This window comes from Pongo pygmaeus, chromosome 17 (genome assembly GCF_028885625.2).
Source record: "Pongo pygmaeus isolate AG05252 chromosome 17, NHGRI_mPonPyg2-v2.0_pri, whole genome shotgun sequence".
Lineage (NCBI taxonomy): Eukaryota > Metazoa > Chordata > Mammalia > Primates > Hominidae > Pongo > Pongo pygmaeus.
In genome coordinates this window covers 78,567,787-78,689,005 of record NC_072390.2, presented here as the reverse complement: position 1 = coordinate 78,689,005, position 121,219 = coordinate 78,567,787, and the positions used below count along the sequence as shown (strand labels likewise).

The 121,219-nt window shown below is 38.5% G+C and overlaps 3 protein-coding genes across 5 annotated transcripts in view; 2 read left to right on the top strand and 1 right to left on the bottom strand.

The window, feature by feature from the left end:
* Nucleotides 1-38,556: 38,556 nt before the first annotated feature.
* On the bottom strand, nt 38,557-79,055 carry SERPINB11 (serpin family B member 11). Of its 2 annotated transcripts, XM_063653320.1 has the most exons (9): nt 78,981-79,055; nt 59,476-59,631; nt 52,139-52,321; nt 51,106-51,165; nt 49,809-49,937; nt 46,363-46,480; nt 42,359-42,501; nt 41,519-41,674; nt 38,557-39,513 (listed from the first exon to the last, which is right to left on the bottom strand). In XM_063653320.1, exons 3-9 carry the CDS (start codon nt 52,304-52,306, stop codon nt 39,109-39,111), a joined length of 1,179 nt encoding a protein of 392 aa, XP_063509390.1. In that variant the 5' UTR covers nt 52,307-52,321; nt 59,476-59,631; nt 78,981-79,055; the 3' UTR covers nt 38,557-39,108. The 2 variants fall into 2 exon arrangements, with proteins under 2 accessions (XP_063509390.1, XP_054317169.1); XM_054461194.2 differs by lacking the exon at nt 78,981-79,055 and having other exon boundaries at nt 59,476-59,989.
* Nucleotides 79,056-99,183: 20,128 nt separating this feature from the next.
* Nucleotides 99,184-105,921, top strand: LOC129018873 (serpin B3). Of its 2 annotated transcripts, XM_054460902.2 has the most exons (8): nt 99,184-99,267; nt 99,871-100,061; nt 100,259-100,315; nt 101,587-101,715; nt 102,485-102,602; nt 103,695-103,837; nt 104,118-104,273; nt 105,055-105,921. In XM_054460902.2, the coding sequence occupies exons 2-8, from the start codon at nt 99,897-99,899 to the stop codon at nt 105,457-105,459; spliced, it is 1,173 nt and encodes a 390-aa protein (XP_054316877.1). In that variant the 5' UTR covers nt 99,184-99,267; nt 99,871-99,896; the 3' UTR covers nt 105,460-105,921. The 2 variants fall into 2 exon arrangements, with proteins under 2 accessions (XP_054316877.1, XP_054316878.1); XM_054460903.2 differs by lacking the exon at nt 99,871-100,061 and having other exon boundaries at nt 99,245-99,267.
* A 10,927-nt stretch (nt 105,922-116,848) lies between these two features.
* The window catches only part of LOC129018970 (serpin B3-like), a 5,987-nt gene continuing 1,616 nt past the window's right edge, over nt 116,849-121,219 (top strand). Inside the window, exons 1-6 of the mRNA XM_054461171.2 lie at nt 116,849-116,900; nt 117,507-117,697; nt 117,895-117,951; nt 119,222-119,350; nt 119,815-119,932; nt 121,025-121,167. Of these exons, the coding sequence (XP_054317146.1) occupies nt 117,533-117,697; nt 117,895-117,951; nt 119,222-119,350; nt 119,815-119,932; nt 121,025-121,167 (612 nt within the window). The 5' untranslated portion in view covers nt 116,849-116,900; nt 117,507-117,532. The remainder of the gene's footprint in view (nt 116,901-117,506; nt 117,698-117,894; nt 117,952-119,221; nt 119,351-119,814; nt 119,933-121,024; nt 121,168-121,219) is intronic.

Sequence of the window (121,219 nt, the reverse complement as noted above, 5' to 3'; positions counted from 1 at the left end):
TGAATGAATTTTCATCACAGGCCTGGTGGGTGCTGGGCTTGGCACCACAGTGCAGGGTTACTGTGGAGCAGAAGACCCAGTTCTCACAGTCCACTAAGGGAAACAACCCACAAGCAGTTACGAAGTGGCATGAAAAGTACCATAAGTGATGCTGTTTGGACAACGTGGAAATAGACGTCACTGAGTCCTAGAAGAATTAGGAACTGTTTTCCACAGAAATGTAGACCTGAAAGATAAGTTGGATTGGGTCAGGTCTAGAAGATAGAGAGGTGGCCCCAGCGGGACACGCCAGGTGTATTAGTCTGTTTTTGCATGGCTGATAAAGACATACCTGAGATTGGGAAGAAAAAGAAAAAGAGGTTTAATTGAACTTACAGTTCCACATAGCTGGGGAGGCCTCATAATCATGGCAGGAGGTGAAAGGCACTTCTTACACGGTGGCAGCAAGAGAAAATGAGGAAGAAGGAAGAAGCAAAAGCGGAAACCCCTGATAAATCCATCAGATCTTGTGACACCTATCCACTATCATGAGAACAGCACAGGAAATACTGGCCTCCATGATTCAATTACCTCTCCCTGGGTCCCTCCCACAACATGTGGGAATTCTGGGAGATAAAATTTCAGCTGAGATTTGGGTGGGGACACAGTCAAACCATATCATTCAGCCCCTGGCCCCTCCAAATCTCATGTCCTCACATTTTAAAACCAATCATGCCTTCCCAACAGTCCCCCAAAGTCGTAACTCATTTCAGCATTAACCCAAAAGTTTACAGTCCAAAGTCTCACCTGAGATAAGGCAAGTCCCTTCTGTCTATGAGCCTGTAAAATCAAAAGCAAGTTAGTTACTTCCTAGATACAATGGTGGCACAGGAATTGGGTAAATACAGCCATTCCAAATGGAAGAAATTGGACAAAACAAAGGGATTACAGGGCTCACGCAAGTTTGAAATCCATCAGGGCAGTCAAATTTTAAAGCTCCAAAATAATCTCCTTTGCCTCCAGGTCTCACATCCAGGTCATGCTGATGCAAGAGGTGGGTTTCCATGGTCTTGGACAGCTCTGCCCCTGTGGCTTTGCAGGGTACAGCCTGCCTCCCAGCTGCTTTCATGGCCTGGTGTTGAGTGTCTGTGGCTTTTCCAGGCTCAAAGTACAAGCTGTCAGTGGATCTACCATTCTGGGGTCTGAAGGACAGTGGCCCTCTTCTCACAGCCCCACTAGGCAGTGCCCCCGTAGGGACTCTGTGTGGGGGCTTCAACCCCACATGTCCCTTCTGCACTGCCCTAGCAAAGGTTCTCCATGAGAGGACTGCTCCTACAGCAAACTTTTGCCTGGGCATCCAGGAATTTCTATACATCTTCTGAAATCTAGGCAGAGGTTCCCAAACCTCAATTCTTGACTTCTGTGAACCTGCAGGCTCAACACCACATGGAAGCTGCCAAGGCTTGGGTCTTCCACCCTCTGAAGCCACAGCCCGAGCCATACTTTGGCCCCTTTCAGCTACTGCTGGAGCAGCTGGGACAGAGGGCACCAAGTCCCTAGGCTGCACACAACACAAGGACTCTGGGCCTGGCCCACAAAACCACTTTTTTCTCTGGGTCTCCAGGCCTGCTATGGGAGGGGCCACCATGAAGTTCTCTGACATGGCCTGGAGACATTTTCCCTATGATCTTGGGCATTAACATTAGGCTCCTTGCTACTTATGCACATTTCTGCAGCCAGCTTGAATTTCTCCCCAGAAAATGGGTTTTTCTTTTCTATCACATAGTCAGGTTGCAAATTTTCCAAACTTTTATGCTCTGCTTCCGTTATAAAACAGAATGCCTTTAACAATACCCAAGTCACCGCTCGAATGCTTTGCTCCTTAGAAATTTCTTCCACCAAATATCCTAAATCATCATTTTCAAGTTCAAAGTTTCACAAATCTCTAGGGCAGGGGCAAAATGTCACCAGTCTCTTTGCTAAAACATAACAAGAGTCACCTTTGCTCCAGTTCCCAACAAGTTCCTCATCTCCATCGGAGATCACCTCAGCCTGGACTTTATTGTCCATATTGCTATCAGCATTTTGGGCAAAGCCATTCATCAAGTCTCTAGGAAGTTCCAAATTTTCCCACATTTTCCTGTCTTCTGAGCCCTCCAAACTATTCCAACCTCTGCCCGTTACCCAGTTCCAAAGTCACTTCCACATTTTTGGGTATCTTTTCAGCAACACCCCACTCCTGGTACCAATTTACTGTATTAGTCTGTTTTCACGCTGCTGATAAAGACATACCTGAGACTGGGAAGAAAAAGAGGTTTCATTGGACTTAGGCCTCAGAATCATGGCGGGAGGTGAGAAGCACTTCTTACGTGGTGGTGACAAGAGAAAATGAGGAAGAAGCAAGAGCGGAAACCCCTGATAAAATCATATGATCTTGTGAGACTTACTCACTATGACAAGAATAGCATGGGAAAGACCAACCACCTTGATTCAATTACCTCCCTCTGGGTCCTTCCACAACACGTGGGAATTCTGGGAGATACAATTCAAGGTGGGAATTTGGGTGGGGACACAGCCAAACCCCACTTCAGGGGTAGGAGAGAGCATGGGAGCCCTTCCAGTTACCTGATGAGCTACTGGTAAAAGGCAGAGAGGGAGAAAACGAATAGAAAGAAAAAAATAATAATGGAAGAGGAAAGCCTGGTACTACAATAAAAAAGAAAAGAAGGATTCTTAAAAATTGGTTTTGGAAGGAAAAAAACCTACATATGCCCAGAGAGGCCTCTGTGCTCTCAGTTAAGCTCCTTTGTCATGTTCTTCTGTAAAGAAAAATAGACATTGTTTTCCAATTGTCAATTTTAATTGGAAAATTTTTTAACAATTTTAATTCTTTAAACAACAATGCTCCAGGTAATGGCATTACTGACCCTTGCCTACTCACTGTTTTTTTTAAATTCAGATTACAAATCACTTAGAAAAACACAATACATTTAGTAGTTAAACACCAGCTTTAAAAAACAAAAATGAGATGCATTAAAATACAAGATAGGATACGACAGATCAGAAGAGTAGAATAGAATAGGATAGATCATGAAGCCTACTCATAGCAGGAGCAAATATTCTTTTGTGTGTATGCACCCATGCATATGATCAAGTAGAAACTTAATAGGGGGTCATTATCAAAATCACTTGACAGCCACTCACCAAGAAGTGGGTCCACATTTAGTGATGATTCCACTCAAGGCTTGACATCCCTTTAAAATTCTTCTTAAATATTTAAGGTTTAATATGAAAACTCTTGGACCCCACCACTCAGCACAGTTCTTTCTCTTCACGCTTTAGTACACTTGGACTCTGTGAGGATGCCTGCGGTGAGCTGGGCTTTCTGCCAAAGCAAAGACTATAACCCTCACAGTGTTCATTCTTCTCGGTGAGAGGGTAGAGGGCTAGAAGGAGGTGGGACTATCACATGCTATCGCCAAGATTGTCGTGAGGATTTCCTTTTTAAGCTTTATAGTAGAGACCCAGATAATATGACCTTCTTGTCATTGGAGGGAGCAAGGCCTAAAGAATTCTTTTCTTATTATAAAAAATATCCCTGAAATATCTTTCTGCAGTCAACTGCTACCTCCCCAGGGGCCAGATACAGAGGATTTGAGACCAGCTGATAATAGACACATTATTCTTATTTAGAACCAGCTTCTACACGTGGGTAGATTTCCCAGTGCTTCAGTGAATCAGAGAGCATCTTTAAGAAAAGGGTTCATGAATTTTTGCTTCACTTTAAATTACCTGATCTTTTCTAGACAGTAAAAAATTCGGTCACTATAAAATTGAAGTCCTATCAGGCAGAAAGTGAACAAGTATCTGAGGAAAAAGATATTTGTTCCATTGCTGTTGGTGATGTCTGCTTCTGGCCATAGTTGGTTATTGGGATAAGTCATGGTAACAATGATACTAAAAATTTCTGGGGGTTTATATCTTTAAACCTTTTAAGATCACATTGATCATGCCTTTGTTATCTGCTATATAGACCAAAGTTGGCAACGACAATGATACAGTATGTGTGTTTGTGCATGCATGCATGTACTTTAGAGAGAGAAAGAGGGAGAACAGGAGCGATAGACAAAGAGATACAGAGAAGCTACGCGCCATGAGAATGTGGCAATGTGACAGTAACACAAAGTATGAAGAAATGCTTGTTAAAATGGAAGGCCAACACACCCTTCTGATCCTCCTGATGAAGCTACTTGTACTTGAGGGCGCAGATTAGGGATTCATAGGCAATCAAGAAAGGAACCCTTGGCAAAACCTTGGAAGGTAAACTAGATTCTGGACTTGAAGGGTGCTCTGCTATTATTTTGTTTAGCATACTGCCAGTGCTTACAGTTAAATGAAAGGTTAAGCAATGCATTGTAGAAGGTTACAGAATGTGTTTCGTTAGGAACTCCCAAGAGCAGAAATTGGTCAACTTTTTCTGCAAGAAGCCCAACAGTAAATGTGTTTGGCTTTGTGGGCCATACATTCATCCATCACAACTCAATTTTTCCGTAGTGACATTAAAGCAGACATAGGAAATATGTAAGCAAATAGACATGGCTGTGTTTCAATAAAATTTTATTTATAAAATCAGGTGTCCAGCCAGTTTTGGACCAATGGACAGAGTTTGCCAACCCCTACCCTAAAGTCCTTGGCAAACAACACAGTTAAATCTTGACAGATCTGTAACTGACTTTACAACTTTATTGTACCAGTTAAATCCAGCAACAGATAATAGCAAATTAGCATCTCTCTTGATTTTCACAAGCATTGATATTATTAGTACTACTTAGATTTTGATTCCCATTTTGCAGCTGAGAATTGAGATTTCAAGCTATTCAATTGCTTTTCCAGGGCTATACATGTTGTAATGGATGACAGAGGATTTACACACCAATTTTTGACTTTATAAGAATCAGAAAACCTGAGCTAAATTTTCATTTTGTGGCTGATTGAATTTCTTAGACAAAGAATGTGAAACTCAGAGTGAGAGAAAATTTTTGCAATCTATCCATCTTACAAAGGTCTCATATCCAGAAACCACAAGGGACTTTAACAAATTTACAAGAAAAAAAAAACAAAGAACTCTATTAAACAGTGGGCAAAGCACATGAACAGATACTTCTCAAAAGAAGACATTCATGTACTACTAACTCTTAACATGGAATGGAAACTTTCAAAAATGGTGATAGCAATTGAAATAGGAAAAGGTATAGAATTTGAGTGAAGGAAGGCTTTTAATTCACTTTATTGCCAACTACAAAGAAATTAGAGTCTTTATAAGTTTCTTCATTTCTACTCACAGAACACACACACATACACAAGCTACCCCAAGACCCTGGAAACAACTGGCAAAACCCAAAATACACGATAGAAATATGGGAGGAAAATAAAGTGCCAGGCCTTCCCACCCTAGATGATCCAGATGCTTATTAATGCCCTCTAATCTCACAGAATCTTCTTCTCAAGCTCCTCAAATAATGCCGAGCATGAAGGTGGGAACCTCCACCTATCCTCCACCCTGATCTCTACCAGGATGGAGTGGAGACCTGGGCCCACTCTGTTGGATAAGAGTGAATGGCTGTATGGCTTTAAAAGACCTTCAATAAGAGACTGGTTTGGGCTTATTGATGCATTGCTGTGTCCTCACTTGATCCCTCTGCTGAGTCCTGCACATGAGTCTGGAACTAAACCACTCACAAACTGGTATTCCGTGTTCCATGGACAGAAAGACAAGTTGCTCTGTGATATCCAGGAAAATCCATTCCAGTTTGCCCAAACATTTTACACACCCACACAGTCTAATGATTTTCTGGTATCTGGTACATGGTAAAGTTTACAATTTGAGATTGAAACAGGTAAAAACATGTGGAAGAAAACATTTCTGGCCTTGGCTTTGTATCTGCTAAGGCATGTTCTTGTTAGTTAATACCTGTGTACATTGAGGAAAAGCACCTACTTTTAAACCTCAAAAGTTCATGTGTAAACACTAAATATATTACATATATGAGTGTGTGTGTGTGTAAACCCTAAATATAATATTTATATTATATTGTATTATGCTGTAAGTGATGTATGTATATATTTATATATCAATGAACATTGTTACTATTTGTTTCCATCGTTCTTGACTCACTGTAATGACCTTATATAAGAACTTTATACTTTTTATTCATGAAACGATTCTTTTAATGTCAACAGTTGAATAGAAGTTTTTGTTTTAGAGACAGGGTCTCACTTTGTTACCTAGGCTGGGGCACAGTGGCATCATCATAGCTTATTGCTGCCTCAAACTCCTGGGTTCAAGCAATTCTCACACCTCAGCCTTCCAAGCAGCTGGGACTACAAGTATACACCACCATATCTAGCTAATTTTTTTAATTTTTGTAGAGACAGGGTCTTGCTATGTTGTCCAGGCTGGTCTCCAATTCCTGGACTCTAGCAATCCTCCCACCTCAGTCTCCCAAAGTGCTGTGGTTACAGGAATGAGTCACTGAACCTGGCCTAAATAGGGACTTAAAACATTCTTCAAATTGCAGATCTGTTAAGCATAGCTTGCCTCACTAATTCACATTTTAAAATGATACTTTTTCAAGCGAATTTTGCTCAGCTAAACCTCAAACTTCAGTGTCTGCTACTGAAACAAGCTAGTTACGAAAAAAGAAGGCTAATAGAAAGAAACTAAGCTCATTTTCATGTTTGTCTTTAATTTTTGTCCCTATTCATGCCTCCTGCAATCCAAAAATTGCTCTTGACTTCTCATAAAGAAAAATTGAAAACAAGGAGGACATGAAATGAAAAGAATACATGAAAAATTGATTTTTCATCCATTTCAGAAGAAATAGAAGAAAAAAAAAGTAAAGGCCTCTAACTATAGCCTGAAACACCACCTCAACTTAAGACCTCAATTTAAACAATGCTAGGCACTGGAAAATTGTTAGGACATTTTCCCTGCTTGTCCCTTCAAAGTCCGTGATCTAGAAATAAATTTGAAAATCAGACTACAGTGTGAAAACAGTGATGGTGGAAGTATTTGTAAAGTGCTTGAAGAGGTGGAGGAGTTACAGAAAGCTTCAGAGTGGGAATGATGCTGAAACTCCATCTGGCAGAGGGAAGGAGAGAGACTAGCGAGGTCTGCTGGGTGGAGGGCAGGGCTCCAAGGGAGAGACTGATACCTGACTGTCCTGCCCGCCCTCCTAACTTGAGTCTCTCTCGGGACCACCCTAATGACTAGTGTTACCTCTGACCAGCGTCTTTGCTCCTCTAGGGAACATCCTTAGACTACAGGGCTCATACCTACTAAACGCCTCTTATGATTATCGCTTTACCGGTGTTCTCCTCAGCATTACCTACAGCAACGAGACCAAGTTCAGACAGGAAAACATAATCTGATTAGTTCTCCAAGAATGAAGAAGACAATCTGTTTTCATTTTGTAACAAACCCGAACCCAGCCTTCATTCATTCAACATAAATGAAACTACATATTCCCTTGGCGTGAAATTTATTTCTTCCCAATACTACCCTCTATCAATCTCTAAACCACATTTCAGACAAATGGTAGACTTTATAACTCTTTAAAAAATCTTCCAGAATAGATATATTTAAACTCTGTCAAGAAATCAATGTGATTTTATTTATTAACATAAGTAAACTAGCATTAAAAACCCTGCCAAAGACTTCGGATGAAAATCTTCCAGATACAACTATGATTAAATACAAGATGTCCTGCTGTACCATTTCTGTTCCACCAGCCACAGATTTTAGAATCCTTTCCCTTCCCATGAGCAGCCCACACTCTAGTTTGTTTATATTGAGGGCAAACATATTAGCAGCGATGTCAAGGTTGTAAGTCATTGTAGAAGACAGTTATAAGATGGAGTTATTCTAAAGCTCAGCTATACATAGTTTGGGATTTGTTGGAGAACCTCTGATTCTGAATCATTCTATCAAGTACTCAAAAGTGCCTCATATTACTAAAAAAATTTTTTTGAAACCTCAAACCTCTCAAAATTGTTGCTAAAGTTGCCAAATATCATTGATAAAAATATAATCAACAAGGAATGTCCAACACATAGCAGACCTTTTAGGGAATTATCATCATGGTTGTATTGTGATGGACCTGGGAGTTGGCATGTAACTTGTCACCTGGGTTCTGGATCATTTGCTTAATAAAAAATTAAAACTAGCTTATAAATATCAATTCATTCACTCACATATATTTAATCAGTAGGTCTGTGACACCAGAGATAGAAAGCTCAGACACGGGTAGTAGATATAGTTGGTGTGCGAGCTATCTTTTATAAGCTTAGGGGTCTATTCAGCAGTCGGTAGGCATTTTTTTTTCATAAGGTAAGGAATAAAGCTGAATTTTCTCTATTAAATATGTTGGCCAATGTTATAGATGATGCCGTCAATTGTCATTCTAATCCCCAAGATTAGTGTACAACAATCATGTGGAGAGCAGAGATTGGCTGTGGTTACCCCGGAAAGGGGTATGTGTCTGCCAGAATCCCAGATGCCAGAGGTAAAGCTGTTACTTTGACAGCAGGTAAATGCTCAGGGCATGCAGCACCTCAGGCACTAGGGGCTGTCCATCCATCTTACGGAATCTAAGCATACTCAGAAGCCTAGAATAACCCAGCATAAGCACTCATCTCCTCTCACTGCAGTCTGTGGCCTTCACAGCTGGGCTTCAGTTCCTCCTGCCTCCTACGTCCTAAGACTTCTCACTCCTCCCAGCACACCTATACCAAGGTTCAGGGAAAATTCCCAAGACTTCCCTTTGGCTCAACTCCCAAGGTAGAGGTTGATGACAGCAGCAGCACTGGTGACAGCATTGAATGAAAAGTCCCTCCTTCATCCCAGACTGCACAAAGAGGAAAATCATGGAGAGAACAGCAGGAAGGGACTCCACAGGGGCTTTCCTGTCCAGCTCAGAAAGGCACTTGGCATCTCCCGACTCTGCAGGAAGCATAGAGGAGTGCCCCATGGTGTCGTGTTGCTCATCCTTCCATTGACCAACAAACCAGAGAAGCAAACATTCTAAAGATTGTCCTTTCACATTCCCTTTCCAACTGTGTGTGCCTGGACATATGGCAAGTTGTAGCCTTAGAGTCAGGAATCAGAGCCAGCAGGTTAGAACCAGGGAAGGACACAGGAGGGAGCCAGAGCCAGGAGAACAGACTTTGGACAATCCAATCCTCCACCCAGGACCAAGGTTAGATGCCTGGGTTTTATCTATTTCCATGGCAGTCATTGACTAGGGTTCAAATGGTCTCCCCGAAAGATGAGGTGACTCAAGTCACAGATCTCATGATAAGTTCGCAACATACAGATGGTTTTTACCAATATCAAGTGGCAATATACAGCTCTGGAGAAACACTGACAGCCCACATACACAGCAGAGACCAGATGTTCTGAGACAGACTCAAGATATACCTTCCAGAAAGTATGCCCTTGGATGCAAAATACATGAGGTGGGGTGTCACAGCTAAGGCTTAGAGCCATGCAAACCTGGGTTCCAATTCCAGCTCCCCATCTTGGACCCATGTGACCTTCGAGAGGCTCTTCAACCTGTCTGTATCTTGCTTCACTTGTTTGAAAAATGGGGAAATTTTTCATAACGTCATGGTTAAGAGGATTATAGGTAACATGTAAAGTACTTAGTACATAGTAAGCACTTGATAAATGTAGCTATTATTATAATAATAGGTTGAGACAGGAAAATCCAGGATGTATGAGTACTCCACCTATCCATATATTGCCTATTACTCAAGGCCACCCAAAGTTCCACCATTTCCATCATCTTCCATATTATTATGAGCCTATATTGAGTTCTTTATTTCTAATAATATTCTTTTATCATATGATTTTACTAAATATTTCCACTCTTGTATAATTTTAGATTGTCACTCATAAGTCACTACTTATGTCACTTATAAGTCATTTAGTACAAAATCTTTTCCTAAGCACAGAAACCAAGCCATGCTGTTTTAAAATCTACATTGTGTTGAACATACTACAAGAAACCTGGTAAGCACTTGATAAGTAGGTGCTTAATTAGTTGCATTTTAAGTACCGTTTTGGGTTGGTCATGATGATAAATATCCATTGTAAACATCTTAACAGTTCCTGCATTACCTTTCAGAAAAAGACCTTTCATTTTTTGCACTGCTCCATCATCTGCATAGAAAACACAAATTTTATCTATCTTATTAAAATGTTGCCATTTTAACTTTGATATTGAATACAGTCATGGCCTCATGAGTATGGAGACATAAATATGAATCACTATACTCTCATATATTCACTAGTAAAACCATTTCAAACTGTGGGGGGAAGATGAGGTTTGGAGACACAAATGTAGTTCTCACCCACCTCATCCTATTCCTGATATAATGTTATTAGAAATGACATAAAATTTGTAATAAGGGAAACTTCCACCACTGTTGATAAGAGAATAATGTCAGTACCAGAAATTTCATGGAAAGATAACCAGAGTTCAAATCACCGTTACAAGAAGCAATGACCTTGAGGGAGCAGGTGATGGAAGCCCTGCTCTCCACACCTGAACATGAAAACAGAAGGATGGACGTGTGGGGAAGATGGTGCAGGCAGCAAGACCAACCGAGAATAGCTTCATATGGAATCTCTTTTGCTTATAAAGTGATGGGATTTGAGGGCAGAGTGACAATGGATCCTAGAAATTCAGATAGATATAAGGGCAAAAAGACTCTGAAGAGGGATTTCCTGAGATGACAAGACATGTCTTTATAGTGAGTAGTTGACTGACAAAAGTGGCCTTGAAAACCAGATGTGCAAAGAAATTCATCACTGGCAAGGTTTTGGAAGGATGAATTCCCAATGTGGCTTGTTATAAATTAGTGAATAAAGCAGGGTTGTTACAGCCAAAGTGAACTGGATGCCTAGCTACAGAGGACTCTGCACCTAGATCAAGGGTTTGGAAAACAACCAACACCACAAGAAAAAAGGAAAATAAAACAAAAACAATCAAAACAGAGAAGTGACTGCACAGAAACAAATTCTCCCTACTAGGCTTGCCCATGACCTTGAATCTCTTCTTCTGTCCTGACATTTGCAACAGTGAATTAGTAAAGTTTAATTACTTATGACATTTATAAAGGGATAAAAAAAAATCAAAGTATGTGAGAGACCAGAAAAAAAAATTGAAGAATATAATTAACAGGAAGAAATGAAGGAACACTTAAACAGCAGAATAGATATATCATATTTATGGAATGGAACACTCAATATCATAAACATGTCAATTCTCCCAAATTTTCCATCTTTTTTTTTTTTTTTTTGCTATTCCAACCAAAATTTAGCAGGGTTTTTTTGTGTATATGCGTTTGTAAATTGCCAGGTTGATTCTAAAATTTTTATCAAAAGAAAGAAGGCCAAGAATAATGAAGGCAATCTTGAAGTTTAAAAATGAAATTGGAGCCTTACATTAGCAGATGCCAACTATAAGGCTACAGTAATTAAGACTATGATATTGGTGCAAAGATAGGCAAACAGAGCAGCAGAATAGAAGAGGGTGACCCAAAACAGACCAGCCAATTTCATGTTGCTTTCAAACAAAGTCACCATTAAGTAAAGGAAGAGGGACAGAGAGCCTTTTCAGTAAATGGTCTGGATCTACTGGATATCCATACCTTTTTCAAAAAATGAAGTTTAATCCATATTTTACAGGGGTCACAAAAATAAATTTCAGATGGCTTACAGATCTAAAGGAAAATGATTAAACAATAAGACTTCTAGAAGATAACAAAGGGGAATATCTTCATCAACTTGGTTTAGACAAAAATGTTAATGGATCAGAAAAAGCATTAACTATAAAGAAAAAGATTAATAAACTGACTTTATTAAAATTAAAAACCTCTGGTCATCAAAAAAATCTCCTTTAAGAAAAGAAAAAGACATACCACAGAGTGGTAGAAAATATATGTAGAGCTCCCAGAAAGCTTCTAGATGGTGGAGATTCCAGGAGGTTCACATGCCCAGGGAGGACATGGAAGCTCCGTGACACTTCCTATAAATAAATAAATAGATAGATAAATAAATAAATACATGAATAAAATATTTGCAATAAATATTTCTGAGAAAGATCTATTATCCAGAATGTATCAAGTACTTCCACAAATCAATAATAAAAGAAAAGATAGCCCAGTAGAAAATGTCAAGCAGGAACTTCACAAACAATTTGAACAGAAACTTCACAAATGAGAAAATCCAAATGTCCAAAAGCTTATGAAAAAATTCTCAACATCATTAGTCACCAGAGAAATACAAATTAAGACCACAGTAAGGTACCACTGCACACCCATTAAAGTGAGTATTTTTAGTAAGACTGGTAATACAAGTGTTGCTGAGGATGTAGAGGAACTGGAACTCTCATATATTGTGGATAGAAGTATAAATTACAGCAACTACTTTGGACTACTCTTGGGAAGTATTTTCTAGAGCCAACCTTAGGTCTATGTTATAATCCAGTTGTTTCAGTTCTCAATAGAAATGCATACCAAATTAGCTGCATATTCTCCTTCTTTCATGGTTTGCACCTGTATACTGAGTGTCAAATTTCAGAAATGGGAAGAACCTAGTCTCCTTAAAATTCAGTATGTGCAAGCAAAATCTTGACTTTCTTTTTTTTTTTAATTATACTTTAAGTTCTGAGATACATATGCAGAATGTGTAGGTTTGTTACATAGGTATACATGTGCCATGGTGGTTTGCTGCACCCCTCAATCCGTCATCTAGGTTTTAAGCCCCACATGCATTAGGTATCTCTCCAAAATTATCCCTCCCCTTGTTCCCCACCCCTCAACAGGCCCCAGTGTGTGGCATTCCCCTCCCTGTGCCCATGTGTTCTTATTGTTCAACTCCCACTTATGAGTGAGAACATGGCGATGTTTGCTTTTCTGTTCCTGTGTTAGTTTGCTGAGAATGATGGTTTCCAGCTTCATCCACGTCCCTGCAAAGGACATGAACTCATTCTTTTTTATGGCTGCATAGTATTCCATGGTGTATATGTGCCACATTTTCTTTATCCAGTCTATTATTGGTGGGCATTTGGGTTGGTTCCAAGTCTTTGCTATTGTAAATAGTGCTGCAATAAACATACATGTGCATGTGTCTTTATAGTAGAATGATTTATAATCCTTTGGGTATATACTCAGTAATGGGATTTCTGGGTCAAGTGGTATTTCTAGTTCTAGATCCTTGAAGAATCACTGCACTGTCTTCCACAATGGTTGAACTAATTTACACTCCCACCAACAGCGTAAAAGCGTTCCTATTTCTCCACATCCTCCCCAGCATCAGTTGTTTCCTGACTTTTTAATGATCACCATTCTTAATGGCGTGAGATGGTATCTCATTGTGATTTTGATTTGCATTTCTCTAATGACCAGTGATGATGAGCTTTTTTTTTCATGTTTGTTGGCTGCATACAAAAATGTCTTGTTTTGAGAAGTGTCTGTTCGTAGCCTTTGCCCACTTTGTGATGGGGTTGTTTGTTATTGTCTTGGAAATTTGTTTAAGTTCCTTGTAGATTCTAGATATTAGACCTTTGTCAAGACTTCCAAGACTATTGACATGACTGTGAGTCTAGAAAATTGATTAAGAAACCTCAGTAGTGTCTTTGTTCCAGATCCTATACACTTTCTTCATGAAGACAGTGTACATTGAAAGCCTAGAAGGTGGATATGAAGAATCAAGGAAGTAAGTAACCCTCAAATATTATTCCTAAATTTTGTCTCCTGCAATTCAATTTTTAAAATTAAGCAAATAATAAATATACATTAATAAGGAATTATTTATATGAATCCTTCTGTATCCTGTAAACGAATACAGTACAGCACTTAATAATTATTTTATGAGAATGCTTATTGAGAGAGTTATGCTCAGAATATGTTAAATACAAAAAGAAACTTAACATGGTATATATAATATGATCCTTTCTAAAATACAAATTTAGATATATGTGAATATACACATAGGAAAATTCTGGAAGAATATTTGCATAATTTTAACAAAGTTTAGAGTTGAGGGAAGAATTATTAATAAGCTATTTCTTTGAGGTTTTCTGTATTTTCACATGTTTATATCACTGTATAAATTTTTGTAAATAGGCCTCTTTATATTTTCAATGGAATTAAGAGTGTGGAACCTATTCCTTTAATTATTGTTGGCATTTTCTCCCAGTATTTTCAGAGCATAGCTTCTCACTTTAGAAATATTAAAACTGAGGTGAAGAAAGCTTTGGTCTGGGAAAACAATTAGCCATCAGTAAAAAATATTATATCTAAAACTGGTCAACAGATAGTAGATGTAGAGTAGATGTACATTCCTTATCATCTAAGAATGAAAAATGAAGCCAGCAGAATAGCAATTTGGCCAAATAGATAGCACAGCATAATTATAGAGCAAAAATAGAACCTGAAGTTTGAGGGCAAGAAGAAAAGCAGAATTAGCGTTGTCTCAGAGAATCTCCTCAAAGGTATTTATTAACTACAAAGTTGGGGGGAAGTAACTTGGCATTGGAGCAATCAGCAATCATCAAACTGACCAAGTGATCAAGGTAAACATCACCCACCATGAGACAACCAACAATGTAAATACCTTGATGCGGTGCACTGAGGACACAATATTATGTCCTGAGTTTTTGCCAAAAATGCACACCCTCATTTATAATTGGATAAGTCAATACTAATGGACAATCTATAAAGTGCCTAATCAGTACTCTTCAGACCTGTCAAGGTGACAAAACACAAAGACCAAGGAACCGTTAGAAAATGGAGGAGACTCAGAAGAAATAGTAACTAAATGTAACAGGAAATTCTGGGTAAGATCTCAGAACCAGAAAGGCAGCATTAGTTGGTGGGTAGGGGGCACAAATGGGTACGATTCAAATAAGGTGTTTAGTTAAGTTAATACAGTTGTACCAATAGTATTTTTTACTCTAGATATTTGTACTATGGTTATGTAAGATGTTAATGTTTTGGTTAATGGGCTGAAAGATATAAGGCCACACTTCATATCATGTTCGCTTTTTTATACGACAAAGATTCTTCAAATTAAAATAGGCTTTTAAAAACGATGTGCTCAGAACATGAAAAAATAAAGCGAATAAAATTTCAAATATCTTTGAGCCCCTACTGTAAGCCAGATACTGTTCTAGATGCAGTCATGAATGAGGTGGCCAAATTTCCTACTCTGTGATGTATACTCCTTTTATAGATTTGGCAGACAATGAATACATAAAGGGGAAAAATGGAGCTCTTACATTCATACTGAAAGAAAATTTAATCAGTAGAAATTTGTAATGATAGGTATTTATAATGCCTAAGTGAAATACCCCATAAATTTTACCAGGAGGATCCAAGATAAGATTTAGAAATTAAATACCATATGCCTACCACATCCTCCTCCCTCTCCTACAACTGAGTCTGCTATCTAGTGTTTGGATGGTAAACTGCCATCCATAGTTCACTAGAATCTGTACAAAATCTTTCCATGGGTTTTGACCTGCCAGTTAGCATGTATGAATTAAATATGTTCATTTCCTTAATCAGAAATATCAAGTGTTCTCTACAGCTTTCAAATAACATTCAAATTTATCGATGTGGGATTCAAATGAGTACACAATCTGATCTCTGTCTATCAAGTGTAAAGAAATAAGAACTCCAGGCCGGGCACGGTGGCTCATGCCTGTAATCCCAGCACTTTGGGAGGCCGAGGTGGGCAGATCATCTGAGGTCAGGAGTTCGAGACTAGCCTGGCCAGTATGGTGAAACCTCGCCTCTACTAAAAATACAAAAAAATTAGCCAGGTGTGGTGGCGGGTGTCAATAATCCCAGCTACTTGGGAGGCTGAGGCAGGAGAATCGCTTGAACCCGGGAGGTAGAGGTTGCAGTGAGTCAAGATCGTGCCATTGCACTCCAGCCTGGGCAATGAGAGCGAAACTCCAGGAAAAAGGAAAGAAGGAAAGAAGGAAAGAAAAGAAAAGAAAGAAAGAAAGAGAGAGAGAGAAAGAAAGAAAGAAAGAAAGAAAGAAACAAAGAAACAAAGAAAGAAAGAAAGAAAGAAAGAAAGAAAGAAAGAAAGAAAGAAAGAAAGAAAGAAAGAAAGAAAGAAGGAAAGAAAGAGAAAGAAAGAGAGAGAAAGAGAGAAAGAGAGAGGGAGGGAGGGAAGGAAGGAAGGAAGGAAGGAAGGAGAGAGAGAAAGAACGAAGGAAGGAAGAAAAAAAAGAAAGGAAGGAAGGAGAGAGAGACAGAAAGAAAGAAAGAATTCTGGAGTTTCTTCACCATTATATTTATTAACTTCCTATGTGATCTTGGACAAATCTTTCAAATTTGTTGGGTTTTAGATGATTTATGTCTAAACAAAGATGCTTAGACCAAATGATCTCAAAGAACTGTCATGGCCATAAGTATGATAAGCCCATATCTCTCTGAGCCCTTTTTCTCCTTCCCTAAGATCCTCCATTTGGGGTCTGATGCCCTCATCACCATCAGCCCCTGTCCTAATGATGTCCTGCTACGTTTGACCTCCTAATCCTACTCATGCAACAAAACTAGCTAAAGTCCTAACCCCTCTACAAAGCCTTTCCTGACAAAAACTTCTTTTTCATCTAAATTCCTATACTTACCTTGACTATATCGTCTGAACCCAAAAGTAAGAAACATGAATTTGCAAAGAATTCTGACTTGTAAATATTACATAAAATATTTTAAAGGGCTAAGAAAGAACAACTTTTGGTTATATAGTTAACCAATTACTTTAACTTCATTAAAAAATACTATGATACATCAAAGCTAGAAAAATCAGTGTGTGGCTCCTGATGCCCCTTCAGGAAAATGATACAGCCTGGTGGTTATGTACCTAGGCTTTGGACTCAAAAGATCTGTAGTAGATGTATTTTTCAAAGATATTCACAACAAAATTTCCTATCCTACACGGTTTTCTAGAATTCTGCCACTTGCCCTTAAGAGTTAGAGTCTAATTAACCTCCCCTTGAATCTGAGCAGGTTTGGGATTTATTTATAACCCATAGAATGTTGTAGAATTGGAGCTGCTGCATGATTTCATATATATATATATGAAATATATATGAAATATGTATATATGAAATACATATTTATTTTATATTATTATTTTATATATTATATATTTCATATACATGATATATATGAATATATTCGTATATATGAAATATATACGAATATATTCGTATATATGAAATATATACGAATATATATCATATATATGAAATATATACGAATATATTTTTATATATGAAATATCTACGAATATATTTTTATATATGAAATATCTACGAATATATTTTTATATATGAAATATCTACGAATATATTTTTATATATGAAATATCTACGAATATATTTTTATATATGAAATATCTACGAATATATTTTTATATATGAAATATCTACGAATATATTTTTATATATGAAATATCTACGAATATATTTTTATATATGAAATTTTTATATATGAATATATTTTTTGTATATGAAATATATATGAATATATTTTTATATATGAAATATATATGAATATATTTTTTATATACGAATATATGAATATATTTTTATATACGAATATATGAATATATTTTTATATACGAAATACATATGAATATATTTTTCGTATACGAAATACATATGAATATATTTTTCGTATACGAAATACATATGAATATATTTTTCGTATACGAAATACATATGAATATATTTTTCGTATACGAAATACATATGAATATATTTTTCGTATACGAAATACATATGAATATATTTTTCGTATACGAAATACATATGAATATATTTTTCGTATACGAAATACATATGAATATATTTTTCGTATACGAAATACATATGAATATATTTTTCGTATACGAAATACATATGAATATATTTTTCGTATACGAAATACATATGAATATATTTTTCGTATACGAAATACATATGAATATATTTTTCGTATACGAAATACATATGAATATATTTTTCGTATACGAAATACATATGAATATATTTTTCGTATACGAAATACATATGAATATATTTTTCGTATACGAAATACATATGAATATATTTTTCGTATACGAAATACATATGAATATATTTTTCGTATACGAAACATATGAATATATTTTTCGTATACGAAATATATGAATATATTTTTCGTATATGAAATATATGAATATATTTTTTGTATATGAAATATATATGAATATATTTCATATATATGAAATATATATGAATATATTTCATATATATATTCATTTTATATATATTGAATATATATAAAATATCCCTAGCCAGAACAACCAATCAAGCCCTTCAAAAAAAAAAAAGAGAGATAATGAAATGACTGCTGCTCTCTTAAACCACTAAGGTTTGGGGTAGTTTGATATGCAGCAATAGTAACTGAAATGAAACTTGAGTTTAGATTCTGGTTCTTCGACTTACTGTGTGTCCTCAGGTAAATTGCTTAATCTCTCTGAGCCTGCATTGTCTAAACTTGAAAATATGGTTGATTGTATCACCTACCCTGTTGGTTGCTGTTGCAGAACAAATGACAAATAACTATAAAACACTTAACACAAGCCAAGCACAGAGTAAAACCTCAATAAATATCAACTATTATTACTAATAATTGGTATTTTTTATGATTCTCTGATGTAGCCCTTAGGATATTTGAGAACCCATGTTTTCCTTGCTTTATTTGGCCAAAAGCTTAAGTGACAACTGTAAGTTATACAGCTATGATCTCCTACTGAGCAATAAGCACATGTCTTTGGCAATTGCTGTTACTTCCTCACTGTACCTTTTCTTTTATTTTAAATACAAATAAAATTTTATTTGTATATCAAAGGCTCTATGAAATGATGACGTAATGTTAACAGAGTTGATGTCAAAACACAAATAGGTTTGAAGTTATAGACGATAAATCACTTTGTTTCATTCAACCTTCCCTTGATTACATTAGAGAACATCCCTGGTATGCTCCCAGTTGAATCTTAAGTATGATGTATCTCACTGTATCTTTTCTACTCTGCTGCTGGGGAACTTATTTCCAGGGCATCGACCTCTGCAGCCGCCTGCACAAAAGGGCCAGAACAGTTGTAATTTCTTTGAGGAAGACTGTCCCTGGAGCTAAGGTGTAACTGTTGTTCTCATCAGCCCAAGCCACAGCCACAGCCTGTCCTCTCTCCTGGGGCCCTTTCCCCTGGAGCTGTCTACATAATGAGGAAATAAAAATCTTCAAAGGGAGCTATCCCACTTGGCTAGGTATAGCTAAGCAAACAGGTTTCGGGGTACATTACAGGCTCCCCACCTTCTCAGAGACTATTTAAACCCTACCCCATTCCTGACTTGCTTGTAGACTAAGTCCTCCCCAGATCTACCCCAGAAAACTCCAGTTCCAACTTCATCCTATAATAAAATATAGATGTAATAATGTTAAATGGGACTTGTCTCATTTCTGAGTTAGTCTGCTGGTCCAAGGCAGATATTAGCAGATAACAAGCATACATCATGCTGTAAACAGGGCTACCAGGGCATCCACTCAAGATAGACAAAGACACCACAGGCCTGGTCTGATGACCCTGACGTCAAGGCTCACATCCAAGATACTGGAGAGGATGCTGAGGATGTTCCCCTGGAGGTTAGAGAATGGGGGTTTCTTTGGAGGAAAAGGGGAAAGGGATGCTTCTTCTCTCCAAATAAAGGAGAGGGGGATAAATTCCCCCTACCTTATACCATAGGCGGAGGAGCTGGATTTAAGATAAAGAAAAACACACATAGAGAGGGAGGTACTTGCCACTAGGAGAAACCGACATCTCCCAGTCAACTGGATGTTTGCTGGGATGCAGAAACCTTGAGCCTTGTGAAATGAGGAGATCAGGGCCAGGCACGGTGGCTCACACCTGTAATCCCAGCACTTTAGAAGGGCAAGGTGGGCAGATCGCTTGAGATCAGGAGTTCAAGACCAGCCTGGCCAAGATGGCGAAACCCCGTCTCTACTAAAAATACACAAATTAGCCGGGCGTGGTGGTCAGTGCCTATAATCCCAGCTATTCGGGATGCTGAGGCATGAGAATCCCTTGAACTCAGGAGGCAAAGATTGCAGTGACCCGAAATCATGCCACTGCACTCCAGCCTGGGTGACAGCAAGACTCCATCTCAAAAAAAAAAAAAGAGAGAGAGAGAGATAAAAGAAAGAAAGAGATAAGCACTAAGTCAACAATGACCTCCCAGCACAAAGGCTAGAGGAGTACTATCAGACACAAAAGCTGAAACAGAGAGGATGCATCTGTATGGTGGGTGAGAAAGTTTGTAAAAGTCAAGGGTTCTAGGACCCGAGCCAGGAAAAACTTAGCCACAGGGAGGAGCTGATTTCTGCGTGAGTACTGCAGTGCTCCATCTAAACTAGTGTCGTTCATCTCAAAGGCTTAGTTGTGGGACTGAAAGAGAAGCTATAGAGAATCAGAATTAGAACTCAGGTCTCTAAACTGCACATTTAACCCCACCCACAAATGTACTGGGTGTTACTACAGCAATAGCACAGAGGACAGGACATTGACTCTGAAGCCGGGGCTTCCTAGGCTCAAATCTTGGCTCTGCAACTAACACTGTGATCTAGGCAAATCACTGACATTGTCCAATTCTCTGTCTTCTCATCTTGGACTGAAAATAGTAATAATGCATGCCACATAGAGTTATGGGACCAAATTAGTGAGATATGTAAAATGGTGCCTGGCATGAAGTTATAATACAGCAGTAAATGTTAGCTCTTGTTTCTGTTGTCATCCTGGGCTTCCACAAGGACAGATTATATCTTTTATTCATCTCGTGTTACTGCTTCATCCACAAGGAGGAGCTCAATACACACTGGTTGACAAAGGGATTATAACTTAATGTAAAAGCCGAATAAAATTTCAATGAATAATTGGCAAAACTCGTTACCTTATTTAATATTAGGAAACTGTTTTGGAGATGTCAGAAGATTCTTGATCATCCCTAACAATTCTTTTTTTTTTTTTTTTTTTTTGAGACAGGGTCTTGCTGTGTCACCCAGGCTGGAATGCAGTGGTGAGATCTCGGCTCACTATACCTTCTGCCTCCCGGGTTCAAGCTATTCTCCTGCCTCAGCCTCCCGAGTAGCTGGGATTACAGGTGCCCGCCACCATGCCTGGCTAATTTTTGTAGTTTTAGTAGAGACAGGGTTTCACCATGTTGGACAGGCTGGTCTCGATCTCCTGACCTCGTGATCCGCCTGCCTTGGCCTCCCAAAGTGCTGAGATTACAGGCGTGAGCCACAATGCTTGGCCAATCATCCCTAACAATTTTACAAGATTTGAATCTTATCGTAACAAATCAGCAACCACTAAACAGATAAGCTCTCTGTTATCAACACCTTGAATTCAGTTAGATAGTCTGGGCTTCCGCTTTCTAAACTGTAGCTTAGATCTTCTGGGAAACCAGCTCAACACAAGTTGTATTTTAAACCATCTGATATATGCAGTACACAGGCTCTTTCATCTCCTTGCTAAGAAGAGAATGTGTATGTAGAAATAAAACATTCTTTTCTACACTGTAACCTGAAGCCGCCTTAACTTGCTTATAGAACAATCTTATTAGAATTGTCAGTGGAGCTCTGTCATGGGCCAAGTTCAGTGCACTAACCTCACCCAGCTTATCTCACTCAGGCCATTGCTCTTCACTTTGCAATTCTACAACACAGTAGGTACTAAAATCATCAGAACAGTTAAAGAATGAATTCTGTCATTCATTCAACTGATATTTATCGAAGATCTACCATGTTCCCGGAATTGTTGTTGCTGAGACAACACAAAAATATAAAACCCCTGCCCTCATGAAAACTTACATTCTAGTAGGGAGAGATTGCCAGTAAACAAGATAAATAAGTAAAGTGTATGTCAAGAGAGAAGTAAATGCTAGTGAGAAAAGTAAAACAGCAAAGAGGGATTGAGAGTGTGTACTGAGGTTGCAATTTAGATAGAAGCTGAAGCTCAGAGCCTGATATCTCTAAGTGGGAATTACGAGCATGGCCAGGGTCTCAGATGGATGGACCCCTGTGATTATGCAGGAATTCGGGTGGCATGGGAGCACATGAAGAAGTGGTGAGGGAGCCTAATGGAGACTATTTGCATGAGGAAACAAGAAATATCCTGGAAAGAATTTATGCTCAAGTGAAGAGTCAGAGTCAGGATGTCCATGACTAAAGGACATGGTTCAGGCTGGGAGATGAGGGGTGATTGTGCAAGCAGCCCACCTGTCTGCTCAGGTCGTGTTCCTCTCCCCACCACAGTCTGAATCTCAGGGAGAAAAGGCACCATGGAACAGTTCAAAGAACGTCTGCAACATCTGAACAAGACTGGGAGGTAAAGTCAGCCCTGATTAGAATGACAGAATGGGATTACAGCCAACAGATGGTGAGAGTCTTGCCACCCCAGCTTCTACAACGAGCCCAGAAATACCTGACAACATCAAATTCTCAAGCCCTGTGGGCAGGAGCAGCAGCTCCAGGAACTCAGGGACATTTGGCCAGAAGCAGTTCTAAACATGGCAACATCAGGAGGGTCGGACCTTCATGAACCTGTCAGCTAAGTCATAGGCTTCACCATTGTTCTGTGAGCTCAGGACATGGGAGCAGATTTTACACTGAGTAAAGCATGAGGAGTTCGGGAAGAGTGGTGAATCTCAGAGAGGGTTTGCGGGAACCAGAAGAAAGAGGAGTGGGATTCAGAAGAACAGACAGTTATCAGTGGGATCTAATCCAGACTATTAGTTTGTTGTCATCTGGAAGACACAGGCTATAAGGGTGATACAAAGATTTAATTAACAAAAGCAGAATTTACAAAAACAAATCTCTGTCTCAGGTATAGAACCTGGAGTCTCTAAATACTGTATGTTCTCTTATAAGTGGGAACTAAACAATGGGTCCACGTGAATGTAAAGATGGAAATAATAGACACTGGGGACTCCAGAAAGGTGGGAGGGTAAGGGGGCAATGATTGAAAAATCACCTATCAGGTACAATGTTCACTGTATGGGTCATGGGTACATTAGAAGACCAGTCCCCAACAATTGGCAATATACTCTTTTAACCCCTGAATCTAAAATAAATTTTTAAGAGAAAAAAACCTGGAAACGCTGCCAAATCCCAGTCCAGTAAATTCCCACCCAACAGTTTGCTTTTTTGTTTTGTTTTTTGTTTCTTTGTTTGTTTGTTTTGAAACGGAGTCTTGCTCTGTCACCCAGGCTGGAGTGCAGTGGTGCGATCTCAGCTCACTGCAAGCCCCACCTCTCAGGTTCATGCCATTCTCCTGCCTCAGCCTTCTGAGTAGCTGGGACTACAGGCGCCCGCCACCACCCCGGCTAATTTTTTGTATTTTTAGTAAAGACGGGGTTTCACCGTGTTAGCCAGTATCGTCTTGATCTCCTGACCTCACGATCTGCCTGCCTCGGCCTCCCAAAGTGCTGGGATTACAGGTGTGAGCCACCGCGCCTGGCCCCCCAACAGTGTTATTACCTCTTAACAAAGAGACTTTTCAACAATTACGGTCAAAGATGCTCGGAGACCGTGCTGGGGATTTCTTGGCACGGTCATGTCATGGTTATTGTGGGTGACTATGACTCATGTCCAAATTACTGAACAATTCCATCACCCAGTTAAGCACCTAATGGTGCCTGTCACTGTGACATCCAAATTGTCAGAGATGCTGTCTACACATAACCAAAATAAACCATGAACAGGTATTTTATCCCCACCTTCAAAATGTTCTAGTTCTGCCAAACTGATTACTAGCATGTAAAATGCTCCTCTGTTATTTATTTCATGCAGTTTATAATGCACCTTTCCCATTATAAACATGAGCATCTGGAAGCTCAAATGACTTTTCTAGAATACAAATCTGACCAAGTCCCTCTCTTAGGAAGAGAACCCTCACTCTTTGAAATTGGGTCCACTAAAAGGACCCTGCCTATAACAGTCTTCTCATGACACCGATTACCCAATTGTCATTACTACCCTAAAACTGTCTTCTCTGCCAAAATATAAGTCCTTGCCTTATGAAGACAAGGACTGAGGCTTTGTGTTATTCACTGTATATCTCTGTGACTTAACATAGTATCTGGGCCATAATTGGTGCTCAATAAATGTTTGTTGAAGAAATTAATCTGCTGGGTAGGGTGGTGCACACCTATAATCCCAGCTGCTTGGGAGAATGAAGCAGGAGGATAGCTTGAGCCCAGTAGTTTAAGACCAGCCTTGACAAAATAGTGAGATCTTGTCTCAAAAAATAAATGAAATTGAATAAGAGTGTCAATGAATTTTAAAAATGAGAATCTTTTAAAGCTGTTTACTCTTGGGCAGTAAATCTATTGTTGGCTAGGGATGTATGTTCCTTTTTGGGTCCTGTTGAGGCCGAGCTGGGTACCTCATTGATCTCTGCTTTCTCTGTCGACACAAAGAAGGAACAAGTGCCATCAGTGGATAGGATAAAATGGGAAGCTTCCTCCACAAAACTAAGGTACCACAGGAAGAAGACAGAGGTCAAGAGAGTGTGATGTGTAAAACTACATAAGTTTTCTGCATAAAATGTTTCAAAACATGGAAGAAAATAATAAAAGTGGAGAAAAATTAGAAAATCACTCATGTGTATAGATGCCACTGGCGTGAGTTTATGACAAAATGAGGTGGAGAACTGAGAAAATAAAGACTCTTAAATATCCTCACTTGTGTTATTGAGTTAAAAGGAAGTTGGAAAAGATTCAGAATAGCCAAGATAATATTGAAGAAGAGCAAAGTCAGAGGATGCCACAACCTGATTTCAAAACTTACTATAAAGCTTCTTTACAAACACTGGCGCAGAATTGGGTGACTAGTAGAGTGTGTCAGGGGTTGCTGTTGCCAAGATAACTAGGGCTTCTTACTAGCAGCCCTTTTTCCTGCTGCCTTTTGTAACCAGTTGCCAATAGATACAGCAGCCTCCAACCATGGCATAATATCCAGTAGGTTAGGTGACCATATCATTTCTCCTCCAAATCAAGACACTTTTGAGAGTGAAATGGGAAGCTATTGATCATTACACCAGGACAACAGGAGTAGACCAGGACCAAGGCAGGAATCCCAGGCATATAGTCACCTGTTAATTCAGATATTTCAAGGGACAACATGTGGGGAAGGAACTAGATTTTCCAAGGGCAGGAGTTTCCGAGGTTTTTGTCCCCAGAAAGTGCTCTCCATTAAGTCCTCACTTTTGCCATTCTATTCTGCTCCTGAAAATTTCTGAGAAAAAAAAAAAAAAAAAGATGACAGATCTAAAAGAAGTAGAAGGAAAAAACTAGACTGAGCAGTAGGTACACAGACACTTACTGTGCCACTGCCCAAATGGTGACTTCTTTTCACTTTGTCTTTTAAATTTATATCAAGCTACCCTGGAGGAGCCTCTGAGCAGAAACACCTCATTAAAGTTACCTTTTGTGTGCACTATGCCCTTTCCATGCCTCACTGGTGCCCTGTGACTAAGAATCTGGTTTGATGCTGCTGACTGCCTACGGGAAAACACCGTGCTTCCTGTCCATTAGTGGTGTGGGTGTGAGTGCTGTCATGTCACAGGGAAGCAGCAATTTTCCTGAGTCACTATAATGTCATATGTACCAAACATGGATTTGGGGGCTCAGTGTTTGTCCAGTAAGAAGGAAAAAAATTTATTAATAAACTCAAAAACTTTAGGTGTCAGAAGAAATAAGAACAATAGAGATAAAAAAATATTACTCATGAACAAATGAGGAAAAAAATAAAGACTTGTCTTTTGTTTTTTGAAATCCAAGTCAAGGAGAACTTCTCTCCACTTTCTTTCCAACTTCCTTTTTAAAATTTAAAAAAAAATTGTGGGTACACAGTAGGCATATGTATTCATAGGGCACATGTGATATTTTGGTACAGGCATGCAGTGTGTAAAAATCACATGAAAAATTGGGTATCTGTCCCCTCAAGCATTTATCCCCTCAATGCATAATGGATAAATGCATTACAAAAAATCCAGTTATAGTATTTTAGTTATTATAAAATATACAATGTAATTATTATTGAATATAGTCCCCCTGTTGTGCTTTCAAATAGTAGGTCCTATCTGTTTCTTCTAACTATATATCTTTGTACCTATTAACCATTCCACCTCCTCCCCAACCCCCCACTACCCTTCCCTGCCTTTGGTCACCATCCTTCTATTCTCTATCTCCATAAGTTCAATTGTTTTGACTTTTAGATTCCACAAATAATTGAGAACATGCAATGTTTGTCTTTCTGTGCCTGGCTTATTTCACTTAACACAGTAACCTCCTGTTCCATTCATGTTGTTGCAAGTGACAGAATCTCATTCTTTTTTATAGCTGAATGGTACTCTATTGTGTATAAGTATCACATTTTCTTTATCCATTTATCTGTTGATGAATGCTTAGGTAGCTTCCAAATCTTGGCTATTGTGAGCAGTACTGCAACGAACATGAGAGTGGAGATACCTCTTAGATACATTGATCTCCTTTCTTTTGGGTAAATACCCAGTAGTGGAATTGTTGAGTCATATGGTAGCTCAATTTTTAGTTTTTTGAGGAACCTCCAAACTGTTCTCCATTGTTGTACTAACTTACATTCCCACCAACAGTGTATGAGGATACCCTTTTCTCCATATCCTTGCCAGCATTTGTTATTGCCTGAATTTTTAATAAAAGCAATTTTAACTGGAATGAGATTTGATTTGCAATTCCCTGATGATCAGTGATGTTGAGCACCTTTTCATATGTCTGTTTGCCATTTGTATGTCTTCTTTTGAGAAATATCTGTTCAATTCTTTTACCCATTTTTTTTTTTTTTTTTTTTTGAGACGGAGTCTCACCCTGTCACCCAGGCTGGAGTGCAATGGCGCTATCTCGGCTCACTGCAAGCTCCGCCTCCCGGGTTCACGCCGTTCTCCTGCCTCAGCCTCCCAATAGTTGGGACTACAGGCATCCACCACCATGCCCAGCTAATTTTTTGTATTTTTAGTAGAGACGGGGTTTCACCGTGTTAGCCAGGATGGTCTCGATCTCCTGACCTCGTGATCCACCTGCCTCGGTCTCCCAAAGTGCTGGGATTACAGGCGTGAGCCACCGCGCCTGGCCTCTTTTACCCATTTTTAATCAGCATATTAGATTGTTTTCCTATAGGGAGCTGTTGGAGCTTCTTATACATTCTGGTTATTAATCCCTTGTCAGGCAGGTAGTTTGCAAACATTTTCTCCCATTCTGTAGGTTATCTCTTCACTTTGTTGATTGATTCCCTTGCTGTGCAGTAGTTTTTTTAAGTTGATATGATCCCATTTGTCCATTTTTGCTTTGGTTGCCTGTAGTTGTGGAGTATTAATCAAGAAATTTTTGCCCACACAAATGTCCTGGAACATTTCACCAATGTTTTCTTGTAGTAGTTTCATAGGAGCATATTGTTTAATTTCCATGTGTTTGAATCGTTTCCAAAATTTCTCTTATTATTGATTTCTAGTTTTATTCCATTGTGGTCAGAGGAGATGCTTGATATTATTTCAATTTTTTTGAATGTTTTAAGACTTGTTTTGTGACCTAACATACGGTCTGTCCTTGAGAATAATCCATGTACTGAGAAGAAGAATAATGTCCTGAAACCATTGGAGAAAGTGTTCTCTAAGTATTTATTAGGTCCATTTGGTCTGTAGTGCTGATTAAGTCAGATATTTCTTTGTTGATTTTCTGTCTGATAATCTGTCCAGTGCTGAAAGTGGGGTGTTGAAGTCTCCAGCTATTATTGTACTGGAGTCTATGTTTCTCTTCAGCTTTATATATCTGGGTGCTCCAGTGTTGGATGCATGTATATATTTATAGTTGTTATATCTTCTTTCTGAATTGATCCCTTTACCATTATATATTAAGCTTCTTTGTCTCTTACAGTTTTTGTCCTGAAGTCTATTTTGTCTGATATAAGTAGAGCTACTCCTGCTCTTTCTTGATTTTCATTGGCATGGAATATCTTTTTCCATTCCTTTATTTTCGGTCTATATGTATCTTTATAGGTGAAGTGTGTTTCTTGTAGGTGACAGATCACTGGGTCTTGTTTTTCATCCATTCATCCACTCTATGTCTTTTGATTGAAGAGTTTGGTTCTTTTACATTCAATGTTATTATTGATAAGTAGAGACTTAACTCCTGCCATTTTGTTACTTCTTTTCAGGTTGTTTTGTGCTCTTCTCTTCCTTCTTTCCTTCCTTCCTGTCTTCTTTTAGTGAAGATGATTTTCTCTTGTGGTATGCTTTAATTTCCTGATTTTTATTTTTTGTGTATTCTTTGTATTTTTTTGAGGTTACCATGAGGCTTGCAAATACTATATTTTAACTCATTATTTTAAATTGATGACAAGTCAACACTGGTTGCATAAACAAACACCCATAAAGAAAACTAATAAAACTCTACACTTTCACTTTGTCCTCCTGCTTTTTAACTTTTTTTTGTTTCTATTTATGCCTTATTGTACCATCTATGTCTTGAAAAGTTATTATTTTTTATTGTTTCATCATTTGATCTTTCTACTTAAGAGAATAGTGGTATACACACCACAGTTACAGTGCTTTACTATTCTGGTTTTTTTTCCTTTTTTTTTCTTTTTTTCTTTTTTTTCTTTTTTTCTTTTTTTTCTTTTTTGAGACAGAGTCTTGCTCTGTTGCCCAGGCTGGAGTGCAGTGGCACAATCTCAGCTCACTGCAACCTCTGCCTCCCAGATTCAAGTGATTTTTTTGCCTCAGCCTCCCAAGTAGCTGGGACTACAGGCACGTGCCACCACCCCCGACTGATTTTTTATATTTTTAGTGGAGACAGGGTTTCACCATGTTAGCCAGGATGGTCTCAATCACCTGACCTCCTGATCCTCCTACCTCAGCCTTCCAAAGTGGTGGGATTACAGGCGTGAGCCACTATGCAGGGCACTATTCTGTTTTTCTTTGTGGTTACTATCACCAGTGAGTTTTGTGCCTTCAGATGATTTCTTCTTGCTCATTAACATCCATTTCTTTCAGACTGAAGAACTCCCTTTAGTATTTCCTGTAGAACAGGTTGGGTCTTGATGAAATCCCTCAGCTTTTGTTTGTCTAGGTAGGTCTTTATTTCTCCTTCATGCTTGAAGGACATTTTCATTGGATATATTATTCTAGAATAAAAGATTTTTTTCCTTCAGCACTTTACATATGTCATGCCACTCTCTCCTGGCCTGTAATGTTTCCATTGAAAAGTCTGCTGCCAGACATTTTGGAGCTCCATTGTATGTTATTTGTTTCTTTACTCTTGCTGCTTTTAAGATTCTTTCTTTATCCTTGACATTTGGGAGTTTGATTATTAAATGCTTTGAGATAGTTTCCTTTGGGTTAAATCTGCTTGGTGTTCTATAACTTTGTACTTGAATGTTGATATCTTTCTGTAGATTTGGGAAGTTTTCTGATATTATCCCTTTGAATAAACCCCTATCTCTTTCTCTACCTTTTCTTTAAGTTTAATAACTCTTAGATTTGCCCTTTTGAGGCTATTTTCTAGATTGGTATGCATGCTTCATTCTTTTTTACTCTTTTTTTCTTTTGTCTCCTCTGACCATGTATTTTCAAGCAGCCTGTCTTCAAGCTAACCAAGTCTTTCTTCTATTAAATTGATCAATTCTATTAAAAGGCTCTGATGCATTCTTCATGATGGCAAATTGCATTTCTCAACTCAAGAATTTCTGCTGGATTCTTTTTCATTATTTCAATCTCTTTGTTAAATTTATTGGATAGAATTCTTAATTCCCTTTCTAGGCTATCTCGAATTTCTTTGAGTTTCCTCAAAACAACTATTTTGAATTATCTCTCTGAAAGGTCACATATGTCTCTTTCTCTAGAATTGGTCCCTGGTTCATTATTTAGTTCATTTGGTGAGGTTTTGCTTTCCTGGATGGTCTTGATGCTTATAGATATTTGTCAGTGTCTAAGCAATGAAAAGCTAGGTATTTACTGTAGTCTTTACAGTCTGAGCTTATTTCTGGCTGTCCTTGAGGAGGCTTTCAGGGTATTTGAAGGGATTGGACCTGAAGCCCCATAATGCTGTCAGTTTTGCAGACTCATAGAGGTACCACTCTGGCAGTCTTCAATAAGACCTGGAAGAATTCTCTGAATTACCAGACAGAGGCTCTTGTTCTTTTCCCTTACGTTCTCCCAAACAAACAGAGTCTGTCTCTGTGTGTATCTCTCTGTCTGTCTGTCTCTCTCTATCTACCTATCTGTCTCTCTCTCTGTCTTTTTCTCTCTCTCTCTTTCTCTCTCTCTGTACTGAGCCATCTTAAACTGAGAGTGTGGTGATGCAAGCATCCCTGTGGCCACCACCAGTGAGACCGTGGTGGGTCAGCACCTGAAGCCAACATAGCACTGGGTATTGCCCAAGGCCCTTTCCTTCACAGCAACAAGTTCCTCCAAGCTGCAGGCATGTCCATGGATGCTGTTTGAGAGCCAGAGATTGGAGTGAAAAACCTTAGCAACTTACTTGATATTCTACTGCTGCTAAGCTGTCATTCAAATCACAATACAAAGATTTTCTTGCTCTTCCCTCCCCTTTCCACAGGCAGAGGAGGAGCCTCTCCCTGTGGTGACCACCACCACTGATCCACACAGGTTCTGTCAGGCCACTGCTGATGTTCACTTAAAGCCCAAGGGCTCATTTGTCCACTTGTGGTAAATACTGCCAAGCCTGGGACTCACCTTTCAGGGCAGTCAACTCCTGTCTGTCCTAGGGTAGATCCAGAAATGGCGTCCAAGAGCTTAGGCCTGGACTCAGGGACCCCAAGAGCCTACTTGTTGTTCTACTCCACTGTGGCCAAGCTGGTACCTAAGGTGCAAGGCAAAGTCCCCCTTTACTTTCCCCTTTGCTTCTCAAAAAGATGGTGCCTTTCACTATAGCCACCACAGCTGGACGTGCTTGGGCTCACCTGAAGTCAGCACATTTCAGAGCCCAAGGCCCACAGTGTACTACCTGAGTATTGCTGCTGGTTATTCAGGAACCAAGGGCTCCTTAGTCAGCAGATTATGAATTCTGCCAGGCACTGGTCCTTCCCTTCAAGGTAGCAGGTTTCCTTTTGGCTCAGGTTGTCTCTAGAAATGTCCAGGAGCCAGGTCCTGGAACGGGGGCCTCACGACTCTGCCTGGTGCCCTATCTTACTGTGGCTGAGCTGGTATCCAAGATGCAAGACAAAGTCCTCTTTGGTCTTTGTTCTCTTCTTGCTAAATAAAAGGAAAGAATCACTTTTATTGCTGTGAGCTTCACTGCCTGGGGTCGGGGGAGGGGTGACATCAGCACTCCCTTAGAAGCTAGTGTCTCCCTAGGTCACGTGCCACTCCAGACCTCTGGCTCTGAGCCCAGCTTAGCACTAGGAATTTCCTAGGAATTGCAGTCCTTGTGTCCTACATTGTCTTTCAAGCTTACCTAAAACCCCAAGGCACTTCAGCCTGTGGTGGCAAGGCTTTGCCAAGAAGCTCAAGTTCCAACCACAGGGATGGGTGAATCCCCTCTGGCCAGGGCTGGTCCAAATGCTCACTTCGGGCAAGGGTGAGCTGGCTGAGCCCAGCACGGCCTTATTCTCTACTAAGCTTTATTCTCTACTGTGATAGAGCAGTACTGAATTCAATGTAAAATCCCAAGTTGCTGCACTCTCCCTCGCTCAAGGGCATAGACTCTTTCTCCATGTTGCACTGGGAAAGGGTGGCATTGGCGATTCAAGATTGTCTCTCCTGCCCCCCTCAATTCCTCTTTCCAGGATATGAAGTTAAAATCAGTTACTGTGATTGCTCACCTGATTTTTGGTTCTTGTGACAGTGCTTTTTTTTTTTTTTAGACTAAGTTTCGCTCATGTCACCCAGGCTGGAGTGCAATGGCGCAATCTTGGCTAACTGCAACCTCCACCTCAGGGATTCAAGCGATTCTCCTGCCTCAGCCTCCCGAGTAGCTGGGATTACAGGTGCCCACTACTATACACGGCTAATTTTGTGTATTTTTAGTAGAGATGGGTTTCACCGTATTGGCCAGGCTGGTCTCGAACTCCTGACCTCCGGTGATCCACCCGCCTCAGCTTCCCAAAGTACTGGGATTACAGTTGTAAGCCACCACACCCAGCCATGACAGTGCTTTTCTATGTGCAGATAGTTATTAAAATTTGGTGTTCCAGCAGGGGAAACAAGTGGTATAGGCTTCTATTCTGACATCTTGCTCTGCCCACACAAAACTCCCAATTTCCTTCTTTAAAAATCAATATTCTTGGCCAGACACGGCGGCTCATGCCTGTAATCCCAGCACTTTGGGAGGCCAAGAAGAGTGGATCATTTGAGGTCAGGAGTTTGAGACCAGCCTGACCAACATGGTGAAACCCCGTCTCTACTAAAAATACAGAAAAATTAGCCAGGCATGGTGGCACACTCCTGTAATCCCAGCTACTTGGAGGCTGAGGCAGGAGAATCACTTGAACCTGGGAGATGGAGGTTGCAGTGAGCCAAGAATCACGCCACTGCACTCCAGCCTGGGTGACAGAGTGAGACTCCATCTCAAAAAAAAAAGAAAAAATTAGTATTCTTAATTTTTTTGAAGAAGTTTTAGGTTTAAAGAAAAATAGAGCAGAGAGTATAGGGTTCCCATATACTCCCTTAGTCCTTCCCTCCCAGTTTTTCCTGCTATTAACATTTTGCATTAGTGTTGTACATATGTTATAATTGATGAACTAATATTATTATTAATTTAGATAGCTATTAACTAAATAGAGTATTGTTGACTAAATTCTATAGTTTACATTAGAGTTCAATCTTTCTGTTGTATATCCTATGGGTTTTAACAAATGTACAATGGCATGCATTTTCCATTACAGTATCATAGAAAATAGTTTCACTGCCCTATAAATCCTCTGTGCTTCACCTATTCATCCCTCCCTTCCTCTCCCTAGTCCCCTGACAACCACTAATCTTTATATTGTCTCCATAGTTTTGTCTTTCCCGAATGTTCTAAGTTGGGATCATATAGTATGCAGCTTTTCAGACTGGCTTCTTTTACTTAGTAATATGCATTTAAGTTCCTCCATGTCTTTTCGTGGCTAGGTAGTTCATTTCTTTTTACTGCTGAATAATATTCCATTACATAAATGTACCACAGTTTTTTAATCATTCATGTATTGAAGGACATTTGGTTGCTTCCAAGTTTTTGGCAATAATGAATAAAGCTGCTATAAACATTTGTGTGCAGGTTTTTGTGTAGACATAAATTTTCAGGTCATTTGGGTAAACACCAAAGGGTGCAACTGCTGGATTGTATGGCAATAGCATGTTTCGTTTTATAAAATACTGACCCAAAATACCACCTTTTATACCCATAAGCAATGAGTGACATAGTTTCGGTTGCTCCACATGCTCACCAGCATTTGATGTTGTCAGTGCTTTGGATTTTAGCCATCCTAATAGGTTTTAATTCTCAATTCTCTAATGACAGATAATGTACAGCATATTTTCATTTGTTTATTTGCCATCTATGTACCTTCTCTGGTACGGTGTCCATATATTTTGCCCATTTTTATCTAACTGTTTTCTTATTTTTAATTTTGTGTGTGTGTGTGTGTGTGTGTGTGTGTGTGGTTGGGGTGACAGGGTCTTTCTCTGTCTCCTGGGCTGAAGTGCAGTGCTGTGATCTTAGTTCACTGCAGCCCCTACCTCCTGGGCTCAACTCAGCCTCCCACCTCAGTCCCCCAAGCAGCTAGGACTAAGGCAGGTGCCACAACGCCTGGCTAATTTTTTTTGGTGGGGGGCGGGGGATGGGAGACAGCGCTTTTCTGCTCGTCCAGGCTGGTCTCAAACTCCTGAGCTCAAGCAATTTGTCTGCCTTAACCTCCCAAAGTGCTGGGATTATAGGCATAAGCCACCATGCCTGGCCTCCTATTGTTGAATTTTAAGAATTCTTTGTATATTTTAAATACCAGCTTTGTTTTTATTAGACATATGTTTTGTAAATATTTTTTCCACTCTGTTGCTTGTGTTTTTATTCTAACAGTGTCTTTTGAGAGCAGAAGTTTTTAATTTTAATTAAGTCCAAATTATCCATTTTTTTATGAATCATACCTTTGATATTGTATCTAAAAAGGCATTGCTAAACCAAAGGTCACCTAGATTTTCTCCCATGTCATCTTCTAGAAGTTTTGTAGTTTTGCATGTTATACTTAAGTGAATGATCAATTTTGAGATAATTTTTGTGAGGCATGTAAAATCAGATTCTAGATTATTTTTGACATGTGGATATCCAGTTGTTCTACCACCATTTGTTGAAAAGGTTATTCTTTCTTCATTGAATTGGTTTTGCACCTTTACCAAAGACCAATTGATTTTACTTGTGTGGGTCTCTTTCTGGGTTCTTTATTCTGTTCCACTGACCTATTTGTTATTCTTTCAACAATATGACACTGTCTTGATTACTGTGGCTTTATGTAAGTCTTGAAATCAGGTGGTAGCCATCCTCTAACGTTATTCTTCTTCTTCAATATTGTGCGGGCTATTCTGAATCTTTCCCAGCTTCTCTTTAACTCAATAACACAAGTGAGGATATTTAGGAATCTCTTCTCTCAGTCCTCCACTTCTCTTGTCATGAACTCAGTCCAGTGGCATCTATACACATGAGCGATTTCTTAATTTTTACCCATTTGTATCATTTTTCTTCCATATTTTAAAAGATTTTATCCACAAAACTGCCTTAGTTTCACAGATTTGCTTCATCAAAGATATCTATAACTTCTGGTCAGAGATTCCAATCAGCGTGAGATATCACTGTTACTGACGATTTTGATATGTCTGCCACAAAAGTAAACAGCATTATGCAACCTAATGCCAAGTCTAACGTGATGCCAAATTAAGTTTAAGTGAGGCACCAAAATAAATTAGGTGCTGGTTTCCAAATGAGACATTAGACTATATGTAGGTAATCCAACAAAACTTGGTATGAGACTCTTTAAAACTTGTGCAGGTCATAAGGCAAAACATACTTCAATTAACTCTTACCTTGTCCCTCCCCATTTGCCCATAGGCCATCTTGGGAGGTGACCCATTTTGTGCCCAGCTGCCACCAGCTGGAAACACTTTTGGAATGAAGAATGACGTGCCCAAGGAGTAGGGACCAGGTGGGCCAGGTAGGCAGGTGGGAAGGGGTGCGACCACCTGGGTCAGTTTCTCTCTCAGCCCCAACAACATTCAGATCTTTTCTCCTCCTCGAGGGTGTGGCTGTCTCTGGTAATTCGCCGGTTCATAGACTGAGATTCTGCCACATAATGTGGTTCCTGATGAAGCAGGCACTGGGGATGGGGAGCAGAGAGGAGAACTGAGAGTGGAGAGAACACCAGAGTGTGTCTTAGTGGCTCACAGTGCTATTCCTTCCAAGTGCTGACCACTGGCCACACAAAACCAGTGGTAGCTTCAAAACCATACAAAACTAGGTGGAAGGCAGGACTTGGCCCTCAGGCTGCAGGGTGCTGGCCATGGCCCTCGAATAACAGCTAATCTAGATGCACCCTAGCAAAGCCCCAGAACCATGCTTCCATGGGATCAGGCTCTGTTGCCAGTAAAATATTTTTAAAAAGAAAAACGTACTTAAGTTGGTGCAAAAGTAGTCTCGGTTTTTGACTTTAGCAAAAACATATGTACATACACACACATGAATATATTTCAGGAAATAATGACGGAACACTCTATAAATCTGATGAAAAATATTAACCAATAATGCCAAGAAATTCAAAAAACCTCAAGCAAGAGGAAGAGATCCTGCCCAAAAGGAAAGGGAACTTAATCATTATGGTTGTGGGGAATGTTACTGGGGCCAGCAGCTCACCAGCAGGAAGAGAGCAGAGAGGCCCTCTGTCCAGGGAACCCACAACAGCTCCTACAGGCAAAATGTCAGGTCCAGAGCATGACACCAGCTTGTAAATCTGCAGGACTGTCTCATTCCCTTGTCAATTTCTCCCTTACTGCTTCTCCTTAGGAGTCAGAAATAGCAGGTGGCTGAGGAAACCACCACCCCTCTCTTCTAGATCCCAGGCTTCTCCCTGCACCTGTTGCAGCTGGTGGGAGGGAAGAAGATACACTATTAAATTAGGCTTGCAGTTAGGATCAGTGCTTCTCAAACTGTCATGTGCACACAAATCAACTGGGGAGCTTGTTAAACTGCAGGCTCTGATTCCTTCTGTGGGTTTGGGTTGGAGCCAGAGATTTTGCCTTTCCATTTCTAACAAGCTCCCATGAGACCAGTATTGTGGTCCCCAGACCACCCGGGGAATGGTAAGGGTTTAAATTACTATCTGGGCCCAAATCTTTTAATTCCTGAATCTGATTATGTTTGTGATGTGGAACAATCACAGATTTTCTAGATTTTAGTTTAACCAGAAAGCCATGAGGACTGCCAGAGTTTTCATGCTGGCGCTAGGGATGGGTCTCCCTCTAAGCAGCTTTATAGGGACAATAGGAGGGGAATGCAAGGTTGCTTTTGTGGCTTATTTCCATGAGTCTTGCTGGTTTGTTACATTGTTTATACTGGCAGAGGCAGAGTTTCTGTTAGCTCTTTGAAGGGTGAAAATTCACCTCTCTGCCCTCTTGGTGCCTGTGATGGTTAATTCTATGTGTCAACTTGGCTAGGTCCACAGGTATTTGATCAAACACCAGTCCGGATGTTGCTGTGAAGGCAACTTTAGATAAAATTAACATTTAAATCAGTACACTTTGAGTAAAGCAGATTACCCTCCATAGTGTGGGTAGACCTCATGCAATCAGTTGAAGGCCTTAAGAGAAGATAGATTAAGGTGTCTTGAAGAAGAGGGCACTCTGCCTCCAGACTGCTTTCAGACTCAAGCTGCAGGATCAATTCTTCCCTGGGTATCAAGCCTGCCCTGCAGATTTTGCACTTGCCAACCTCCACAATTGCATGAGTCATTTCCTTTAATTAAACTCTCTCTCTCTCTCTCTGTCTCTCCCCACCCCTAATATGTGGAGAGATATAGATAGATAGATGATAGATAGATAGATAGATAGATAGATAGATAGATAGATAGATAAAGCTATATAGATATAGATTATATAAAGATATATATATATGTTTTATAATTGACAGTGGTGAACATATATATAGTGGGAACTTTAAGAAAAAGTCTGACATAATAAAAACCACAACACAGGACTATATGGGCTGTTTTCCAGTCAGGACAACCCACATCTCTCTTAGCGTGTACTCTCATTCAATAAACTCTCGGTATCCTAGCTAAATTTTCTCTTGGCCAAATTCTTTCTCTCAAAAAAGACAGAAACAGAGGACCCCCACACTTCCAGGTGACATCCTCACAATGTTTAGGATGAAAAGTAGATACCAAAAACCATTCTTATTTTTCCTACACCCATCATTGTTGCTTCATGTCTCTCCATGTTACCACAGTTAAACCCACTGTGCCTGTGGACTCTTGGATTATCCTGTGATGTTGGCCAAGACAGCTTGTTGTCTTTATGCCATGTGACAAATGGGCCTGGTAGACAATCACTGGGACAACCACGTGCAACAAGACAGCCATTCAGTGCAGCAAGGAAGTTGCATGCTATTATAAGTAGGTATTCTTCAGTCTTACACTTTGCTGAGATTGTTGCTTGCTTGCAATTTTATAATATCTTTATTGAAGATTAAAGTAAGCCATATTCTTCAATGCCCCAAGGACAAAGGAAAAGATTTCATTAGCTGCCACCACGTTTATCCTAAAAGAATGTTGCCTATCACCTAGGAGGGAAGCAGTGGCTGACCTCCAGCCACCTCTTCTAAGATGGGGCTAGGGAAGGTAGAAGTGGGGGACTCCTGCTCTACTCAGACTTCTGAAGAAGTTCCAGGAGAAAATACTCACCAAGAAGGCACTGAGAAGGCAGTAAATGTTTAATAGCCGCTCTTATCTGATTACTGCTCCATGTTATCCTGAGTATAAAAGGAGGCTTCCTTTAAAACAAAAATCTTCTGATTGACTTATGCCTTTTTCTCTTTTGAAACTTTACTTGCTGAAGAAGAAGATGGGTAGGAGAAGGAGGGAGAGAAGGAGGAGCAGAAGGATGAGGAGGATTAGGGAGAAGAGGAAGAAGAAGAAGAAGAAGAGGGAGGAGGAGGAGGAGGAAGGGGAGAAGAAGAAGGAGGAGGAGAAGAAGAAGAAGAAGAGGAAGAAGAAGAAGAGGGAGGAGAAGGAGGAAGAGGAGAAAAGGAAGAAGAAGAAGAAGAGGAGGAGGAGGAAGAGAAGGAAGAAGGAAGGGGAGAAGGAGGAGGAGAAAATCTATTATTAATTGAGTAGTATAATTCAATTCAATTCAAGCAATTGGCCAAAAATTCCACTGAAATATTGACTGAATTAGATTTCTCCACATTCAAAGTATCCTTTTATAAGCCATTTGATTGCTGCCATATGTTACAAGTCTTCACAGAGCTTTAAGGTATTTCATGCATTCATTATTCTCAACAGAGAATTTTGAACTAAAACTCACCACATTCTATTTACATATGCAAGGAAAATATTTAAAAATCCAAGCAAAGTTGAAGCCCTTCAGCTGGTTTTCTTTAAGCAGAGATGTCAAGTCACTTATTCAAGATCTCACAGATACATAGAAGTCAAGAAAATCTAATCCCTTAAAATTTTACTCTGACTTGTTCGTGTCACTGGACAGCACTCAAATGAGACACCACAGATAAGAAAGCCAGAAAGGCTTTCTGCATAAATCTACCTTTTTCCATGATTAACAAAGCCTTAGCTTCACAACTCATGAAATGGTTGGAAGAAATCCTAGACCTATTTTGCAGATGAGCAAACTGAGGCACAGAGGTGTGTAAGGTGCGAACAGCTTTTTGGCCATGGGAAAGTCACAGGATTGTCTCTGCACCTCATCTGCAACTCTGAGCCTTGCTCAACCCCATCTGATTAGGGAGAGGCAAGCTTGCCACAGAATAGGATCGCGTTGGTATGAGTGTGCCTTATAAAGAACAGGAAGGGGTGATTCGCCTTGAACTGAGCTCGCATGGGTAGGCTTTTTACAGCGATGCTGTCCCCAGTGGCTGCTGCTGCCTCCGTGCCCTCTTCGCTGACATCCAGGTATGACTTGTGGATGGCTTTTGATAAATATATGCCCTTGGTTGGTGACATTCCAGAAAGATCAGCTTTGACCTGGTTGAAGAGATCTGTCACCCCTAGAGATTTTAACAGGGAATTTAGCTCATACTTAATTTCAAGTTTGAATCGGGGGAGATGTACTTCAACTTCTCTTTCCATCATGTTAGAAGAGCTTGTCCACTCATGAAACTTCCCCAAATTCAGCTGCTTTTCTATCTAAGAGACAAAACACAGACAAGCCCACATGAGTCAAACACATGACCTCTACATTAAATGTCATATGTTTTTATAATTCTCAGTGTGAGTGGTTCAACTTCATCACTTTTTCTACCTTTAATACAGTCTACTTACCTGGGAACAAAATCATACCATTAGCCACATTTTCCCTTTTCTGTCATCTGTTTCTCATCTAAATTTCATCGTTAAGCTTCTCAAGTAGGTATCCTACAGTCTTTTCCCTCGATTCCCTCAGCATACATGCTTCACTGCACTTCTCCCACTATTGCCTGTGAAGTTGTCATGGTCCTGTTTCATGGATGGACTCAACCATTTCTTCTGGGTTCTCATATCTGAAACATTTCACGACACCCTCCTCTATGAGCGTGATTCTTGTTTGGCATCCCTGATGCCAGGATCCCCGTGCACTCTGATAGCTTTCATCCTCTCGTGCCCTTCTCTGTCACTGTTTCTAGTAGCTGCTCCTGAAGCTGAACTCTGGGCCACCTGTGCCTCTGCCCAGCATGTCAGCTCCCACATCAATGCTCAGCTTTCCCAAAGCAGACTCAGCATGCTGACTTCTCATTCTCCATCCAGTTTCATCATTTGTTTGTAAACCTTTCAAACGCCCCCCTCAGGCATTGAACTCTCCAGCCAGCCCTGTCCACAGCTCCAAACCACCATGCTGTGTCACATCCCATCTTTTTAATCTGAGAATTTAAAACAGTTTTGACAACTACTGCCTACCATGACAATATAAAATCCACCATAAAATAAAGGTGGTTTTTCTTCCAAAGTATCTTTTCCTTTTGTCCTTTTCTGCCCGCATCCAAGAGACTATGACTTCATGCCACAGCTCATGCTGCCCTGCTTCTAAGGCATTTGCACTGCTCTTTGCTGTGCTCGGTTTAGCAGGGCTCCTGTGATTCTTCTATTCATCCAGCAAGGCTCGGACTGAAATTGCTGTACTAGGAAATCCTTTCTGACCCCTTCATTCTAATCCCATAGTCTACTTCCAGAAAACTTTCTGCAGAGTCTAAACTGCTCCCAAACTGCATTATGCCTCCAAATGTCTTTCACTCCAGTCAACCTGATTCCCTCTGACTTGGCCACAACCATAAGCATACCTGTTATGGCTACAGCTGCACTTCTGTTACTATAGCTCCCTCTCAGTTGGCACCCGTCTCACTTCTTAATCCAAATGCGTATGTCCTGACCCTGCTCTTTCAAGAAGCCTTCCCTACCACCTGACGGACACACACTTTGCTCACCTGTGCCACAGTGTTCCTTCCCTACCACCCGACACACACACACACCTTGCTCACCTGTGCCACAGTGTTTTCATCTCAAGCCAGCACTCCCTGGCTTAGAAACCCCTAACTGTTGGGCCATATCACCCATATGTGTGTCAGCTTCTGCAGGCTTCCAGAAGTTCAGCTGTTAGAAGCACAGCCTGCTCTATGCTGGGCAGCTTTGGCTACAGCTGGGGAAAGGGGGTTGGATCCAAACTCCTTTCACTGCCATGACCACTTCTTAATGGGTGTGGTGCCCATTTCTCCACAAAATTGAGATGTTAAAAATGGTTAGCCTGTGAAAGTACATTACAATTGGCTCAGAAATACTTCCCCTGAGAGTAAAATGGCTTAATCATATTTCTGCACACTAGGAGCCCAAATAGCATTATAACTTCATTACTATAGAAAGATGTCCCCCGACTATCAACCAACCAGTACTTGCGTGTATTTGTACAAAATACCACTTCTGCTTCCACGTGCCTTTCTCATGTAAGAATAGCTTGTTCTCCATAAACACACTGTCCTGAAAGGCAGAGGCCATGTGTCTCCCTGCTACTTTCACACCCCAGTAGGACAATCCTACTAAGGCTTAGATTGTGAATCAATGACTACATTAATGTCATGAGATACACAGTGTGTCTGTGTGTGTGTGTGTGTGTGTTAACATGCACACATGCTTTAACTGCATTATAGCATTCTTATAATTTTACCTGTTTCAGATTAACCGTGCCTACTGGAAGCAGAATAATCATGCTTAATTTGTTGTTAACATAGGGCAGCTCAAGAACTTGCATCTGCGGCTCCTTTACAAAGGCCAGTTTAAATGTTCCAATTTGATACATCATTTCCACAGTTACATTTTTACCCTGTTAAGAAGAAAAAGATTGTAATTAGGTAGTATACTTACATATGTGAGTGCACATGTGTGTATGCTGGTTACCTTGCATAACATGGATATCTGCATGAACACTCTAAAGGCATGGGTAAAATAGAAACTACAAAGTACATTCCTTATTACTTCCCTTTGCAAAGGTTATCCATTTTTTTAATTTAAAATAAGTCATGCTTAGAGACCGAATTGTTCTAATAATATATAGAGATAGCTTGGTCTACCAAAAACAAAGTCAGGATTTCTAGCTAACATGATTTTAGTGGGAAAAAAAGGGATATATCATTAAATCATTTTCTTTTTAATCTTTCCTCAAGAAACTCTCTAGAAAAAAAAATTAACACAGAATGCCTTAGTGTGCTGCTGGAGAACATAACCACAGTATATATGGAAAGAATAAACCAATAGAACATTAAGAAAAGAATGGGTTTTCTTCTCTGCCAGAGAATCTTAGTATCCCAAGTCTCCAGTTGGGTGCTCTGTGATAAAAGTTATTGTCACTTAATAAAGGGAAAATGAAAATCTGTAGAAAATACAATAAAAAGAACCAAGAGAAACCTAGACCAATATTTTCACTAAATCACTAAATCTTTCTAAACTGTCCTTAAATGATTATTGTATTCTCCAACATTTGTCATCAGTCTGAAAATAAAATACTTACCTCACTTAGCTGAAAAGGACTTTTAACTGTCTCTCTTTCTTGAAATTTATTTTGCCATTGTCCTTTGAAATACATGGCATTCACCAGGACCATTACAGACGAAGGGTCAATTGTGTCCTTTCCAAAGAGATTTGTGACTTTTCCTTGTATAAAAAATAAGATAATTGTATTTGGATTTGAACTCCTGATAATAGAGAGGTGAAGAGTCATGAGAAATTTAAAGCCATTTCTTTTTTAAGACTAATTGTAAATTTGAGATACCAAAAGAACTCCTTTCATCTCCTGGCCATGGAGCCTTCTTTGTCAAATGAAGTTTATTTCAGGGAATATTTAATGCTTTGTTATTTAATCAGAAGACGGCATCCAGGAAGTAGCCAGTATATTCGTGATGGATCAATTTGTCTTACGCTTAGTTATATCAAGTGATTTCTTATACATTACTGCTTATTTAGATATTATTTAATCATTTCTTGTGGCTTACTTTTAATATTTACAAGACTTTATACTCACCAGCACTTCACTACATGCAAATATATTAAGTATTTTAAAATGCTTATTCTTTCAATGCACTAGAATTAGTGTATTACAAATATATATACAAAAGCACTTGAAGTAAACACATATCTGAAAGTCAGGCTTCATAAAATTATGCCAGGAATTGCTTTGTAAATAAAACTGATCAAAATTAAACATCCAGCCTTCTTGGTGCATTTTGGTACATTGCAATTTATAAAACCTTTTTGGAATGTAATCTGTTATACAATATGAAACATAGGAATATCTGAACATCAGCTTTAAGCTTCATGAAGGTTTTAATTTTCATTGAAATTCTAGGCCTAACACAATCCTAGCATGTGATAGCAATACCTAACCTTAAGCATACAATGTATATTTTTGGATGAAACAGTAAATAAAGATATAAACAAATGATGAAATAACATTAATATTCTATGTAAATATATAACATGTGGATCCCTAATGCACACCCATGACAGACAACACTAATCATCTTTTCATTCGTGCCAAAAAAATTTTAGGCATTTTCTAAATGCTGGGCACTGTTCTAGGCACTGTAGCACTCAACTCAGACTATAACACAAAAACTAAACAGACAAAAATCCCTACTGTCACAGAGTTAGTGTCTACTGGCTCAATTGTGGGCTTTTTCAAGTAACCTAAGTTTAAGCCTCAGACTCTCAATACAGATTTCCCAAGCAGCCACTACCAGTGGATTAGAGTTAGAACAAGAGATGAGGCATATTTTTATACCACTGTGTTAAGTAAATTAACTGATATGAAAAAATATGTACACCTTTCAAAGCATTTTCTGACTTAATACAAATAATAGAATAGATATATATTTTAATCTGGTCACCTATTACTAAACTTGACATCAGTTCCTCAATCAAAAAGATGCTATTGAGAGCTCATCACTCTTAAGTAGTATAATGGGAGGCAAATATATTAGAAAACATTGTCTTTATGCTAAAAGAAATCTAAAATAATATAAAGCTAAACTAGAATTATTAAGTGAATTCAGCAATGTTAATATACAAAAGTAAAGTATATACTTATACATCAACAACAAATAAACCAAAATAATAGATACCAGCTAAAATTCACCAAACACCTCAAATACCACCTAGGATCAGTTTATCAAAAAATGTACAAAACTTCAACATAGGAAAATACAAAATGTTATTGAAAGAAAAAATTAAGGAAGACCTGTATAGAGGTAAATTTCATGGTCATGGATTAGAATTTGAATAAAGATGTATTTTCTCTCCAAATCTATAGATTCTATATAAATCCTATTAACATTTCAGCTGATATATTCTATGGAAGTTAACAGCTAATTTTAAAATGTATATGGAAATACGAAGGATCAAGATTTGGCAAGGCAACCCTAGAAGAGATCAACATTGGAGGGATTACACTTCCAGCTTCCAAGAGTTATTATAAAGCTACTATAATTGTGGCATCATCATGAGAATAAACAAATTGACGAATGAAAGAGAATGGAAAACCCAGGAGCAGATTCACACATATATGGTCATCTAATTTATGATAAAATTTACATTGCAGTGTAATAATGAAAGGATTCTTTATTCAATAAGTAGTGCCATAGCAATTAGACATCCACATGGAATGAAACTAATTTTAAAATGAATCCTGACTTTAATAAAACAATAAAACTTCTAGAAAATAACATGAAAATATTTTCATGAGCTAGAAAATATTTTCACGACAAGATTTCTTTAAAATCGTCCAAAAAATGTGTGCAAAGACACTAACTATAAAGGAAAAGATCATAAATTTTATTCCTTTGAAATTAGAAACTTCCATTCGTCTAAGACACCACTAAGAGATGGGAAAGATAAGATGCAAAATAGCAGCAGTTACTTGCAACATAGGTATCCAGTATGTGCAAAGAACTCCTAAAAATTTATCAGAAAAATAAAACAGACAAACCATTCTTACAGGTAGGCAAAAGATTTAAACAGAAACTTCACAAAGGAGGATATGCAGCATATGAAAAATTGTTCAACCATATAATTAATGAAGGAAATGCAAATTAAAATTAAAATAACTACAGTGGTTAGAGTTAACAAGCCTTACACTACCAAGTGTTGGCAAGGAGGAGGGACAAATGAAATTCTCATTTCTTGTTTGGGCAAATAAATAGACACAACCACTTAAGAAAATTGCTTGGCATCTACTACAATTTAATGTATATATGCCTTATGACTAGCAATTCCATTCCAAGGTATACACCCAATAAAAGTGCATACATATGTGTACCGGAGATATGTATCAAAAATATTCACAGCAGCACTATTTATGAGATCCAAACTAAAAATGTCCTAAGTATTTATTAACAGTAAAATGGATAAGTATATTTGGAATATTCTGAGAATGAAATGCATATTAATAAAAATGAACAAACCATGCAACTTGTAACTACATTGATGACTCTCACAAAGTATTGACCTAAAAAATACCCACATAATTTATGATTCCAATTACATGAGATTTAGAAACAGGCAGAACTAATAAGTGGTAACAGAAGTCAGAGAAGCCTTAACATTTCGGAAAAAAAGGGGCTTATTTCTAGAAGAGGATTTAAGGGGGACCTTGCAGTGCCTCTTTCTAATAACTAATGCCTTATTTTGCTGACCTAAGTCATGAGTATATTCACTTTGTGATAATTTATCAAACAGCACACATACAATAATTTACTTTTCTATATGTATGTATATTTAAATCATAAAGTTTATTTTTAAGATCAAGATTTAAGGGATGTATTAACTAACTGTGATATGTCAATGTTATTTGGTTCCTGATTCAAACCAAAAAAAAGAGCCAACTGGGGAAAAATGAAAACACACTGAATATTTAACATTAAAGGATTATTTTTAATTTTTCAGATGTAATAATATTGTAGTGGTTGTATTAAAATTGTCCATACTTTTTAGAAAAACAAAGTGAAATATGTGTAGGAAAATGATATAATATCTAGAATTTGCTGCAATATAATCTTAAAGAAGTGTTGGAGAAAGGTGAGAGATTACATGAATAAGGCCAGCCATTAGTGAGAAATGTTGCAATTGAGTGATGGGTAAATAGGGTTCATTATATATTCTGTCTACTTTTGTATATCCTTAAATTTTTCCTTAACCAAATGTTTCTAAAAAACATTTAAGAAATATTTAGCAATATATATGGGTTTTTAATTGTGAAAAGTAAATTTAAATTTAATTAATTTTAATTGCAGAATGCACCACACATTTATGAAATACAAATGGTGTTCATTCGCAGAGTCACTTTGTATAGCTTCTAGAACAACTGATTGTAAGGGGTATTCCAAAATACGACCCCATTCCTTTCTTGCTGATCTGCCTATGTCAGGTGCAGACTTCAGCCAGCTTCCTCATTAGCAAGTGGACTCAGGTTGCTTATCAACATAACACAGAGTTTAGAGACACATATTGACTTTTCCTTACCATTAGTTTTATTTTCAACCCAAGCATTAATCGTTTTCCTCGTTTCTTCTGTAGACTGTTCAAAATCCACAGTTTGCAACCTGGCTTGATACCATTTCTCAGAACAGCTTAAATATTGCTATAAAAGACATGATAATTGAACAACAATTCAAAAGCAGCGTAAGGAAAACAAAAATCTACAGCTCAATGTATTCTAAAATTCTAATGCAGAGAAAAAAGCAGTTCCTGTAAACAAGCCTGAGAGGAAGCAGAATCTATATGTACTTATTTTTAATAAAACAAATAAATTTAACAAAATCTGAAACCCTTCCAAAAGGAATGTTCAGAAATGTTTTGTTACTTCTGTCATATGATTGGCTTTCTTAGTTTTAAAGTGTTCAAAGCAAAATGACAAATTGCAATACATGAGCACCTTCTGACTCTATTCTTACTCTTTCCTCTTCAAAGTAGACATGGAAGTTACTGCTCTCAGATTATAGACAGGAAAACTGAGAAGCAGAGTGGTTAAGTGACTTGCTTTTCTGAGGTTTAACAGAAGGTTGCTCCCATGGTATATATCAATCTCCTCACAAGCTGCCATAAATATAATTAATAATAAAAACATTCTCTGATGTAGATAGTTGGCATTTCTGTCAAATTTACGTAAAGTGTGAACAAAAATATCTTAAGGAATTTATTATTTCGTTCACCTATAACATATTATCTAAGTGAAAGTGGTGTGCAAACTCAGTATAAAGAACTTACCCTTTCTTTTAACCAAAAATTCTTACTCCCAAGCCCCTCCTGTGTAGCATTCTGGAGCAACAATTGATGACCACCCATGGCCCTAGATTTCTATAGAACTGGAGACTTTCCATTGTCTTTCTGCCAAGACAACAGTGATATCTACATGGACCCAAATGAGTTTACCATGATGCAATTCCTGAGACCTTAGGAGCATACCTCCACAGCCCAGTGGGACCCAATGCCCCAACATGAACTGAATAAAACGATACAAGACTTTGAAATACGGAAGATGTGCCTAGCATAGAAGAAAAACAAAGCTTAACTAATGTTACAGGAAGTCAGGGACCTTGAATGGAGGGACTGACCTGCTGAAGCCATGACAGAAGAACATAAATTGTGAAGAATTCATGGACATTTATTAGTTCCCCAAATTAATACTTTTATGATTTTTTATGCCTGTCTTTACTGCAGTCTCTGAACACAAACTGTGAAGATTTCATGGACATTTATCACTTCCCTAATCAATACTCTTGTGATTTCCTATGCCTGTCTTCTTTAATCTCTTAATCCCATCATCTTCGTAAGCTGAGGATGTATGTCACCTCAGGACCCTGTGATGATTGTGTTAACTGCACAAATTGTTCATAAAGCATGTGTGTTTAAACAATATGAAATCTGGGCAACTTGAAAAAAGAACAAGATAACAGCGATGTTCAGGGAACAAGGGAGATAACCATTAGGTCTGGCTGCTTGAGAGCCGGGCAGAACAGAGCCATATTTCTCTTCTTTCAAAAGCGAATAGGAGAAATATTGCTGAATTCTTTTTCTCAGCAAGGAAAAACCCTGAGAAAGAGAGTGCATTCCTAGTGGGAGGTCTCTGAAATGGCTGCTCTGGGAATGTCTGTCTTATACTGTTGTAGATAAGGGATGAAATAAGCCCCAGTCTCCCATAGCGCTCCCAGGCCTATCAGGAAGAGGAAATTCCTGCCTAGTAAATTTTAGTCAGACCTGTTGTCTGCTCTCAAACCCTGTCCCTGATAAGATGTTATCAATGACAATGCGTGCCCGAAACTTCATTAGCAATTTTAATTTCGCCCTGGTGCTCTGCCCCCATTTGCCTTGTGATATTTTATTGCCTTGTGAAGCACGTGGTCTCTGTGACCCACAGCCTATTCGTACACTCCCCCCCCTTTGAAAATCACTAATAAAAAACTGCTGGTTTTGCGGCTTGGGGGGCATCATGGAACCTGCCAACATGTGATGTCTCCCCCAGACACCCAGCTTTAAAATTTCTCTCTTTTATACTCTTTCCCTTTATTTCTCAGACCTGCCGACACATAGGGAAAACAGAAAAGAACCTCCTTTGAATTATCAGGGGCAGGTTCCCCCGATAAACTAAGAGCACAATCTGGGCCTCAGAATGAATCTTGTCCTGAGCTGGATCCATTTGTGGCTGAAACAACCTTAAGTAACTCTCCATAGCCCAGGAGATGGACATTTTCCCAGCCAGAATCCTGAAATAACAAGGTCCCTCTCATGACATAGTTCAAGACAATCTTCATGATGCTAATGAGGACCTTCTCACTTCTGGAACAGATGTCATCATGATCATCCCAAATCCACATTTATCTACTGTTATGTCTGGGTCATTGTTTTGAGAAGGCAAAGTCATGAGAGCGGGCATCGCAGCTTGAAGGACCATGATCGTTAATCCCCGCCACTCTAGACACTCTCCATACATCATTCCCTATGTGCTTCTAGGGCAGTAAAAGAAAATACTCTCTGAATGTCTATGATACCTACCCCAAGTTGCAAATATTCTATCAGAAGCTCTTCACATCCAAGACATAACCTGATCTACCAGGCCAGGGAAGAACATTAGAAACTCATGGTTTCATCCAGCTTCACCCAGATGCCATTTAAATAACCCTGGTCAAACAAAAGCTTGCATTTCATCTCAATCACAACAAGATGATGTAGCAATTAAAAACCTGAAGATGGATTTGGATAGGGGTGAAATCCAGTTTTTGCCATTTAAATATCTCTGTGACCCTTATCAGCCTGACTTTTCAGAATCTGCTTCACAGTCTGTAGAATTAATGGAAATTTTATACCCATATCTTAGCACAACGTGAGGATTATAGGAGATAATGCCTGTAATGAGCTAAGCAGAATGACTGGCACAGAGTAAATACTCAATAAAACTGCATAGGACCATAGTGTTGGGAAAGGGCATAAATGGTGGTAGAATATTGGAGCTACAAAGAACTAAGCCTAATCCTCTCATTTTAAAGATAGAGGTGACTTGCCCAAAGTTAAATATTCTAAATGGAAACAGAACTCCTGTCTCTTGGCTCACAGTCCAATGTAATTTCAACTACTTCTTGATACTCCACTATTAAGAACCTCTGAAAAAGATATGAAAAATTGATTTTGTTTTCCTTCTGGTCCACAGGATGATTCTTACCTACTTTGTTTTGTGCTTCATCCCTGACCTTGGTTCTTAGCATTAGGGATCTTGAAGAAGTCATTTTTATGTGATATTTTGGAACTTTACATGAGAGTTTCAATAAATCCATTTCACTGAAACTGTAAATCAGCACAAAGTCAATCTCTTAATGATAAATGTCATATGACTGTTCTCATTCTTCATCAATTTTGTGGTATGAAATTCAGAGGATGCCAAGAAAGTTGTTGACTACTCTTCCAAATGGACTTACCTGATGAAATGCCATCGTCTTTGTCCCGTAGAGCCTGTTGGCAATGCTGAGGGTACAGTTAGAGTCTGGCTGGTTGATTTGAGAGAATAAGACACCAAACTCGGAATGAATTCTTCCAGCTTGGCTGCACTGAAGCATCAGTAAACAAAGAATGGTGTATTAAATTGCTTTATTTTTGCCATTGGAGAATGATAACTATCTAGAGAGCAAGGTGTTTGCCTCTGAATAAAAGGGCTGTGAATACAAGGAAATTAGTTTAAAGCATTTTCTTCCTTGGATTTTCACTAGCACATTAATTTCACCACTCTGTAACTTTAGTTGCAGTCTGTGTGCAGAATTGTAAGTTACTGCATAGTATATGTGTACTTGTTGGTCCTAATGATTTAATTCAAAGGCAGTTTTCATAAATAAAGAGATCCTAGTGGGGTATTCAGGGCAATAATTCCAGTGTTATTGCTGCCTTTGTACTTACAGAATCATTTCTCTTCTTTTTCACCCTTTTTCCACGTCTCCATTTTTCATGTGGTCATTTAATCAAATACCTCAGCCCTTCACTGAGCTGACTTCAGACACTAATTTGCTTCTCAGTGGTAGCAATTCTGCTAAGCTGCAGCTTTGTTGCATTTGAAAGATGGCTAAGAATTTATGGACATTATAGGCAATATTCCTATATTCCCCAAAGCATTCCCTAAAGCAAATGGTTCCTAAACTATGGACTTTGAACTTTTAGTAGTAAGTTGGGTTCCGTGAAGCTGGTGTTCTGTGAGTCTATATGCATTTATGTATTTTCTCAACCAATCATAATCAAACAGAACTATTTTCATGTAGGAGTTCTATATAATTTTGATGTCAAAATGAATCCTTCTACTGGAAAAAAACTAGAGACCATAGTCCCAGAGCATGTGGATTGGGCAATATCAGACCATGTTTTCCCAGTACACAATTATATGGCCAAACATCAGGGTCCTTTCTCAGTCCTCATTCTAGACAGAAAAGTCTAACACCACATAGACAAGACTGGCAAACTCAACATAGGGCACTTTCCATAAAGGAACAAAAAAGTTTGAGTAAAGATGGCAATAAATCAGGTAATAAAATCTAAGAAACTTTACTATTGTTATTATCATTATTATATTAAACTCTACAGGCTGTAGTTATCATCAGGAAGGTTAAAGGGGGACACATAGCTGGTTCCCTCATGGGCAAAAGAAGGAGCTCTTCTACTCAACACCCAGACTATTATTTCATCCTTCTCTTAGGTTAAAGAGCATTTGACAACTCAGCAATATTATCATACCTTAGGTGAGTCCTTGAACCCTGGTTTTAATGGGTCTACAGTATGACTAAAATGAAGCACCTAGAAAGGAAAAAAAGGATCTTTTGGCATCAGAAGCAATGTACAGTCTATAAAGGTTGACAGTTGTTAAGTATCTATTTTTCTATTTTAGATCAAGATCAATAGTGATAGCTAACGTTTAATGATGTGTGTTCCAAGTCCTGAACTAAGTCTTTACATATCTTATTTAACCTTCCCAACAACTTTATGAGTAGATACTGTTACCCTCATTTTGTTAGGGAAACTACAAGTTTAAGAGAGATCACACAGCTTGCCTCAGACCATTGTCAGGCTCCAGGGACTAATCTCTTATCCCCTAGACCCTTCTGTCCCTACAGTGCTTAGGCTGTTAACTAAGACAGTACCCATCTGGGGCTGTGTAAGACCTTACATTGTTTCCCAGCACAAACAATAATAAGATTTGCAAGTATCCTAAGAGTTGTTAAGTGATATTTTTCTAGACTTTCCACTGCAATGAAAATATATGTAATGAGAAAATCTCTAATGTTAGCCTATATAATCTGAAAAGTCACCTTTCCTTTCTGAGTCTCAGTTTTCAATCTGTAAAGTGTGGATAACAATTCCTAACTGTTATGAAGTTCAAATATAATCATGAAAATTTTTTTAACTTGGTAATGTCTAAAATAGCATTATGTTTATTATAAATTTAACCTTCTAGAGGACAGTAATAGTACCTTTGTCACATTTAAATCACTGAATGAAGGGACTCTAAAAGTAAACTGCAGAGATTTATTTGTGATACCACTGATAGTAAAAAAGAGACCACGCACTGCTTGTATTACATTGTTTGCATTACAGCATACTCCATTAATCAAATCATTATCAATTTTTAAGAAATATGATTTATTCAATGTGTTTTTTCTCTCTCAAGATGGCAATTTTATTGGTATAAAGATAGAATTAATTTTGCAGACCCAGAGCGGGCACATGAAAGACTTCTGGGTCCTGAACAAATCTGTGGGGAATTCCATACCTTCTCCAATTGCTCTGCAGTCTTTCCGCTGGCACCAAGGAAGACCATGCTTAAAGCATAAAGCAGACTCAGTGGAGAAAAGAAGATGTTATCTCCTATGTTGTTGCTGTTCAGCTCTTTGAACACATCAAGGCAAAATTCAACGTTAGCTGTGCTGAGAGAACCCATTTTTATGCCGACTGCCTGAGGACAGAAGGGAAAAAATTCTCAGAACATCACTTGAAGTTACAGATAGTATCTGGAATTCAGTTATTGTATTTCACGAGTTTAAGTATCAGGGCACACTGCTTCATGAAAAATTACATACACTTATCACAATTTCTGAGAAACTAGTAAATGCTAGAGAGGGGAATTCACATTAGTTTTACATTCCAATGAACAGAAGATTTACTATTCTTTCAGCCAGTGGTTAAAATCTATCTTACTATAATTTGTGTAAATTTTTAAATAATCTATAATTGTTCTGGAGCAAAAGATTAAAAGGAATTGAATCTTTGTATTCTGAATTTCCATGCTTTGAGACATTCTTCATCCTGGCATTTGTGCAGAAAAAAATCTTGAGCTACACAAAATCAGCCAGTCGAGATATTTTCCCACTAGACTACCCACTTTTGCAGTGTCACAGGAGGAGAACATCTCCATCTCAGTCATTTTTGCACAAACAAGTTGACAGCACTCACAAAATTTCCAGCACATTTTTTATTTTTATTTTATTTTATTTTTTATTTTTTGAGACAGAGTCTCGCTCTGTCGCCCAGGCTGGAGTACAGTAGTGCAATCTCAGCTCACTACAAGCTCCGCCTCCAGGGTTCACACCGTTCTCCTGCCTCAGCCTCCCGAGTAGCTGGGACTACAGGTGCCTGCCACCATGCCGGGCTAATTTTTGTATTTTTTAGTAGAGGCGGGGTTTCACCGTGTTAGCCAGGATGGTCTCGATCTCCTGACCTTGTGATCCACCCGCCTCGGCCTCCCAAAGTGCTGGGATTACAGGCGTGAGCCACCGCGCCCGGCCTTCCAGCACATTTTTATCTCCTCAGTGGGACCTCATTCCCTGTATCCCTCCATGAAAGTTAGACAATACTAACAAGTAGGGCCTGCCATAAGAAAGTGGTCAGAGATCTCAGCCTGGAGGCCACAGCCATCATGTTTATGAAAATAGAAATGGAAAAGGAAAATCCAAGAGAAGAAAAGATGATGCTGGAATATGTGTTTTCTTAGGACAAGAATAGGTCAGGAAAGAAGAGTTCATTCTATTAAGTTCCGCAAACATTGTTTGAGCACTGCTAACTGTAGAGGGCTATGGATATAAAAACAATCAAGAATAGTTTCTGCTCTAAGGGAGACTTCATTCTTCAGGAGCCTCATTGCCATCAAACACTTCCTTCCTTTAACTTCTGAGTCATCATTCTCTCTTGGTTCACAGCCTGCCTCCTTGACTGCTCCTCCTCAGTTTCTTTTGCAGAATCGTTCTCAATTCTCAACCTCTAGACATCACAATAAAACAGAATTCAGATCTTGAGCCTCTTCTCCATGAACAGTCATACCCTGGGTGATCTCATCCAACCTCATTCCTCCAATGTCACTAATATGCTATTAGCTCCTGCATTTACGCTGTCCTTGAATTCCAAACCCACATATCCAACTGCTTACTCAACATCCCCACTTGGATGTCTAATATATATCTCAAACTTAACATGTCCAAAAGCAAATGCTTGGTTTTCTACCTCCTCTCTCCAGCCTGTGTCCCTCACAGCCTTCTTTACCTCTGTAAATGGCAATTCCATTCTTCCATTCTTTCTCAAACTAAAAACCTTGCGATCATCCTTAAGTACTTTCTCATTCTTATTCTTATTCTTATTCTCATTCTTATTCAATCATTGAAAAAATCCTGTTTTCCCCATCTTTGGAAATATTCCCCATCTGCACATTTCTCATGCTCCCCAGTTTTAACAGCATGAACGGTGCTCCTGAATTACTGAAATAATCTCCTATCTTTTTTCTACTCCAGTCTTTATCCTCCTCCGTAATATCTTTGATAGATTAGTATTTTTAAAATATCAGTTAGTTAGGTACTCCTCTGCTCAAAAACTCCACTGTCTTCCCTTTTACTCAGAGAAGAAGCCAAAGTCCTTACTGTGACCAACAAGGCCCTCTGTGATCTGGCCCTGGCCACCTGTCAGACTTCATCTCCTACCACTCTCCCACAAGCTCACTCCAATTTAGCCATGTAACCTCCTTGCATACCTTCAACATAACAAGTACGTTCAACCTCAGGGCATTTGCACTTTCTATTCCTCTTCCATGAAGTTCTTCCTGAAGATATTTGAATGTCTCATTCCAGCAATTTAATCATCTCTGTTCTGATAGCATCTCATTACTAAGGTTCTCCCTGACCATTAATTCTGTTTGAAATCTCAGCCAACATGCCTCCATTCCATTACCATAGCACATACCACCACCTGGCTTACTACATATATATTTATTATCTGATTCCCTTCCCTCTATAGTACATTACACCAAGGACTTTGTTTTGTTTTTATGTTTTATTCCAGCATCTAGACAAGCTCTATCCATACAGTAGTGACCCAGTACATGTTTGTGGAAGGAAGAAATGAAGAAGAGAATTTCAATCCAATAAGTACTATGTGATATGCTAGTCTGCACATAATCAAGTAGAGAGGAGAGATACAAACCCAAACTGAGAATTATAGTTAGCCTTCCTGGAGGAGAGAATATCCCTGCTGCTTCTAGAAGAATGAAATAAGCATCACCTAGGTATATACATGTAAGAAGAGCACTCCTGTCAGAAGGAATAGCATGAGCAGAGACTCAAACACCTGAAAGATAAATTTTATATTATAAATGCATGAAATAAGAGTCCAAAAGTGGTGGGCAGTGGGGTTGAAGATAGGCAGGACTGTGGCCTTAGAAGCCTTGCATGCCCCTTGATGAGAAATCAGAGATCACACCCCACATAGCTCATGATGGAGTTGGGTCTTCATGTCACCTAGTCAGAAGTTCGTATCACCTTTCTGATAATCAATTTCTAAATCTCTCTCCTTCTCTTCTTCTCTCTCCCCAGACAGCATATTAAAAAAAAGTTGATTGCCCACCATTCAGCCCTTCCCGTTCACTCCCTTGTTTTGTGCTAAGAGAACTTGCTTCGATGCAGATTTCATGCAGCCATGTGCTTCAGAGGAGGCTTCACCCTTCTCAGGCCCCAAGAGGAAGCCTGGATTAGTCTAAGCCAATTGAGGAAATTCTATGTCCCAAGTTTCTAGTGTAGGAGTCAGAAAGTGCCATAATTCTTTCAAGAAAGACAGGAGAGGTTGCTGGAGGGCTTCTAGAAAAGGCTTCCTATAAGAAGAGACCCACAAGAGGAAACCAGCCCTCTTCTTCCTCTCACAGTTGGGTTATCTGCATGTGTCTACTACTGCAGCTGCTATTTTGTGTCCATGAGGTAGCTAGTCTAAGAGGATAAGCCAGGATTTCAGAAAGGAAGGACAGACAGAACGTGCGTCCTCGAGTAACACACCATTGAGTGTATTGATTACCCAATCCTGGATCTGCCCTAGCTTGAGATTTCTTTTCATGTGAAATAATATTTTTTTCTTATTATTTAAGCCATTTTAGTTGAGTCTTTCATTACTTGCAACTGAAAGAATTCTAACTCACTTCAAGGGTTTTTCTATACACCCTTGTTCACTAGGGCCAATTAGCCCACTTACTCCACATTCACCTTTCTGTAGCATAGTTACATTATTCCCTTGTTTAGTCCACCTGGGATACAGAAATATTTGATTCTTTTACCTCACATCTTCCAGATTACAGCTTTGCCCTCTTTTAGAATCCAAGTCTAAGCATATATGCTGTAGGACACTGTGACAAAGGCCAATACATATCCCTGCCAATACATATTTATCCTAGTTACCGATGTATCTTATTTCCAGTCAGTACATATCTGAGCTGAGCTTTCTGGAGATGTGTTCTCTGGGATATGTCCTTGTTTGTCATCAATTTAGGCATTTATGTCATGCTTTTAATCCTTCATCAGGCAGAGAGAGACCAAAAGGGAATATATATCACTTGTGGACTTTCAAAATAATGGCTCATGACATTTATATAGGAAAATTCACAAATCCTGTAATCAAAACCAGTTGCCCTAAAATAATCATTAGGAATAGATGCTGTGCATTCCAGTTCTCAGACAGCCCAGCACAGTGTAATAGGACCCAGCAGTTACACAGCACCAAGCCTGGACTACACTTTTCTTTGCTCTTGACAGTTTTTAAAAAATATAACAGAAGGGTTTTACTCATCTTATTTTGCTAAAATACAATTATGTATCTTTGACAGGATGTTTTCCTTCAAGGTGATTTTAATACAGCTCTCTGTATTATGTATGGTAATAACACTGCCTTTGACAGCCCTTTGTTTAGTTACTTTAATAATGAAAGCACTTCCAATCGTGAAGTACATCCAGGTCAGTTGCTCTTCACACTGTCCTGCATTTTAGTGAATTAAGTAAGCTAGTGGATTGTATTCTGGAATGTAATGTAAATTTATTTATCTTAAATTTATGTCATGTTGTTGTTATAAAATCACCTATTCACATATCATAACTATTGTAGCCCTGCAGTTACTAGAGCACCTAAGAAAAGAGTTTGGAATACACTGATAGGCCACTTATTGTGTGCCAGACACTTTTATTAGTCTGTTTATTTGTTTGTTTCTTCTTTTATAACCACAAGTATACAAGGTTGAGGTCATCACATGCTCTGGTTCTTGGCATAAGCCATCACTGGATTACAAGGCCATACTCTTCTTTACTTACGGCCTTTGACCCAGTTCATTTCCTTTCTTCTCTACCACCGTAGACACCACTTATAATTTGTTTAAAGCATATTCTTTTATTTATATGTGCTCCTGTAAAACATTGATTTCTTTATCTTATGCATTTTTAAATTTTCATAAATGAAGTTATGTTAGATAATACTTAAATAAGCTTTGGGAGGCTGAGGCAGTTGGATCCCTTGAGCCCAGGAGTTTGAAGCCAGTCTGGGCAACGTGGCGAAAACCCCATCTCTACAAAAAAATCAAACAAATAGCCAGTCACAGTGGCACACGCCTGCAGTCCCAGCTACTCAGGAGGCTAAGGTGGGAGGATTGCTTCATCCCAGGAGGTCAAGGCTGCTGTGAGCAGTGATTGCACCACTGTAGTCCAGCCTGGGAAACAGAGTAAGACCCTGTCTCAAAACAAAACAAAGCAAAACAAAAAAATACAAGTTTTCACATACTTTTCACTTAGCACTATATTTTTAAGATTCATCCATGTTATTCTGGGAATATAGTCTGTACCTTCTAATTGCTGCATTCTTCTGCTTCCCCGTATTCATTTGCACATTCATTTGCCAATGACAGATGCCGAAATGGTTTCCTTCTTCATGCCACCACAAACAGTGCCATGATGAACATCAGCACACCTACTCCCTTACACAGCTGTGTAAGAGTTTCTTTGTAAAGGAAATGGCTAACTTACAGGGTTCATGTATGTGCCAGGTACTATACATGTATTATTCAGAATCTTGAGTCCTGCAGGGTGAGTGATGATGTTCGCCTCACTTCACAGTTGGATCTTACAGCTCTTCAAACATTGAGCTCATAGTACCAAGAAAGAATTCTTCAGGTACAGGTTTTTCTCAGAAATCATTGGCAATACATAATTGTAATTAATTCAAATGAACTTTGTATTAATGATAGTTTGAATTAGAATAATTCAAATTCTAATCAATAATATCAAAACTCTGTCTTGCCAATAGACATGCTAAATATCAAACGAACTTTGTTTATTGGCAAGACGGAGTTTTAACTATATTATTAATGTAGTGCCAAAGTGAATGGGCTTTCCTCATTCATTTTCAAAAATTCTACCTTTCTAGCTGTTTGCAGAGATCTTTCACAATGGAGTTTCTATGTTAATCATATATTTAACTAGTTTTATTGACAATACCCTCTACATCTGGGTGATTGTCTTTGCATGTGCAGAGGTGTGTATGGATGGATTTATAGATTTTGGTTCATTTAATATGTTGGTCTTCCTCACTACATTGAACATTCTTTAAGGGCAGAGAAAATTCATCTGTGAAATTGTCTGTCTTCCACATTCACCCAGGAATCAGTACTTGTTAGGGAAACCAATATTCTGGATATTTTACAACTTCAAGTCTAATTAATGCTGCCTAGTCCATTTCAGGGAAGCAGAACTCTTGGAAGGCAAAAGTCCCGAGTCATCCAGAATTTTATCAAAGATCTATATGGATCCCCAAAACAGCCCACTCATGTGGTAAGGGAAAGTTGGCTGTGTCTTGGAAAAAAGAAATCTTCTTCAAGCAAATGAGGTGTGTCATCTGGAAGTTGTTATGACAGAAACGAAGAAAAGAAGGATATCTGTCACAGTAGCCCTTCGAGGTTAAGAGGGATTTCCAGAAGAGACAACTCTATTTGGGATATGCTTGGAAGGGAACACTTCTTATCTGAAGGGATACTGACACTAAAGGACTGCAACAGATGGAGGGTCTGGTTCTGTCCTTTTGGGGGAAATACATCTCCAAGGGTGGCTAAGACCCAGCATCTTACAATCTGTCCCATACCCTATGTACATTCTTCCCCTTTCACAAGACTCTTCTCTCTTGACCACTTATCTAGCACCTACTTCTCCTTCCCTAAATCAGAGCTACTCTATTACTCTCACTCTCTGCCCTACAACTTTGTGAATTTCACATATGCTCATTCCTAAAAGTAGTAGGAATTTCACAATGTTCACATAAACATAAACCGTGTTATTTTACCTGCATGTACAGAATACACATATTACTTAGGAGACTAATTTTAAAGCTATAAGAGGAAACTGAGAAGCAGGAAAAGAAAGAAATTTTCTCCAACACATAGTGATTAATAAGGCTAGCATAGTAAGTTAAGATCTTCTAAGGAGCTAAGAAGTGTTTCAATACACCGAGGCCACAGCATGCATAACTAGCTTGTATTTTGAATGAAGATTAGTAAGTAGAAAATATCAATAGAGTTCCATTTTACTAAACAAAGATCTGAAATCAAGTCAGCCTGCCTCAAAGATTTTCAAATGCACACTATCAATGGCATCCAAGTATGCTAATGTATTTCTCAAGGGGTCAGCAAAAGTCATACTAATTAAATAATAAGTTGCCCCTTCATTTGGTTCATTATGCAACCTGTCCAAATGCCACGATTTACTCTTATTTATTGTCCCATTTGACAACAAGCACAGCTGAGATAATAAAGTACAGAAACATTTCTCTTACCTTTGTTGCTTTCCAGTGGTGAAGTTCAAGGTGTGGCAAGTTAGACTGGAGCTGCGTCCCTCAAAAGGAAATATAAAGCCTTCATATTTTGCCCCTCCCTTTTCATTTGTGTCCTTAGTGATTCAGCTCTTCACCTGCTGGTTGGCAAGTACAGCCCTGAAAATTAAGTCCATCGAGAGCTTCTTTAAATCCCCAGAGCCCAGCATGGTGGCTCATTCCTGTAATCCCAGCACTTTGGAAGGCCAAGGTGGGAGGGTTACTTGAGGCTAGGAGTTTGAGGCCAGCCTGGGCAACATAGTGAGATCTTGATCTCTATTTAAAAAATTAAAAAATGAAAATAAAATTTTTAATGAGATCCCCAGAGACTCTCAAGATGACCAGTGCTTTTCAGAGAAGCGCCCAGTTCTTTTTCTATTTATTTATTTATTTTGAGATGGAGTCTCACAGGCTGGAGTGCAGTGGTGTGATCTTGGCTCACTGCAACTTCCGCCTCCTGGGTTTAATCAATTCTCCTGCCTCAGCCTCCTGAGTAGCTGGGATTATAGGCACACACCACCACACCCAGCTAATTTTTGTATTTTTAGTGGAGACAGGGTTTCATCATGTTGGTCAGGCTGGCCTCGAACTCCTGACCTCGTGATCCACCCACCTCAGCCTCCCAAAGTGCTGGGATTACAGGCGTGAACCACCATGCCAGGCCCTGCACCCAGTTCTTAACCTCTTTCTGTTTTACTAAGGGAAAACATTGACAAGCCTGGCCTCTATTCAAGAAAAACAAGCTGTCTGTCAAAGAGATTGCCATCAACCCAACAAGTTGGCAGTGCCATACGCAAAATTCCAGGGATCTCCAGTGTCAGTGCACATGGTGCAAAGCTACTCAATAGGAAAGATCCCAGCTGTGGCAGATGCTTCCTGGCCTGAGGAACACTCATCCCAAGATCTTCTGGGCTCTCTTGCATGGAGCATATGTTTTTATGTGGAGCTTCAGCAATCTACTAGCAGGTAAATCCTGTCCCATAAAAAAACACAAGAGTTATCGAGTTAGTAGTAACTCAAGCAAGAGTTATTCTGTGGTTTCAGTTTAAAAGCTTGGTGGGAGCAACAAGCCAGCCCTGCCTAAAGTGAATGCAGAGGCTGAATCATGATTCAGGAGTGGGGAAGAAAAATTACACATTAGAGGTAGGAATGAGAGTTAGAGACAGATCATGTTTGGGGTGTGTAGTAGGCAGAATCAGTATTATGAGAAAAGCCCAGCTTCCTAAAGACCAGTCTTGACCATGCAATCCACAGCCCAGCCTCCCCAGGTTGATACCCCTGCCAACCAATGATGGCAGACTGCACCGCACTTAAGATAGAAGAAATTCCTTTATGGCCAGTGATTTTCTCTTCATTTTCAGTGCACAATATTTCTTCTCTTAGTTCAAACTAAACCATTCTATAAGACAAGAGAACCAGAAAACATGGTTCTAAAATTATAGTCCTAATACCCATTTTGCTCACAAGGTAAAATAACTGTACACAACCAATTATACAGAACTAAAAGGGATCTCAAATCTGTCCCGTCTTTTTCTGCTCAGAGCACATGTTTTCTGACATGAGTCAATTCCAGCTGGGGGCTTTCAGGGCTTAAAAACTCATATCTACTATTAGGGCTGATCTTCTACCTTTCGACTTTGTTTTCATCTCTCTTTAGATTCCGTAAAAAGGGGGTTGAATTTCTTAGCTTTTCTTTTTTTTCTGTCTAAGCATTGGGGTCATCAAAGAAGGTCTTTTTATGCCTTTGATCTAGATTGTATTCCTGTTATTTTCCCTGTCGGAGAGGAAATACTTATTTCTGATTTTTCCTTCCAGTTGGAAGGACATCTATTAGCATAACACTCTTTGCCTCTCTTTATCCTCAAATTTACTCCTGCTCCCCAATGTCTTAGCCTGGATTCCCTGAAAGCAGAGTCCTAGATAAAGGCTCACATGCATGTAGTTTATTTAGGAAGTGGTGTCAGGGAATAAAAGCAGAAGAGAAAGAGGGGTGGAACAGAGATGGAAAGAAAGTTAATACAATTCTTACAAAATTGGCCACTGGTACCTGAATCCGTGGACTTTTGGAGGAATCTTACAAAATGTGCCTCAGAGCTATCCACCCAGAGGAAGAAGAGAGGAAGCATATATCTACAGGCTTGTATCCCCATTGGTCAAGGAAGGTCCCATGGGTGTTAACTCAGATCGCACTTGAGTGTCAAGTATGCACATTCACACCAAAGCATCATCACAAAGCCCTGGAGCTGGAAGAAAGGTGTGAGAGGAAGTGCTGCCAGATTGCAATGCACAAAGTTATTTAAAACCTATGCAGAACTGGTGGCCTCAGCAACAGCTAGATTAAGAGGTAGGGTGGCAGAATATGAAGTGACTAACAAAGGCATCTAACACATCTAACCTATGTTGATGGGTTTGGAGAGGAAATGCCCTCAAGTTTTGTTTTGTTTTGTTGTTTTGTTTTCATAGGGAGCCAAGCGTCCAAAGGAAGTATGGATTCTCATCTATTCCTTCTGCCCTAGGTTTTCCTAGGGCCAAGCCTGATTTTGAAACTCCAGTAATCCCTGTGACTAGGTTGTAAGTCAAAGAATTAGAAAACCTATTATTGGCTCATGCCTAATCCCCAGCCTCCAACCTATCATTATGCAATATATATTTTTATTCTCTGTCTGCCTGATTTATTTGACTTTATCTTCATTTTTTCAGGACTTAGGTGAGATGAGGGGAGTTATTTATTAGGGACTTCATAACCTAGGACAGTGATCATAGGCTGGAGAGCAGAGGATGGACTGACTACTGCCCCCAGCCACCCGCCTTGTCTTGGGTAGGACACTTACATCACCAGTAACTGATGGCCCTTGTCACAAGTTAGAGGAGGAGGAGGATTTCAAGGAAGAACCTGGAGGCAATCTGGGGGAATAAGTAATCTTAGCAGAAGTTGCTTTAGTAGAGTACTGAGGGAAAAATCTAGGCTGCAGTGCATCATAGAACACACTAGAGAAGAACACACCCTTTCCCAGAGTTTGGCAGTAAAGTTAAGTCATGATATAGGTGATGTTAGAGGAAGCCAAGTTGAAGAATCCTGTTAAGCATGACTTTACCCTACTCTGACAGGGAAAAGCAATGGACAATGTGTATTCACAATGTGACTCCTTCCCCTGCCCTCTCAGAAGAAGGAGATCACAAGAGCTGAAGATCCAAGACCACCTCTGTGGTTTCATTAGTGATATGGTTTGGCTCTGTGTCCCCACCCAAATCTCCTCTCGAATTGTAATCCCCATAATCCCCATGTGTTGAGGAAGGGACCAGGTGGGAGGTGATTGGATCATGGGGATGGTTTCCCCTGTGCTGTTCTCACGATAGTGAGTGAGTTCTCATGAGACCTGATGGTTTTATAAGGGGCCCTTCCCGCTTTGCTCTCTCTCTCTCTCTCTAACCTGCCTCCATGTAAGATGTTCCTGCTTCCCCTTCTGCCATGATTGTGTTTCCTGAGGTCTCCCCAGCCATGTGGAACTGAGAGTCAATTAAACCTCTTTCCTTTATAAATTACCAAGTCTCAGGTAGTATTCTTTACAGCAGTGTGAAAACGAACTAATACAATTAGGGGTGATGGGTAAAGGGAAGGTGTGGGACAAAAGGGAAAAGAAAAAAATTTACTGTGGAATCAAGATATTCTAGCAGACTCTTTAAGAGCAAAATTGGACAAAGAGGAATCTGTTTAGACAGCACTAGCTGTTCTTGGGAGCTTGGGGTGGGAGTGGGTATAAAGAAGACTCTGGGAACATCTGCCCTATGTGAGTGAGATAGAAAAGGGTAGAGAATGATGACTTTCAGGAGTTTTTACTTGCATTATGGATGTCATTCTTCCTTGTAGGATTGCAAAATTTAGCAAATAAAAATACAGGATGACCAGTTAAATTTGAATTTCAGAAAAATTATGAATATTTTTATAAGTATATCCCAAATATTGTATGGGACAGATTTATACTACATATGGGGCATATTTATATGAAAAAAAGTATTCACTGTTTACCTGAAATTCAAATTTAACTGGGTGTTCTGTATTTTATCTGACAACCTTACCTCTTTGGCATTTTCTTGAGAGATTGTGGTAAATACTTATATTTGCTTACATTTCTTTGATCCAAACACAAGAATTAAGAAAAGTCTATAAGGCAGCTCAACATTAAGCTCTATGCTAAATTTGTATGTTAAAGGGAAGAAAATGGACCACAGTTGCCTGCTGTTATAGATAAGAAATGGGACAATTGATGGAGAAAAGCTTCCCAGAGAGACTAAGAGAGCAAGAACAATGCAGGTGGAAGAGTCAACTTTCCCCAAAATGAAAGACAACTCTTTCCAAACATAAGAGTAGAGAAGTTTGGATACATATTTAAATATATTTTTATATGGGAGATTTCAAAGTTTTGCCTAGATTGTCAATTTCTCATGGACAAGTATTGTGCTTTTTGCTAAGTTCCTGGCATTTAGTAAGCACTCAATTCCCATTTGCTAAACTGAACTGAGCATCTTTTTATGATGTTAGGGGTTGTGTTTTAGGTTGGGATGAGGCAAGAGATGAGTATTCAGAGTGGCAATTTGGAAAATTCAAAAGGAAGTGATCAAGAACAGACAAAAGGCTTCCTCACTGACTACCTGCAAAGGCTGGAGCCACACATTATCAGTAATGTAAAGTGAGAAGGATATGCTAGCAACCGCATTTTACTGTGATTTGCAATGTTCCCACCTACCAGGATTCTCAGATCCTTGGAATGTGATCACTACAACCAACTTCCATTTTTTGCAAAAGTTTCACAATTTTCTGACAGGACATTTTCAAAGACACAGTATTTTTCGATAAGATGCCGTAATTCTTACTTTCCCAGACATAAAGCAATTCTTCCAAAAGCAGTCATGTCCTGTAAAAACAAAGAATTTTTAAAACAACACCCAGAGCACTTTCCATTAGTCAGACTAGCTCTTGATAGAGACCCAGATATGCAATGAAATGGAAAACATGAAGCACAGACCCAAGAAAAACCATCAACAATGCTTCTCTTTTATTTTTCAGGAGGTAGAGAGAGAGCCTTTCAACTACAATGAACAATTCTAAGTACAGGAAGTATGGATGCTTCAAGCCTTGCATAGACCTTTATTCACTTGGAAAATTTTCTTCAGGTAAATCAAGAGGAATCTGCTACCTGAAACAAACTAAAAGAAAACAGGCTATTTATTTAAAAAATAAAATCTATAAAACTCATCAAGAGATGCAGTTAAGAAACTAAGCAAGCCACAGGCTGGGAGAAAACATTCACAATGCAGACCTAAAAAAAGTATTTGTATACAGAATGCACAAAAAAATACAACTCAAAAAGTTAAACATAAATAGGCAAAATATTTATACAGGCACTTCACTAAAGAATGCATATGAATGGTCAATAAGCACATAACAATGTGTCCAACATTATTAGTCAGCAGAGAAGTGCGAATTAAAAAAACACAGACATTCCACTTCACAACCATTAGAATGAGGAAAGAAGAAAGATTGACTACACCAAATGTAGACAAAGATATGGACCAACCAGAACACTACTACAGTGTTCAACCACTTTAGAAAACTGCCAGATTCTTAAAAAGTGAAATATACATCTACCCTATGACCTAGCAATTCCTTCAAAGAGCCTTTCAACTACAATGAACAATTCTAAGTACAGGAAGGGTGGATGCTTCAAGACTTGCATAGGCCTCGTTACTTTCGTCTACACAGTTGGAGAATTTTCCTCAGGTAATCAAGAGGAAGCTGCTACTTGAAACAAACTAAAAGAAAAAGGGCTATTTATTAAAAAAAAAAAACTATAAAACTCATCAAGAGATGCAGTTAAGAAACTAAGCAAGCCACAGGCTAAGAGAAATGGCACATGTCCACAATAAGCCTTCTACAAGAATTGTGATAGACATAAGGGCCACACGTTGGATATCCATCAAGAAGAAAAAGCATGAATAAACTCCGTTGCATCCATACAATGGAACATACACAGCATTAAAAAGCCCCAAACTACTGATGCACACAACAACATAGACAAATATAAAAAGTATCATGCTGAGTGAGAGAGGCCAGGACACAAAGAAGTAGACACTTTTTAGCAAATATAACACATGAATATGAAAACCAGATTGGTGGTCATTGCTCTTTGGAGAGGGTTGACTGGAAACGGTTAGAAGAAGCTTTCTGTAGCAATAGAAATGTTTCATTTTCTGGTAGGGGAATGGGTTACATGCATGCATGTATTAGTGTCAAAATTGACTGAACTGACTGATTTGAGCGTTTCAATCAATTATATGTCAATATGGGCGGGTATTTTTTTCCTTTTTTTTCCAGAGGATCTTATGGAGAAATGTGTTTTATTTTAAATTAAGCTTTTTATTTTGAGGTAAAATTGAAGATGCACTCAGGTGCCATTGTGAAAATTAATACAGAGATGCTGTGTACTGTTTAGTCAGTTTCTCACAATGGTAACATATTGCAAAGCTGTAGTACATAGTCACAACCAGGATATTGACATTAACAAAGTCAAGATACACAGTCAAGAAGCTACTGGGGAGAAGCTTGCAAGTCTTAGCTCTCTGAGCATGGGGAGGACTTGGAGGTTGGCACTAGTCTTTTTAGATTTCATCCACAAAGCCTCCCTCTGCTCACACTAAAATTTACTTTAAATATTTCTTGTAGGACTGAAGTCAGCACCACACAGTTAGACAATGAACGGAAGGAGGTTCTTGTGGTTCTTTAATAGTTTTGTGTGTATAAATTACCTCTCCAATTTGGTGGTCTCCTCCATTTGTTGATCCCAATGAACCTCTGAATATTTATACCTTGTGCAGTGTCCTTACCTGTTTTAAACATTAGAATGTGTCAAAAATAATGTTTTGTCGATATACAAAAGTCAATTGCTTTCCTGTATACTAGCAATGTACAACTGGAATTTGAAATTGAAAACTTAGCACTGTTTATATCAGCATCCCCAAAAAGAACTACTTAGATACAAATCTAACAAAGTATGTGTAAGACCTAGATGAAGAAAACTGCAAAATTCTGATCAAAGAAATCAAAGATCTAAATAAATGGAATGATATTTTATGTTCATGGATAAGAACATTCAATCATGTTACGATGTCATTTCTTTCCAATTTGTTTATAGATTCAACATATTCCTAATCAGGGTCCCAGCAAATTGCTTTGTGGATATCTGAGAGCTAATTCTAAAATTTATATAGAAAGGCAAAAAACTCGGACTAACCAACATAATATTATAGAAAAAAGGAAAGTATTTTTTGGTAGAGGGCAGTTACTACCTGACTTCAAAACATACTATAAAGCTATATTAATCAAGACATGTGTGTTATTGGTGAAGGAATGGACAAATGGATCAATAGAATAGAAAAAAAAATCCCAGAAATAGACCTGATATGGTTTGGCTCTGTGTCCCCACCCAAATCTCATGTTGAACTGTAATCCCCCATTGTTAGAGGTGAAGTCTAGAGGGAGGTGATTGGATCGTGGGGGTGTTTTCTAATGGCTTAGCACCATTCCCCTAGTGCTATCTCATGATAAAGTTCTCATGAAATCTGTTTTCTTGTTTGTTTGTTTGTTTGTTTTTAGTATGTATCACTTCTGTCTTGGCTCTGTCTCTCCTGCTCTGCCACGATAAGATATGCTTACTTCACCTTCACCTTCCACCATGATCAGAAGTTTCATGACGCCTCCCAGCCATGTTTCCTGTACAGTCCACAGGATTGTGAGCCACTTAAGTCTTTTTTTCTTCATAAATTACCCAGTCTCAGGTAGTTCTTTACAGCCATGTGAGAACAGACTAATACGAGACCTAAACAAGTATAGTCAGCTGATCTTTGACAAAGAGCAAACTCACCGGAGAAAGGATAGTCTTTTCAACAAGTAATTCTGGAACAACTGGACAACCACATACAAAAAAAAAAAAAAAAATCAATCTAGGCACTAACCTTATACCTTTTACAAAAATTAACTCAAAAATGACCATGGACTTGAAAGTGAAATCCAAAGCTATAAAATTTCTAGAAAATGATCTGTGAAAAAATCTAGGTGACTTTAGGTTTCTTGATGAGTTTTTAGATACAACACCCAAAGAATGATCCAAGAAAGAAAAAGTTGATGTTAGACTTAATTAAAATTAGAAACTTCTGTGATACAAAAGACACTGTTAAGAGAATGAAAAGACAATCCCACAGACTAGGAGAAAATATTTGCACAATACACATCACATAGAGGATTTGTATCCAAAACAAGCAAGAAACTCAAAATTCAACAATAAGAAAACAAACAACCCAATAAAAAAGTTAGCAAAACATCTGAACAGATACCTCACAAAAAGAGACATATGAATGGAAAATAAGCATATGAAAAGGTGTTAAACATTATATATCCTTAGGGAGTTTCAAATTAAGACAACACTGAGATACCATTATGTCTATTTGAATGGCTAAAATCCAAAGCTCTGACAACACCAAATGCTGCTGAGGATACAGAGCAACATGAACTCTCACTTGTTATTGGGGTGTTATTGGGAGGGATGCAAAATCATACTGCCACTTTGAAACACAGTTTGGCAATCTCTTTTTTATTGTTTTCTTGATGTTTTATTGGTTTTTTAATGGATTTTTATGTTTATTGGGTTTTTATGTTTTATTACCTTTTTATGTAATTTTTTATATTTTTTATTGGCTTTTAGTTCTGAGTTATATGTGCAAGAAGTGCAGGTTTGTTACACAGGTAAACATATGCCATGTGGTTTGCTAAACCTATCAACCTATCAGCTAGGTATTAAGCCCAGCATGTATCAGCTTTTTTCCCTAATGCTCTCCCACTCCTGCCCTCCCCCAACAGGCTCCAGTAAGTGTTGTTCCCCTCCCTGTGTCCATGTGTTCTCACTGTTCAGCTCCCACTTATAGGTGAAAACATGAGGTCTTTGGTTTTCTGCTCCTGCGTTAATTTGCTGAGGATAACAGCTTCCAGCTTCAACCATGTCCCTGAAAAGGAAATGATCTCATTCCTTTTTATGGTTGCATAGTATTCTGTGGTATATATGCACCACATTTTCTTTATCCAGTCTATCATTGATGGGTATTTGGGTTGATTCCATGTCTTTGCTATTGTGAATATTGCTGCAATGAACATATGTGTGCATGAATCTTCATAATAGAATGATTTATATTCCTTTGGGTATATATCCAGTAATGGGATTGCTGGGTCAAATGGTATTTATGGTTCTAAATCTTTGAGGAATCACCACCCTGTCTTCCACAATGGTTGAACTAATTTACATTACAACCAACAGTGTAAAAGCATTCCTATTTCTCCACAACCTTGCCAGCATCTGTTGTTTTCTGACTTTTTAATAATTGCTATTCTGACCGACGTGAGATGGTTTCTTATTGTAGTTTTGATTTGCATTTCTCTAATGATCAGTGATGATGAGCTATTTTTGTGTTTTTTGACCACATGTATGTCTTTTTTTTTTTTTTGAGAAGTGTCTGTTCATATGTTTTGCCCACTTTTTAATGGGGTTGTTTGTTTTTTTTCTTATAAATTTGCTGAAGTTCCTCATAGATTCTGGATATTAGACCTTTGTCAGATGGACAGGTTGCAAAAATCTTCTCCCCTCTCGTAGGTTGTCTGTTCACCCTGCTGATAGTTTTGTTTGTTGTGCAGAAGCTCTTTAGTTTGATTTGATCCCATTTGTCATGTTTTGCTTTTGTTGCTATTGCTTTTGGTGATTTCATCATAAAGTCTTCACCCATGCCTATGTCCTGAATAGTATCACCTAGATTTTCTTCCAGGGTTTTATAGTTTTGGATTTTACATTTAAGTCTTTAATCTATCTTGAGTTAATTTTTGTATAAGGTGTAAGAAAGGGAACCAGTTTCAATTTTCTGCATATAGCTAACCAGTTCTCCCAGTACCATTTATTAAATAGGGACTCTTTTCCACACTGCTTGTTTTTGTCAGGTTGATTGAAGATCAGATGTTTGCAGATGTGCAGTTTTATTTCTGAGTTCTCTATTTTGTTCCATTGGTCTATGTGGCTGTTTTTGTACCAGTACCATGCTGTTTGGGTTACTGTGGCCTTGTAGTACAGTTTGAAGTCAGGTACCATGAGCTCCAGCTTTGTTCATTCTCTCAGGATTGTCTTGGCTATGCAAGGTCTTTTTTGGTTTCATATAAACTTTAAAATAGTTTTTTCTAATTCTGTGAAGAATGTCAATGGTAGTTTGATGGGAATAGCATTGAATCTATAAATTGCTTTGGGCAGTATGACTATTTTCACAATATTGATTCTTCCTATCCATGACCATGGAATGTTTTTTAATCTCCTTGTGTCCTCTCTGATTTCCTTGAGCAGTGGTTTATATTTCTCCTTAAAGAGGTCCTTCACTTCCCTTGTTATCTGTATTCCTAGGTATTTTATTCTCTTTGTGGCAATTGTGAATGGGAGTTCATTCATGATTTCGGTTTCTGCTTGTCTGTTGTTGGTGTATAGGAATGCTTGTGATTTCTGCACATTGATTTTGTATCCTGAGACTTTGCTAAAGTTGCTTATCAGCTTAAGAAGCTTTTGGGCTGAGATGATGGGGTTTTCTAGATATAGGATCATGTCATCTGCAAACAAACACAATTTGACTTCCTCTCTTCCTATTTACATAACCTTTATTTCTTTCTCTTTCCTGATTGCCTTGGCCAGAACTTCTGACAATACATTGACTAAAAGTGGTGAGAGGGCATCCTTGTCTTATGCCAGTTTTCAAGGGCTATGCCTCCAGCTTTTGTCCATTCAGTATGATATTGGCTGTGGGTTTGTCATAAAAGGCTCTTATTATTTTGAGGTATGTTCCTTCAATAGCTAGTTTATTGAGAGTTTTTAACATGAAAGGATGTTGAATTTTATCAAAGGCCTTTTCTGCTTCTATTGGTAACCACGTGATTTTTGCCTTTAGGTCTGCTTACATGATGAATTACATTTGCATATGTTGAACCAGCCTTGCATCCCGGGGATGAAGCAAACTTGATCATGGTGGAGAAGCTTTTTGATTGCTGCTGGATTTGGTTTGCCAGTATTTTATTGAGGATTTTTGCATTAATGTTCATCAGAGATATTGGCCTGAAGTTTTCTTTTTTATTGTTGTATCTCTGCCAGGTTCTGGTATCAAGATGATGCTGGCCTCATAAAATGAGTTAGAGAGGAGTCCCTCCTTTTCAATTGTTTGGAATAGTTTCAGAAGAAATGGTACCAGCTCCTCTTTGTACCTCTGGTAGAACACAGTGATAAATCCACCTAGACCTGAGCTTTTTTCGTTGGTAAGCTTCTTGATTTCTGCCTCAATTTCAGAACTTGTTACTGGTCTATTCAGGGATTCAACTTCTTCCTGGTTCAGTCTTGGGAGGGTGTGTTTGTCCAGGAATTTTTCCTTTTCTTCTAGATTTTTCAGTTTATTTGCATAGATGTGTTTATAGTATTCTCTGATGGTTTGTACTTCTGTGGGGCTAGTGGTGGCATCTCCCTTATGGTTTCTGACTGTGTTTTTTGAATCCTCTCTCTTTTCTTCTTTATTAGTCTCACTAATGGTCTATTTTATTAATTTTTTCAAAAAACAAGCTCCTGGATTCATTGATTTTTTTGAAGGGTTACTCGTGTCTCTATCTCCTTCAGTTCCATTCTGACCTTGGTTATTTCCTGTCTTCTGCTAGCTCTGGGGTTTGTTTGCTCTTGGTTGTCTAGTTCTTTTACTTGTGATGTTAAGGAGTTGATTTGAGATCTTTCTAGCTTTTTGATGTGGGTATTTAGTGCTATAAATTTCCCTCTTAGCACTGCATTAGCTGCATCGCAGAGATTCTGATACATTATCTCTTTGTTTTCATTGGTTTCAAAGAACTTCTTGATTTCTGCCTTAATTTCACTATTTACCCAGGAGTCATTCAGGAGCAGGTTGTTCAATTTCCATGTAGTTGTGTGGTTTTGAGTGGGCTTTTAAATCTTGAGTTCTAATTTGATTGCACTGTGGTCTGAGAGACAAAAGATTTCAGTTTTTTTGTGTTTGCTGAGGAGTGTTTTACTTCCAATTATGTGATCAATTTTAGAGTAAGTGTCATGTGGCACCAAAAAAATGTATATTCTATTGTTTTTGGGTGGAGAGTTCTGTAGGTATCTATCAGCTTCACTTGGTCTAGAAGTAAGTTCAAGTCCTGAATATATTTGCTAACTTTCTCTCTCAATGATTTGTCTAATACTGGCAATGGGGTATTAAAGTCTTCCACTATTATTGTGTGGAAGTCTAAGTCTCTTCGTAGGTCTCTAAGAACTTGTTTTATGAATCTGGGTGTTCCTGTACTAGGTGCATATATTTTAAGGATAGTTAGCTTTTCTTGTTGAATTGAGCCCTTTAACATTATGTAATGCCCTTCTTTGTCTTTTTTGACCTTTGTTGGTTTAAAGTCTATTTTATCAGAAACTAGGATTGCAGCCTCTGCTTTTTTCTGCTTTCCATTTGCTTGGTAAATTTGCCTGCAACCCTTTATTTGAGTCTATGTGCATCTTTGCTCATGAGATGTGTCTCTTGAATACAGCACACCAATGGGTCTTGTCTTTGTATCCAGCTTGCCATTCTGTGTCTTTTAATTGGGGCATTTAACCCATTTACATTTAAAGTTCATATTGTTATGTGTGAATTTCATCCTGCCATCATCATGCTGGCCAGTTAATTTTACAGGTTTGCTAATGTAGTTGCTTCATAGTGTCATTGGTCTATGTACTTCAGTGTGTTTTTGTAGTGGCTGGTAACAGTTTTTCCTATCCATGTTTAGTGCTTGCTTCAGGAACTCTTGCAAGGCAGGCCTGGTGGTGACAAAATCCCTCAGCATTTGCTTGTCTGAAAAATATTTTATTTCTCCTTCATTTATGAAGCTCAGTTTGGCCAGATATGAAATTCTGGGTTGGAATTTATTTTATTTAAGAATGTTGAACATTAGTCCCGAATCTCTTCTGGCTTGCAGAGTTTCTACTGAGAGGTCCACTGTTAGTCTGATGGGCTTCCCTTTGTAGGTGACCTGGCCTTTCTCTCTTGCTCCCTTTAACATTTTTTCCTTCATTTCAACCTTGGAAAATCCGATGATTATGTGTCTTGGGGTAGATCTTTTCATGGAGTATCTTACTGGGGTTCTCTGGATTTTCTGAAATTGAATATTGGCCTGTCTTTCTAGGTTGGGGAAATTCTCCTGGATGATATCCTGAAGTGTGTTTTCCAATTTGGTTCCATTCTCCCCATCTTTCAGGTACTCCAGTCAGTCACAGGTTTGGTCTTTCTACATAGTCTCATAATTCTTGGAGGTTTTGTTCATTCTTTTTCATTCCTTTTTCTCTAATCTTGTCTGCCTGCCTTATTTCAGCAAGAGAATATCAGTGCTTATAGTCTTCAAGTACTGATATTCTCTCTTCTACTTGTTCGATTTGGCTATTGATACTTCGTGTTTGCATCATGAAGTTCTCATGTTGTGTTTTTCACCTCCATGAGGTCATTTATGTTCCTCTCTAGACTGATTATTCTGGTTAACCACCTCCTGTAATCTTTTATATGGTTCTTAGCTTCTTTGCATTGGGTTAGAACATAATCCTTTAGCTCAGTGAAATTCATTATTACCCAATTATTACCCACTTTCTAAACCCTGCTTCTGTCAATTCCTTCATCTCAGCTTCAGGCCTGTTCTGTGTCCCTGCTAGAGATGTGTTGCAATCATTTGGAGGAGAAGAGGCATTCTGGTTTGGGATTTGCATCGTTTTTGTGGTGGTTTTTCCTCATCTTCATGGATTTATCTGCCTTTGATCTTTGAGGCTGATGACCTTTGGATGGGGCTTTTGTGGGGTCTTTTTTGTTGATGTTGTTGTTGTTGCTTTCTGTTTGTTTTTCTTTTAACAGTCAGGCCCCTCTTCTGCAGGTCTGCTGTAGTTTGCTGGGGGTCCACTCCAGACCCTGTTGGCCTGTATATCACCAGCAGAGGTTTCAGAATGGCAAAGATTCCTGCCTGCTCCTTCCTCTGGAAGCTTCGTCCCAGAGAGGCCCGACCTGAAGCCAGCCAGAGCTATCTTGTATGAGGTGTCTGCCAACCCCTGTTGGGAGGTCTCACCCAGACAGGAGGCATGGGGTCAGGGACCCTCTTGAGGAAGCAGTCTGTATCTTAGCAGAGCTGGTGTTCTGTGCTGGAGGAGCCCCCCTCATCAGATTCAGCCGATCTCTTCAGAGCCAGCAGGCAGGAAAGATTAAGTCTGCTGAACCTGAAACCATGGCCACCCCTCCCCACAGGTGCTCTGTCCCAGGGAGATGAGAGTTCTGTCTATAAGCTCCTTATTGGAGCTGGTGGACTTCCTGCAGGGATGCCCTGCCTGGTGAGGAGGGATCTAGAGAAGCAGTCTGGACACAGCCACTTTGCTACACTGTGGGGAATTCCACCAAGTCCAAACCTCCCAGTCCCCTTAGCAATATCAGGGAAAAACCACCTACTAAAGCCACAGTAATAGTGGTCGCCCCTCCCCCCTCCCCCACCCCCTGGGAACTCGATCATCCCAGGAAGATTCCAGACTACTGTGCTGATCATGGGGATTTCAAGCCGGGGTGCTTGGCTTACTGGCCTCCATGGGAGTGGGATACACCGAGTGAGACTGCTTGGCTCCCTGTCTTCAGCCCCCTTTCCATGGGCGTGGACTGTTCTCCCGTCTCACTGGAGTTCTAGGCACCGCTAGAGTATGTAAAAACTCCTGCAGCTCAGTGCCTGCCCAGCCACCCAGTTTTGTGCTTGAAACCTGGGGCCCTAGTGGTGTAGGCTTACGAGGGAATCTCCTGATTCATAGATTGCAAAAATCCATGGGAAAAGCATTGTACCCCTGCTGGGTAGCACAGTCCCTCACCGCTTCCCTTGGCTGAGGGAGCAAAGCCCCCAACTCCGTGCACTTCCCAGGTGAAGTGATGTGCAACTTGCTTGGGCTTGCTCTCAGTGGATTGCACCCATCGCCTAGCCAATCCCGATGAGATGAACTGTGTACCTCTGTTGGAAATGCAGAAGTCACCCACATTCTGCATTAGTCTCGCTGGGAGCTGAAGGCCAGAGCTGTTTCTATTCAGCCAACTTGGCCCCAGCTTGCCAAACTCTTTAACAAACCCAATCATAGTGTTACCATGCAATCCAGCAATCGCATTCCTAGGTATTTACCTGAATAGGTTGAAATTCATATCCACCCAAATAAGTTTAAATTTATGCCACACAAATACCTGCACACAAGTGTTTATGGAAGCTTTATTTATTGTCAAAAATTGGAACTAACAAAAATGTCCTTTAATAGTTGAACAGGTAAACAAACTGTGGTACATCCACACAATTGAGTATTATTCGGCACTAAAAAAATGATCCATCAAGCCATGAAAAGATATGGAGAAACTTTAAATTCATATTTTTAAGTGAAAGAAGCCAACGTATGGCTACATATGGTGTGATTCAAACTATGTTACATTTTGGAAAAGACAAAACTATAGAGAGCATACAAAAATCAGTAGTTGCCAAGGGTTTAAGGTGTCAGCCTAAAAAATAAACACATACACACTAGAGAAAACTATTCTTTAAATATGTTACAGCCTGGAATGCATGGAATGGCAAGCCACCAGTGCATTCAAAGAGGGAAGGTTAAAGGAAGCTTTTTAGCAAAAAGAGATTTTCATAAGCCACTTAGAAATTGGGTTCATTTGTTCCAGAGGTTCAAAGCTGGAGTTGTTGTTAGTTCATTGTTGGAGATGCTGGGAAAGTGTTCCTCTAAGAACATCTTGTCTGAATTAGTGCATCATAAAGAATTTCTGGTAATAAACCTTATCAAAACAGGAGATGCATGAAGGATGAGCAAGAGGTTTTAGAAAGTCCTTTGAAACAGTTCTTCTCTTAGACGTGTCAGCATGAGTCTCCTCTCCTTTGGGTCTTCCCAGACCTGATTTGTCTGGGTCTGACAAAAGTGATTTCTTCCTAGTAACTGCAACTTTCACAAAGTAATGGAAATGGATTGGGAAGGGATAAATAGGTGGAGCACAGGGAAAATTTAGGGCAGTGAAACTTTTCTGTATGACTCTAATTAATGGTGGATAGAAGTCATTATACACTTGTCAAAGCCCATAGGACTATGTGACACAAAGGGTGAATTTAATGTAAACTATGGACTTTAGTTAATAATCAGATATCATATGGATTCATCAGATGTAACAAATGTACCACAATAATGCAAGATGTTAATAATAGAGAAAACTGTGGCTGGGCAGGGTGGAGGCATTGTACAGGAACCCTTTGTACTTTCTATTCCACTGTTCTATAAACTTAAACAGCTTAGTTTAAACATAGTAATAATAATGTTGTGCTTTTTTCTGGGCTTAAGTTTTTTCTTTTTCTATTTTTGAAACAACATCTTTCTTTGTCACCCAGGCTGGAGTGCAGTGGCGGGATCTCAGCTCACTGCGGCTTCCACCTCCCAGGTTCAAGCGATTCTTCTGCGTCAGCCTCTCAAGCAGCCGGGACCACAGGCCTGCACCACCACACCTGGCTAATCTTTGTATTTTCAGTAGAGACAGGATTTCACCATGTTGGTTGTGTTGGTCTCGAACTCCTGACCTCAGGTGATCTGCCTGCCTCAGCCTCCCAAAGTGCTGGGATTACAGGTGTGAGCCACCACGCCTGGCCATCTGAGCCTAAGTCTTAAGAAGACCTGATCTTTTTAACTCATGCTCTTAGGAGTCTATAGTCACCATTTGAGTCTTGCTGGAGAAAGCATGTGAAAAAACCACAAGAAGGGAGCAAGTGGAAAGGAAGAGGTCCTAAAACAACAGAGAAGAGTCAAAGAAACAAGTCAATAGGGAGAAGCACAGCCTGCTCATTTTCCCAGTTGAGCCATTGCAGCCAGCCCCAAACCATTCCAGACATTCTAGCAGAGGTACCAGGCATGTGAGTGAGTGAAGGAGCTTTCTTGGACCTTCTAGCCCTAGCAGACACAACGCAGAGCAGAAACAAGCCATCTCCACTGTTCTGCTTGAATCCCTGACCCACAGAATTGCATACAAGTAAAATGGTCGTTATATTAAGCCACTTAGTTTTAAGGTTGTTTATTATGCAGCAGCAGGTACGTGAAACACCAAGTAAATTTTTAAAAATGTTCAAGAAAAGCTGATATTTCCTTTTGTTTTTCTTCCCTATAGTGTTTGGCTCTATACAAGTGGAAAAAAGGAGTGTGCTTTTGTGTTCTGTCCATTCTACCAGAACTTTAGCTGAAGTCGTTAGGAAAGGTGTATCTAGTTGAAATAACTACTCTTATAAAATCCTTTAATATGGAACAGAGAGTGGCAGGAGGCAGCCAAATGCCTAGGCAGATAGGGACGGGTCCCCGGTGAAACCCCACCTCCAAGCCAAAGACAGTTTAAAGCCTGAAAGCCAAGCTACAAGTTAAATCCTCAGACCAGATTGAGAACTTGTTTTCCTATTTGGCATGCTTTCCTCTGATTGGTCCCCACCCTTAACCTATTTTACATATACCTACCCTTTCCTAATTGGTTTTTTCCACTGTCATGCCCACCTTTGAGTGGTGTCTTCACTTTAAACTTTTTTGCATACTCACAAACCAATCAGCATGCATTCCCCATTCTGAGTCCATGAAAGACCCCGGACCCAGCCACAGAAGGACTTTCACACCTTCAGGTAGGGGGACCACCCCCATGTTCCCTCTCCACTGAAAGCTGTTTCATCACTCAATAAAATTCTTTTCCATCCTCCTCACTCTTCAATGTCCTGCATATCCTCATTCTTCTTGAGTATAGTATAAGAGCTCAGGGATTGCTAAATGTGGGTACAAGCTATAACACAGGCAAGCTGGGGCATGCCAGCATGGCTGAGTGGGGCCCAGGTGGGGCATTGCCAGCCACAGATCTTCAGCTTGCAAAGCAACCAAGAAGAAAAATCCTACATCAGAACTTTATGGGGGAAATCAAGGATTAGCTGATCTCATTCTGTGGAATGAGCATGTTTAGTTGACAACATACCTATGCACAACAAAGAAGGATGATATATAGTGGTTTCCGGCCTTCATTCCTAATTCTTTCTCACTATAAAGTCATCAAAAGCCTTAGTTGGGTATCCAACCAGTATTAATTGATCATCTATAACATGCAAGGTACTGTTCTAGTGTAACTGAGTATCCCAATTTTTCTAAGAGATATAGAATGAGGTTTTTTTTTTCTCTTCTTTTCTCTTTCCTCCCTTTCCCCCATTCCCCCACTTCTTACTTAGCTCTTTAGAAATGCAATTAAAACCATTTCCCTTCCCTTCAACAGGAAAAATTATCTGTGTGCTTACTTAAAAGCTCCAGGGCAGAAATATCTCCCACCAGGAGAGTGCCTTGAGAGACAATAGTCAATTTATAACCAAAAGTATGCCTGCTACAAAATTCTCTCCCACCTGGAGAGAATCTGGAGACAAGACCACTCTACAACCTAGTTCTGACCATGATGGTGCCAGCTCAACCATCCAGTAGGTCAAATACCAAAACAAGTCACATGGACTCCCCACCAGCTCACTCCCTCCCCTGCATGGCATTCATGCCACATTCCCTCTTAAAAGGCCCTGCTTTCTGCTCCAAAAGTGAAGCAGTACCCTTAAGGCCAGAAGCCCGTACTTCTTCCCCTAAGCTAGCTTTGGAATAGAAAGTCACGTTCTTTATACCAGACCTCGTTCTTGTGCGCTGGACTCTGCAAGCAGTGAGTGACTGCTTTGCACTAGCATGGTGCATACAGCAAGGAATACAGCAAATTCACCACCTTTGGGATCTTCCCTGAACGGATCATGTAGGAAGTGGTGGGATGGGCTGGGCTGGGCTGGGCTGGATCAGATCGATTTTGTGGCATGCAGGCTTTATAAACCCTCTTTTGCCACAGTTTCAGAGGAGTCCTAATGCTGCTGTTATAAAAATAACTAAATAATAAAAATTAAAATTGAGAAGTCCATGTTACTCATTTATTATAGGAAATTCTGAGTTTCCATCTGCAATTCAGATTTTTAATATAGTGTCTTCCTCAACTGTCTTGAAAGCTGAGTGCTTTCTTCCACAGCTGTCCAATCTCTGTGGCTAGTTACCATTTGTCCTAGGAAACTGTTCTCTTGTCACCTACAGACCCTGAAGCTTCTGTCTGGAAAACATAGTTTCTCACTCAGCTGCCTTTTTGCCTATATATTGGCTAGAGCAGCAGGAGATTGAGTCTGTAATGAAATGGAAAGCCCATGTGCCCAAATTAGGCATCTCTGATAAATGGAAACCCATTAGACTCCTCCTCTAATGGCCACAGATCCTGGGTTTTAAAACAGTCTTGCTGGTTTGACTTACCAAGGCCGATCAGCTTCCTGGGTTTCTCAATCTCACAAAAAATCACCACTCCTCCACCCTAGCCTGGCACCACCCTCTGTGTTCCCATGCTCCTTAAAGACTGCATTCCACAGTGTTTGCGTTAATGGGGTGGAGAGGCAAGGTTCAGCCTCTCAAAGAAAGGCTTACTCAGAGAATACACAGATCAACTGTTGGGAGTTCCTATCCATTTGCCTTGTTGTTTTTATAACCTGTGTACTGAATAATGCTGAGAACAGTAAATAGTGAACATGATATGTTGCTGTTATCTGAGGTTTGTGTGTACAATAGACTCTTATCTGGAGAATTTATTGAGAGAAAAAGAAAAGAGAGAGAAAGAAGAAAGAAAAAAAGAGAGAAGGAAAAGAAAGAAGAAAGAGAGAGAAAAAGGAAGGAAGGAAGAAAGAAAGAGAGAAGAAAGAAAGAAAGAAAGAAAGAAAGAAGAGAAAGAAAGAAAGAAGAGAAAGAAAGAGAAAGAAAGAAAGAAAGAAAGAAAGAAAGAAAGAAAGAAAGAAAGGAAGGAAGGAAGGGAGAAAGAAAGAGGGAAGGAAGGAGGCAGGGAGAGGAGGAAGGAAGGGAGAGAGGGAGGGAGAGAGGGAGGGCAGGAAAGCAGGCAGGAAGGCAGGCAGGAAGACAGGCAGGCAGGCAGGAAGGAAGGAAGGAAGGCAGGGAGGGAGGGAGGGAGGGAAGGAGGACTTTTTCAATGCTGAGATCCAAAAGGTAGAATCTGGAACAGGGAAGAAAAAAAAATGTTGTTGGTTTTTGTTATTTCTTATTTTGATGGGGTAGGGAGGTGGTATCCAGATCACAGAGTAAATGCTGGGTCACACAACAATTTAATTAGTGTAGTCTTGTTTAGAGAGACAAATATAAAATATTTAACAAATCCACTCATAAAAATAATTCAAAACAGAGTACTTGATTTAATAAATATAGAAATACTAAAAATTTATATAATATACCAAAGAAGGAAGAGTGAAAGGAGCTAGAAGTCAATGTGGAGGGATCAAAATGGAGGCATAAAGAGATAGGCAGTGAGGGAGGAGAAGGACAAAGGCAGAAGAAAGGAAGATGCCAGAGCTAACGGGAAAGAAAAAGTGTGTCAAACAACAGGCTCCAATAGGAGCAGGGTTGTGGGAGATCAAACATGTCCTCCATGATTGATTTCATCGAGGCCAGACCACTAGTCCTGTTTTCCAGGCAATCTTGGGAAAATCCTCCTGGCCTCATATTTTTCAGCTGCAAATTAAGGCAGTTGTATCTAATGATTTGCTGGAGTCACTTCTCTGACCTGGTCTTGCCCCATCTCTGAGGCCTAAAGGTGGTCCTGTGAGTGGCCAAAGTTCAGCAGACCCATGAAAGCACTTATACTGCTATTTGTTCTGCTAAATCATTAATTAGCTTGTATTTTTTTCTCCCTCACAGTATGTTTTGTAATTTACGCTTGCTGCTTTTTCTTCTGAGGTCCTTTTTGGGTCAAAGAGTCTATGATTCCGGAACCAACAGCTATCTGATTACCTGCTTCTTACAGCTTTTAATGTCAGCCCATAGACTCCAGGAAATGAGATACTGTGCTATTAAGCAAGCAAGAGAGTCTATAAAGCATTGAATCATGAGATTCTGTAACTGTCCCAGGTACAAATGTCAGAAGACTGGTCTTTTTCCTGTCTGTTTCACAGGGAAGAAACAAACAGAATTTCTTCTTCCAATTACATAGCACAATGAATAGAGACAAGATGACAGCATTTGTAGTTCATATTTGCTCAACTTATTAAAGAACAAAAGCTCACAGAATCACTGGAGTTTGCCCATGGAGGCAAAATAGTGCAAAGACTGCCAAGGTTTTTAGATTTATTGTGTTTAAATAATGGTCTCAGATTTCCTGGGCACCTTCACACAGAATCAGTGTTGACGTATTTGCACATTGACTAAACACATTTGATGTCTTGGCCTCTCAATTTACTTATTTACTTATTTAATGTGTATTCATTGGCAGATATTGCCAAATGAGTGGCTGAGTACCATGAGCATGGAATCTGGTCTCATTTTACTTTTCATCTTTTACATACCCTAGGACTATACTGGTATAGAGTAGTGTACAAAACAGACTTGATTAATTTGTGATATTTTAATACATGTGTACAACGTGTAATGATCCATTCTGGCTAACATTCGTCACCTCAAGCCTTTGTCATTTCTTTGTTAGGAACATTCAAAATCCTCTCCTCTAGCTTTTTAAAAATATGCACTAAATTATTGGTGACCATATTCACCCTACAGTGCTATAGAACACTAGACTTATTCTACCCATCTGGCTGATATTTTGTACCTGTTAACCAACCTCTCCCTATCCTCCCCTATCTTCTATCCTTCTCCCCCTCTAATAACCACAATTCTACTCTCTACTTCACTGACCTCCATTTTTTTTAGCTCTCACACACAAGTGAAAACATGTGGCATTTGTCTTTCTGTGCCTGACTTATTTCACTTAACATAACGTCCCCCAGGCTCATCCGTGTTGCTGTGAATAACAGGATTTTATTCTTTTTTAAGGTTGAATAGTATTCTATTGTGTACAGTTACCACATTTTCTTTATCCATTCATCTGTTGATGGACGATTAGGGTGATTATACATCTTAGCTGTTGTGAATAGTACTGCAATAACATGGGGGTGTAGGTATCTCTTTGATACACTGATTTCCTTCTTTTGGACAAGTACTCATCAAAACAAAAATTTTAACTAACACAAATGAAAAAAGTGTTACATTAGCCTTCCCTCCTGGCTTTTCTTGCACTCAAACCTGAATGCTTTCTTCATTTGGAAAACTTCAAATGAGGTGACTCAGAAACTTCTTCTCATCTGTCATTCAAACAATCAGGTATATTTCAGTATGTTCTGATATTGCAAGCTGATCTTTTCTTAACTCAAACTTTTGAATATTTTTGTTTAAGACTGCTCTTCAGAGAATATACTACCTCCACTTTCAATAGCTGTATAAAGACAGGCTGACTCAGGATCGGAAGGACAAGTCCCAGGAAGGATATTTTCTGTTGGTTACAGATAAACTGTTGACTAAGTCTGGACTCATCTCTGGACTAGACTGTCCATGCACTCTCAAGCACAGTTAAGACTCATGGGGCCATGTGCAGTGAGGCACCTTTGCCCTCTCATCTGCTGCCGGTTCTCACACAGCTGAGGATTCAATAGGGTAAATTACCTACCGGCTCCCCCTCCTGCTCGCGAACCTTCAGTCTCCTCTTTGCTGGGCATCCATCACTGTGCTTCCTGCAACCCAGTCTTGGAGTTTCTTGTGGTTTTGATTCTACCTTTTATATATTTAATTACTTAATCATTAATGTCTTTTATACGTTTAATCATTTTGTTAACTCTAGCCCTATTAATTACATGAATGAAAATATTATATTCTCTTATCTGAATCTGTTGAAAAGTTGAATCTTTCTGTTTGCTCTGTTCACTGACTCTAAGTCTTGGGAAATTGCCTCCTCCAGTGTTTTTGCAGTATTACATTTGGAAGCTTATCTTCAGAGGAAGAATTCCGTGCAATCCAGGCTGAGGAAATGCTCTTCGGAGGAGTTTTGTCTTTGTTTTTGTGAGGAACTCGGGGGGTATATCATACTGTTTTTTATGTCAGTTTCTTAGCTTGACAGTTCTCAAATTAACTCAGTAATATAAATTCAAAACCATGGTGTTACAGTCCCATGGATATAATTTATTATTATCATTATTATTGTTATTAATTTAAAGGCCAGGCCAAGATAATAGTGTGTCCTTTAAATCTTTCTTCCATGTGGTTAAATTATTTTCCTAATCCAACATTTCACCAAGGATGTTGCTCATTAAAGGCTCCAGTATTATGCAGTTTCTCTGTTCCAACAATTTGCCTCATAGACCACTTTTTGAATGTTGGTGTAGTATAAAAAAGAAATATCTGCAAGGCACAGTGGCTTACACCTGTAATCCCAGCACTTTGGGAAGCTGAAGCAGGTGGATCACTTAAGCCCAGAAGTTAGAGACCAGCCTGGGCAACATAGTGAAACCCTGTCTCTACCAATAACAACAATACAAAAATTAGCTGGATGTGGTGGTGCACACCTATAGTCCCAGCTACTCAGCAGGCTGAGGTGGGCAGATCAAGGCTGAGGTGGGCGGATCACTTGAGCCTAGGAGGCAGAGATTGCAGTGAGCCCAGATCACACCACTGCACTCCAGCCTGGGCGCCAGAGTGAGACTCTGTCCAAAAAAAAGAAAGAAGGAAATATCACAGTTAATTGAAAAGGCTATGAAAATTCTCCTTTAGGCCCAGCACAGTGGCTTATACCTGTAATCCCAGCATTTTGGGAGGCTGAGGCAGGCGGATCACAAGGACAAGAGATTGAGACCATGCTGGCCAACATGGTGAAACCCCATCTCTACTAAAAATACAAAAATTAGCTGGGCGTGGTGGCACGTGCCTGTAGTCCCAGCTGCTCAGGAGGCTGAGGCAGGAGAATTGCTTGAACCTGGGAGGCAGAGGTTGCAGTGAGCCAAGATCACGCCACTGTGCTCCAGCCTGGCAACAGAGCGAGACTCTGTCTCAAAAAAAAAAAAAAAAAAAATTCTCCTTTATTTTCAAACCACATATCTCTATGAAGCCATATATTCTTCAACCAGAACAACATATTGCAACAGATTGAATGCAAATGCAGATACATAAATCTAGCAAGACATAATTACACTAAATCGAACATTAAAGAGATTCGTAAAAATGTAAACAATGCCTTTTTTACCACTATTTTTTGTATACTGGAAAACATAGCTTTTTAAAATAAAAATGTGTCATTTACATTAACATGCAATGATTGTATTGTTTTTTAATATTAAGATGTTATTTTATAATTTTATATTTAAACTTTTTCCGCTTAAATTTCTGATGGAGTAAATATCATTAGAAAAATGCACATAAACAAAAGTTCTTTGAGATTTCCTTAATAATTCTGAAGAATTTAAACGGGTCCTGAAACCAAAATGTCTGGGTACCTGCTGTACTGTACATTTCTGCTGCATTTAGTATGCTGAACATTCTCTTCTAGCTTTCATTTCTCTTCTCTCATCTTCCTCAGTGCACCATTCCAACTCCTTTTCCTCTTTCCAACATCTGGTTTTCCCCTAGTTTTCATCCTTTGCTTCCTTATTATTATATTACGTCTTCTCTCTCTCTGGATGACCTCCACCACTCACATTATTTTAACAACGTCCCAAATAGATGAATCCAAATATGTATCTGTAATCTGATTATTTTACCATACTCTGTACTAGCAAAACCAGCTATCTATATCTTGATGTTTCTTAAAAAGCTAAACTCAAATATTCCCAAACTGAGCATGTGAGTGAATGGTACCATCATTAAATCCTGCCACATAAGTCAGAGATCTGTGAGTCATCCTAGATTCTTTTTTCCCCTACCTCCCTCATCCACTACCAAGCCCTGTAGTTTTTGCTTCTTAAATATTCCTCCCTCCATGGATTGCATTAGCTCAAAATCTCATGACCTAGATACATTATTGCAAGCCTTCCTAATGGGTTTCCTATTACTTCCTGTTACTGGTCCTTCGTTTCTCAAAAAAAAAAAAAAAAAAAAAAAAAAAAGTCCACAGTTATTACCCTGAAATACAAATCTAGTCATACCACCCACATGCTTAAAACCCTTCAATAGTTCCCCAGGGCCTTCAGAAAAAAAACTCAGGTCTTTCATCATGACACAAGAGGCCTTCATTAGGCAATTTTTCCTTCCCAGTCTCATCACCCTTGTGAGTGTCTCTTCCTGCATTTCTTGCTTTAGCAAAACAGAATTATTTGCTTTTCCCCTAACACAATTTGCGTCTCTCCTCCCTTTGCTGTAATGCACGCCATCTCAGACTTAACAACTTGTTGAGCTCCTATTCATCCTTTAAACCCTGAGAAGGTCTTCGCTTCCTCTGAAGAGTCTTTTGGATTGCACGAATATCAGTTCCTGGTTTTTCTATTTGTATTATAGTTGTGCAAAATATTGTTATTGGGGGAAACTGGTAGAAAATTTCCTTATACATTTTTTGGCAATTTCCTGCTAACTTATAAGTATTTCCAAGTTTTTTAAAGATGTTTATAGATACTTCCCATTTTATCACACCAAATATTAGAAGATGTGTATTCAAGAGTTGAAATTTAATAAAATCTACAATACTTATTGCTTCATCAAGAACATTCAGAAGTGAAAAATGACGTTTTCATGTATGTGTGGCAGTGAGGAATCCATGACTACCAGCCCAGTTTGGAGCCAAAATGCCCTACCTCATGCTAAATTACAGTAGTTCTATCCATCACTTTTGCACCATCAGCACAAATCGCAACACAGTGGAAAAGGCAAAAGTGTTTTAGTATTATTATAAAATTGGTTGTGTTCTTGTGGTCTAAGAAACTCTCAGGGATCCACAGATCACACACAGAGAATCTCTGATTGGAAAGACCAGGGTAAACTTAAGCGAAAACTATATCATTAAATAAGTCCACATTCTTTTTCATAATCAGATGAAATTGCTTCCTTCCCCATGCTATTGAGGAAAGATGTTATTCTCTCTCCCGTGATCTTCTCCCCCTTAATAACTGTAGAGATGAGGAGAGGAATCTTCAGCCTTGCTGTTGCCTTAAAGTGAAAAAGCCAGAGTCCTTTCTTGTCCCCAGGAAGTCTTGTGCTGTTGAAGTGCTATTGCAGCCACTGCCACACGGTGTCACAGGCGGTGTGGCCAGCAATGTGCTGCACCACACCAACAAGGTAACGGTGATCTCTGAAACCTTTGCCCAAGAACACGCTATAACTTTTTTCTATTTTTATGAAAAGCATATATTCCTTGAACATTTCCAAGCTGATAGCTAAAATGTTGCCCATAATCTAAATAATTGCAGATGATTTAATTCAGGCAAATTGTGAGTGCTGTTGTTTTAAAATAAAACAGTTCTATCATTCTTTACATGCATGCAGTGAAATCTAACCATGTGAGATCCACCATCATTAATAAATACACATGAAAAACCTATGAAATACATATGAAAAACCTCTTGAACATTCAGGTATTTTACATCATTCCTTTTACCTCGGTGTTACATTTCCACTTCACTTCCTCCAAAGAATTTTCTTCTAATTTAATATACTTTTACATTTGAAAGTATTTTATTGATAACCTTGCCATATTTCTTTGAAATGAAAGTACGTACATGCATTTAAAATACAAAATGTTCTTATGACCCATGGCCACTATTCTAAATGTTTAAAAATTTCATCTGGATTCAGTTATCACTGTACTTGTTGTTAGTATACAATGGAAAATATATATATTTAAATTTTGATAAATAATTATTAAACATAAATGCTAATTTTTACTGTAGTTGCATCTCTTAATGAAGTGAATGAGAATAAAAATTTTTCTGTGGTCTTTCATTCAGGACAACAATTTGGTAGGCAAAATACTTTTTAAAATGTATTGACTGCATCTTAGATAGAATCTTAGATCTTAATAATAGGAGATTAAAATATTAATCATTTTATAAGATAAAATATAATGAAGATGGCCTGTGATATGAGTAAACATTTCATGGTAAAAATTAACTTACTTGAGCATTAGGACAAATACTTAATGCATGCGGGTCTTAAAACCTAGAAGACGGGTTGATAGTGCAGCAAACCACCATGGCACATGTATACCTGTGTAACAAACCTGCACGTTCTGTACATGTAGCCCAGAACTCGATCCAAACCAAATGGAAGAGAAAGGTTGAATTAAGGGAGTGGAGATGGGAGATGTCAGAGAAGGGTTACCGCACAGAGCTCGGAGAGAAGGAAGGGAAAAGGGCAAAGCTGAGAGAAACAGATGACAGAACTTCCAGGTTGAATCCATTAGATCACCCAAGGAGAATGAGAGAAGAATGTCCGGGATAGATGCCCGGGAAATGTCTGCACGTAAGGGGTGGCAGTGGAGAAGGAGTTGAAGACCGGAAGTCAGAGATGTACAGGAGAACAAAATACAGAATTCTGAAGAACAGGGGTCAACAGAGACAAATAGGTTCAAAATTTCAGTAAAGGACAATAAATTTTGATGCACAGAAGTTATTATCAGGAAGCTATTAGTAAGTCACCAAAGAGATTGTTTTTCATGAGTTTTTAAAATTTTGGTAAAATATGCAGAACATAAAATTCACCATTTTAACCATTTTTAAGTGTACATCCAGTGTGGTCTTAAGTACATCCACATGTTGTGTAACCATCACCACCATCCATCTCCTGAACTTCTTTATTATCTCAAACTGAAACTCTGTATCATCTGGGTGTGGTGGCTCACACCTATAATCCCAGCACTTTGGGAGGCCGAGCCAGGAGGATCACCTGAGGCCACAAGTTCAAGACCAGACTGGGCATTGTAGTGAGACCCTGTCTCTATGTAAAAATAATAATAATAAAAAAAAATCTCTGTATCCATTACACAGCATCTTCCTATTCTCTCATTCCCCTAGCCCATGATAACCACTGTTTTACTTTATGTCTCTATGAATTTTTCTATTCTAGGTCCCTCACATAAGTGGAATCATGTCTCCTTTTGTTTCTGGCAATATGTGTCCTTCTGTTTCTGGCTTATTTCACTCAGCATAACATTTTCAGGGTTGGTCCCTGTTGTAGCATGTATCAGGATGTTATTTCTTTTTAAGGCTGAATAGTATTCCATTGTCAGTATATACCATAGTATATACCACGGACATTTGAGTTGTTTACACCTTTTGTTTATTTTGAATAGCGCCACAATGAACACTGGTGTACAAATATATATTCGAGTCCCCATTTTCAATTATTTTGTGTATACACCTGGAAGTAGGATTGCTGGATTATATGTTAATTCTATATTTAATTATTTGAGGAACTACTGTATTGATGTCCACAGCTACTGCACCAATTTACATTTCCACCAGCAATGCAATTGCTAGAGTTCCAATTTCTCTACATCATCACCACCGCTTGCTATTTTCTGATTCTCAATGCGGTTCTGAAGTTCAGCATCTTTTCATGTAATCATTGGCCACCTGTATCTTTGGAAAAATGTCTATTAAAGTCCCTTTTCTCACTATTAAATTGGGTTGTTTGTTTGTTGTTGTTGAGTAGAAAGAGTGCTTTATATATTTTGGATATGAATTATATATCAAATTATTATTTGTAAGTATTTTCTCTCATTCTGCACATTACTTTTTAACTATGTCTTAATAGTGTCCTTTGAGGCACAAAAGTTATTAATCTTAATGAAGCCAAATTAATCTATTATCTCTTTTGGTTATGGTGCTTTCTGTGTCATATTCAAGAAGTCATTGTTAAGTCCAGTGTTATGAAGCCTCTTGCCTATATTTTTTTTCTAAAGTTATCATTTTGACTCTAACACTTAGGTCTTTAATCCTTTTGAGTTAGCTTTTATATATGCTTTAAGGTAAGGGTCGAACTTCATTCACTGGCATGTAGATATCCAGGTTTTCCATCACCATTTGTTAAAAAGACTGTAATTTTCCCCATTGAATTGTCTTGAAACACTTGTCAAAATCTTTTGACCATTTACAGAAGGGTTTATTTATGGGGTCTCTATTCTATTCCGTTGGTCTCTATATCTGTCTTTTGCCAATACCACATCATTTGGATTACTGTAACTTTGTAATAGGTTTTGAAAACAGGAAATGTGAAACCTCCAAATTTTGTTCTTTTTTCAAGACTGTTTTGGCTATTCAAGGTGTGTTGAAATTCCATATTAATTTTAGGATGAGTTTTTCTATCTTTGCAAAAAAAATCTGTAGGTAGCTTTGGGTAATATTGTCATCTTAACAATATTAAGTCTTTTAGTTCACAAATGTAGCTTAATTCTGCTAAGCATTTAAAGAAGAAGTAATACCAGTTCTTCTCAAACTCTTCCAAATAAACAAAGAGTGAGGAATCCTTCCAAACTTATTTTAGGAAGTGAGAATTACCATGACACCAAAACCACACAAGGACACTACAAGAAAAGAAAATTACAAGCCAATATCCCTGATGAACATAGATGCAAAAATCTTCAAAAAAGTGCTAGCAAACCAAATTCAACAGCATATCAAAAGAATCATTCAACATGAAGTGGAATTTGTCCCAAGGATGCAAGGATGGTTCAATATATGCCAATCAATAAATTTGATACACCACATTAACAGAATGAAGGACAAAAACCATATAATCATCTCAATAGATATAGAAACAGCATCTGAAAACATTTAACATTTTTTCATGATAAAAATTTGCAAGAAATTAGGCACAAAAAATACATACCTCAACAAAATAAAGCCCCATGCACAGCTAAAATTACATTCAATGATGAGAATTTGAAACTTTTTCCTCTAAGATCAGGAACAAGACAAGGATGCTTACTCTTATCACTTCTGTTCAACATAGCACTGGAAGTTCTAGCCAGAGCAACTAGACAAGAGAAAGAAATAAAAGATATTCAAATCAGAAAGGAAGAGTTAAACAATCTCTGTTTGGAGATGACATGATCTTATTTATAGAAAACCCTAAAGCAGCTACCAAAAATATGTTGAAACTAATAAATGAATTCTACAAAGCTGCAGGATACAAAACCAACATACAAAAATTACTACAGTTTTTATGTACTAACAATGAAATACATAAAAAAGAAATCAAGAAAACAATCCCATTTGCAATGGCTACTAAAAAGTGAAATACCTGGAAATAAATTTAACCAATGAAGTGAAATATCTGTACACTGAAAACCAAAACATTGATGAAAGAAACTGAAGAAAACACAGATAAATAAAATATATCTCATGTTCATGGTTTGGAGGAATTAATATTGTTAACATGCCCACACCACCAAAAGGGATCCACAGATTCATTTCAATCCAATTCCTATCAAAATTCCAATGACAATTTTTACAGAAATATAAGAAAAAAATCCTAAAATTTGCATGGAATGAGAAAAGACCCCCAATGGCCAAAGCAACCTTGAAAAATAACAATGCGGGAGGCATCACACTACCCGACTTTAAAATATCCTACAAAGTTGTAGGAATCAAATAGCATGGTACTGGCTAAAAACAGACATATAGACCAATGAAACAGAATAGAAGACCCAGAAATAAATCCATGCTTATACAGTGAATTGGTTTTTGACAAAGTTGCCAAGGACACAGGAAAGTCTCTTCAATAAAGGGTGTTGAAAAAATTGGATATCCATATGGAGAAAAAGGAAATTAGATCCTCATCTCACACCATATATAAAAATCAACTGAAAATGGTTTGAAGACTTAAATGTAAGGACTGCAAATGTAGAACTACTAAAAGAAAACATAGAGGAAAAGCTTTATGAAATTGGTCTGGGCAATTATTTTTTAGATATGATTCCAAAAGCACAGGCCGCAAAAGTAAAAATAGACAAACGTGATTACATAAAACTGAAAAGCTTCTGCACAGCCAAGGAGTAAAGAATTCATAATCAACAGAGAGATGACATGACCTACCAAATGGGAAAAAATGATATGGAACAGCAAAAATATATGTATACATATACATTTAAAAAGGTCAAAGGATCTGAATAGACATTTTTCAAAAGAAGATATACGAATGGCCAACAATTCCATAGAAAGCTGCTTAACATAACTAATCCTCAGGGAAATGCAAATCGGAACCACAATGAGATACCATCTTACACCCAATAGGATGGCTATTATCAAAGAGTCAAAAGATAACAAGTGTTGGTGAGGATGTGGAGAAAAGGGAACCCTTGTACACTGTTGGTGGGAATAAAATTTGTACAGCCATTTAGAAAACCTTATGGAGATTCCTCAGAATTTTAAGAACAGATCTAACATATGATTCAGCAATCTCACTTCTTGGAATATACACAAAGGATATGAAATATATATGTCAAAGAATTATTTGTATCTCATGTTCATTACAGCATTATTCACAATAGCCAAGACATGAAATCAGCCTGTGTCCACCAACGAATGAATAAATAAAGAAAATATGATATATACATATACACAATGAAATACTATTCCACCATAAAAAAGACAGTTCTGTCATTTGCAACAACATGGATAAACCTGGAGGATATTATGTTAAGTGAAGTAAGCTAGACACAGAAAGACAAATACTACATAACCTCAATTATATGTGGAATCTAAAAACGTTGAACTCATAGAAACAGAGAGTAGAATGGTGGCTACATGAGGGTGGTGGGGTGGAAACGTTGGGAAGATGTTGGTAAAGGATATGAAATTTCAATTAAACATGAGTAATAAGTTCAAGGCATCTATTTTACATCATCATGACTATATTTAATACTATTATATTGTATACTTGAAAATTGCTGAGGGAATAGATTTCAAGTCTTCTAGCTACAAAAATGATAATTATATGAGGTAATGGATATGCAAATTAGCTTAATTTAGCCATTCCATAATGTGTGCATGTCAAAACTTCATGTTGTATACCATTAATATATACAATTTTTATTTACAAATTTTTTTTAAAAAATTAACTGTTAAAAAAAAGTTCTGAAAACAAATTAAGAACTTCATATGCCTACTACCTAAATTTGATGTAAGTTAATATATTGTCATTCCTATGTTAAAATATACATTACAGATATAATGTTATAGGTGCCTTTAAAATGTTTCATAAGTGATATTTACACATTCTTTTCCACTTGATTTCCAGTTCCTTGCTATTATGTCTAGAGATTTATTCTTTTTGACACATGATTATCCACTTCATTTATATTCACTGCTGTAGAATAGTCCACTGTATAAACCTAGCTTAATTTTTCCTTAGTCTTCTTTTGATATACATTTAAGCTGTTTCTAATTCTTCGCCATTGGCAAGAATGCTGCAATTCATGCCTTTGTATGTATCTTGTGCAACATAGTACATGGGTTCATCTAGGCTATACATAGAAAGAAAGAGACAGGTTTTTTTCTTTGAGACAGAGTCTCACTCAGTCAGCCAGGCTAGAGTGCAGTGGCACAATCTCAGCCCACTGCAACCTCTACCTCCCAGGTTCAAGCGATCCTCCCACCTCAGCCTCCCGAGTAGCTAGGATTACAGGCATGCACCGCCATGCCTGGCTAATTTATTTTTATTTTTATTTTTTGTAATTTTAGTAGAGATGGGGTTTCACCATGTTGGCCAGGCTGGTCTCAAACTCCTGATCTCAAGTGATCTGCCCCTCTCAGCCTCCCAAATTGCTGGGATTACAGGTGAGAGCCACCACACCTGGCCTAGGGTATATATTTAAACATAGAATTACCAAAATAACCAGATATTGCCAAGTTTTTCCAAAATAGTTGTACCAATAAACATTTTCAACAACATATTTATCAATTTTACTTGTCCACATCACACCATCCCTAAATATTTAAGAATAGTTAGTATTATTTACAATAACAAAGACATGGAACCAACCCAAATGCCCGTCAATGACAGACTGGATAAAGAAAATGTGGTACATATACAACATGGAATACTATGCAGCCATAAAAAGGAATGAGATCATGTCCTTTGCAGGGACATGGATGAAGCTGGAAGCCATCAACCTCAGCAAACTAACACATTAACAGAAAACCAAACACCACATGTTCTCACTCATAAGTGGGAATTGAACAATGAGAACATGGATACAGGGAGGGAAACAACACACACAGGGACCAGTAGGGGGATGGGGGGAAAGGGAAGAGAGAGCATTAGGACAAATAGCTAATGCATGCAGGGCATAAAACCTAGATGATGGGTTGATCGGTGCAGCAAACCACCATGGCATATGTATACCTGTGTAACAAACCTACACGTTCTGCACTTGTATCCCAGAACTTAAAGTAAATTAAAAATAAAATTTAAAAAAGAATAGTGAGTATTACTGGTGTGAACCTCTCTGTTGTTTTAAATGCATTTTCCCGACCTAAAAAGAGTAAGAATCTTTCCACTGTAAACTTCCACATTGCTTCAGGATTTACTTGTCAAGGTCTATGAAAAAATGCCTTGGGGATTTTGAATAGAAGTGAATTTCTCAAGACATGAAAGGAAGCAGCTGAGCCCATAATCTTTGTAATCACTTTTGTCACTATAGCTGCTAAACACCACAATCTTAACACCTTGACTTAGACTTGCCCTTCATGTTTTGTCTCCATCAGTGATATTTTGATGCTACCATATGCCATAGAGCAGAGTCCCTTTCCTTCCATCATGTGTTTCTCAGCACGTGAACAACTCAGTCTCAGAATTCCATTTGGAGGTCTGTTTTCTAGAGCTATTCCTGATACCAAGTATTTGCTATTAATCAGGGTTGCTACAGAAAACAAAGGGCACCATCAAATCTGTAATCAAGTAGAGGGACTATTTACAACAGTATGATTCGGACTAAGAGGAAGCAACAAAGGATGGTGAAACATCCAAGATCTAGCAATAGCAAAGAGACTATTCTAACCCTAGTCTAGAAGGGCAAAAGGTGAAGTCATTACCAAACCCCAGAGAAAGTAGATGTAGCTTTGGAAAACGTTGCCCAATAAGCTCTGTAGCCTTTGGTAAAGTAATGCAAACATCTCTTTTGACCCTCAAAGTGAGGGAGCCAGTTGGCTAAGCACTCTGTCTTCACCTAGATGCTAACCTACTCTTGGTGCCTGCCATTGACCAAATCTAACTGGATGCCAGAGGGCGCAGGAGTCTTATTATGTCTCTGTACAACTCAGCTTCTTGGAACCCATACGAGGTAGAGAAGAATGAAAGGTGTAACTGAAGAAGCAAAATAAGATACCCAGCACAGCCACATCCCCATGAGGGCAAATTTCTTTATGTCTCTAGAACTTCACATCTCCATTGGTACTCCAGAGACAAGCATCAAGAATAGTTACATTTTTTATGTAAAAAAGCATATTCAAGTACATGAAACACGAGGATTCCAATGAACAAAAGGGTGAAAAAAAGACAATTCACGAAAGAGGAAATTAAACTAGAAAAGAGATGTAAAATAACATTGGCTGTCTGTTGCCAATCAAATGAAAGATTTGAAATCACTCAGAATAATTGAAGCAGTTTGAATAAAGAGTGGAGAGGTGATAGATTACTTAGTGAATATGAAGGAGCAGCATAGAAGATGGTAGGAGGTACATGGTATAACTGCATGGCCAAAAAAATTAAAATAGGACATTGAAGACAGAGAAAAACGATGGCTAGAAAAGCAGTAGGAATAAAAGAGAAGATCATGCTTCCTGACTTCATGGTATGAGAATGGGGGAGTGAGTAGATACCCATGAGAAAAGATCAAGGTGCACGCAGCCATCAGGGAAAATCCATAGTGCAGATAAAGCAAGGAGGAAGAAGGACAGTTCTAGTAAAAGGGAGAACATCAATATAGGATGTTTCTTAACAATAGAAAAAGAAGGCCAAGAGGAATCAGGGAGAGAGTTATAAGAGACGAGTAAAGGGACAGGGTAAGATTTGGTTTGGTTTGAAAGCATACAGTAAATATGATGTCTGTCCCTGGCGGTGTTGGTGGAGTAGGAAGGAGGCAAGAGATAATATCATTTTGTCTGTGCTACTGTACTTACATATATCAGGGGAAATTCAGCCAGATATCAGGTAAAATTCACCCCTGATATTTCATGTAGGTTCTTTTCTATTTTCCCTAAGTGTTGGTTGGTCTGAGAAATAAAGGGATAGAGTACAAAAGAGAGAAATTTTAAAGCTGGGTGTCTGGGGGAGACATCACATGTTGGCAGGTTCCATGATGCCCCCTGAGCCACAAAACCAGCAAGTTTTTATTAGTGATTTCAAAAGGGGAGGGAGTGTAGGAATAGGGGAGGGAGTGTAGGAATAGGGGAGGGAGTGTAGGAAAAGGGGAGGGAGTGTACAAATAGGGTGTGCATCACAGAGATCACGTGCTTCACAAGGTGTTAGAATATCACAAGGCAAATGGAGGGAGGGTGAGATCACAGGACCACAGGACCTGGGTGAAATTAAAATTGCTAATGAAGTTTCGGGCACGCATTGTCATTGATAACATCTTATCAGGTGACAGGGTTTGAGAGCAGACAACCGGTCTGACCAAAAATTTATTAGGTGGGAATTTCCTCATCCTAATAAGCCTGAGAGTGCTACGGGAGGTTAGGGCTTATTTCATCCCTACAGCTTCAACCATAAAAGACGGCTGCCCCCCCAAAGCGGCCATTTTAAAGGCCTACCCTCAAGGGTGTATTCTCTTTCTCAGGGATGTTCCTTGCTGAGAGAAAGAATTCAGCGATATTTCTCCCATTTGCTTTTGAAAGAAGAGAAATATGGCTCTGTTCCGCCCAGCTCACCTGTGGTCAGAGTTTAAGGTTATCTCTCATGTTCCCTGAACATTGCTGTTATCCTGTTCTTTTTTCAAGGTGCCCAGATTTCATATTGTTCAAACACACATGCTCTACAAACAATTTATGCAGTTAATGCAACCTTCACAGGGTCCTTGGACGACATACATCCTCCTCAGCTTACAAAGATAATGGGATTAAGAGATTAAAGTAAAGACAGGCATAGGAAATCACAAGGGTATTGATTGAGGAAGTGATAAGTGTCCATGAAATCTTCACAATTTATGTTCAGAGATTGCAGTAAAGACATGCATAAGAAATTATAAAAGCATTAATTTGGGGAACAAATAAATGTCCATGAAAACTTCATAATCTATGTTCTTCTGCCATAGCTTCAGCCAGTCCCTCCGTTCAGTGTCCCTGACTTCCCGCAACATACATATGAGACTATTTCCCACTCTGCTTTTCAAACCTTACTGCAGTTGTTTTCCCTCATGAAAACTAAGAAAGGAAAGCTAGTTAATCTTATTCTGAGGTTGTTCAATATATACATATCTACATCTGTAGAGAGATCCTTGGGAATACAGTAATTGGCATATATTCTGTTATTGGATGCTTGAAAAATCTCTTCCACTAACCAGTTTCCCTATAGATAGGCACAAGCACATAGGTAAGAAACAATAAATAAATGTTCTCTTTAATTGTAACTTCACAATGCTGAGAAAACTTTACAGCCTTCATAAGGAAGTGAGGTCCAGGAAAATCTAAGAGGTATTTCTTAACCAACCTATAAAGACATTAGTAATGACAGAATATTTCCTGAAAGTGTAATTTCCCATTGAGGATTTGTCTTTAATTTCTGGATTCCTGGAGCCAATGAAGTCGGCATATGTTTATGAAATGCCAAGAGACATAAGTTGGCAAGTGTTCACATGCAAAAAACTTCTCGGAATTCCTGAGCTCTCTGTGGCAATATATGACATCAGGATATGTCCCATCTCACACATCAGGATATGGCCTCTCTAGACTGTCTATCACATGCCAGGAGAAATTTTTAGGAACAGAAAAAAATGCCTGAAATGATTTCTCATTTGAACTCATCCAAGCTTTCTCTAAATTTAAGCAAACTCCTGGTCATTTTCAATTAGTACTTTTCCTCAAGTTCAACCTTCATGACAAACCTCAGCATCTCAGAAGATTTAGCCATAATCTGAAATTCTCTTCCATAGATTGGTCCCCTGTAACCCCGGTTTGTCTCAGCTTGTTATCCTGCTTTTTTTTCCCCTCTATTCCCAGGCTGAGTTTCTTGCTTCTGTCCTATGAGACGTTAGAGTCCTTCGCTTTGGTACCCAAGTAAACCCATCTTGCTCCACATACAGGAAGGTCTATTTTTGCCTTATAGCCCTGGATGCAGACTCAGCTGAGAAGACCATTATTCATTTTTGGAATTCTTCATCTCGATTATTTCCTCTTGTTTCTTTCCCTCCTATCTTTGAGCTTTTTAGTTCATCAACACCCCATTAGTCTATTCCCTAACTTAAATCAGGGAACTTATACCTCCCAATCTCATTCAGAGACTCAAAACATATATATTGATACAGGAGACCTAAGAAGAGCATGTCTTGGGGGTTGGGGAAACAGGCAGGTGAGAAACTTTCAGATTGGAAACATAGGTTCCTTTTTCCTCTCCAGCCCCTACTTCATCCTATGTGTTTATGGAACCTTGTTGTAGATGAATCTCCCTGAACTTTGTGATGTGCTGAGAAAACAAACTCACAGCTGGTGTTAAAAAGGGCCCATGACAATACCAAGTGTTGGGGAGGATGCAGAGACATCAGAACTCTATTCACGGTCGGTTGGAATGCACACTTGTGCAGAATTCTATGGAGAAGAGTCTGGCATTTCCTCAAAATGTTAACCTGGAATTACCATATGACCCAGCGATTTCATTCATAGGTTTATACTCAAAAGAAATGAAGACATATGCCATGCAAGAAAATGTACATGAAAGGTCACAACATCATTGTTCATGATAGTAAAAGGATGGAAACAACACAAATGTCCATCAACTTATGAATAAAGAAAATGTGATCTATTCATAGAATGGAATATTATTCGACCACAAAAAGGAATGATGTACTGATCCATGCAATGATGTGGACAAACGTTGAAGATAATACTAGATAAAAGAAACCAGTCACAAAAGGACGTACTGTATGATTCCATTTACATGAAATGCTTAAAATAGGCAAATCCATAAAAACAGGAGGTAGATTGCTGGTTTCCAGGCTCTTGAGTAAGGGAAGAATGAAGTACAAGTTTTCTTTTGGAGGTAGTGAAATTGTTGTGGATGAGATCATGATGGTGATAGCACAACTTTGTGAATATAACAAAATTATTAAATTGTATAGTTGAATTTGTGGTATATAAATTATATGTTAATAAAAAGGGGGTCCACAAAACAAACAGCCCCCCACTCTGGTTGTCAGGGAGATATTGGACTAAATGGCCTTGGACAACAACCCTCTCCCTGGCCACAGACATTCTTCAGATTATGAGATATTCCAGGGGAAACACTGTAATGAGTCTGAAGCCAGGTGCTAAACGGAAGGACCACCGAGAAACGTTGTGATCCTCACAGGTCAAGCAACTTATTTTTCTGCTTCATTTTTAAATGAAAAATTAGAAAGCTGCCATTCAAAATGGCCTCTGTTTCAATTGCTCTTCTCAGTGTCAGCCTGTTAACTCAGTGTGTTAGTCTGTTTTCATGCTGCTGATAAAGACATACGTGAGACTGGCAAGAAAAAGAGGTTTAATTGGACTTAGAGTTCCACGTGATTGGGGAGGCCTCAGAATCATGGTGGGAGGCAAAAGTTATTCTTACATGGTGGCTGCAAGAGAAAATGAGGAAGAAGCAAAAGAAGAAACCCTTCATAAACCCATCGGATCTCCTGAGACTTATTAACTATCACGAGAAGAGCGCAAGAAAGACCGGCCTTCATGATTCAATGACCTCTACCTGGATCCCTCCAACAACATGTGGAAATTCTGGTAGATACAATTCCAGTTGAGATTTGGGTGGGAACACAGCCAAACCATATCACTCAACAAGGTAGATAACTTTGTCACTGACCCTATGCAACACAAAACCATCTGGGATGGTTGCAAGGGGCACGGGAGGTGACTGGTAGGATCACTGCCAAGACTGAGCATTCAGGAGAAGGCAGTAGAATCAAATCCTATTCTCCATAGTATGCTATGAGATACTGAGGTACACTTCTTCAGTATCTCTTTGGACTTAGAATTAGGACTATATTCCTTCTTATACAGAAAAATTACTAAGGAAATTTGTAGGATGACAAAAACTTTCAGAACTGAAAAACAGGAAATATAAGCTTTTTAGTTGTTTGGTATTCAAAGTATGCCTAAAAGACAATGCAAAATCCAAGAAAAGAATGGTGGGGTTTTCTTTGTTTGTTTGTTTTTGTTTTTGTTTTACAGCTGGGGTAGAATACAAAGGGATGGAGTTGAAACAAATGAGAGGAAATTGGAATTCTAAACTTATTCTCATTGGTATTAGAAAGGCATCTACATGTATTTCGCATGAGCCAGTGATTGCTGATTTGCATTTTTATTTTTTCCCTACAGATTAAAAAGTAGGTACAATGGTAGAACTGTAATCCTGTCCTTTGTCATAAATTTTCATATTCATAAAGGTGAGTGTTAGCCTGCTTGTGAAATCTAAAGTTGAGTAACTTCAAATACTAACCACAGAGGGAGAGGCAGCAAGAGGAGAGGCATAAATTCAGGATCTCACCCTTCATTCCACAGACACACAGCCTCTCTGCCCACCTCTGCTTCCTCTAGGAACACAGGTAAGTGCTTCAAGCCTCTCCAGCTTAATAACATGAATTATTTTTGAGAATAATAATGATACTGTGTTCTATATCATGTATCTCCTGCATTCTGTCTGATTATATTTTACTTATTCTGCCAGAGCAAAATTAAAATACCTATTTCATCTGGTTAGTCCTTTATCTAAATTGCTTATTTCCAAGTAAACCAAGGCACTTTTAGGAACACAGAGGGAGAGTGCCTTGCAGCCAGAGAGTCTTGAAGGAGACGTCAGGGACACACCTTAAGAGCTGGTTGGTTGTGATCCGCAGAAATCTCCTGTTAGCATTCATTATAAAGCCTTCCTACCTAGCCCTAGTGTAGCCAGCAATGAAGGAAAGAGGGTCTATTACTTATTTACAGTAGTCTTTAAAAACAGTAATTTTGTGCGCCTTCTAATTAGGACATTAATATATTTAATATATGCACATTGTAGAAAGATTGAAACGTTAAAAATAAGAAGAGAAAAACTTTAAATGTCAACATCTCACAACACAGATATGTCATTTCTTTAAGAAAATTATACTACAAAATACCATTCCATTTGTTAAAGCCATTTTGACAGGAATCTGATGCTTTTCCAGGAGTTCCAGATCACATCGAGTTCACCATGAATTCACTCAGTGAAGCCAACACCAAATTCATGTTCGATCTGTTCCAACAGTTCAGAAAATCAAAAGAGAACAACATCTTCTATTCACCTATCAGCATCGCATCAGCATTAGGGATGGTCCTCTTAGGGGCCAAAAACAACACTGCACAACAAATTAACAAGGTAGCTATCAGCATCATTACGTTGTCCTGTTGCAGTTTTTTTCTGTGGTTCTGTCGGCTAGCAAGCAGATGGTAATAGATGTGGCAGCCTGATGGGTAGCACAGGGGGCTGAGCAGGAATTTCCATAACTGTGAGACCACTGACTCAAACAGATTTTTTGAGTAAAGTTTTCTTGTCCCGCTTCACGTGTCTTCCAGGTTCTTCACTTTGATCAAGTCACAGAGAACATCACAGAAAAAGCTGCAACATATCACGTGAGTCACAGAGCACTATGGTTCAGCTTTAGATCCCTGAACAGGTCATAGTTTAAACCTGGAACTCCACAGAAACTAAGAAAAGGCCACTTTTAGGGAAAATCTTGGACAAAAAGATTGAGACATACAGAGTGGGTTGGCATTTCATGGCACATAATTATTATTCCTCCTTTCTGCATTACTGAAAGACAGTCAGCACCGTACCTCAGAGCATAGGTCTGGATCAGGATAGGCTAGGTTCAAACTCCAGCTTTGCTCTTCACAAATGGTGAACACGAGCAGGACACAACTGCTCAGAGTCCCAGTGACCTCATCCCAGAAAACTAAGGGTAATAAAAAATCTGACTCAATACATGCAAATACATACAAACAATTACAACATTGCCTTGCCCATAAAAAGTCATAATAAATGTTGTTATTATTATAAAATAGCTGTAACTATACTAATCACAATAATGTTGCAAAATATTTAATTTTAATTGAGTCATAAATGAGATTAAGAGGAATAAGCACAAGTGCAAGTATATTTTGGAAAATGATTGGTATGGAATATATTGGTTTACAGCCTTAATAGTACAAAATGCTTTGTTGGAAAGTAGAGTTTCTAGATTTCAACAGGCTTAGGTTTAAAACTTGGCACTTCTAATTTATGTCCCTATAAAGAGGTTTACTTTCAATTCTCTGAGCCTTATTGTTTTCACCTGAATTGAACTAAAGACTTAGAGTTACCCATGTAAAGTCCTTAGCCATGTACCTGGCACACACTTTTCTTACGTGAAGAGAATGACCATCATGAGGAAAGAGCCATAGATCAGTCAACGTGTCTTACAAGATAATACCACCAACAGGTATAACAGGGCTTCCTGGCATAATCTATTTAAAATATCCAACCTTCAACATACTCATATCCTTGATGGCTGTTAGAAGTGAAATATGGTCCTTGCCCTTAAGGAGCTGAGAGTTTAACTGGGAAGCTAAACCTAACCCTTTAAATCAACAAGGAAAAAATCCAGTGGTAGACAGTGCTGCATCTATAGTTCAGAAGAGAAAACATTGCAGTACATTAGAGCAAGAAGAATTTTCTGGAAGAAGTCAAACATAAGGTGGATTTTGAAGGGTATTTGAGGTGGAATACACCAAGTATCAGGGAATAAGCACAAAGGTCCTCATTGAGACTACCAGCCTTTAGGGACTGATCTAATGGACTTAGCATGGGTTTAGTATTCACATTGATACAGCAATTGAATGATCTCCTTTTTTGATGTTTGAAGGTTGATAGGTCAGGAAATGTTCATCACCAGTTTCAAAAGCTTCTGACTGAATTAAGCAAATCCACTGATGCATATGAGCTGAAGATCGCCAACAAGCTCTTCGGAGAAAAAACGTATCAATTTCTACAGGTAAATTTCACCTGGCCTACCCACCTTTCATCTGCAGCCTGATGTCTGTGTCTCTCAGTGGCCAAATGGAAGAAAGCAAGGCAGATGAGCCTGGCCGGCCCAGGTGGAGAGCATTTACTCAGAGTGCATTAGCTCCATTTCCACAACTCTCCCCCACTGGAGTGTCCCAGACCCCAACAACACATCACTGAAGTGTGGATTTAGGGATAATCTTGTAATAAAAGAGGAGGTTGGGTAATAGGGTGAGTAAGAGTAATAAGTAATAAGATACCATCGATAAACTGGCACTGACTCAGTCACATAACATATATCTTGGTGGGAAATGTATGACTAATGGGATATTATTGGAATGGGCAGGCTTGGGTGAGTTCCTGGGAATAGTTGAGGAAGTACCAGGAAATACTGAATGCACAGGATGAAATATAAAAACAAAGATCAGAAACATCATGGTTGAAATTACTGGAGCGAGGCCTGAGAAGCAATGAATCTCCTTCAGGGAAGCCTGCTCTGCAGTTTGCAAACTACAGCCTCTTCTGCTTCTGCCTTTTGCCAGATGATATTGATCTTCAGTGACCTCTTTCTTGCGCCAGCCCACACTCCCCTTTTGCATTGCCTACATGGCACCTGTATAAAAATATGCATGGACAGGAGATACTGCATCTGTTCAGGGTCTGGATTCAGCTCACTATAATTGTAAATAACTAAATTTGGTAATATGTAGTTACATAAATTACTCTTACTTCCTACTTTCTTCCTTCATATCTCAAAGGAATATTTAGATGCCATCAAGAAATTTTACCAGACCAGTGTGGAATCTGTTGATTTTGCACATGCTCCAGAAGAAAGTCGAAAGAAGATTAACTCCTGGGTGGAAAGTCAAACGAATGGTAGGAGAGCCACCCATTATAGAAACACCTTTGAGAAACCCATGCGAGTGAGCCCTGTGCCTGACACTGCATGGGGACCAGGGGTGGGGATTGAGATGGGTTTGGAGGGAGGGCTGAAGAGGGCACTCCAGATGAAGGATTTGTCCAAATGAATATGAAGAGAGCCTAGGGGAGCCACGGAGGAAATCACAGGAAGCCAATTAGATGGAAACACATCTGGAGAATTATTTGCCTATGGGCCTGCATGACAATAGCTTTGTGGATCCCCTGTCTCTGCTCAGGCCTATTTTGAGATCATGTCCTTTACTTTAAATTCGAGCCAATTTTTTATGATGAATATTTAAAAGAAAACATTAGAAAGCATCTCTCATCTCCTTTACTAATTGGGAAACAAGCAGCTCTCCGGTAAATCACCCTTTTGCCTCCGAGCTGGAGCTGCCTGGACCACATCTGTAGCCACACGTTCTGCAGGGATTATCACAGCTTTCTCCCCCATCAAGGGCAAAGAGCTTGACAAAGTCTCCATTCTATAGACATCTTTCTTACCTCCCACCTCTCATTACAGGCCAAACTTACAGCAAATCAACATGAGAGTGAACAGGAAGATATCCCCGGAAGTAGTGTCTGACAACACAGGACATGCGTTTCATATTACAGAGCTCAAGTCACTTGTCCTAAAAAGTAATCAGGGCCTACTTCCTCTTAATGGGGACCCCATAGTTAAAAAAAAAAAGTAGGAAGAGGAGGGAGGGAGAAAGGAAAGACACATGTTGAAAGAGTAGACAAAATCAGTTTATCAGGATTCCAAATCAGATGAATGGAGTCATTCATACACAGAGAACCTGAACTCCTTCTCTATCACAAGAAGTGATGTCTCCATCAAGGGTAACTTTATGCGACTGGAGCCTTGAAGAAAGCTGCATCTGGTGAACCATTGGTCAGTGAGTCTAATAATTCAAAGATCAAAGTCAGTGAGTCTCTAGTAGGGATTTGGGTGAATAATTAATGATCAGTCACGAACATTTGCAAAGCATCTTCCAGACAAGCCATTTGTACCTTGTGTGAAAGACTCTTTTATTCTTTCCCTTGCAGAAAAAATTAAAAACCTAATTCCTGATGAGGCTATTGGCAACGATACGACACTGGTTCTTGTGAACGCCATCTATTTCAAAGGGCAGTGGGAGAAGAAATTTAACAAAGAACATACTAAAGAGGAAAAATTTCGGCCAAACAAGGTATTGTCTATATTTTATTTATATAATGTAATATGTTAATAAATTTAAACATTTCTGACGGAATGTACCATGATAATAAAAAATAAAATTGTTCATGTCTTTTTTTGTTGTTTTAATCTTATAACTTTATTTAGTTAGGAATACCTGAAGAAGCTATTGTCTCTAACTCATTAAATTCTTGGATTATTTCTTAAAAGAAGAATGTGTTGATATCTCAATAATATTATCTTTTTGCCTTGTGTCTCACTTGGTATTTGTTGGACACATTGATTTATTGTAGAATACATACAAGTCCATACAGATGATGAGGCAACACACGTCCTTTCATTTTGCCTCGCTGGAGGATGTACAGGCCAAGGTCCTGGAAATACCATACAAAGGCAAAGATCTAAGCATGATTGTGCTGCTGCCAAATGAAATCGATGGTCTGCAGAAGGTAAGAACTTGCATCTACAACTCTTCCTTCTACTGCCTGACATTTTTCCAAAGATACCAAGTTTAAACAAGGTAAAAGCTTATGACTGACTTGCCTCAAAATGATGAAAAATTCAAAATGAGGAATGATGACTCACCTTCATATTACAAATATTTAAGCATAGGGTCTGACACAAACTGAAGGCTTAGTTAATTATTAATTTATTAGAGTTACATGCATTGGATATCAATTTGATGATATTATTATGCAGCAATTTAAACTTGACTGGGAGAAATATATAGCAATGTGAGGAAAGTTTACGAATACACCAAGTAAAAAAGGGAATAGAAATTTAGGAATTTGGGGAATTGCAATTTAATAATTGCAATGTGTACTAAATAATATATACAGAAAAATAAGATGAGGCTATTAAAAATTGACACATGTAATAGGCTGTTAGCACAAGGAATAGTGATATATATAGTTCATTGTGTATGAAATAATGTAATCATATTTTTACATGTGTATTATACAGTTGTATACATACATATGTACGCATTACATATACATAAAAACATTATTCTGTTTTTACATACATATATACATATACACATATAACCCAATGTATTTATATATTCAGGACTCATATTTTGCCTATTAGAATAATAATATCTAATAAAGTGAACCTTCTGTATTTCACATTTATTGCCAAAATAAGCATTCTCCACATAGTCAATTCATTGTTAAGGTGTATTAGAGATTGATAATTAGTCATATCAGTTTCTTTTTTCCGTTTCTATAGCTTGAAGAGAAACTCACGGCCGAGAAATTGTTGGAATGGACAAGTTCACAGAATATGAGAGAGACACATGTGGATTTACACTTACCTCGGTTCAAAGTGGAAGAGAGCTATGACCTCAAGGACACGTTGAGAACTATGGGAATGGTGGATATCTTCAATGGGGATGCAGACCTCTCAGGCATGACTGGGAGCCGCGGTCTCATGGTATCTAAAGTCCTACACAAGGCCTTTGTGGAGGTTACTGAGGAGGGAGCAGAGGCTTCAGCTGCCACCGCTGTAGTAGTAAAAGTAACATCAGCACGTCCAACTAATGAAGAGTTCCATTGTAATCACCCTTTCCTATTCTTCATCAGGCAAAATAAGACCAACAGCATCCTCTTCTATGGCAGATTCTCATCCCCATAGATGCAATTAGTCTGTCACTCCACTTAGAAAATGTTCACCTAGAGGTGTTCTGGTAAACTGATTGCTGGCAAACAACAGATTCTCTTGGCTCTTATTTCTTTTCTATCTCCTCTTGATGATGATAGTCACCCATCAAGAATTTAATGATTAAAATAGCATGCCTTTCTCTCTTTCTCTTAATAAGCCCACCCATAAACGTACTTTTTCTTCCAGAAAAATTCTCCTTGAGGAAAAATATCCAAGATAAGACGAATCATTTAATACTGTATCTTCTAAATTTGAAATATAATTCTGTTTGTGACCTGTTTTAAATGAACCAAACTAGATCATAATTTCTCTTCGAATTTAGCAACCTAGAAACACACATTTCTTTGAATTTAGGTGATACCTAAATCCTTCTTAAGTTTCTAAATTTTGTGATTCTATAAAACACGTCATCAATAAAATAATGACATAAAGACATTTTTGCTTTACCTTTTTTCTCTCTGGAAAGGGGAAGTGTCCAGTTACACATAGGAAAGACAATTTAGAGATATATTAATCATATATAAAGGAAAATTAAAAACAGAGTAGTTCATGATGAGCCTGGGGTAGAAGGCTCCTCCCAGAACAGGAGGAGGCTTGTAAACCACATTAGGAACTTCCTATTTTACGCTAAAGGGATAAGAAACTCATTACTGGCTTTGATGGTTTTTTGTCAAAGAAGGGCATTACATTATCATATCTGCATCTTGAAAATACATCTCTGGCTACTCTGATATCAATGGATGCGAGGAAAGAACAGTGTGGTTACCATATATAAATTAGGAAATCATTAGCATATTGGGAGAGGAAATGGAGAGAAAGAAACAGCCTGGGGGAATTATTTAGGAAGTAATCGTTAAAGAAAGGCATCTAAGTTTCTGACCTAGCTGACTGGATGGATGGAAGAAAATGTTGTTTTTAAGAGAAAAAAAGACCATGGGTTTAAATTTGTACTTGTTGAATTTGAGGTACTTTTAAGATTCAAATGGATTTGCCTGGCAGGCACTTGAAGATACTGGTCTAAATCTCAGAAACATAATATGATCTGAAGCTCTAAATTTGTGATATTCAATATAAATCCTTTAGAGTTATTGGGATAAATATGGTAATTTAGCTAAAAGCAAAGATAAGATCCTAGGGAGAAAGGAGAAAGTTAGAAGAAAGAAGAATCCAGAATTGACCTTGAAGTTTATCTATATGTGTAAAGATCAGGAATTGATCATTTTTATTTTCCAGAAAGTAGCTTTTCTTAGGGTTCCATATTTACTCCCATAGATTCTTCCCATTCAGTACTGAATCCCACCTGGTTTCATAAAACATACGTTTTAGAGAATTTGAAAAAGGTTGAAGTTTTCTTCAGCAAGATTCAGCAGTCCAAAATTAAGGCAGAGGAAACAAATGTTTCACCACTTAACTATGAGACTTGGTCAAGTTGTCGAGGGAATTGACAGACTAGCCAGAGAGGGTAGAACATGAACAATCTGTTCAGTGAGTGGAGCTGGGGAAAGAAAGCAAAGAAGGATGTAATAGTCTTGAAGAACACATGTGCATTACAATACTTACTGAGGTCATATAAGGATGGTATTGAGTTTATGAGAAATATGAAGAGGTCAGAAGTTTGGGCCAGGACCTATGATTTTGAAGTATACTTTAAAATGATAAATTGTAAGGAATTATAAAGCTCAAATTCTGTCCAATAGGTGAGGATTAATTTCTAATGATGCAATGAAGCTGAAAATGGTAGAGTGGATAGTTTTGAAGAACTGATTATTAGAATCACTTTAGACCATATCCTTCAACTATTATTAATTTTTCTGGGTTTAAAAGAAGTTACTTTCTAATAATGAAAATGTTAAGACAAAGCTCATAAGCATTAGAGTCTTATAGAGCAGAGGGCATAGTTGATATTTTGTTAGGAGAATTGAAATATTTGCATACATTCTAGGCCCACCAGAAAACCAGTTACCCCTGCATTGTAGCCATCTGCAAGAGACACTGAAGGGAAAGCCAAATTTTTGGTTTTGATTTTTTAAATAATGAATTAAACTCTATTGAATAAAACAGAATACGAGTCCTTGCTGATATAAAATAAATGACTAAATTAAAAGTTTCATAAGAAATGCAAAATTTAAGTGCTTTCAAAACTCCTCCCCATGGAATACCACTTTGTACCAATTATGATGGCCAAAATTAAAACTTAAAATACTAGGCCATTGCAAGTTTTGAAAAGAATGTGAAGCAACTGGAACTCTCACAAACTGCTGATGGAAATACAAAAGGTGCAACCACATTGGAAAACAGTCTTAAATCACTGAACTACACACTTATATTTTATTTTAATTAATTATGTCTCTATAAAGTTGACTCGAAGGAGGAAAAAGAGAATTGTCCAAAACACACATTTTTAGGTGAAAAAATCTTCTTCATTAAATGTTGTTTTTAAATGTATTTTTAATTAATAAAAACTGTATACATTTATGTTGTAAAACATGTTGTTTTGAAATATGTATACATAGTGGAATGAGTCAGTAGAGCTAATTTATATATACATTACCTCACATAATTTTTTGTGATACGAACACTGAAAGTCTGTCTCTTAGTGATTTTCAAAAATAAAATGCATTAACTATAGTCACCATGTTGTAAAATAGACCTTCTGAACTCATTTCTCCTGTTTAACTGAATTTGTATCCTTCAACCAACATCTCCTCAACTCTCTCTCACACCCCGGCTCCTGGTAACCACCATTTTACTCTTTACTTATATGAGTTCAACTTTTCTAGATTCCACAAGTAAGAGAGATCATGCAATATTTGTCTTTCTCTGCATGGCTTATTTCACTCAACATAATGTTCTCCAGGTTTACCATGTTGTCGTAAATGACAGAGTTTCCTTCCTTTTAAAGGCTGAATAGTAAGTATTCTACTGTGAATGTATGTAACACATTTTCCTTGTCCAGTCACTCATTATTAAATACATGGGTTGATTCCGTATTTTGATTATTGTGAATAATGCTGCAATGAACATGGGAATAAAGATATCTTTCAACATAACTGCTTTTATTTCCTTTGGAAACATACCCAAAAGTGGAATTATTAAATCATATCGTAGTTCTGTATTTAATTTTCTGAAGAATCTTTATGATGTTTTCCATAATGTCTGTGCTAATTTATAATTCAACCAACAGAGTAAAACAAGTCTACTTCTGCAACGCTCTTGTCAACTCTTGTTATCATTTGTGTTTTTGACAAAAAGCCATCCTAACAGGAGTGAGGTGATATTTCATTAAGGTTTAGTTGGCGTTTCTCAAATGATTATTGATATTGCATGTTTTCTATTGACAAATGTCTATTCAGATCAATGGCCTATTTTTAATTGGGCTATTTGTTTTATTGTTATTCAGTTGTTTCAGTTCCTTATGTATTTTGGATATTAATCCCTTTTGAGATGCATGCTTTACAGATATTTTTTCTCCCATTTATCTCTTCACTCTGCTGATTCTCATTTGTGCAGAAGCTTTTTCATGGTCTCATTTGTCTAATTTTGCTTTTTTTGCCTTTGATTTCATATCCAAAAAATTATTGCCCAGACCAATATCATGAGGCTTTTCTCATATGTTTTCTCCTAGTTGTTTTATACTTTTAAGTCTTACCGGTAATCTATTTGGAATTGATTTTTTATATGGTGTAAGATATGGTTCTAATTTCTTTCTTCTCTATGTGAATATGGTTTTTTAAAACCATTTATTGAAGAGACCGTCCTTTCCCCATTATATATTCTTGGCCCATTTTAAAAAACTAATTGGCCAATAATATCTGCATCTGTTTCTGGACTGTATTCTCTTATTCTTGTTTATGTGCCTGTTTTTATGCCAGTACAATGTCATTTTGATTAATATTGATTCATAAGTTATTTTGAAGTTAAGTAGTGTGATGGCTCCTGTTTTCTTCTCTTTGTTCAAAATTGCTTGACTATTCTAGGATTTTTGTGGTTCTATACATATTTTAGGATTTTTTTTTTTTTTTGGAGTTGGAGTTGGAGTTGGCGTCTCACTCGGTCACCCAGCTGGAGTGCAGTGGCACGATCTCTGCTCACTGCAAGCTCCGCCTCCCAGGCATGTATCTCATGTTCATTACAGCATTATTCACAATAGCCAAGACATGAAATCAGCCTGTGTCCATCAACAAATGAATAAATAAAGAAAATATGATATATATACACAATGAAATACTATTCCACCATAAAAAAAGACAGTTCTGTCATTTGCAACAACATGGATGAACCTGGAGGATATTATGTTAAGTGAAATAAGCTAGACACAGAAAGACTAATACTACATAACCTCAATTATATGTGGAATCTAAAAACATTGATTTTTGACAAAGATGCCAAGGACACACAATCAGGAAAGGACAGTCTCTTCAATAAGGAGTGTTGAAAAAATTGGATATCCATACGGAGAAAAAGGAAATTAGATCCTCATCTCACACCATGTACAAAAATCAACTGAAAACTGATTGAAGGCTTAAATGTAAGGACTGAAAATGTAAAACTACCAGAAGAAAATATAGAGGAAAAGCTTCATGACATTGGTCTGGGCAATAATTTTTTAGATACGATTCCAAAAGCACAGGCCACAAAAGTAAAAATAGGCAAATGTGATTATATAAAACTGAAACTTCTGCACAGCAAAGGAGTGAAGAATTCACAATCAACAGAGAGATAAGATGACCTACCAAATGGGAAAAAGTTTTTGAAAACTATATCTCTGAGAAAGTATTCTTCTTCAAAATATAAAGGGATCTGAAAAAACTCAACAGCAAAAAAAAAAAAAAACTTTTAAAATGGGCAAAGAACCTGAATAGACATTTTTCAAAAGAAGACATACGAATGGCCAGTAGTTACATAGAAAAATACTTATCACTAATCCTCAGGGAAACGCAAATCAGAAACACAATGAGGTATCATCTTACACCCAATAGGATGGCTATTATCCAAGAGTCAAAAGATAACAAGTGTTGGTGAGGATCTGGAGAAAAGGGAACCCTGGTACACTATTGTTGGGAATAAAATTTGTACAGCCATGTAGAAAACCTTATGGAGATGCCTCAGAAAATTAAGAACAGAACTAACATATGATTCAGCAATCCAACTTCTTGGAATATATCCAAAGGGTATGAAATACATATGTCAAAGAATTATTTGTATCTCATGTTCATTACAGCATTATTCACAATAGCCAAGACATGAAATCAGCCTGTGTCCACCAACGAATGAATAAATAAAGAAAATATGATATATATACACAATGAAATACTATTCCACCATAAAAAAGACAGTTCTGTCATTTGCAACAACATGGATGAACCTGGAGGATATGTTAAGTGAAGTAAGCTAGACACAGAAAGATTAATACTACACAACCTCAATTACATGTGGAATCTAAAAATGTTGAATTCATAGAAACAGATAGTAGAATGGTGGCTACAAGAGGCTGGTAGGGTGGAGGGGTTGGGAAGATGTTGCTGAAGGATATGAAATTTCAGTTAAACAAGAGGAATAAGTTCAAGGCATTTTATCATGACTATATTTCATACCAATATTGCATACTTGAAAATTGCTGAGAGAGGAGATTTTAAGTGTTCTGGTTATAAAAAAGACTAATTATATGAGGTAATAGATATGCTAATTAGCTTAAGTTAGCCATTCAACAACGTGTACATATATCAAAACATTATGTTCTATACCATTAATAAATACAACTTTTACTTACCATTTTTAAAAAAAATTAACTGTAAAACAGTTTCTGAAAACAATCTAAGAACTTCATATGCCTACTACCTCAATTTGACACAAGTTACTGTATAGTCATTCCTATGTTAAAATATAATACATGACAGATATAATGTTATAGGTGCTTTTAAAATGTTTTACACAAGTGATATTTACACATTCTTTTTTCATTCGTTTTCCTGTTCCTTCCTATTACGTCTAGAGATTTATTCTTTTCAACAAATGATTATCCAGTTCATTTACATTCACTGCTGTAGAATACTCAGCTGTATGAACCTAGCTTAATTTTTTCCTTATTCTTCTTTTGATATATATTTAAGTTGTTTCTAATTCTTCACCATTGGCAAGAATGCTGCAATTCATGCCTTTGTATGTGTCTTGTGAAACAATAGTACATGGGTTCTCCTAGGCTATATAGAGAGAGAAAGAGAGAGCCTTTTTTTTTTTTTGACAGAGTCTCACTCAGTCACCCAGGCTGGAGTGCAGTGGTAAAATCTCAGCTCACTGCAACCTCTACCTCCCGGCTTTGAGAAATCCTCCCACCTCAGCCTCCCAAGTAGCTAGGATTACATGAGCCACCACACCAGGCTAATTTTTATTTATTTATTTATTTTGTTTTCTTTTATTTGAAGTGGAGTCTCTCTCGGTCCCCAGGCTGGAGTGCAGTGGCTCAATCTCAGCTCACTGCAACCTCTGCCTCCCCGGTTAGAGCGATTCTTCTGCCCCTCAGCCTCCCGAGTAGCTGGGATTAAATTGCCTGCCACCACGCCTAGCTAATTTTTGTATATTTAGTAGACAAGGGGTTACACCATATTGGTCAGGCTTATCTTGAACTCCTGACCTTCTGATCCACCTGCCTCAGCATCCCAAAGTGCTGGGATTACAGGCGTGAGCCACTATGCCTGGCCCTATTTTTATTTTTTGGTAATTTCAGTAGAGACGGGGTTTCACCATGTTACTCAGGCTGGTCTCGAACTCCTGACCTCAAATGATCTGCCCCCCTCAACTTTCTAAATTGCTGGGATTACAGGCATGAGCCACCGCACCTGGCCTAGGGTATATATTTAAACATAGAATTGCTAAAATAACTAGATATTGCCAAGTTTTTCCAAAATAGTTGTGCCAGTAAACATTTTCAACAGCATTTTTGTCCATTTTATTTGTCCACATCACACTAATCCTATGTATTTAAGAATAGTTAGTATAATTTACAATAACAAAGACATGGAACCAACACAAACGCCCGTCAATGACAGACTAGATAAAGAAAATGTGGAGCTCTCAGGCTCCGCCTAATTTATTGGTTTACAAGCTCTTTGTTCCTAAGGCAGATGAGAGCAAGAGGAAGGGACGAGGAAAAGGATTAATCAGTGAAAGAGAGCTCATGAGTCATTCAATAAGATGTAGAGCAGTGGCGGTTTCTGTGAATTTCTTTGAGCAAAGGCATGTGTCTAAACTACTTAAGATCTTTAACTTATAGGGACTGAAACGGGTGGGAGCGGGTTTCAGGAGGAGCCAAGATGTTTGATTGTACTCCCATGCTTCGATGGAGTGTTATCTCCCTGAGCAACCTGTGGAATACCACTGAGCTGTTATGCTCTCAGGGCATAAAGACACGAAGGCAATAAGGAGACTTTTCTCCTCAGAGGCTGCCCATGGCTACCCATGGGTGTCTCACACAGGGGAGACCTACTCAACTGGCACCCCAGAAACTCTCTTTCCCACAAGAAGTGCATGGTATACTTGCATAGCCAAAAAAATTAAAATGGCCATTGAAGACAGAGAAAAACAATGGCTAGAAAAGGCAGTAGGAATAAAAGAGAAGATCATGCTTCCTGGCTTCATGGTATGAGAACGGGAGAGTGAGTAGATACCCACCAGAAAAGATCAAGGGGCATGCAGCCATCGGGGAAAATCCATAGTGCAGATAAAGCAAGGAGGAAGAAGGACAGTTCTAGTAAAAGGGAGAACATCAATATAGGATGTTTCTCAGCAACAGAAAAAGAAGGCCAAGAGGAATGAGAGAGAGAGTTATAAGAGATCAGCAAGGGGACAGGGTTCGATTTGGTTTGGTTTGAAAGCATACGGTAAATATGATGTCTGTCCCTGGCGGTGTTGGCAGAGTAGGAAGGAGGAAGGGAGGCAAGAGACAATATCATTTTCTCTGTGCTCCAACTGTACTTACATATGAGACTATTTCCCTCTCTGCTTTTCAAACCTTACTGGAGTTGTTTTCCCTCATGAAAACTAAGAAAGGAAAGCTAGTCAATCTTGTTCTGAGGTTGTTCAATATATAGGTATGTATATCTGTAGACAGATCCTTGGGAATACAGTAATTGACATATATTCTGTTATTTGATGCTTGAGAAATCTCATCCACTAACAAGTTTCCCTACACATTGGCACAAGCACATAGTAAGAAACAATAAATAAAATGTTCTCTTTACTTTGTAACTTAACAATGCTGAGAAAACTTTACAGCCTTCATAAGGAAGTGAGGTCCAGGAAAATCTAGGAGATATTTCTTAATCAATCTATAAAGGCATTAGTAATAACAGGATATTTCCTGAAAGTGTAATTTCCCATTGAGGATTTATTTTTAATTTCTGGATTGCTGGAGCCAATGGAGTTGGTGTATGTTTATGAAATACCAAGAGACATAAGTTGGCAAGTGTTCACATGCAAAAATTTCTTGGAATTCCTGAGTTCTCTGTGGCAATATATGACATCAGGATATGTCCAGTCTCACACATCAGGATATTTCCTTTCTAGCCTGTCTATCATATGCCAGGAGAACTTTTTAGGAACAGAAAAAAAATGCCTGAAATGATTTCTCATTTGAACTCATCCAAGCTTTCTCTAAATTTAAGCAAACTCCTGGTCATTCTCAGTTAGTACTTTTCCTTAAGTTCAACCTTCACGGCAAACCTCAGCGCCTCAGGACATTTAGCCATAGTCTGAAATTCTCTTCCATAGATCGATCCCCTGTAACCCCGGTTTGTCTCAGCTTGTTATCCTGTTTTTTTCTTCCCTCCATTCCCAGGATGAGCTTGTTGCTTCTGTCCTATGAGACATTAGATTCCTTTTCTTTGGTACCCGAGTAAATCCATCCTACTCTAATAGAGGAAGGTCCATTTTTGTCTTATAGCCCTGGCTGCAGACTCAGCTGAGAAGACCATTATACATTTTTGGAATTCTTTATCTGCGATATTTCCTCTTGTTTCTTTTTCTTCTATCTTTGGACTTTTTAATCCATCAACACCTCGTTAGTCTATTCCCCAACTTAAATCAGGGAACGTATACCTCCCAATCTCATTCAGAGACTTAAAACATATATATTGATACAGGAGACCTAAGAAGAGCATGTCTTGGGGGTTGGGGAAACAGGCAGGTGAGAAACTTTCAGATTGGAAACACAGCTTCCTTTCTCCCGTCCAGCCCCTACTTTCAGCCTATGTGCTTCTGGAACCTTGTTGTAGATGAATCTCCCTTGACTTTGTGATGTGCTGAGAAAACAAACTCACAGCTGGTGTTAAAAAGGGCCCATGACAATATCAAGTGTTGGGGAGGATGTGGAGAAATCAGAACTCTATTCACGGTCGGTTGGAATGCACACTTGTGCAGAATTCTGTGGAGAAGAGTCTGGCATTTCCTCAAAATGTTAACCTGCAGTTACCATATAACCCAGTGATTTCATTCATAGGTTTATACTCAAAAGAAATGAAGACATATGCCATGCAAAAAAATGTACATGAAAGGTCACAACATCATTATTCATAATAGTAAAAGGATGGAAACAACACAAATGTCCATCAAGTTATGAATAAAGAAAATGTGGTCTATTCATGCAATGGAATATTATTCAGCCACAAAAAGGAATGATGTGCTGATCCATGCAACAACATGGACAAACCTTGAAAATAATACTAGATGAAAGAAGCCAGTCACAGAAGGACAAATACTGTATGATTCTATTTATATGAAATGTTTAGAGTATGCAAATCCATAGAAACAGGAGGTAGATTCATGGTTTCCAGGGTCTCGAGAGTGGGAAGAATGAAGTATAAGTTTTATTTTGGAGGTAGTGAAATTATTGTGGAATGAGATGATGATGGTGTAGCATAACTTTGTGAATGTACTAAAAATCATTGAATTGTACAGTTGAAAATGGTGAACCTTATGGTATACAAATTACATCTTAATAAAAAGGGGGGTCCACAAAAGAAAACCTGCCCTCTATTCTGGTGGTCAGGGAGATATTGGATTAATTGGCCTTGGACAACAACCATCTCCCTGGCCACAGACATTCTTCAGATTACAAGATATTCCACGGAGAACACTGGAATGAGTCTGAAGCCAGGTGCTAAATGGTAGAAGCACCGAGAAATGTTGTGATTCTGACAGGTCAAACAACTTATTTTTCAGCTTCATTTTTAAACGAAAAATTAGAACGCTTCCATTCAAAATGTCTCCTGTTTGTTTCAATTGTTCTTCTCAGTGTCAACCTGTTAACTCAGTGCTTTGTTTGTTCATGCTGCTGATAAAGACATACCCGAGACTGGCAAGAAAAAGAGTTGTAATTGGACTTACACTTCCACATGATTGGGGAGGCCTTAGAATCATTGTGGGAGGCAAAAGTTATTCTTACATGGTGGCAGCAAGAGAAAATGAGGAAGAAGCAAAAGCAGAAACCCCTGATAAACCCATCGGATCTCCTGAGACTTATTAACTATCACGACAATGGCACAGGAAAGACCAGTGCCCGTGATTCAATTACCTCCCCTGGGTGCCTCCAACAACACGTGGGAATTCTGGTAGATACAATTCAAGTTGAGATTTTGGTGAGGACACAGCCAAACCGTATCACTCAGCAAGGAAGATAACTTTCTCACTGACCCTATGCAACAGAAAACATATGGGATGGTTGCAAGGGGCACGGGAGGTGACTGGCAGGATCACTGCCAAGGCTGAGCATTCAGGAGAAGGCAATAGAATCCTGTTCTCCATAGTATGCTATGAGATACTGAAGTACATTTCTTAAGTACATCTTTGGACTTAAAATTAGATATATATTCCTTGTTTTACAGAAAAATTACTAATGAAATTCATAGGATGACAAAAACTGTCAGAACTGAAAAACAGGAAATGTAAACTTTTTAGTTGTTTGTTGTTCAAAGCATGCCTTAAAGACAATGCAACATCCAAGAAAATAATGGCACTTTTTTTGTTTTTGTTTGTTTGTTTGTTTTCTTGCTTTGTTTTTTTACATCTGTAGTAGTATACAAAGGAAACGAGTTGAAACTAATGGGAGGAAATTGGAATTCTAACCTTATTCCCATTGGTAATAGAAAGTCACCTACATTATTTCAAATAAGCCAGTGATTGCTGATTCACATTTTCATTTTTTCCCTATAGATTAAAAAGGAGGTACAATGGTAGAACAGTAATCCTGTCCTTTGTCATAAATTTTCATACTCATCAAGTTGAGTGTTAGCCTGCTTATGAAATCTCCTCTCCACAGAGGGAGAGGTAGCAAGAGGAGAGGTATAAATTCAGGATCTCACCCTTCATTCCACAGACACGCACAGGCTCTCTGCCCACCTCTGCTTCCTTTAGGAATACAGGTAAGTGCTTCAAGCCACTCCAGCTTAAAAACATGAATTATTTTTGAGAATAATAATGATACTGTGTTCTACATCATGCATCTCCTGCATTCTGTCTGATTGTATTTTACTTATTCTGCCAGGGCAAAGTTAAAATACCTATTTCATCTGATTTGTCCTTTATCTAAATTGCTTAGTTCCAAGTAAACCAAGACACCCTTAGGAACACAGAGGGAGAGTGCCTTGCAGCCACAGAGCCTTGAAGGAAACGTCAGGGATTCCTCTTAAGAGCTGGTTGGATGTGATCCACAGAGGTCTCCTGTTAGCATACATTATAAAGCCTTCCTGCCTAGCCCTAGTGTAGCCAACAACGAAGGAAAGATAAAGATCGTCTATTACTTATTCACAATAGTCTTTAAAAACAGTAATTTTGTAAGCCTTCTAATTAGGAGATTAATATATTTAATATATGCACATTGTAAAAAGCTTGAGACGTTAAAAAAAAAAAGAAACTTTACATGTCAAAATCCCACAACCTAGATACGTAATTTTCTTTAAGAAAATTGTACTACAGAATGACAATCCATTTATTAAAGTCATTCTGACAGGAATCTGATGCTTTTCCAGGAGTTCCAGATCACATTACGTTCACCATGAATTCACTCAGTGAAGCCAACACCAAGTTCATGTTCGATCTGTTTCAACAGTTCAGAAAATCAAAAGAGAACAACATCTTCTATTCCCCTATCAGCATCACATCAGCATTAGGGATGGCCCTCTTAGGGGCCAAAGACAACACTGCACAACAAATTAACAAGGTAGGTATCAGCTTCATTATGTTGTCCTGTTGTAGTTTTTCTCTGTGGTTCCGTCGGCTATCACGCAGTTGGTAACAGATGTGGTGGCCTGATGGGTAGCACAGGGGGCTGAGCAGGAATTCCCATAACTGTGAGACCACTGACTTAAACAGATCTTTTGAGTAACGTTTTCTTGTGCCGCTCCATGTCTCTTCCAGGTTCTTCACTTTGATCAAGTCACAGAGAACACCACAGAAAAAGCTGCAACATATCACGTGAGTCACAGAGCACTATGGTTCAGATTTAGATGCCTGAGAAGGTCATAGTTTAAACCTGGAACTCCACAGAAACTAAGAAAAGGCCATTTTTAGGGGAAAGCCTGGATGAAAAGATTGAGACCTACAGAGTGGGTTGGCATTTCATGGCACATAATTATTATTCCACATTTGGCTTTAGTGAAAGACAGTCAGCACTGTACTTCAGAGCATAGGTCTGGATCAGGATAGGCTGGGTTCAAATTCAAGCTTTGCTCTTCACAAATGATGAACACGGCAGGATACAACTTCTCAGAGTACCAGTGACCTCATCCCAGAAAACTAAGGGTAATAAAAAATCTGACTCAATACATGCAAATACATGCAAACATTTACAGCAGTGCCTTGTCCATAAAAAGTCATAAATGTTATTATTATAAAATAGCTATAATTATACTAATCACAATAATATTGCAAAAATACTTTAATTTTAATTGAGTCATTAATGAGATTAAGAGGAATAAGCACAAGTCCAAGTATATTTTGGAAAATGATTGCTATGGAATATATTGGTTTAGAGCCTTATTTGTGCAAAATGCTTTGCTGGAAAGTAGAAGGTTCTAGATTTCAACAGGCTTAGGTTCAAAACTTGGCACTTCTAATTTATGTCTCTATAAACAGGGTTTTTTTTTCCCATTCTCTGAGCTTTCTTATGTTGATCTGAATTGAACTAAAGACTTAAGAGTTACCCATGTAAAGTCCTTAGCCATGTACCTGGCACACACTGTTCTTACGTGCAGAGAATGACCATCGTGAGGAAAAAGCCATAGATTAGTCAATGTGTCTTGCAAGATGATACCACCAACAGGTATAACAGGGCTTCCTGGCGTAACCTCTTTAAAATATCCAAACTTTAATATACTCATATTCTTGATGTCTGTTAGAAGTGTAATAAGGTCCTTGCCCTCAAGGAGCTGAGAGTTTAACTGGGAAGCTAAATCTAACCCTTTAAACCAACAAGGGGAAAACCCAATGGTAGACAGTGCTGCATCTTTAGTTCAGAAGAGAAAAGATTGGAATACATTAGTGCAGGAAGAATTTTCTGGAAAAAGTCAAACATAAGGTGGATTTTGAAGGGTATTTGAGGTGAAATACACCAAGTATCAGGGAATAAGCACAAAGGTCATCATTGAGACTACCAGCCTTTAGGAGCTGATCTAACAGACTTAGCATGGGTTTAGTATTTACATTGATACAGCAATTCAATGATCTCCTTTTTTGACATTTGAAGGTTAATAGGTCAGGAAATGTTCATCACCAGTTTCAAAAGCTTCTGACTGAATTAAACAAATCCACTGATGCCTATGAGCTGAAGATCACCAACAAGCTCTTTGGAGAAAAGATGTATCAATTTTTACAGGTAAATTTCACCTTTCATCTGCAGCCTGGTGTCTGTGTCTCTGAGCAGCCAAATGGAAGAAAGCAAGGCACCTGAGTCTGTCTGACCCAGGTGGAGAGCATTTACTCAGAATGCATTAGCTCCGTTTCCACAACTCTCCCACCATCCCAGGCCCCGACAATACATCAGTGAAGTGTGGATTTAGGGATAATCTTGTAATAAAAGAGGAGGTTGGGTAGTAGAGTGAGTAATAAGATACCATCAATAAACTGGCACTGACCTTCAGTGACCTGTTTTTTGTGCCAGCCCACACTCCCCTTTTGCATTGTCTACGTGGCACCTGTATAAAAATATGCATAGACAGGAGATACTGCATCTGTTCAGGGTCTGGATTCAGCTTACCATAATTATAAATAACTAAATTTGGTAATATATAGTTATATAAATTACTCTTAATTCCTACTTTCTTCCTTCATATCTCAAAGGAATATTTAGAAGCCATCAAGAACTTTTACCAGACCAGTGTGGAATCTGTTGATTTTGCACATGCTCCAGAAGAAAGTCGAAAGAAGATTAACTCCTGGGTGGAAAGTCAAACGAATGGTAGGAGAGCCACCCATTATAGAAAAACCTTTGAGAAACCTATGCGAGTGAGCCCTGTGCCTGACACTGCATGGGGGACCAGGGGTGGGAATTGAGATGGCTCTGGAGGGAGGACAGAAGAGGACACTCCAGATGAAGAATTTTTCCAAATGATTATGAAGAGAGCCTAGGGGAGCCAAGGAGGAAATCACAGGAAGCCAATTAGATGAAAACATAGCCGGAGGATTCTTTGCTCACGTTCCTGGATGACAATAGATTTGTGGATCCCTTGTCTCCACTCAGACCCATTTTGAGATCATGTCCTTTACTTTAAATCAGAACCAATTTTTAATGATGAATATTTAAAAGAAAACATTAGAAAGCATCTCCCTTCCCCTTTACTAATTGGGAAACAAGCAGCTCTCTGTAAATCACCCTTTTGCCATCTGAACTAGAGCTGCCTGGACCACATCTCTAGCCACCAGTTCTGCAGGGATTATCACAGCTGTCTTCTCCATCAGGGGCAAAGAGCTTAACAAAGTCTCCATTCTATAGACATCTATCCTACCTCCCACCTCTCATTACAGGCCAAACTTACAGCAACTCAACATGAGAGTGAATAGGAAGATACCCCAGGAAGTAGTGTCTGAGAGCACAGGACATGTGTTTCATATTACAGAGCTCATGTCACTTGTCCTAAAAAGCAATCAGGGCCTACTTCCTCTGATTTGGGACCCCATAGTTTAAAAAAAAAAAAAGTAGGAAGAGGAGGGAGGGAGAAAGGAAAGACATATGTTGAAAGAGTAGATAAAATCAGTTTATCAGTATTCCATATCAGATGACTGAAGTCACTCATAGAGAACCTGAACTCCTTCTCTATCACAAGAAGTGATGTCTCCATCAAGGGTAACTTTATCCGACTGGAGCCTTAAAGAAAGCTGCATTTGGTAAACCATTGGTCAGTGAGTCTAATAATTCAAAGATCAAAGTCAGTGAGTCTCAAGTAAGGATTTGGGTGAATAATTAATGATCAGTCACGAACATTTGCAAAGCATCTTCCAGACAAACGATTTGTAACTTGTATAAAAGACTCTTTTATTCTTTCCCTTGCAGAAAAAATTAAAAACCTAATTCCTGATGGGGCTATTGGCAAAGATACCACACTGGTTCTTGTGAATGCAATCTATTTCAAAGGGCAGTGGGAGAAGAAATTTAATAAAGAAAATACTAAAGAGGAAAAATTTTGGCCAAACAAGGTATTGTCTATATTTTATTTATATAATGTAATATGTTAATAAATTTAAACAT

Excerpts from the sequence above, each read along its gene's own strand:
- SERPINB11 (XM_063653320.1), bottom strand. The coding sequence starts at position 52,306 with ATGGGTTCTCTCAGCACAGCTAACGTTGAATTTTGCCTTGATGTGTTC. Across the intron at positions 46,481-49,808 it reads AGACGATGGCATTTCATCAG|CAATATTTAAGCTGTTCTGA; the intron begins GTAAGTCCATTT and ends TGTCTTTTATAG. Across the intron at positions 39,514-41,518 it reads GCACGGTTAATCTGAAACAG|ATAGAAAAGCAGCTGAATTT; the intron begins GTAAAATTATAA and ends TTTGTCTCTTAG.
- LOC129018873 (XM_054460902.2), top strand. The coding sequence starts at position 99,897 with ATGAATTCACTCAGTGAAGCCAACACCAAATTCATGTTCGATCTGTTC. Across the intron at positions 100,316-101,586 it reads AAAAAGCTGCAACATATCAC|GTTGATAGGTCAGGAAATGT; the intron begins GTGAGTCACAGA and ends TGATGTTTGAAG. Across the intron at positions 102,603-103,694 it reads GGTGGAAAGTCAAACGAATG|AAAAAATTAAAAACCTAATT; the intron begins GTAGGAGAGCCA and ends TTTCCCTTGCAG.